This window comes from Protopterus annectens, chromosome 3.part0 (genome assembly GCF_019279795.1).
Source record: "Protopterus annectens isolate FY-2018-M chromosome 3.part0, PAN1.0, whole genome shotgun sequence".
Taxonomy (NCBI): Eukaryota; Metazoa; Chordata; order Ceratodontiformes; family Protopteridae; genus Protopterus; species Protopterus annectens.
This window is the reverse complement of record NC_056731.1, coordinates 95,335,681-95,479,859: the sequence shown is the minus strand read 5'-3', so window position 1 is coordinate 95,479,859 and position 144,179 is coordinate 95,335,681.

Below are 144,179 nucleotides of genomic sequence, written 5' to 3'. Positions count from 1 at the left end.
TAATATTATGAAATCATTTGGGAAGCCAAATATATCCAGCAACTTAAATAAACTATCAAATTTAGCACAATTGAATGCTTTCTCTATATCTAAGCTTATAAATTATTATTATTAACTGCATCTAAGAATGTCAAGCATCTGCTTGATATTATCTTTAGTTTTTCAATGTTTAATAAATCCGATCTGATTGTCACATATGATTTCCAGAATATTTTAAATCTATTGGAAAAAACGTAAACAAAAATATTGTAATTATTTAGGAGAGAAATTAGTCTATATAATGAATACAATAAAGGATCTTTATTTTGTTTCAAAATAGGTGATGTATATGAATATTTCAAAGAAGGAGGAATTATTTTATTTTCCTGAATTTCAATAAGTGTAAGCGCATTTGCACTTGTTTCCCGCCTTTCCTATAACTAGTCTAGTCCAGATACAGCTTTGCTGTATCCAGGACTGTATGTAAGCTTCTTAGCCCCCCAAGCCTTTCTGTGTTGGAGGGAAGCCTTCTAGCTTATCAGTAGGAGTGGTAAGCACTAGGTAGCCTACCTACCACATGAGGAGTGGTTTCTGGCCCAAAAATTGTAGTTTATTGGCCATTTGGGCAGTTTTCCCATCTCTTTCAACTTTCTGGTTTAAAAGCCCACATTTGCGCTTGTTTCCCACCTTTCCTGTAACTAGTTTAGTCCAGATACAGATTTGCTGTATCCATGACTGTTTGTAAGCTTCTGAGCAGTGCCAAAGTCTGCTCTTCAATTTTTCCCTTAGATCTGCTAGCTCTCTCCTCTCCTGCACTTATGCTAGCTTATTAGTCTAGCACTTTACCAGACCTCTTGTAACAATTATTGTAGCACACAAAAGTGCTACTAGCAATAAACATTCTACAAGGAAACAGTTCCAGTACTTATTATTAATGCTCACCCCTCCAGGCATGTCTGAAGGTCACCAATGTAGCAACTGCCTCATGTACACTGATAACCCTCTCCTCTTACCTCCCAACACTCAGACATGCGAGGGATGCACTTATATATCCAAATTGGAAGCCATGCACACTCCAGCCAAGACTGAAATAGCTGGTGAAGAGGAGAAGGTCAACACTTGCACCACACCACATGACCCTAGCCCTGAGCAGCATCCTACTGTCACCCAGAATGATACCACAGTACAAGTAGAAAATGATTGACTTCAACAATTGGCTAAGTTTCTGGTGTCATTCTAAGGGGATCTAGTATGTCTGCATGGGATGACATGATTGACAGACCTCAATGCTTTGCCAGAGATGGCCTGCATCTGTCACCCCTGGGCTTCCAGATACTGGCCAAGGCTCTTGCCACCCCTATAGTGCCTTTTTTAGGTGGTGTTCCAAAGATGAAATTACCACCATAACAGCTACAAGCAAATGCAATCTGATAGTCATGCTGCTCAGTGCTAGAAGTCTAAATCTCAAAATGCACTCACTGGAAGCACTCCTTAAAATGGGGAACATCGACATTTGTGCTGTAACAGAGACCTGGTTCAAAGCAGCAGAAAGCATTCCTGCACTACCAGGCTATAACTCTTTCCACACCTTTTGGCCCCAGAACTTGGACTGAAGCTCCAAAGGCAGTGGTAATTCCATATTCATAAAGGATGCACACAATTCCAGACTGGTAGCCCAACATAATGCATCAGAGATGCTTCAGGTGCAGCTAACACTGGGTAAGACAGAGATTCAGGTCATAGCCTGCTATAGGTCCCCAACCATATCCCAAGACTCACACTCCACATTCCTAAGCACCCTGGAGAATATTAGGGTCCAACCTAACACTCTCATACTGGGCAACTTCACCTACCCCTCCATTAACTGGGAAAACTACTCATGTACCAATACACTTGTCCAACGTTTCCAGGAAATTCATTAATTCCAATGCCCTGGACCAGTCCGTTCTTAACCCAACTAGAGGTAGCAACATCCTTGACTTGGTCATTACTAACATGTGTGACCATTAGATATGACCACAAACTAATCACCTTGGAAATCCACATCCTACCCCCCCTGCAAAGGTAACCACCATAAAAAAACTTCTTCAAAGCTATCTTTGGGCTCCTAAAAACAGAGGTGGCTAACTTCACGGCACCCATACAAATGGAGAATAGTTTCATGACTGCCGAATCATACACCAATGCACTGTACGAACATGTACACAAATGCATGGATCTCTCCATACCCAATAGAACCAAGATGCTCTCCTCCAAAAGAAGAAAGGCAATCTGGTGGTCCCCTGCCATAAACAAACTCTACAACAGAAGGAGGAAACTGATGCGGAATAAGGTGAAATCTCAAGACTGGACAAACTCCCTTATCAGCCTCAACAAAAAGTTGAGATCCCTCATCAAATCCTCTAAAGCTAGCTGTGAAAACAGAATTGCAGTAGATAGTAAAGAAAACTACAAGGCCTTCTGTAGATGTAAAGAATCTCCATGGCAATGCCCAGATTTGCTCTGAGCTGCTGCACAATTGTACCTTCTACACTGAGCCAACAGATATTGCCAATATACTGGCGAACAGATTCAGTGCCAACTTTACCCCTGCCCCCCCAAGGACCAATCACAATACCAGTAGATTGCCAGGCACCCAGTATTACTACTGCACAGGTTAAAACAGCACTGTCCAAGGCCAAGAATACAGCTTCTATGGGACTTGACAATATCCCTGGCTGTGTTCTACACGAATTACAGAGTGAACTGGCACCTCACCTGTGTGCCCTGTTCAATCACAGCCTCACCTCAGACTTTGTCCCTACCAAATGGCGCACTGCTACAGTCATCCCTCTCCACAAAGGAGGAGTGACTACAGACCCTGGGTACTATCGCCCCATTAGCCTGACGAGGCTGATATGCAAAGCTCTGGAACACATCATCATGGACCTAATAAACAAGGCTATAGGGAATGTCCAAACTCTGGATCCCACACAGTTTGGTTTTGTGAAGGGTAGATCATGCCTGCTCAACCTGGTCAACTTCTTTGAGTCAGTCACCAGAGCTGTGGATGCAGGCAAGGTGGTTCATACAGCCTACCTTGATCTGGACAAGACCTTTGATACCATTTCCCACTCAGGAATCATAAAAAACTCATTAAGCTAGGCATCAATCCCTATATCACTAGGTGGGTTGCAAAGTGGCTCACAGACAGAACCCACAGTGTGAAAGTAGCTGACTCTAAGTCAAACTGCAGACCAGTCCCGAGTGGAGTTCCACAGGGTTTGGTCCTGGGTCCTCTCCTGCTTGGTATCTACTTCTCTGAAGTCCAGGCCAACATGAAGGCACTCTGGCTGGCAAAGTTCACAGACGATTGCAAGTTGGGACCTATTATTAACTCCCCAAGTGATGTTGACATCCTACATAAAGGCCTCGATAAGACCAACGACTGTTGTCAGAACCATGGCCTTAAGTTCAATGCCAAAATATGTGTTGTCGTCCCCTTTGGGAAAAACCCAGTTCCCATGAATTACCACATCAATGGTAGTCCACTGAACACAGAAGGCGTTATAAGAGATCTGGGAACACAGGTTGACAGAAACCTCTCTTTTGACCACCACATTGCCACTGTGGTCAGAAAGTCCTTCTATGTGGCACATCTCAATACTAAGAGTTTTGCATCCAGGAAGAAAGAGGTCATTATCTCCCTCTACTCTTCCCTCATTAGGCCAATCATCAAGTACAATGCCCATTTGGCATGTACCTCACTAGACACTTGCAACAGCTAGAGAGGCCACAAAAGTACCTCACAAAGAGGATCCTAGGCCTTAAATACTTGCCCTATATGGACAGACTCAAAAACACTCCAACTATTCTCTGTCTCATGTTGCCTACTTAGAGGTGTTTTCTACTTGACTTACAAAGCCATGTCTGACTCAGCTCTGTTAGAAATGCTACATCTAAAGAAATCCCAATTTCTCTGCACCACACACATTCCAGAGACCTCAACCTCATTACCACAATCAACAGAATGTGCTGGAGAGACAGGTTCATAACCCAGAGGCTGCCCATAGATGTAAGAAAGAGCACCTCACTGGCCCTCTTCAAGAGAAATATTGACAAGTGGATGGGAGATAGAAAATTCACCCCGGGGATCACTCCAGTGGCTCTATTCAACAGAGGCACTGGGAACTAAGATCAGGTGGCATGATGCCAGGTAATCCTATGGGCTAGGCTTGAAAAGGCTCCAGGGCCTTTAGCCTAGTACACACCTATGAACCTATGTAAAAGAGGTGTAACTGTATTAAATATATATATATATATATATATATATATATATATATATATATATATATATATATATATATATATATATATATATATATATATATATATATATATATATATAAACACACATATGGGGCTACTTTAGATAATTGAAATACCAGTTACCCGACTTTTAAATCACCGAGATGAAAGCACCCAAAATCCACTTCAACAAACATGTACATCACTGACAAAAAACTGCAGGTAAGTAAAAATGTGGCCACCATGGTGGACTTTGCCCATTTCCCCACTGTAGTGCGATCTAGGAGTTGGTATATTTAGTTAGGGGGCTGTGGGGGCAAAGGCCCCACATGGGTGGGTTTTATGTGGTTAAGTTTTCGTATTTTATTGTGTTGTGGATAAATGGTTACTTACCTATAGTTTCTTGTTGGTGATGTTCGTGTTCGTTGCAGTGGATTTTCAGTGCTTTCATCTTGGCAATTTAAAAGTATGGTAAGTGGTATTTTGATTATCTAATGTAGACCCATATATATATATATATATATATATATATATATATATATATATATATATATATATATATATACACACACACACACACACACACACACACACACACACATGCTCACTCACACACACACACACACACACACACACACACACACACACACACACACACACACATGTATACACCTAATCCAGTATATTATCTTTCAGACATTTATTTATGTTGTTAATTTCCTTTTTTTGTAGGTTTTTGTATCAGTACAGTTTCTTACATCATCATTTAATTTTATATTTATATCTATTTCTTGAAAATTAGTATAATCAAAAATAATCAGTAGAAAAAGGGGATTCCAACCACAGTAACCACCAAAAGAAACCAAAACAGTCTGGAAGGAAGCACGCAAGGTCACAAAATACACCAGAGTTTAATGCCACAGAAATAACGCTGACAACACTCCAATTATTTGTTATTTATTATTTTACACGTAGATGTTTTATACATTTGCGAAGGGATGAGTAGGGTTTAGTTTTCATTATTATATAAATAAGGTTTTAGGGATTGTAATTATGACAATTTTACACTAGGTGGTAATGTGCTTTATTATTGTTTTTTATTGGACATTTAATGATTGGGGGAATTATTTAATGGGCTTCAGCTGTGTAATTATTTATTCTGATGAAGTTCCTGTGAATGAAAACGTATTCGGAGTGTTGTCAGCGTTAATTCTGTGGCATTAAACTTTGGTGTATTTTGTGACCTTGCATGCTTCCTTCCAGCCTGTTTTTGGTTTCGTTTGATAATTAAAAATAATCTTGATTAAGATGAGAACTGCTAATATTCATATAGCAGTCTCTAAATTGGGTAAAGATATCTTCTATAACTGTTTTGATTATACCTTTCTTTAAATATGAATTCCAAAAAATCTGATTTTTTATACCATGTTTGACTTTTTAATTATTTTTTTATTGCTTTAAGGGTCATTGAGTAAGTGGCAAAATGTATTTTTTCTAATGCTAAAGAGGATTTATTGAGAATAAAATTTTAATATATTTCATTAAGTGTACCAATATGAGGTAATAATTTCTTATTCCCAGCTTGCAATTTCAGTTTAGTCTTTATATATATATATATATATATATATATATATATATATATATATATATATATATATATATTTTTTTAATTCTTTATCCCATTCTTTAATCTGATTTCTACTTGACATTAATATTTCCCTATTCAAGTATGCTTTCCAAGAATCCCAAACCACAATTTTTATTATTCCATTTTGCTATTAAATGTTATTGATTTCACTAGTTAACCATTTTTGAAAAAAAATATTTTGTAAAATATATTAGCATTTTTTTTATCATAATAATTTATTTTCAGTAAAATACAGAATACGTTTGAAAGCATTATCTGATAAAGAGCAAGGGGACATAATAAACCTTCTAATTTTAGACACTAAATCATTTGAAGTGACTATTTCATCAAATCTTGATTGCGTTCCAAAAGCATATGAATGTTGTGGATAGGATAAAGAGTCAGAATCTTTTATATTATAAGTATTTTTAAATGCAGTAAATTCACAACAATTTTCAAAGCTTTGGCTATTGCTGATAACCTAATGCACTTGATTCATCATTACTAAAGAGACAGTTGAAATCATCACCTAAAATTAAGCCCCCTCTCATATTATCAACAAGGATTTCTAAAATATTTTTAACCTTAGAGGCTGCTAGTCCTAGAATCCAATAAATATTAGGTAATGTCTGCATTCTATTTAAAATGACTATTTACTGTAGTATTCAAGTGCAATCAATATTGTGCTTATTAAATATGAATCTTGTAAGGGGTGAATGTCAATAGCCACCTATATTTGTTTTTTTCTTATCTTTTGTAAGTAGGTCTCTGCATTTCCATTTTAAGCTTCTTTTATTTTCTGGTTATCTCTTTACCTAAGGTACTTTGATTTTAATTACCAAGTATACTTTATAACTGCGCTGGTTACTAATATCTCTATATCTGCAAGGGAGCAATAAGGGTCCTTGTTTATTTCTCACTAGCCATTAACCACAACTTTTCATATCCTTTTCTTCTTTCCCTTTCTTCCCCCTTTCATTTTATTCTGTCTGTTTTGTTTCCTTCCCACCCCAATTTCATTTCCCCCCTTCCTTCTCCACATACTGACCTCTCTGCATATGCTTGTGATCTTTTTATTTTGTGGTTATACAGTACCACATTAGAATTATAACACAACTCAATTAAGCTGATTTTACAGACATAACCTAATAGATTAGGCTTCTTTACATAAATTCTCCTTTTAATATGCATGTATTACCTACACAATGGTATTATTTATTTCGTTGTTGTACTGTATCACTGCTCTGTCACCTTTTTTAATATTTAGATGTAATACATCTAATATTGGCTAAATGTCTATTATACACGTAATATTTAAACATAAATCATTCACTACTTATTTTTTGTTTTTATGCACTTAGTTTTGCTGGCAAAGGATTGTGTAGCTTTTGTGGTAAATGCCTTTAAATCCCAGTTTTTACAGGAAATTAGCATGTTATAGGATCATGGAATCATAAGAAATGCAAGGCTATTTATTCACAAGAATATTTATACATAGCCAATACCCACCATCATGCTGTGCCTCCTTCTCAAGAAGATCAGAATAGGTCAGTCCCAGAGTACATTTATGGTTAATTAGCCAACCATCCACATTTAACTTGAAGAATGCTGGAGTGCCAGTTTGCTTAGTTTACAGGAAAGTTTGTTCCACATATGGAGTACAGGTTAAGTAGAAAATTGCCTTCCTAATGTGCTATATTTATGTGTTAGTGGAAATTTAGGTTCCTAGTTCTGGTATTAGTGAAGCTGTTTGATACAGGAGGAGAAGAAGGAATATGGAGTCCCTAATGACTCAGAGTGCAATGCATAGAACAACTGACAATAGTGTATTACAAACCAAGTAAAGGGATAGTGCTTCAAGCTTTTCTGGTAGCTCAGGGACATTAGGCCATGAATCTTCTTGGTTAGGAACCTTTGGGGCCTTTCAAATAGCTTAATATGCAAAAGAATGTATATTCCAAAGGGGGTGCTATACTCCATAATTGGTTAAATCAGTGTTACATAAAAAGGGATGATAACTTCTTTTGACAAGGAAGATATGCCCTTAAATATTAATTGTGCTAAACAGAAGGATTTTCTGATTACAGTTGTTTTATGGTGGTCAAAGGAAAGAGAATTATAAACCTAGCTTCCAAGGCCCCTGAATTCATTATAATTTTGGAATGGAGTATTGGCTATATTGTACATTGAGGGAGATATTTTTTTTAACCAAACATGACAATGTTACACTTTTTTACATTACTTTAGCCTTTTTCTGTTCACCACTTACCTATTCATTATGGCAGGAAGTATCAGAGTGAGAGTTGACAATAATGTCATGTATGCAGACATCTTTAAGCTTAGTTAACCAATGGTCCCAATTTCCACTCTGCAGATCAGAGCAGTAAATGGAAAAAAGGAGAGATCCCAGTTCTGATTCCTAGGGCTCACCACTAGGTACATTAATATTTTAGGAGAAGCTGCCTGCCACATTAACTATGTGAGCTCTATCTGTCAGCCAGTTGTCTGTCCACTTCACCATGTATGGACCTATTTTTAAGGCACTTTGCTTATTTATAATGCTGGCATGGACTATAGCATCAAATACTTTGGCCAGGTCCAAAAAAAATGTTTGAACAGAATGTCAGATATCTACAGCCTGCACGATTTCCTCAATGATGTCATACTGATGTGGGTCTAGCCTGACAAGGATTTTGATATCATAGTTTGTAAGGTTAGGTAAGATGCATTCCATGGTCTTGATATCAGAGTAGTCAGACTAATAAATCTATAGTTCTGTGGGTCAGTGGTAGTGCCTTTCTTGTACAGGTGCATCACCACTGCAGTCTGTCATACTTTAGGGTATTAGTTGAATACTTTAAAGAGATGCTCCTCAAAGTTATGTTTGGCACAATTTTTAGGCACCCAGGTAAATTATCAGGCCCGATGGAAGTATTTTTTTTTGTTTGTTTGTTCTAGAAACACTTGGAGTATACATTCCTTGTGATATTAGGAAGTGTAATGGGTTTGGGAGTTTTTTAGAATTAAGATAGCTGTTTTAGGGGTAAAGTATGCACTAAATTTGTCTGCTAGTATATTTGCTGTGCCTGCTGGGTCTGAGCAGTTATGATTAATATGGTAAATATTCCTTCTGTAAGTCTTACTGTCATTAGACACCTTATTGTAGATAAGCTTATTCTCAGTCACTGTGTTGTATGCTGAGCATTCTAACAATGTTATGAATGTTACATAGTCCCAGAAGTAGGAAACTATATTTGCAAAAGTGAGGAAGTAGCTGAAAAAGGTGAAGATATATATATGTTTTGAAGAGTTTATATTTCTGAAAATACAGAAATATAATTTACAGTGGAAAATGCTTCAGTAACAGTTAACAGCCATTGTGTTGTTTCAGGTAAACTTCACAGAAAACTGGAAACGCTTGATTCAGAAATTTAATACATTTCTTCTTGCAAGTGGAATAGTTAAGAAGCCTTACAAATTACAGTGTGATGCATTTATATGTGTGTTACAGGGAAAGAAGTTTGTGTGCCATTATTTTACTTTTCTTGAGGTGGTGGAAGACAAAAAGCAATTAAACCAAAGTCCCAGAATTATATCAAGCCTATTAATAATTTGAGATATATTCACATTCATATTTGTTGTTTAGAAGGGCAGTGTTCTACAGTAACTAGTTGATTATGTTATTGAACTAAACAGCAAACTATCAAACCCAATACTATGAATTTCTTTTTTTTTTCAAAACAGGTTTATTGTTTTAACATATAAGAGAAATATCATAACAATTTTATACAAGTAATTAAAAATAGGTATTATTATAATATTCAACAAAACAACTAAAGTATTTACAAAGACATCCACTACAATCAGATCAATTAATTAAACTAAAATACCGTGCTATTGAAATTAGAATTTTTTTAACAAATTTTGTAAATTATCCCATACAATATAATATGATGTTTTTCTAGTTGTTCTCATTCTAATTGTGCTTATTTCCATATGGCACATTATATTCATAACATTTTTAAATTCATTGAACGAAGGAGGTGTATCTGAAATCCAATTTCTAGTTATTATTTTCCTGGCCACTGCTAGGATAGACCATAACAAGGGAAGCTTAATCTTTTTAACACATTGAGGTACAGGTGTGTTGAATAATATAAGAGACTTAGAAATAATGAAATTATCTGTAAAAAGAGCCTGCAAAAATTCATTAATTGACTTCCAGTATTCTTTCAACTTCATACAGTCATAAAACATATGAGCCCAGTCAGCATTAATTTCTACATTACATCTCTTACATAGATTATCTTTATTATTTATTTTATTCATCATCAAAGGTGTATAAAAAGATCTATGTAAAAATTTCCATGTATAAAGTCTCCAGACAATGGAAGATGTAGTTCTATAAGCAGATTCCAATATATATTGTTTATCTTGTTGAGTTGGTGGGTCCCCATTAATAGAGGTGAAATAATTCCAGTATGAATCTACACTGTAAAAAGTTTCTTGTCTGATAATTTTATGTATATATGAAAGTTTACCTTTATCAGAAACTTTATGCTGTAAATTTAATATCAAGTAATCAATCAGTTTTGGAATAGATTCTTTAACTGTTATAGATAGAAATCAATGAGATGTTGTCTAAAGATCTGAACCTCTAACCAGCAAGTTTCTCTTAGATCAAATTATTGTTTTAAGAAATCTAGATTTTTAACTTTATTATCAGATATCAGCTGATACCAGTACTTTAGATCATTATCTATAGCTAAATGAGCTCCTTCAGAAGTAGATGACATAAGCATACCCTGAGTATACATTATAGGGAATACAATAAAATTCCATTCCCTATACTTAGGGTGCATGAATATAAAGTTACGATAACTAATAATAATATTTAATGGGTAACAAACCATATGTTTAGGTGTAATAGGTGAAGTACAAAATTCCTTTAGCAACCACAACATGGAGTTATTTACAATCATATTTTTATGTGTTAAGGAGATTTTCATGAAGTGCATACTAATTAGCTCCCAATAATCTTTCCATTTTGTGATATATGACTGATCTATTAATAAAGTAATAACTTTTATAATAGAAGAGATAATATATAAATTAAAGTCTGGAAAAGAAATACCCCCTTGAGACCAGCTATTAGTATGTTTCTTTAATGCAATCCTAGGTCTATTAGGTGCCCATAAGAAATTTAACATTAGTGTATTCAGTTTCTTGATAATTATTTTTGTAGGTGAAAGTATTATTGATTGTATTAAGTATAAAATCTTGGGGAATATTATCATTTTAATAATTGTAAGTCTCTCCTCCATAGTAAAAACATATTATTCCAGGTATTAAAAAGATTTTGTATATTAAGAAAACAGGTATTATCATTATTATATATAATAGATTTAATATCTTTAGATAGTATTATACCTAAATAAGTTATCTGACCTGAATTGGGTACATATTTAGTAAAATCACTAATGAGAATATTCTTTCGTGTATATATAGGTAGTATTTTAGTTTTTTCTTCATTGAATATTAAACCAGAAATACTTTTAAAATTCATCATTTTATCAAATAAAGACTGCATAGAAGAATTAGATCCTGCTGATGTAATTAGAACATCATCTGCAAAAAGTTGAATTTTTGATGTTGTATTTTCGTCTATTTCAAAACCCTCTATGTCAGTACTGTTTCTAATCAAATTAGCCCAAGGCTCCATTACTAAAGTGAATAATAGTGGAGAAAGTGGACATCCTTGCTTTGTACCTTTAAGAATGGGTATTTTTTGTGAAACATATGTTCCTACCTTAATATAAGCCAGCGTTCCTTTGTATAAATGCTCAATTAAATTTACAAATGCATCAGAGAAGTTTGTGCATTTCAGTAAGGTAAACAGATAGTCCCAACTTACTGAATCAAATGCTAAACCTATATCAAGACTAATAAGTGTTAAATCTTTCTTTTTCCTATTTGCAAAATCAATTAATGTTAAAGTTCTTCTTATATTATCAAAAGTATTTCTATTTACAATGAAGCCCGTCTGATCTATATCTATAATGCCGGGAGGATTGTCTTCAATCTATCAGCAAAAATACTCATAAACATTTTATAATCAACATTAAGTAATGAGATGGGTCGATATGAAGAACATCTAGTTGGATCTTTATTAGGTTTTAAAACTGGTGAAATAAATGTATATTGCCAAGATGGGGGGGTTATTAACTCAGTTTGGGCCAAAATAAAAACCTTATGTATTAATGAATATGTAGTTTTAGAAAGGATTTTATATATCTCTGGTATAATACCATCATTACCCGGTGCTTTGTTTGATTTAAGCTTATTTATTTGTGTAATAACTTCTGTATATGAAATACTCTTGTCCAATAGTTTAATCTGTTGTTTATTAAGCTTTTTATTCATGTTTCTGGTTATAAACTCCTTTATTTTATCTTTAGGTTCCATGTTAATGTTGTTATGGTTAATCTTGTGAAAGTGATTTCTAAATTCATCCAGTATTTCTGGTATACTAGAAACATTCTTCGTTTTCCTTAGAGAAAAGATTTCTTTGATATGGTTTTGTTTATTCAATCTTTTTGTTTTATTTTTAAGTCTATGTAAGTATTTGGGGCTTATTGAATAAGACAAAAACTTGTATTTCTCTAAAGTTATTTTAACTTTATGAGTTAAAATTTCTTTGTATTTCTCATTTAGTTTGTTTATTACTTCAAAAACTTTCTTGTCCATAATATTTTCTTTATTATTATGTTTATAAGAGTCTAATTTACTTTGAATATCTAACAATTCCTTATCCCAAGAGTTCCTTTTATTATTATACCATCTGATACTTTGTCCATATAGATATGATTTTAAGGCATCCCAAACATAGACAATGGAGACTTCAGGAGTATTATTTATGTCTAGAAAATGTTGTACTTCTGAAAGTATATATTCTTTATAGTCTTTTAGCTGAGTTAAGTATGCTGGTATCCTTTTGATCTGAACATTATGAGTATTTTTATCATGAATTCAAAAACAATTGAGTTATGATCAGATATAGGACATGAAATGATTTTGGAATTAATTAAATCTGTTACCATCTGGTTAGAAATAAAGACCCTATCTATTTTTGAATAAGTTTTGTATCTGTTAGAAAAAAAGGTGTATGGTAATGATTTTGAATCTATCTGATTATTAATATCATTCAAATGATAAGAATTAGCAAAATCATTTAAATGTTTTGCATTAGATGTAATTCTTCTTTTCCTTATAGTGGTAGTATCACTTTCATGTAGTATACAATTAAAATCACCAATTAAAATAATATCCCCTATAGAGAATGATATGATCTTATCAATATGATGTTTCACTGTATTAATACCAATTCCAGGTATCCAATATACATTAATTAAAGTGTAAGTCTTCCCATTAATTTGTATTGTAACCATACAAAACATTCCTTTGTCATCCTGAAAAGACTTAATGGTTTTAGGAATGGGCATACTTTTATTCCATAAAATAGCCACTCCTCTTTTTCTGAGTGTGCTCTGAACTAACCAATACTGTATACTTATTAGTGGCTAGTTTATCAATATCTTTTTTCAAGAGATGGGTTTCTTGCAGGAAGACTAGATTGGCCTTGTGTAAATTAATGTATCTTATTAGGCTTGCCCTTTTACACGGATTATTCAATCCATTAATGTTTAAAGAAATTCCTTTTAAAGATGTCATTTGGCATTTTTAAAACTCAAGAATCTTATGATCGAAATAACAAATAACAAGATAAATAATGTTACATCTCCTCTTTTAGGTGTACCTTTAAATATAGCTGTATTTATTAAATCTCTTATGGGATTTTGTATAGGATTCAATTTTGTTTGTAGTGACAATGAGTGTACAAAATATATTGTGGATGTCAAAACTATATACATATAACAATGAACAAGTGAAAATAATGTAAGGATTAAACCTTGCATCCAGCCTGAGTTGAAAACTCCAACTTAGAGTAGTATTTACTACTCAAGTTAACCCCTACCCTAAGCAGCAGTACCTCAGCTACCACCTTATCAATTTAATACTAGTTATATTTAACTGAGGTTAACAGTTTTCAATTCAATTATCTATCAAGACAAAACTACACATTTGGTAAAACAGCATCATATAAACTAAAATAAACTTTTTTTTTAAAAACTGTTCATACTACTATATAGATCTATGTAATATATAACACTTGTATTCAAATAGCATTCAAATAATCTTGATGTTAGAAATCAAGAGGAGAGAAAATTAGGTTCTAACATTCATTTAAATCAAAAACTTTGGCTAATATGATTCAGACATTACATATATTAAGATGCATCTATTTTCTGTCATGTGAATACTATTAACAGCTTCCAAAAAAAAAAAAAAATCTTGAATTGTTTGTATATGAGCATTTACTTAAACTCATTATTGTCAATAGAGTAAAATATTGTATTCATAAAAATTATTATAAATCATATTGCATAGTTATGCAAATTCTCAGAAACACTTGCATTATTAAAAAAGCCATCACACACATACACACAGACACACACACACATACATACACACACACACACACACACACACATATATATGTATATATATATATATATATATATATATATATATATATATATATATATCTATATCTGATCTCACTGAGTTATGTCCTTGTTGAGCACTATCCTACTTGCTGTCCCTAGAATAAATCTGTCTGCTTTATAGAAAATAATGCACAGCAAACACATTTTAGTAACCAGATTTTACAATCATGCTAACCTACTGCTTTAAAATATATCACATGACATTTCTTCCAGAATAGAATTATAAAATTGTTTATGCTTGTCAATCAGATGAATTAAATGAATTATAATAAAGTATATGTTTGGAACAGAAGTTTTTAACACAGATTATTATGCTGCTGTTAAGTAGATTTTCAAAAACATTTAAATAAATGTTTCATTTTCAATGCCTTCTAAAATAAGACATTTACTTACTACAAGAAACTACATCATTTAAACTCATTATAACTGACATTTTATGAATAGAGTATTTTTCCTGAATCTGTGGTGTGTCAGTATGATAACTACGTCAGAGGTTATACTAACTGCTTTCAGTTTCTCTGTGAGAATTCTGTGAGTTGTAGCTTTTGAAGTAGTTCATGGACACTGTGCACGAGACAGCCCACATCCCAGATTGTCTCCCTTAACATTTTGGCGGGAAACTTATTAAAACTTGTGGCAAACATTCATTTTGTCAATAGAGTAAAATATTGTATTCATAGAAATTATTATAAATCATATTGGATAGTTATGCAGATTCCCAGAAACACTTGCATTATTATATAAAAAAAAAGCCATCACACTTACACACACACACACACACATACACACACACACACACACACACACACACACACACACACACACACACACACACACACACATATATATATATATATATCTGATCTCACTGAGTTGTGTCTTTGTTGAGCACTATCCTACTTGCTGTCCCTAGAATAAATCTGTCTGCTTTATACAAAATAATGCACAGCAAACACATTTTAGTAACCAGATTTTACAATCATGCTTACCTACTGCTTTAAAATATATCACATGACATTTCTTCCAGAATAGAGTTATAAGATTATTTATGCTTGTCAATCAGATGAATTAAATGAGTTATAGTAAAGTATATGTTTGGAACACAAATTTTTAACACAGATTATTATGCTGCTGTTAAGTAGATTTTCAAAAACATTTAAATAAATGTTTCATTTTCTATGCCTTCTAAAATAAGACATTTACTTACTACAAGAAACTACATCATTTAGACTCATTATAACTGGCATATTTTATGAATAGAATATTTTTCCTGAATCTGTGGTGTGTCAGTGTGATAACTATGTCAAAGGTTATACTAACTGCTTTCAGTTTCTCTGTGAGAATTCTATGAGTTGAAGCTTTTGAAGTAGTTCATGGACACTGTGCATGAGACAGCCCACATCTCAGATTGTCTCTCTTAACATTTTGGCGGAAACTTATTAAAACTAGTGACAAACATTCATTTAGTAGTGTAAATGCATGTAAACATGACAAAACCTTCACAATGTATTCCACAGACCATTACAGCCTCTTACTTCTTTTCAGAAAGAGAAACAAATTGAATCACAGCTTGCCATTAAATCTTCAGATATTTTGACTGGTTATGAAACAAAACATTATAACTGACATATTTTATGAATAGAGTTTTTTCCTGAATCTGTGGTGTGTCAGTGTGATAACTATGTCAAAGGTTATACTAACTGCTTTCAGTTTCTCTGTGAGAATTCTGTGAGCTGAAGCTTCTGAAGTAACTCATGAACACTGTGCATGAGACAGCCCACATCTCAGATTGTCTCTCTCAACATTTTGGCGGGAAACTTATTAAAACTAGTGACAAACATTCATTTAGCAGTGTAAATGCATCTAAACATGACAAAACCTTCACAATGTATTCCACAGATCATTACAGCCTCTATGTAAGTGAAATTAAGCCCAAAATTACCAACAAGAAATAAAACTCAACATTCTTCTCCCAACTCAATTTTCATACAAATCCTATTATTCACTGTGCCCACACAATCAAAAGCATTTCTATATATTAATAAAGAAAAGAAAAGAGAGTAGAAAATAAAAGGGAGTGAGGCAGAAATAAAAATGTAAGAGAAAGCTGTAAGAAGTATATACAATGGAATGTTACTTACTGTTTATATTAATAGAGTTAAAAATAAAACATATTATTTACTCTTATTTAGTTCTGATTATTATTAGTTAAAGCATAACAGATTATTTACAAACAGGCATAAGCAGTATAATCAAGAAAGTATAATTAGAAATAGCATTTGAAGAACTTATAAAAACTTTTACAAGGAATAAATATGTTATTATTCTATTAATGATATTTTCATTACTGTTCTCTCCCTGCCCTCCCCACCCTTTACCCACTACATAATCTAAATAGAATGCCATTGTTTAAACAAAGAAAATAATAAAAGGAGAAGGAAAAAAAGGTAAAGATAAAAAATGTATCAAATTACTAACCTTACTTCTTTTCAGAAAGAGAAACAAATTGAATCACAGCTTGCCATTAAATCTTCAGGTATTTTGACTGGTTATGAAACAAAACATTTCTTTGCACATAGAGAATAACTTTGAGTAAATCTTTTCCAAAATATTTGTGGCTTTCTGGAAATGCAGGAACTATATTCAAAAAGATTAATAATGAACTAAAATGATGAGAGAGAAAAAACATATAACAAATCATTTGTTTTTAGTCTCTTCTTCTTCTCTGAAGTCTTCCACGAAGCTTCAGTTGCCAATCTCTTTAATGAAGAACTAGCCCATTCCATTTCTTCTATTTTATCCAAAATCCTTTTTCTTTGACAAACAGTAAAGCAGAGTCTAAATCATCGAAAACCTTAGGACCATCAGGAAGCAAGATTTTAAGCTTGGCAGGAAACAGAAGGTATGTTTTAAACTGTGCTCTTTTAAGCTCCCTTATTAGTGGCAGAAAAACTTTTCTTTTAGCTATTACCATGGAAGAATAGTCATTGTCAAAACGCACAGTTGTCTCATTAATCTTAACAGGAGCTTTAGCCCAAGCAGATTTAAGAACCATCTCTTTATCAAAAGATGATAGAAATCTAACTATAACTGATCTAGGATATTTTTTGTTAGAGTTAGTATTAGCTATAGATCTATGTGCTCTTTCGATACCAAAAGAGAATGCTTCTGGTAAGTCTAAAGTTTTAGGGAGCCAAGTTGTTAAAAAAGAAGTAATATTGTTACCTTCAATATTTTCTGGCAGTCCAAAAATCCTAATGTTATTGCGCCTAGATCTATTTTCTAGGTCATCCAGCTTTGTTTGTAAATGTGTATTTTGTTTCAGCAGAAACTCAATGTTGATTTCCTCTTCTTGGATTCTATTTTCCATGTCATTCACAGCTTCTTCTATGCCTGTCATCTGGTTCTTCTGTTGTTGCAGGTCTGTATGTAACAGGTCTATTTGTTTTGTAGTTTTTTCTATGAAGGTGTCTATTTTAGTATCCATTTTATCCATTTTATCAGTAAGTTGCTGGATTATAATTATCAGAGACTGAAGTTCTTTCTTGATGCTGGAGTCTTGAGAATTTGTCTTACTGGAACTCATTTCAGACTGATAAACTGACAGGAAAATTTCCACAGTGATTTCTGACAGGAATATTGTTAAGATTTCCTTTCTTTTTTAGATATAGTTCAAGAACTATATAAAACAAACGTATTTAGAAAGAAAATTACTTCAAAAATTAATTTTTTAAGTAATTAATTCATGTCAGTGTAATGAAATTGGTGGAGCTGAAGAAATCTGCTGCTATCCTGTGTTCATCCTTGGCCACGCCCCCCTATACTATGAATTTCTTGAGTTTCATGATTCATTACTAAAAGGCAAGATAGTTTACATTGCAATAAATAATCAAGCAGTAGGTAATGTGTTAGGATAAACAGAGCTATACTTATCAAAGTCTGTCAATTGATATAGATCAAGTGAATTTACTAGTGCAAAGATAAAATAATTAACTGAGGAAATTGAAGTTTGTAAAATAAAATGTGAGTCAAGTGAGAACGTAGTGTAAAAGTGGTGGCTATGAGAAAAAGATTAATGCGAAACTGCATTGTAACAGTAATTGATATGAAAAGGAGATCCATGTGGAAACACATTGTAACAGTAATAGAGACAAAGACAATCATGAGATAAACAGAAAACAACACACATTTGAAATTGAAGCCTTAAGCAAGACTTGTGGCCACAAGCATGACCGGAAATATTACCCCACTTGTAATCAATTATGTAGAAACTGTGTAAGGAGGAATTATTTTGCAAATATATATATAAAGAAAAGGCAAGTCTGTTCAAAAGAATTTGCATATTGTTAAATCTTAGCATGAATATGAGCTGCACTAACAAATGGCCATGGTGTTTGCTACTTAACTGAAAAGAGTTTAGCTAGAGCAAAGCCTAAAACAAATCAGAAACAGTGAAACAAGAATGTAAGTCAGATTACTGTCAGTAAATCCTGAAAATAAATAAGAAAATATCCAGTTAAATTAGGCATAGATACAGAGTGTAATATTTATGTCTGAATGTACCTCTGAAACTCTGCAGCTGAAATTTACCAAAAACATTGCACAAATTATTAACTTAAGGTAAAGTTATTAGCGCAAACACTACTAATGCATGAACATAAAAAATAAGAATCTTGTTTCTCAGATTGTATGCAATACCTAAACATGTTACATGTTTTACACTATGGGTCATTTGGCTTAGGGGAAGGTAAGAATTGTAAAACAAATTTACAATGGGCTAGATTCCAAAAGAGTTGTTCTCAGTGTAAATCTGCTCTGATTCAAAAAGACTTGCTCTCAGTCTAACTTCAGTGTAAGGCCTGTCTACAAAAAGGCTTTCAGCAATTTACATTAAGAATAAGTTTTTTGGAATTGGACCCAATGTGATAGCAAAGAGTGCATGTGCACGGCAACTTCACATAGTTGCAGAAATAGCTTGGATATTGTGCAGAGCTATAGCAATAATATCTTTCAAGACTATGCTGATTTATTTAGAGTTTTAAGAAGTCTACCAGGATGATCTCATGTAGAAAAACATGTTGATGCTACAGCATGGATTCATGCTAAAAGGGTAGTACTAAAACTAAATGAAAGCTTAGGTGTCATTAAAAAGCAATTACAACTGACAGCATGCATAAATGGTGTGGTTACTGTTATAAAACAAAACAAGATTTACTCTTGTATCAATCCATACAAGATTTGAATATTTGTTGTTGTAGTGTTGCAATGTATTTTATAACAAACTCAGGAACAAGGGCCACCAATGAGTCTGTAGTCTAAATAAAAATTCTGACTCAAACATTCTACTTCCAAACCAGTCATCCAGCATATTCTTAAAATATACAGTGTTTCTGCAAACCTTAAGGTAAGCTTAAATAAATTCCAAACCCTGGCTGCCCTATGAATTAAAAGAAAAACAAACTTAATTTAGACTTGTTTTAAATCTATACACCAATCTTAAACTTGTATGCACAAATAATTATTGTTGTCTGTGGTAATATTATGATTATTAAACATTATTCCCACTGTGATGCTGAGTCTTCATTGTTGCATGTTATTATGAAATGACACCTACTCAAGTCGTAATTAATTGAGCACAGCTCTAACTTAATCAACCATTCTATGTAATGCAAGTTCTTAAGTTACCCAATTTGTCCTAGTATATTGTATCTGAAGTCTTTCTAATCTCCAGAGCAATTATGAATTGTAAACATATACTGAACCTCAATATTCTATGTGTGGGCTTATAAATGAGTTATATAATATCAACAACACCTCAGGATGTCTTAAGCATACAGTTCTAAAACTATCCCTCATGCTAGAATAACTACATAGGAAAAAATGGGAATTATGAGAACAGTATAAGCAGAGCAGGAATGAGGTTTAAGAGGCAGGATTTGAATGAGCTATATAATGATTAACTAACAATGACTGGATGGTTTATAAGTGATGTATAATGTTTACAACTATGGTTAACCCAGTGGTGTCTGTGATGTAAACCATTTGTAACTAAAGTGATATCATTTTGTATGTTTTTCATTTATATAAACATAAGATTGCCTTTGTAAAAAGGAAAAAAAAAAAAAAAATATATATATATATATATATATATATATATATATATATACATTGTAGTGCTCACATTATGTTCAAACTTCAATGTACTATGAACAATGGCTCTTACCTCCTTAGCAAAGGTAGAAATCCATGCATATTTGTTATTCTTTGTGAGGAAAAGAGAGTATTACCTATTGTTTGCAGTTGATGAAGTGGTCTCACCAGTACCAAGTACTATTTAGTTACAAACCATTGATTCTGGCAGATACATCTAGAAGAAAAAAAACCCTCTAAATTGTGTAAATGTAATATATCATAAGGAAGGTACAGGTTCCTTAGCGTTATGTTTGGTATTTCCTCAGTTCCAGAAGTATTCCAAAAAGTTGTTTCACATGTAATTGAACGACTGGAATGTGACATAACTGATTAGCTATTAGTATGAAGTCAGATAGAAGAGGATCATAACACGAGAGTGATACAGCTGCTGAACAGATCAAGACGGTTTCATCTTTTACAATTTAGTTAAGTCAGAGGTGACTGTAAAATAAGAGTGGCATATGTCATATTCTAACATCAAAGGGACTGAAGCCTAATAAAGAAAATAAGTGACCAATTGTGCACATGCCAAAATCAGAATTCAAGCAAGCAAGCTTTGCAAATGTGTCTAGGATTGCTATAGTTATTTTGAAAAGCTTGTGCCTAACTTGTATGTGATAATTGTGCCTCTAACAAAGCTGCATGATGTAGCCTGGGAATAGAACCCTGAAAAGGAAAATTATTTTGAAATGCTCAAACACTAGTTATAAAACCTCCAGTGTTAAAAATAGTATGAATACTTCATTTCTGGACTTAATGGTGGGTTTTGCTCAGTCCAACCTCTAAGTGTAATTTCTTTCAGTAATTGCATTCTAAGGTAGTGTCAGTACACTTCCAGAATTATTTCATTTTTTAACCATTGGTAATGTTGAATTACAGGAGGAATCTATAGATCTTCTTACAGTTCTTCATGGATGTGTGGCAGACATGTTCTACTCAATATATCTACTATGATCATCTCCTTGCCTGGTCTATATTTTGCTTTTAAATCATGGTTGTGTAGATTAAGTAACATCCTCTGCAAACTTGGGAGTGACCTCTGCAAATATTTTCTGAATATGCTTTGAAAAATGTTATCAGTTTCTACCTTGTCTTCTTAACCTGGGTACATATTCATAGATTTTTCTGTATCCATACAGTGCTACTAGCAGTCCCATTATTATGTGAGCATATATATTCTGTGCATCTGTTAATAGGTCTGGTTATTCATTTATAATGTCACAGCTGGTATACTTTTCAGACTGGCATTTAATTGCAACACAAATGGCTCATTCAAGTCATAGACTTTTAATATTGTTGCATGTGTAATTAGTTTCATAAGAATTTCAGATCTATTTTTCTGTTCATAGCTCCATTCCAAGGCTATTTGTACAACAGTTCTTTTTTTCTGTATAATTTATCAGTCCATCTGAAGTTGCAATATGATGTGTCTTTGAAATGGAACACATTTTATATTTGCTCTTACTTAACTTTGAATTTTGCTAGTTTACTCTGTTCAGCAGTTAAATTAGTCTTTTATCATGCCCTTCTTGTGTTTGAGTTCACACCTATAATTAATCAGTCATGTTTATAACACCATCTAAGCCTTCAATTACTTTTGCAACAGTTCATTTGAATATCTCTTGGCTGATGAAATGCCAAAAATAAGTTTATTTTTTTACCTGCCTAATGAAATATGTCATTTACACAATTCTGAGCTTTCTGCCTTTGCCTTTATTTGCCAGAAACCCTAGTTTCACTCTGGTGCTGAAAAAATAGCATATAGTATTAAAGAGGCCACTTTGTTAAACAAATTAAAGACCAATGTTCTCTTTCATCCAACATTGTCTTGTCTCACAACAATAACCATACTGTCTTCAAATTCTGCTGACTCTGATTATTTGTAAATGTCAGCAGAGCCTGCCATTTCCTTTCATTCCTGCTCCTTTTCACTCACGAGAGCTGTTGGTACTTTTGGGGAACATGCGTTACTAATCCCTCATCATGATTAATTTTTATATTATATTTTCCTGGTAAACATTAAATGTCTGCAAATAAAACAGCATATTTATTCATGCAGGATATCACTGCTATTTAAATGGACTACCTATTAAAGAGAGGTCAAAATATCCTCCAGTGAGGCATTCCAGCCTCACCACACTCTCCAGCTACAGACTCAGAATGGGATGGGCTGCTTTTGAGCTGTCAGCTGAGGGCATCTATTATCTGGACTCACAGAGAGCAGACACAATGGGAAGATAAAGAGAAAGGGTCATATCAGAGACCTGTATGCCAGGTATACGGTAAGATGCTGGAACAACACTTACAAGATGTAGTTATAGACATATATCCCATTAGCTGTACCTCAGGTAGTAGGAATGAATATGGGTGGCCTTGTACATAGTCAGTGATCAAGGAGCCTCAATCCTCACCACCACCAGTGAGAGACTGTTACTAAGAACAGGGAGGGATTAATAAAGTAATTTCAAATGTAGCTCTCTGCATCAAGCACAATTTCCCCCATGAGCAGTTCCAAGTGCCTGACATGCCCACACCTTTGTAATTGATTTTCACACATACACACACACACACACACACACACACACACACACACACACACACACACACACACCAGGAAAAGGCTAGGACATATTTACTAGCTGTGCCCCCTTAGGCCCAGACAATAAGGTAACAATGCTGCCACCAGCCAGTCACTATCAGGATCTTACAAGGGTATCCAATTATACTGAGTAAAATCAATGCTAACATAAATGGTAGAGTGTAACCCAAGCAGCAAGGCTTTTCAGAGTGGCCAAGGCATCACTAGAATAAGCACAAGTACTCTCAAGATGTTAAAAGTAATCTCTAAAAGCCAGGCACAATAAAAGGTATAAAAATATTTAATAAATAATAAAACAGAAAGCATCAGATTATTAAATATTTAAGTGCAATAAACATCAGTTTCAATTACAGGAGAAATAAAAATAACACAGACATATTCAAGCAGATGCAGAGAAACAATACTTAGGTAATCTCACTGTATTTCCTGACTGTCTAAAGAATAATTGTTCCCTAGCTAACTTAAGTAATACAACAAGGCAAGATTAGATGCTGAGATGCTTACTTCCACAAGGCAAGGCGATGATCTTCCAACTACACTGATCTGAACTCAACTAACTGATCTGACTGTAATAACTGTTGTTGATTTTTATATCAGATTCCAAAGAAAACAAAACAAAGCAAACTGCTGTGTGAATTCCACCCCCTCAGTGCTGGTTATAGAATTACATCACATTTGATCACCTGACTCTGGTACAGTACACACTCAGAGTTTTGCTAAGATCTGTTGCAGTATTTGAAAATTATAGCACAATTTCAAAAACGTCTACTCTTCCCTTTCAGAATTTGTTTTTTAAACATAAGCATTTAATCAGTTACAATAACACTGATGATAACATTTTTAACATAAGCATCTGTACAAGTCAGTGTGATAGCCAAATAACACAAAGTTATTTACAAAACTCTAGCTAACCATGCTGGCACATGTTGCACATGTACTGCACCAATTTCACTGGCACAGATGGCAATACCTCACAGTGTCATGTCTCTCCCCATCTTTGTAGACTCAAGTTAGTTTTTCCAATGACCCTGGAAAAACATTGCTTGAGAGAAATGGGCTTGTCTGGGAACACATTTACCCATACCTTGTCTTCAGGGTACCTCTGCATTGGCATTGGTGACCCCACTATGGTGCTCTACTGTCATGTCATATACCTGCAACCCCAGACTCCAACCTTAACAACTTGGCATTTTGTTGGCTGACTCTATGTAGCCATGTTAAAGGATTGTGGTCTGTAACCACAGTGTATTTCCTTCCATACAGATAAGGCTGAAGTTTCTGCAGTGTGCAAACTATCTCTAGACATTCTTTTTCTACAGCTGCATAACTTTCCTCCTTGTGTTGGAGTCTATGGCTTAGATATACAACCAAGTGCTCTTCTCCCTCTGAGGAAACCTGGCTGAGTACAGCCCCCACCCCATAGTTTGAAACATCCACCTGCACAACAAAATCTTTGCTGTAATCTGGACTGGCTAACACAGGGGGTCCTCCCAAATCCTGTCTAAGTTTTTGGAATGCCTGCTCACAGGCTGGGATCCACACTACTTTATCTGGCCTGTTTTAACTTGTTAGGTCTGTGAGGGGAGTAGCTATTGTACTATAATTGGGGACAAACTTTCTTTAGTATCCCTCTGTTCCCAAGAATACCTTCATCTGCTTTTTGGTAACAGGGGCAGGCCACAACTGAATAGCTTCCACTTTGGCAGGTTTTGGCATACTCTTACTACTCCCCACTCTATGTCCCAGGTAAGAGATCTCTGCCATACCCACCTGACACTTACTGGGCTTAATGGTCAACCCTGCCCTTTGCAGTCTGCCTAGGGCCTCCATGATATGCTGAAGCTGCTCTTGCCAGGAATGGCTGTAGATGGCAATATCATCCAGGTAATCAAGGGCATAATCTCCTGCTCCTACTAGGATACAAACTACCATTCTCTGGAAGGTTGCTGGAGCATTTTACATCCCAAAGAGCTGGATTACCCCCAGTTCCAACATTTCCTGTATCTCCTCTCTCAGAGTCTGTCTGGCTCGCTCAGGCACCCTATAAGGGGCCTGCTTGAAAGGGCTTTGTGCACCCAGGTTTTCTAGTGAACATGCCCCCAAACTCCTGTAACACTGTTTGGATTTCCCAAACCTGGGTAGGGGGTAGTTGCTGGGATATTGGTACCCCTTGCACAGAGGTGGGAGTCCGAGCCTCACTGAAGAGATCAGTCATCAGATCCCCCTCAGACCCCTCCTGCCATCCACTGCAAATATGTAGCCCTAGGGACTCCCTATCATGATATGGTTTCATCATGTTAATATGGCACAATTTGTGCCCATGCCTCCTGCCTATCAGGTTTACCATATAGTTAATGTCAGTGACCTTCCTTACCACTTCAAAGGGTCCCTCCCAAGCTGCCTGCAGATTATTGTGTCTGACAAGAATGAGCACCATAACTTGCTGTCCCACAGCATACTGTCTGGCTCCAGCATTCCTGCTATACCAGACCTTTTTCTGTTGTTGGGCTTCTGCCAGGTTCTCCTGGGCCAAGTGCATGAGCTCCCTAAGTCTTTCCCTGAGGTTTAAGACATATGCCACAACAGACTCCTTGTGGGATTCACACTCAACCTCCCAATCATCATGAATCAGATCTAAATGCCCCTTACCCTATGCCCATATAGCAACTCAAAGGGTGAAAAACCTGTGGATTTCTGGGGTACCTCCCTGCATGCAAACAGCAAATTGGGTGAATATTTGTCTCACTCTCTCCTAAACTGGTTTGCAAATGCCTGTAGCATGGTTTTTAGTTTGGAGTTTAACCTCTCCACAAGACCATTGTCTGGGGATGGTATTTAGGTGCTTCACCCCACAATGCTTCCACAGACAAGCCAGCAGATTTGACATGAAATTGGAACCTTTGTCAGTTAGTATTTCTCTCTGGGAAACCTACCCTGCTCAAGATCTCTAACAAAGCATTTTCCACATTCTCTGCCTTGATGGAGGAGAGAGACACTGCCTCAGGGTATCTAGTAACATAATCTACTACCACCAGGTTATACTTCTTTGCTGTGGAACTTGGTGTACTCAGAGGCCCTACAATGACCATAGCTACCCTCTGAAATGTCTCCACAATCACAGGCAAAGCATCAACATAGCTTTGACCTTGTCCCCTGCCTTGTCAACCTTTTAGCAATGCTCACAGGTCCTGCTGTACCCTGTTACATCCTTTGCAATCCCAGGCCAATAAGAGTTCTGCATAATATGTATCTTAGTTTGCTTTTTGCCCATATGACTTGCAAAAGGAATGTCATGGGCTATGGCTAGAAGTGCCAGATGGTAGGCTCTGGGCAGTACCAACTGCTGTATTACCTTATCCTCTAGTTCTCGCTCAAGGGTACACTCTCTATACAGCAACCCTTTGTTCCAGTATACAGACTCTGCTTTTCCTTAAGCATCAGCTGCCTCCTTAGCTACCTCCCTCAAGCCTCTTAAGGTAAAGTCTGAAAGCTGAGCTTGTCTCAACTCCACTTTTATGACCGTTCCCATCTCTCCTTCCACAGGAAGCCTAGCATCTTCTGACAGCAGTGCCTCACTGTCAACCTGGGCACTATCACTCACCTCTGTCCTTGCAGTCACTGTGTATTTGGGAACATCAGTACCTACCAGCAGCTGTGGCTCACTTTCAGGCTCACTGCTACAGGGTAGCTCCCTCCCTGAAATAGCCACATCACCATCCCCAGCTTCAGGTGTGGGGCCTGTCTGGGTCTCCCTTAGCCTACCTGACCTACATGCCTGTCTCCAAGCTTGACTGTGCATAACTGCATGCACACAAAATACACTATTATCAAAATAATTCCCTGTCAAGACATCTGCAGGAATATCCTCAAACACAGTTACCTGCTTGCTTCCTTTTTCACCCTCCCAGTCAAAGTGAACCCTGGCCAAAATATTTGGAATGGGGTTCCTCCTAAAGCTCTGATTGGAGTAGACTGCCCAAGCAAGTACTAATCCTCTTTAACCACTGCAGGCTTCACAATAGTTATGTCAGAGGCTGTCTCTCTCTTAGCAGTGGCCTGTCTTCCATCTACTAAGATAGGATACAAACTCAGGTGATAGTTTGGTGCCTCTGTTGTCTCCAAACGATTTACTACTGGCAAGCTGTTATTCCCACTTGCTGGAGCCCTCAGCTTTTTTTCTCTACCTTGCTTCAGTTGACATTTGTATGCTACATGGCCTCTCTGGTTACATTTAAAACATCTGACCCCTAATTCTGGCTGTGTAACTTAATTAGTGGCTTCCCCTGTTACTGGTGGACTCTGTTGGGGTAGTTTAGGCTGCCCACCATGGGTTCTCTTATATCCATGTGCAGCACTGGGTATCCCCTTCTTGTGCAGTGATGCCCTGCTTGTCCTCAGGCAAAGTATTAAGGGCTTGTTCCCTCACCAAAAGGTCTGCCAGCCTTTCAAAAGTGGTAACCTGACACCCACTCACCCACCTATGAAAGTAAGTACTTAACTCAGCAATGTAAACACATACACTTTCATCTACCTTGCATCTGTGTTCACAAATGTTTTTTCTTTAACCTTCAGGTGCTAACTCATAAGAGTTCAATAAACATTTTGTTTCACTCACGCAAAGTTTAAACAATCAGTATCAGATAATTTGGAAACAGCAGTTACAGCTTTACCATGCAGTAAAGGGATCAGGAACTGTACCCAGAGCTCTTGGTCAACATTATACTGTCTACATACTCTTTCAAATATATGAATAAAGCTATCAGAGTCAACCCCCTCTGCAAATTATGGAAGAAACTTACTGACTTTTATTGCTTCTGGGGTACAGTTATTCCCTTCCCCATTACCCCCATGACCCTGATGAAGGATCAACATCTCCCTCTCTTGTTGTCACTGCTTCTCTTTTTCTTTAGCCTCCAATTGCCATAGTCTCTCTTTTTCTTTGACATTCAAATCAGTCAGTCTCTCTACAGTCTCTAAATGCTGCACTCTCTACTCTGACTCTGATGCTGCTTCTCCTTTTCTTCAGCATCCAAATGATGCAGTTTCTCTTCAGTCTCCAAATGTTTGGCCTCCAGTTCAAGTTTCTTTAACTCCAGATGGATTTTAAGTCCTCTGAGGAAAAGGTGAACTGTCCTGTTTCTGAAGTCTGCACATCCCCAACACAAGACTGGTTGCCCTCCCGGCCACTGGTCCATGCTGCAGCTGCGATTAAGGCTGAAATAATTTCCTCTTTAGTCAGGTTAGCATGCACCAGTCCTTTGGCTTTGCACACCTTGACCAACTGGTTCTTTGTCAGCTTACCATAATCCTCTACTGACATGTTTACCTGCTTTCCTTGACTAAACTAACAAAAATAAATAAAACTATTGTGAAAATGAAACTCTGAATGTTTACCTTGTGACTGTTGAAAGTACACACACACCTTCAGTGACAACTGCCCACAGGCTACTGACGTTCTATTAATATCCCACCACTCTGCATGTGACAGCCTCACTACCCTGGGCAGCGATCAAGGAGCCTGAATCCTCACCACCAACTCTGGTGAGAGACCGTCACTAAGAGCAGGGATGGATTTACATAGTAATTTCAAATGCAGCTCTCTGCACAAAAGCATAATTTCCCCCAAGAACAGTTCCAAGTGAATGGCACACTCACACCTGGGTATTATTTTCACACACACACACACACACACACACACACACACACACACACACACACACACACACACACACACACACACACACACACACTCCAAGGAAAGGCTGGCATAGATTTACTAGCTGTGCCCCCTTATGCCCAGACGATAAGGTAACAATGCTGCCACCAGTCAGTCACTGTCAGGCTCTTACAAGGGAATCCAATAATACTAGAATAAGCACAAGTACTCTCAAGATGTTAAAAGTAATCTGTAAAAGACCAGCCACAATAAAAGATGTAAAAACATTTAATAAGAAATAATAAAATAGAAAGCATGAGATTGTTAAATATTTAAGTGCAACAAACATCAGAGTTTTAATCACAGAAAAATAAAAATAACACAGTTGTACAGATTCAAGCAGATGCAGAAAAACAATACTTAGCTATTCTCACTGTATTTCCTGACTGTCTAAAAAATAACTGCTCCCTAGCTAACTTAATTAATACAGGAAGATGAGATTAGATGCTGAGATGCTTACTTCCAGAAGGTAAGATGATGATCTTCCAGCTACACTGATATGAACTGAACTAACTGATCTGACCATGAAAACTGCAATATATTTTTATATCTGGTTCCAAAGAAGACAAAAAAACCAAAACAAAATAAGTTGTTGTGTGAGTTCCAACTTCTCGGTGCTGGTTATAGAATGACACCACATTTGATCACCTGCCTCTGGTACAGTACACACTCAGAGCTTTGCTAAGATCTGTTGCAGTATTTGAAAATTATAGAACAATTTAAAAAATGTCTACTCTTCCCTTCCAGAATTCAGTGTTTAAGCATAAACATTTAATCAGTTATAATAACACTGACACATTTTTAACATAACAAACTGTACAAGTCAGTGTGATAGTCAAATGGCACAATGTTATTTACAAAACTCTAGCTAAGCATGCTAGCACATTACACATGCACTGCCCTAATCTCCCTGGCACATATGGCAATACCTCACATCGTCATAACCTGCATAGAAATATAGCCCTGATACACACATAGATGGTGTGCATGCACCCTGAGATGGTTAAGTATAACCCTATAACATAACAGGTCCCTGCACAACCTACAATAAATGTAGCTGGCATATTACAATACATGCTACCCCTACCTGAACCTAGCAATGAAGCATGAAATAGTAGCCCACACACATTTGCCATGTTGCCTTAGGCAAAGACCCATTCATAGCAGAAACATGCAAAAAATTCAGCTGCATCCACATAAATACTATTGAAGGCATTGTTACTTAACCTCCCCTTTCCAAGCAAGGAGATCATCATGGTGGTGTTGCAGGTCATCATAATGATGTCTGTGCTGCTACTTTGACCTGGTAATGCATATAACTGTAATCACCATATTAGTCAGATCATAGCAGACATCATTGTTTCTGATTTAGCAATTGAAGGGATCCAGTAGCCACCCCTTGTACTGGTGATGAAGGAGATAAATATGATCTTGGTCTTCCTCATGCACCATGCAGATGCTCTCCACTGGGCACTATCAGAGATAGTCATTGCTAGGTGAATATCTTCAGACAATCGTGGCATGCTTATGTTGAATAAAATGGCAGTTTGTGACTCACACATACACTATGATTTCTGAATCATGGACAGCATGCCTAAGCACCAAGCTGTGCTTCAGGTCACAGATGCATGCCAGAAAAATAAAGCAATTCACTCATGGTACTTAGAATCATTAGTCTATACACTGTGCAGAGTTATAAAGTTGCAGAGTTAAAGAACATGCCATCATTTGTTATGCTAACTCAAGCAAATCTTGTAATCTATTTGGGAGGTCTAGGTAGCAATATTTGGAGAAAGGGCAATACTTTCTGAATCTATTGGCAGTTCTGAGGAGGTATAGAGTAAACTGAAACCATGTGCTAAGCAGTCTTAGTCTACTTTCCTAAGGATGTGGACCCGTACAGAGGAATTTAGTTTACATAAAGCTGGTGATTTGGATATGTATATCTGCATGTCTAATGTGCACATAGATTACACTTGTGTCATTATAGCTCATACTATCAGGACAGCCTGTCCCTGTGCATCCCTGTTACTTACAGAGACTGTATACCCTATGTACAGTATATGGGAACCTGTGATCCTAGTCATTGTATTCATATGCCTATACATGTGGAGCTGTCCTACTGTGATACTGTATAGCTACGTCAGCTCTGTTTCCATAGGTGTACCATAATACTGGCACCAGGGATAATTGGCTTTCTTTATACATACATGTAGGTCCTAACAAAAAGGTTAGGCTTATAGGGAGTACATGTGTGCTAACATGTAGCACGTATAGCAGCTGTATGCATTCTTATACCTGTCCCTCCAACTGTAACATCGCATATCCCAATGAGCAGCCCGTTTGACTACAGTATGGTATGCCTAAGTTTTCCCTGTGTCTGTAGCTTTCATCCTACTAGTCCCAGCAGAATAGAATCTATATCAATGTCTGTTGTATTCACAAGTGTCTGCATGTCTGGAACACAAGGTATATAGCACAGGCTGCACAGTTTCAGCCTGGCTGAAAATGATATCCTGCTACAGACAGTCAAGTCCCACGGGGTGTTGACCAGTCTTTATGAATCCAAGTTTAGCAGACACCAGTTCATGACATCATACTAGTGGGGAAGGAGGCAGACTTGCACAATGCAAAAGTTTAGTAAGCATATCATCAACATGTCAAGCCATACCATGGCAAAGTCACATTCCATAGAGGTTAAAAGGCTGGTAATAAGGGGGTGGGGGTCCATGGGAGAAGCTATGTAACAGAGACAGAGTAATGTTTGGTGTCCCTCCAGGGGAACAACGGTACTGGAATTTTCCTTATACGCGTGTACAGTGGCATTAGGATGGACCAACCCTCATGCATCTCCGTGGATGATGTACCAGGTTAGTAACACAGGAGATTTCATTACAGCAGCACTGCAAATATATACTGTAGGCTGATTAGAACATACACTGCTTATGTTTTGTCATAGGAACATCAGGAGTTCAGTCATGGCAGTGGAGGTAGGTTGGGATTATATGGTACTTTTTGCATATACACAGTATGAATGCTACAGGGTCACAGCTGTAGCACAATGTCTCATGCTCACTGTGATGTGCTTATTCTTTTTATATTCAAAGGGCAGACCACTGGTCTGATGACACCTGTAAATGGCTGGGGTAGGGTGACAAGCTAATGTTGGGACCTATTCAGGGGATAACAAAGATGATGACACATAAACACCACAGTCACAGATGACACAGTTGCACTGTCTGCCTCCATCGTAGGTGAAAATCCACCCACAGTACAAAGGAATGCATGGTACCTCACCCACAGATGAACTTAAGGCTGTACAGTTTCAGCAGTCATTGTCCCCAGAAGGAGAGTGGCCCTCCATGGCTATAAACACCAGCACTGTTTCCTCTGCTGTACAGAATCAGATAAACTCACTGCATTTGATGAGGGTTCACACAACTTAGTGCAGACTGACAGGGGTGCTGACACTGTCATGTCCACAGTTGACCCCTGAGATGCAGATGACACTTGGGATTGATCAGCAGATGTACATGAGTATTATCCATGCACAGTTTTGCTAACCAGTCCATTATGGAATTGATTTTTGTTTTGCATGGCATTTATGAGGATGTCATCTAGCACTGCCAGCAAGTCTGTGGGAACAGAGAGTCCAAGGACACTGTGATGATTAGTCACATGTGGTGTGTGGTAGCACACACTACTTCCATCTCCATTCTGATGTAGAATATTGACAGTGCTACCATCACTGATTGGACTAACAGTGATATCCTAGGTCATGATAAGGTAAGTAGTTGGTCTGGTCATGTGGGGAGGCATAGCAAGGTGCACAGTTTTTATCTGTGTCAGGAAATGTATGACACTCTACCCCCTTGCCTTGGGCAGTGATGACATACAATGTCCACTGATGGGATACCTTGCCATCAGACTCCATTCAAGTCACGATCTTGAAGCTGCACACCATCTGTAGTACTGGAGGTCTAGAATCCTACTGCAACAAACTAGCAGAGTGTAGTGACACCCCAATCCCAATGCAGGAGAAAGTTATCAGTGACATAGAGTACCTTTACTTCAAGATCCTCATCTCTGTCTCCTAAGATATGCTCCCCTGATGATTGTGGCCCACTCCACCTCTTTCCTGTGTGGTTTATGTGGGCATGTCTGATCAACAGTGTGGGCTGTCCATACACGGACCAGTACAAACTGATATTAACACTGCATGCATCATGTTTGTTTTGTGTGACCCTGCACTGTCACTATGTGCACATCAGGGGCTGTAGTTCTAGAGCAGACTTTACTTCTTTACCTAAGCTGTCATGTATTGTATCCATCACTGTCTGATGGTGTGGCTGCTTCCTGCTCTTGTTCCACTTCACTGTTGTTGACAAATGATGTTACTGTACCTTCCATGCCAAATGTGTGTGTGTGTGTGTGTGTGTGTCTTTTTGCATGTGTGTTTATATGTGTTTGTACTGTATGTATGTGTTTGTGTGTGTGTGTGTGTGTGCGTGTGTGCGCGCGTGTGTGTGTGTGTGTGTGTGTGTGTGTGTGTATGTGTGTGTGTGTGTGCGTTTGTGTATGTACTGCCCAGCTGTACTATGCGGCTAACTTGTCTGTTTTTTTTTCAACATCATGTTATGTAGCACGGTGCATGCTATAAACATCCTGCTAGCTGTGGCGGGTTTACCCCAGACGTAATGATGCAGTGGAAGCAGGCTTTGAGCTGGCAGAATATACACTTTGTGATATAATGGGTTTCTGCATTTTTATGTTGTACTGGAGTTTGGTAATGCTCTGTGGGTTCTATATGGGTGTCATTAACCAAGGCTAGCAGGTACCAGCATCACATGTAATACAGTAACAACATATGTGGGGAGTTTACTACATTTGAACACAATTTATATGTAGCTATACATGTTTAATTTACCACAGTACCTGTTCCTACCAAATAAATGGCCCTGGAATGTCATCTTCCAAAATTGTATGCCATATATGTAAAAGATGTGAATTGCCTGGGTGCTCTGTGGAGACATTAGTTATAACCTTATCTGCATCACATGCTACCTTCCAGATCGTGGAATGGCTGTAATTCCATCTGCATCACATGCTACCTTCTAGGTCATGGAATGGCTATAATTCCATCTGCATCTCATGCTATCTGACAGTTCATGGAATGGTAGCCTTTCCTGCTCATATACTGCTGTGACTGCAGAATGGGTGAGTCCTTTATTGTTACATGCATATGATCTGTAGCACCAAGTACTGGGTTGGGTGGGGTGGGGGGATGTATGTCACAGAAGTCATATATTGTGGTGGCTTTATCCTGTGGTGTGCTATGAAAATAGATATTCTCATCCAGATGTAGAAGCATAACTTTGAGGAACTTGCTCAGCACTTTAGAGGAAGAATCCTGAGAAATAACTAACATATCCTTATTTGTTTCTCAAATTTTGTCCCTATAGCTATAATAATAAGCACTATACATACCTTGAGCTCTGCAGCGATAAGAAGGGAATGCATTCTTGTAGATTCCATGTCAAAGATACTTTTTAACCAAGCTCTGTAAAATATCTTGATCTACTCAGAGCCAATCAATACTGTCTTGGTCACTAAAGTTATGGAACATTACCTGCTGGTGGTATGATTTTCTTTGTTAACAGGTGCCTCTTCATACATATTTGGTAGGAAGTGGTAGTGCCAATGGCTACTAGATGCTGCTATACAACTGTTTCTCTGATCCTAAGCATTTTTGTTCTTTGCAATTTTTTGGCATTTTGGTGTTTATAGCCCTGCACACATTGCTGTGCACTTTATCCCACTTACAACTACAAACCATGGCTTTATTAACTTTGTATACATGTGTATGTTATAATGGCCTCTTTTCTCTACATGCCTCCATTTGTATACCAATATGCTATTGGTTGTATATATTCACTGCAGAGCTCTACTGCTGTCTGCACCAAGAGCAAATGTGCACTTTGAATCACTACTAGCCCCTGCATGGCAATTTCCTGTGCAACTGCAAAATTGTGTAGTATGTATCTTGTCTATAAATCTCAGTCAATGTTTCTGGTGCATTTTCAGTCTTCTGTGTAACATCCTTTTTCTTCAGTAACACAAACAAACCATACCTTTTCAAATTTCTGTTCATCATCAAATTAATTTAAACTCATTTTTCCTACAAGAGTATAGTCATCAGGAAAGCAGAGTTTCTGTGCACCATGTGAGAGTATACTCACCTCTACAGGAGATTTCCCAGTACTCTTGAAACAAATATACTCACCACTGTTTTCAAAGTTTAATTTCTGAAATCCCGATAAAGGTAGATGCATAAAACTAAGGTGGCATCTACAATCTGATGAGATCTGTTAAACACGACAGTGAAATGATCAGCATGGGATGTGCACAGTTGAAGTTATTAAGGAGTTTTTACAAAAAGTTATAAAAAAACTGGGATACTGTCATGCTGGTGGGGTGTATTCAGGCAGAGGGGGTTAGCAAAAACTGACATTAAAACATGACAGGTAATGAGATGACTTTCTGGGATATAATGTTCCTTTGGTAAAGCAGCAGTTATGACTATTATCCATATTTTCATAACTGCATTAATTTCATAAAAGCTTTGCAAACAAATGGTACTATCTTATGTAAAAGATTAAGGCACACAATTTTGCCACTGATACATACCATCTAACATAAACAATTTTGTAGATTAATATTGTTATAAAATATTGTGAAATTATTTTATGCATACTTTGCATAGGTTTGGCAATTTCACAAAACAATAGTAGGCGAACAACTCTTTCAAACGTCAGTGGAAAATTCTTGAACAACTGAATAATTCCTTCACTGATATCTTGGATATATTTTGCAGACCTGCTGAGATATAACCTATTGTTTGGTTAACAATATAAATTTCTCTTTCCTAAATCTGCAATACAAAATTAGCATCTACATAGTGACCAATAATAATAGCACTGGTGTATAGCGCATTGTTTACCAAATAGATATCATATTGTACATTTTTTGTTAGTCACACCATTTATAAGATATTATAAATCTAATGAAGTGGGTTTTCAATAAATGATTTTGGAAAAAAAAGCTCTCAGGAAGGAAGTGGTTTCCTGGCTTAGTAGATATCAGTAGCAAAGGTGTTAAATGGCCTCCTGCTGTTCAGGATTGAATGACTTAAACACACTTACTTTTCTACTCACATTTTTGAAAACCTCTTTTTCTAGTATGAATTCTTACAAGATGTATATGATTATATAGGGGGAAGTGCTTTCTCTTTATTTTTGTAGTCACACTCAGTACATGAGAATTTCAATTGAGCAAGCATTTCTTTTGTGTCAGTTACTGGCAAAATGCATCCTCATGTGTCCTTTTTTATATCCATTAGTTTTGCAATACATTCTTACTTCATTTCACACTTTTTCTCTTTTTTTTTTTTGAGTCACAGTTTAACTTACACAAATTCCTTTTCTCTGTTAAATCTTTTTACGTTGCAATAGTAAATTCCTTAGCTGAGTAAACAACCACAGTTTTTGAGGAAGTCAGGCCTATTTGTCTTAAAACCCTGCCCCTTGTTTCATCATTTTCTATAATACAAAATATTCTGTCTCATATTAATCCACCATGCAATTCACCAAATTCAGTCATTGGCTCTTTTTCACTTTTGTATCATGCAAGCTGTTATAGTCTATGTAAGAATTGTTATCCTTGTAAAGGACAAATGGAGAGTAAATTACAAATTCTTTCCAGGGTCTCAATAGTTATTGAATTACTTTCCATCTGCTGACATTTTTATTCTTTCCCTCTTCAAGAAAAGTAAAAGAGTTAAATGCCTTTAAGGATTCTTCCCCGGTGACATACAGAAATATGACATCCTGGAAATTTTTAGGCCTCTCTGCTAATCCATTTGCATTGATAAATACAAAGTTTCAGTTATCTGGTACATTTCCCTGAAATTACAGATTCCTGGTTGGTACAGCTGGATTTTTTTTCACTGAGAATTATACGTTTCTATTTCCTAACACAAAAGCTCTTGAAATCAACAATATTTCTTCACTTCCACAGATAATTTTTTCCCCTCTCTGTCAGCATGTGTTTGTCACAATAGTGTCATAATAGAACAGAGGTACTAAAGGTGTGGCATAACCTCCATGAAATCTATAGTCAGACTGAACTCGCTAAAGGAACTGTGTACCACATTACATGCAACTTCTTGTAGCTAGCTGATCATCTTTTAAAGCTATTTATCCAGCATCTTATAGTTGAAGCTGAAAAATCATTTATTAGGGTTAGTTGGGTTTTCCTCATTGCAACCTGTGCACATTATTGTTTTCCCTATTTGTTTTATTAATTGGATAAATGTCTACATTCTTTTCCATCTAGTAAAATAAGAACCAAATTGAGTTTTAGAAAACCCCTCTCATTTAGACTTAAGACTAATTATGGATGCTCACTATCCCTTTTCTTATTTAGTGTTTATATAATAACAAAAAATAGAAACAACATCATACTCAGGCCATTCTCCATAGGCTATATTCGCTTAAGTTATGTTGCTTATGATAACGATATCTTGTTTGCTCTCAGTTCCTTTAAGACTTCTCTTCATATTGATACGGAGTCTTTTGATAGTTGCAGTAAATTTCCAAAGTCTATGTTGAATGTTGACAAAGTCTTATGTCCTTCCACTAGACTCTGAAATATCTTGAAATTACTTTTCCCATGGATGGTCCTCTCTTAGACACAAATATTTATGCTATCTTAGTACAGCTACTTGAAGACATAAGAAACTGAAGCCCTATAGATAGTTTGACAGAGCTATACTACATTTATCTGAAGCTGGCATCCAGGAATGTAATGTCTGAATTTTTTGTTGGCGCCACAATGTGGTTTTCTCTTCTTGACACAGTCAGCTATGCCACAGGTATGCACAAGTTCCCATTTGGTATAAAATCTGAGAAATCCCTTTCTGTGTTATCAGTATCATTGCTGGTGCTACTGCTTAAACCACAACACCAGCCACCTGGAAACTTAAAAGGTTTGCTCTTAATCTCTTCGGCTTTGCTCCCATTTAGGTGATAGTGAGCCTGATATTCAAAATGGGAACTTCAAATTTGATTCTCCTTCTTTCAGGCAACATCCTCTTCTCCTTAGGTTGTCTAGTCTTAAGCTTTCTACCCTAGTCTGGATCGTAAACTGCTATGTTTTCCTGACTAAATCTCAGGCAACCTGAGTTTGATTAGTGGCCTGCATGCTTTAGAGAAATGGAAGGGAAGGATAGACATGCCCATCCCGGGGTGGAGGGTGGTATGGAGTAGGACACATATTGCTGTATTCCCTTGGATAAGGGGTAATGCAAATGTGCATCCTGAGACGGGTCTTTGTGTCACCAAATCATGACTTGGTAGTAGCCCTCATTTTGTGTGCAGAGGAGGATGCACTTGTAAGAGTAAGGTATTTTGGGCCCTTAATATTATGCAGGTAGCATAGCCCTCCAAAGATCAGGTTTACAAAAGTACTTCATAACCCGAATACTGGCAACAACACAAAGAAAACTTATAGCTGCCTTAATGCTATTCCCTCCTGACAGCTATCACCCTAACAATGGTTATGATGAAGGCTTGTTAAAATTAAAAGACAAAAGTGCTTAAACATACAAATATTTTGGATCTGTTCTCCTTGTTTGTTGTTTTCAGTTGCAGTATGGCTCTTGACTATTACTAAAAAACGATGAAGCCCCGTAATTTAAAAATAGAGGTATAAGAAGCATGTGTGACAGGCACTGTGAAAATATACAAAAGAGACTTCATTCTAAATGAGCAAGCATTAAATATAAGAGTGTTTAGAAAACTACTCACTACAAGTTCATATGACTGACCTACAGTAAAATGTGGTTTAGTGTGCATTGAAGACAGCTGTATTTTTATGCAGCAGGTAATCATGTAACTCGGAAAACTGTTGTTTTAAGCAAAACAGATAGCAAGAGGTGCCACAAAACACAAAGTGAGAGACAGTCCAAGGGAAAGGTGTCAGAACTCATTTGGTTTATAAGCCTATTGTTTGAAATGGTAAACACAGAATGAAACATGCACAAGTGGCAACAGTACAGAGTGACCCTGATTCAGATTGACTAGAAACAGATGATGAAACCTATTATTTAGTGTGCTTAGAAGTGTGCAGTATTAATGTCAGTCAGAAGTGGCTGGTCTGAAGCTTTAGCTGGAGCCAGACACAGGTTACTATATAAAACTACTTCATAACATACCATTAGGAGAGACAGACCTCCGGATTCACGAATCCTCCGTGTAAGACTTAATAAGTCTTACTCAGAGGCTGCAGTTGAACGGTATGATGTCAGCATGCCATGAATATTCATGAGGGCACGCCCACTCAACCGTAACTCCTACATGGACCGAGTATGAAAGCTGGGGGCGTGTCCGACTGCCAAGCAGTCTAAATGTCCACGCCCCTGCAAGTGTAGTAAAAGCAAAATGTCAACACACAAGAGTGAGTTCGCTCAAATGTACTTGCACCCAACACCAAACACCTTGACACTGTAAACCCCCATCACAATTATAAAAAGTAAAATATTTTTTTTTTTAAATCCACAATATAGCTGCCCGTATTTGCGCGTGTGTGTGCGGGTGTGCCCATTGCTTAACTATAGTAAGCAATTCCGACATGGAAGACCATAGGAAAGAATGTTTATGCAAATCACACCAAATTGCAATAGCGTAATGGTAGAGCGTATGCACAAAGAGGAGGCATTCACGGTTCGAGTCCCACCCCTCCCCTTCTTATTTATGTTTTAAATCAGTATTTGAAATAATACCAGACATATATGATTAAAATATTATTAAAAGCAGTGAAACAGACAATGTATCAGTGAACAAAATATATATTTTTAAAGGATCCAGATATATAATAGCCTGCCGTTAAGCAGCGCTTTACCAAGCTTAACAGAGGTGCCCATAGTTTAATAGTGCTTTACCCAGATAAGCAGAGGTGCCCATAGTTTAATAGCACTTTACCCAGCTAAACAGAGTTGCCCATAGTTTAATAGCACTTTACCCAGCGCAATAGAGTTGCCCAAAGTTTAAAAGCGCTTTACCTAGCGCAATGTGTTTGCGCGGACATGCGTGCCGCGCCAACCAGGGCACCGAGGAGCAACGTAGAGCAAAGTTGCTTAAATGCAGCCACACCCCCTAGCCTGTCTGGACAGTATGAAAATAAAATGAATGACAAGGTTCGAACCCAGGACTCTGTGCATCAGAAGCAAAGTACAGAACCACTAAGCCATGACAACATAGGGGAAACATCCACCGTTAACATTCATATACTTACGAATGATAGCTTAACCATTACTAAGCAGGTCTGCAGTCAGCCGAGAATTTTACAAAATGGCCAATCACAAAAAAGTGCGGGAAATGCGGCACATTTAAACTCCATAGGCGGGAATACATGCCATAACTGATTGTAGCTCACATCTGCAGTTAGAATGTTTGGTGTCGGAGAGGGAACATGCTTCCGAGCGCAACGTTGTGGCATCGAGGAGTCCAAATACATGGTTTGGCTCCTTGTCCACCATCACAAGTCAAGACTCCTGCAGGGCCAGTTCCAAGGGAAGGAGTACAAGGCAGAGGCTTGAAACCGGTTAGCTCGTGACCTCACCAGTGCCACAGGCATTCCTCGGACTGGTGAGCAGTTCCATCACCACCATGCAGACCTGAAGAGACGAAAGCAGGACCGCCTGAACCAGTGGATACAGGAGGCCCGTGGGATGCGGGATGCCCCACAACTGAGTATGTAGCCATGGAATGCAGTATGTAAGAATTGATAATGGAGTATGTATAACGGATAGGTATGTCTCAATATCCCCTCATTTACTTTACAGCTGCAGGTGACTGTGCTATGAATCAGCAAGCCTATGCTGATAGGCTGCTAAGGCTGCACCACCAGGCAGGTTAGTGATTATTCTGCATGTATTGTTATATAAAATATGGGAGAGAGAGCATGAACGAAAGTGTTGTAGTCCAATAATACAGCCATAAAATTGCCTGTATAAGTCCTCTGCATGTACTGTCAGATAAAAACGTCAGAGAGGCAGAAAAAGAGTGTAGAAATCCATTAAGAAAGGTAACATATGTCTGGAATAATATCTCTGCAGGCACTGTCATATAAAATAAGTGAGTGAGCCTGAAAAAAGAGTGTGCTAACCTATTAATAAAGGTATAATATGTCTTGAACATGTCTGCCATATACACCGTTAAAACAAATAAAGGAGTGAGTCTGTGGAAAAGTGTGTAATGTCATTAATAAAGGTCTAAAACCCAGAGTGTGTATGTGTCACAGAGTCTGAAATGTTGTTGTACCCTTGCATTATACAAACAGTACTGTTTGAAAAGGTACTGGCAACCCAGAGTTGTGCAGTCCCATATAAAGTGGGTGATGGAAGTGCTAGTAGCTGTGAAACATATATACAGTCCACAACAGTCAGTTACTGGCTGGCATGAATAAGTAAAACTGGCACATGTGTAGCATGTTATATTTTCCCCAAAAATGTGAGTGTGTGTCAAGAAATGCAGGGTTCTGTATAAATCGAAGTGAAAATGTCATGTGAAAACATCCCAGATATGTAGATAAAGAAATATAAATGCAATCAAGAAATATGTAGCAATAACATCTGCATCCTGGACAGTTAGCTTGTCAGATATAGGTCAGGCATATATTGAACTAGCAAAACCCATTACGCAACCTAATGTATGGTGGCAAGTGTAATAATACATGTAGGGGATAAACACTTGCAGTCACTAGGAATGCAGTGTAGATGAAAAGGTCATTAAAAGATGTTAACTGAGGTATTTTCTACACCCTACTGTATGTGCATAAACCATGCAATTCCACACCTCAATGGGTATGTGTAATCTTAAATATTTGTTGGGACATATGTCCTACTGTTCTATAAATATTTGCATTCACGTTGATGCATGTGCCCTGTTTGAACACCACAATCATGGCGGCCTGTTGCTACCAAACATCCCTGCATGCTGTTGGAATAACCACTGTGGTTCAATATATGCATGTGTTATGCTTGCTGTTCAGTTGTTGTACCCTTGGTGTGTTGGGTTAATCGGAATATTATTGCATGCCATTACAACTAATCTGGAATGCTGTTTTGCTTATGTTGTAATTAAACACACCTAATCACAGAACGTATGGGAAGGCCGGTCCCAGCGGACCGACCTGTCCCTCCTCAGCCGGCGAGTGCACCTGGCACCAGCAGGTCCGGTGCCCAGCCCGGGCTCCCCTCCTCCATTGATCCTGTGCCACCTTCGGGTGGAAGCGCTGCAGGGGATGGGGCTCGTCCCCCCCATGCAAGCATGGGCGGAGAAGGGCCACCTGTCACCCTTCAAAGGGTCCGGGCTGTGGTGCGTAGGGAGATCCAGCGTTCAGTCGCTGATCCCCTACGCCAGCTTGAGGTGAGAATGGTGCGTCTCTCGGGTGAGCCTGCCCATCCTACTCAGCCCCCAGCACAGCCACCCTCGGGGCTGTGAAGGTGCAGTGGTGACTACCCATGGGTGGGGATCTTAGTGCCATTGTTACCATCTGTGGGCTCATGGGCTTGCGATTTCCAAACAACCTTCCCCGTCAGTTGTGTTCACCAACCCCATGTGTCAAATTCCGCCCCTGTATCCGTCTTGTTTGTCTTGTCTGTTTACCTCCCCAACCTACCTCCCCAAATATACCTACATCCCCTACTTCACATTCCACTCTCACCTGAAAAAAAAATAAAAAAAGGGCGATCTGTTCCCACAAAAAAATTACGCCCCATACATAGCTGCCCATTTCGCACACATGTCCGCTGGACATGTAAACTGATAATTATAATTGGCAGTATAACATACTCTGTTGTCTTCACCCCTCTCTCAGGGGTGGAAGGTTGAAAATTTCACACCAAATTACGAACATACGCACAGCTGTTGCTGGTAAAGAAATGGGCAGCTATGGGCCTTCCCTACACCCTTCCTGCACATCCCAGCTGGTTTCCCTACTGTCTTTCCCTCTTTGTGCCCCCTTTTTCACCACTTTCCTATCTCCCCATTTTCTTTTCTTTCAAAGAAATTAGCGCGGGGGTTAGCGGGAGTAAGCACTTTTAAGCAGTAGTTAGCAGGGGTGCGCTAGTGTGAGCTTGTGTGCACTTAGCTAAGCATCACTAAGCGTCACACAAACCCACGCAATCCCGCTTACAACTGCTTAAAAGTGCCTTAGTCACTCTGTATGACAGGGCCCTTGTACTGCTCAGCAGCAAAATAAAATACCCTTGTCAGTCTCAAGCCCCACACCTTGGACTTACCAGTCTGCATGACGTACCATTAAGCCACAGCAGATATACAATAACTTGGTGCTGAAAGAAATATAACATGCATTACAATGAGTGAATGTAAAGGGAAAATAGGAAAGCCATAGGAATACATTGCAATAACTACTGTTGTATGCCAGTTAATTCTCTAATTCGAAAAGAAAGTACATACTCCCATGTATCCAGTGTTAGCATTAGGAGGTGTGAGTAAACCTACACACTGAGAAGAGTGTACTGGAAGAAGCAACAGTCAGGTTTCAGTACAACATGCAGTTCACTGGCTACAACCCAGCTTCAGATATGAGACATATACCAACCTTCTGACTGAGACAACAATGTCCACAGCAAACAAGCATGGTCCCCACCTTGCAAAACTGAAAGGGCTACGCCTACCTAACCTATCATTTTATAGCAGTGTCCTGAAATCACAGTGAGAACTGCAATTACCACACAGCAGGCTGCATGCAATTACTAAATGGTGGGCACCAATTGGTGCAGAGGCCATCACATGCACATGTGCAGATAGCTAGAAAAGCAGCCTGTATCTGCTGTCCACACATGCAATAATATCATTGCACCAACTGGGAGAGAGAGAGAGTGCAAGTGAGACAGACAGACAGACAGACAGATGGATACAAACAGGCAGTAGGAGACAGACACTGAAAAGAAAGACCAACACACAGAGGAAATCAAAACCAAAAAAAAAAAAAAAAAATCAACACCTACAACAGACGGAGGTGAGGAATACAAAGGTAAGGTATGTAACAGATATGTATTTGCTGACCTCCGAATGATGTGTCTGAAGGGTACTCTACATACTGTGAATCATCCATATGTGGCAGCAGTCTGTATCTATATGTACATGCACATTTGCATAGGGCAAGGGACATACTGCAACTGTTAGTGAAGGCTGGACATATGTATGTTGTTGAAGGCTGCTATAGGTTGTAGTGTGTGGCATTGCAGACAACAAGCATTGCCGGTATATGTCATGTGGTGATTAAACGCTGTGGGACTGAACTACAGGCAGTGAGGCCTGCTACAGCTATACGGCCTGAGGACAGCAGAATGCATTCTGCACAACATTGTGCAATAGTATTACATAACCGTATGTCTCACAACTGTTGCATAATTGACATCCCCACCATGAAAGGTGGGCAGTATATGTGCCTATATGTGCAGCTATAAGTACAGCAATGGATGTTTAGATGTATGTGTGTGTGTGTATATATATATATATATATATATATATATATATATATGTATATATATATATATATATGTGTGTGTGTGTGTGTGTGTGTGTGTGTGTATATACATATATAGATATATATAGATATATAGAATTATAGATATATAGAGCTATATATAGATATATACATATATACATATATAGATAGATATAGATATATTTAGATATATATATATATATATATATATATATATATATATATGGATAAATATAGATATATATATGGATATATATAGATATATATAGATATATATAGATATGTATGGATATGTATGGATATGTATAGATATGTATAGATATGGATAGATATAGATAGATATGTATAGATATGTATAGATATGTATATATGTATGTATATATATATATATATAGAGAGAGAGAGAGAGAGAGAGAGGGAGACACAGGGTCATATGTACTGCAACAGGTGCCTGTTGTCCAAGGCATGGACTGAACACCAGTGTTGATACTGCAGTGCCATACCCCATTCCAAAACACCTTACGCAGTAACTACCACATAGGTGGTAGCCTGCCTAACACTGAAGGTGTCAGAAGGGAACATGGGACACAGGTGGACAGTAGGCTCCCCTTTGATAATCACAGTGCCACACTAGTCTTGTAATCTGTCTATGCAGTACGTGTCATCACAAAAGGTGTGTCATCTAGGGAAATATAGGTCGGTGTTCCCCTCTACTCATCACAATGCCCCATGTGGTAAATACCTCACATGACAACTACTGTAAGTGGAAAGGCCACAGACATACCTAACAAAGAGTAATACTGCCCTCAAACACATGCCCTATGCAGACTGACTCACAAAACCACAGCTAGAGTGCGTTGCATACCTCCCACCCAGAGGTTACCACTGCCGGACATACAGAGGTATGTCACACCCATAGCAGTCGGCCAACCACCATGACAACACCTCATAATCCCTCCAGGCTACATGACCTACGGCCCTAATCCTTGTCACCTCACTAAACAGCACATGCTGGAGGTACAGGTTCCTATCCACAAATATGCCATACTCTGGACTAAACCACCCAGCATTAACAAACAAGGCTTCTCATTAGCAGATGTCATACATACCCCTGATGATTGTTTTGGAGATAGGTAATATGCCCTGGGAGTCACCTCTGTGTATCCGGTTGACAGGAGCAAGTGAAATCACATTACATGTGTGTCAAAGGGCAGGGTAGCATATAGCTAGGTTGCTCTAGGCCCTAGGGCCAATAGCGTATTACCTACCTATGACACAATGCACACACACACATGTACTCAGTGCAGTACCTGCTATGTGAGGTGGAATGAGTGTGACAGTGACTATGTGCAAGGTTTGTAAAGGTGTGATAGCTTAGTGTGAGGTTGTGTCTGCCATGGTAGTTTGTGTCCTAGGTGTGAGGCCAGAGAAAGATGTGTCAGTTATTGGGATACAGACATAGTAGGATGGCATATGTTGTGACATAGTTCCTTGTGTATGACTGTGGTGTCCCATTGTAGGCTGAAGCAATACATGTATGCTCAGTAAGTGGTACTGCTGGTGAATCCAGCTCATATATGAACTGTTGTACTGCCTGAAGCTGTAGGCCTAAACAGCACAGTATGGTGTATGTTCACATTCCCTGGTAACACTGTCTTGTGTGTTTTCTGTAGTCTGCACAGATTACATACCTCAGGCATAGGTATCTGTAAGTAGGGGCACACAGTACTATAAGGTACACAGGTAATGCTCATCTATATCGGCATACATTTATGTGTTGTATGTATGTCTGATGTGTGTGTAATGATGCCTGTACCATGCCCACAATCACATGTGTGTTACAGGGTATCTGTGTGTACCTAGCAACATGTATACTCTGTTACAGCAGTATGCCAGCTATATTAACAACCATGCACATATGTTAGGTAGGGGTATGGCATCAAAGACTAGGGTGGTTTACTGGTAATACTGTAAATGTACATTACATTCATTGCATTGGATGACGTATTTCTTCATGCATTAGCTTGTTATATACCCCCGGGGCGAGGTTGTGCATTGTATCCCAAACAGTGTGCCGACTACTGGTGTATACTGGTTTGTTATATGGAGTGTGGCGGGCACTGTCAGCCAGTTGTGGGCTGAGCACTGATATGTGGTATTGAATGTGTGTATCCTCTGATAGACATATAGATGCTATATATGGCAGTTAAGTGATATCTGTACTTCATAATGTTAAGTGTGCCACATGACTTGCTCACACATATCGTTTAATTGTCTTCCAGGGTTATGGCTCATCAACGCAATCTGTTGTATACAGCTGCGGAGGAGCAGGAAATACAGAACAGCCTGGTGCAGCACTATAACCTGCTTTTTTCCAGGGCCAGCCAGCACCAGCATGAGCATACTGCACTGTGGCAAGATCTTGTTCGCCGGGTAAATGACACAGGCATGCATAACCAGACATATGAGCAGGTACGCCATCACTGCAGTGATTTAATTAGACATGTCCGGTGGCGTGCGTCTGATATCCATAGGCAACAGCTTGCCACAGGTGGTGGGCTGGCCATACACCCCCCCTCACCAGAGTGGAGGAGCTGCTCCTAAGCATGATGGCTCCTGGCCTACAGCTGCAACAGCATCACACATGTGTCATCATGGAGGCCGGAGCTACCCAGCAGGATGACATGGAGCGTGCAGGTAATATGCCCTAGCTGTATACTACCATTACCTGTAATGTTAGAATATGCATATGTGAGTTGTATACTGTGTGTTTAGCAGTTGTGCTGCCTATCATGTGCAATACTGATATTTGGAATAGTATCTGTACACCTGTGACTGTTGACTGTTGTTCCACTGTAGTTTAGCACACTCACAGTAGCAATGCCACAGTTGTGGCCACTGACAAACTGTGTCATATTCTTATAGGTCCCTCTGGTGTGACAGCAGGGCAGACGATACATGCTGGTGAGTGTGTTAACACTTAATATTGGTAATGAAATGTGCATGTCATAGGTGAGGTGTAGGCCATGTACACGTAACACACCTACGCATAATGCATGCTGTGCATGTTTGCTGTGAGACATCAATCATTTCAGTAAAGTCAGTAGCTGCCTCAATCACATGCAATGCACAGTGCAGCAGACACAATTGTGGCAACCCTGTACTGCACATTGGATATGCATAGTTGCTACAGCTGTACACAACAGAACATGTTCATCATACACAGTACACGAAAACATGCTACATTTGGCATTACCACACACCCGCTGTAAGCTCACACTTCAGTATCCCACATGTCATGCACACACACATGATGTACCTCAGGGGTAGAGGCCTATCATGGGGCTGTGCAACACTCTGCAACACATAACACAGTCATGTTAGGCAATGCTCCCTATTGGGCACCTCACACACCCATGTACAAGGTGGCTGTGTAATTGTGAATGTAGCCACAGCATTACAGTTCAGGTACAGCATGCTAGGCGGTGGTCTTGCACACATTAGTAGCTGTGAGTGACCACAAGATGCATGTTGATGATGGCACAGGGTACTACACCCCATCCAGTTACAGTGACCACAGTACCACTCATAGCAGTCATTGCTTTGCACCTCAATGTTGTATGTATGCAAACATATGCACCTATACACAATATGCATAGCATGTTGTGTGTGTGCTTACATATGCCAGTATACACAATATGCACAGCAGTCGCCATCCAAACAAAGTGTCACATAGATGTCCTGGAATGCTAGTGGATGTATAGGTCACTTGACACACATTGGGTATGTGTGGTGTATAATGTTGCAGTCATGTAGCATGCCATGCCATATCTGGCACCGACATATCTGCAATATGTCCCACACTCAACATAACCACTGTACACTGGCCATGTCGAGCATTGGGATTCCTTCACGTCAACATGCACCACTCATCCCATGTGTGTACATAGCATGCATGTGCTACACCCATGCCCACTATTATCTGCTATGGACACAGACACTGTATTCAGACATGGATATCTATGTGCCACACAGATAACACATGCAGCCATGACATGTATACTTGTGAGTGATGGTGCACAGGGCATTGCAGTGCTGATAATACCTGCACAGCAATATTATGTCCATGTACACATTGTGTTCCAGGGTGTAGCCAATCACTGAACAACTACACAGTTGCATCAAAGCCATGTACACTGCCATTAAATAGGGGAGTCTACACTTGCACTGCATGGTTTTGTGCAACACATATTCTGCATGCTGACACGTGTGTGGTGACTGTTTACCTTGTGATACTGACACCCACCTTCACCCACTATAGAGTATTTGTTGGATTGCTGGTGTGTGTGTGTATGTGCTGTAGTGAGGAGTGTATTAGTGTTCATGTGTTCATGTGTGCATGTGTTCATGTGTGCATGTGCTCATGTGTGCATGTGTTCATGTGTGCATGTGTTCATGTGTGCATGTGTGCATGTGTTCATGTGTGCATGTGTGCATGTGTGCATGTGTTCATGTGCAGACCATAAAGTGTGTTTCCTGTCTTCCTCTCACAGGTGCTGAGTTAGGGGTGGCTGAAAGCAGCAGGGAACCTGAAGCCACTGCCACGAATAGTGGTGATGATGAGACATGTAATTTGGCACAGGAAGGTTTGACAGGGTCTGTCGTTGGTCTGCCATTTGATAGTACACAGCGTTCAACCCCCATCTATGCACACATTCATACTGTCAATACATCCCTCACCACCAATGGCCATAGGCGAGGGACAGCATACAGTTGGCATTGACCAGGAGAGTGTGGTACCCATAGCACTTGCATCCCCCTCACAGCAGCCATAGCCGTATTCCTGGAACGGTACCACATAGGCGGAGGTCTAGGGGTTCTCGGGGGAGCACCACTGGTCGTATTGACCCTGGCAGGCATGCCCTCACAGGTCTTATGATGTCCAGTATGTTCCAGGCTGTAATGCAGGCTCAGGCACGTATGGAACGGTACACCAGGCAGGGACTTAGGGTCAGAGGGCACATTACACCGCTATCAATGACAGCATCCGTGACCTTGCCGGTGCCATCCAGACTTACACCGAGGTCATATGTCTTCCATGAGCCAGGACCGTGCGGGATGGTTGCGACGTCGACGCGGACACATGCCAGCAACAGCAACAGCTGGTAGTGGTTGTGGACAGCCCACAGTTCACAGCCACTCCCGTAGTGGCAGTACCAACCCCAGCAATGCTGGGGCTGGCCTGTCCATTGACCATCCCAGTAGACCACGTGCACGTGGCTCTGGCCAGTCCCAGCAGGGACATGGGTCCAGTCATCATACCTCTGCCTCTGATGACAGTACCCAGTCAGGGTTGGTACACAATACTGTCCGTAGCACCCCTGCCAGGCACAGGTACTGTGTCCATGGCCAGAGACAGTGATCTGTACAGCCTAGCAGGTACAGTATGTGGCTGTCCCAAAACCTACCGTATAAGGCAGCCACATGGTGGAGCTGTGTGCATGCAGACACACGCACATTAACCAAACAACTAGGGCTCACACATACACACACACATTACATCAACATTGGCCCATGCTGTACTGTTGTCCCACACACACACACACACACACACACACACACACACACACACACAGACATGTCGATTGGATGGGTCAATGTCAGGCTCTGGTAAACAACAAAATGACCTGTGCATATGATGATACATGTGTTGCCTCCTGTCACCTGTAACATTGACGGAGGAACAGGCTAACATGGTGCTGATGCACAGGGTGACACTATAGCAGTGTAGCAATATTAGCAAGTTGTCAACAGGAAAGTGTAATGACATCCTTGTAGGTATATCTGAGCAGACATTATGCATCAAAGCTCTGATTGTCAATGTAGCATTGTTTACACCACTGTTAGGTCTGAGTATGTATTGTCCACCCATGTGCCACTTGGCTGAAGTGTAATGTGTTGCCAGCATGTGTTAGTGAGTGGACAGTATGTGTGTGATGTGTGCAGTACGGATTAGCAAGTGTACATCTTTGAACATGGTGGGTGCACACTGTCTACATGTACATGCATAGTGGACACATGGGATGTGTGGCATACCCTGTTGCACACATTGTTAACATCTCATAGTATCTTTCAATGGCCAGTATGCATTCTACTACAGTTATGTACTAACATGGGTAGACATGTGTGTATGACATGGGTTGACACTATGCTGTGGGTGATAGCGTTAATATCTGTCAATGATTTGCGGTCTGGTAGTATACACAACCTCAACAGCATGACTATAAGCAATCATTGGATGATGTCCTGACAAATGACACGCAGTCGTAGGGAACTCAGTAACAGTTGGATCCTTCTGGTGCTACACTATAACACTAACCAGTGGTAATGACCGCCACCCATTCCTGTGACCACACCTGTTTGGCATATAGCCCCCTTAGGTACATGCAAACACACTAGGGATGTGTACATTCAAATCTGAAAATGCATGCATGCATTGGCCTACAATGCATTCCCTGGATGGGAAGCATATCCTACACAAGGGTATCATACAGACAGATACCTGTTGTCTGATACATGCTGTATAGCAGTAAGCCGACTATGGCATAGTCATCCACATGTACTATACATACTATCCCGTCAGTACCACATAGGTGGTAGCTCTCAACATGTATGTTGGGTACCAATGTGTACATACAGCCTCATGTTATATCATATGTTCCTTGGTATCCACATATCCATAGGTATTGTGGAGTCCCAAGGTGTATCACATAAGACATTAGAGGCCTGAATGCATATCCACAAGGCAGTTGTACACCTATAAAGACTGTCCATTATTGGCAGTTGTTGTTGTGTATGAACATGTCTGACATATATCCCAGGCATATACCCTCACTCACACTACTCTTAAGTAACTGTCATGGGTGTGTGTGGCACAGATGACCTTGGCCACAGATCACGACAGTGGACGGCCTTGTCACATACATACATATGTGACCTACGATTTGAGAAGCAGCGGCACAACCTGTCATTGGAAACAAATGTATTCATGTAGTATGCAGGCTTCACACCTTCGTACTGATTGAGGGGACATGTACACATATATATTTGCCACACAGATACCTGATGTGTGCAATGCACTTACTGTTGTAATCATAATATGTCATACCATAGTAAAAGCAAAACCCACACCGCATTGACCAACAGTGACACACACACAGTCAGTGTTTGCAGGATTCAAACCCCTACCTAACTATGTTATGGTACTACAGAGAGATGCATTAACACAGCGCGCTATTTGCTTTACTGGGTGATTTCCCTTCTCTGTCTGTATTTGTAGGATGGTGACATCATCAGTCTTTCCAAAGAGGAATGTACCTCTTTTAGTGTGTTTTCCCAGTCTCCAAAAAGAGCATTCCTTTCAAAGACAATTGCACACATACACACACACAGTCAGCGTTTTCAGGATTCAAGCCCCTACCTATGTTATGGTACTACAGAGAGATGCATTAACACAGCGCGCTATTTGCTTTACTAGGTGATTTTCTTTCTCCATCTGTATTTGTAGGATGGTGACATTATCAGTCTTTCCAAAGAGGAATGTACCTCTTTTAGTGTGTTTTCCCAGTCTCCAAAAAGGGCATTCCTTTCAAAGACAATTGCACACATACACACACACACACAGTCAGCGTTTGCAGGATTCAAGCCCCTACCTATGTTATGATACTAGAGAGAGATGCATTAACATGGCACACTATTTGCTTTACTGGGTGGTTTCCCTTCTCCGTCTGTATTTGTAGGATAGTGACATCATCAGTCTTTCCAAAGAGGAATGTACCTCTTTTAGTGTGTTTTCCCAGTCTCCAAAAAGGGAATTCCTTTCAAAGACAATTGCACACATACACACACAGTCAGCGTTTGTAGGATTCAAACCCCTACCTAACTATGTTATGATACTTGAGAGATGCATTAACACGGCACGCTATTTGCTTTACTGGGTGGTTTCCCTTCTCTGTCTGTATTTGTAGGATGGTGACATCATCAGTCTTTTCAAAGAGGAATGTACCTCTTTTAATGTGTTTTCCCAGTCTCCAAAAAGGGAACTCCTTTCAAACACATTTGCACACATACACCCCCCCCCCCCCGTGTACACACTCAGTGTTTGCAGGATTCAAACCCCTACCTAACTATGTTATGATACTAGAGAGAGACACATTAACACAGCACGCTATTTGCTTTACTGGCTGGTTTCCCTTCTCCTGCTGTATTTATAGGATGGTAACATCATCAGACTGGACATGGTAATGTGTGTACACTTTGTTTTATGCCATTCCAGGAATGGTCCATGTGGGTCGTCGGGTGTCAACAGCTTGAACAGGAACTCATAATCCTTACCTTGTGTGATCTATCTGTGGACACATTGACATTCCTTCATATGTCAACACATATTTATGCACAGCTTGTTGGTTTTGTGGGTACTACATGTGTCTGGGATGTTGATAAAGGGCTATTCAAAGTCTATGTGAGACATGTGTAGTTGTGTTCAGTGATGTATGTCCTGGGTGGCTGCCTTGCAAACAGTCTAGCATGTTTGGGAACCATGATCCGCACATGAACATACCACAGTTAGTAGGGTTGTGTGTATGTCAGCTTCCAGTAGCTCTGTTTATGACTTCAACCATGATGGACTCCATGGCCTTGCAGATCAGACATCATAGGCATACTGGACTGTACATCCCATGGTGTGTTGTGCACCAATACTTGTGTGGAGTGCCATATGTTGCTGTAACACATTCAATGGTTCCACATCCTGTGTAGGGGGGGAGGCTCAGCTGACTGTCAGGTGCAGGATCTGTTTGTTTTGTAGTTTATGCATGACACATATTGGGAATCAATGTATTCCACTTGCTGCCATGCTTTTGGCATTGGGGGTAGCTGTTCATCCATTCTACATGTGATATCTCTTGGTATGATGATATGGACTATCGTCAGTGGGAGGTGGGTCTGTATATATGGGCCTGTCTGTCAGGATATCGGCATTGTCAGTCAGGTACAGTTGGCCCTGACTCAGGACATATATGGGTGTACATTGCTATATATGACATAGCTGTCGGAGGTGTCATGATTCAGTCTGGACTCCTTCTCAACTACTCTTTACAGAACACCAACGAACCTGAGCACTAATCCCTGTTATACTCTTTTACACACTTAACACCCTACTGATCCTTTGTGATCTGGCTACAGTGTATGTCATCATAATATCCCGGCATGTCCAGGGGTCGGTTTTGTGTGTACTCTCCAGTCCAGCTGGTGAATATTGTGATGTTGACACAATGTCAAATCTGCCTCATGTACACAGACAACCCTCTCCTCCTCCCGACAAACTCAGATATATGTTTGAGATGCACCTATAGAGACATACAGGGTGCTGAACTCTCTTGACCCATGACTGGCACAGTCTATCAGGTGGTGAAAGTAATCACACACACCACATATCAGTCTCACATATCGTCTGGCGACAGCACTCAAACCACATTATCACACATAGACATACTCAGATGCTGTGAATTAACTCTGCCTAAGCAGCAGAGACCTCCACAGCAGGCACACACACAACTGCTACCCCACTACAATACCCACATATTACATAGTTCACAATGTCAGTGTGCCACACAGTCACTGCCCTTCGGGCTAACAACACACCTAATACACTTGTAATCGGCGACACTTATTGTCAGACACACTGACGTATCACTCACCAGCCCAAACATGGGAATAGTCACTTTGGGCTGTCTGTCGGGTGCCAGGATCTGCCACATAACACATGCAGTCAGGTCACTCCAAAGCAAGTACAGGACTGGCACCATCATTGTCCATGCTGGTGCGTAAAACCTCAGACGTTACTCCTTGGACCACATGACATGGTACATGGAGGAACACTCTGATCATGTAGCCCAGGCCAGTATGACCCTGACCTTGTCTAGCATCTTACACCCACCAATTATGATGTCACAGTATACAGACAAACATATCACGTTTAACAGTTGGCTAACAAATTGGTGTCATTCATAGGGGCTACAGTGTCTGTCAGCCTGTGGTGACATGCTCGAAATGCCACGTAGCTTCACTATGGACAGCTTCCACCTGTCACCCTTGGACCTTCGAATGCTGGCTAAGGCTCTTGCTACCACCATAGTGTATTTGTTGAGCAGGGCTCAAAAGACAAACCCACCTCCATAGACATTACAGGTTAAATGACACTAAGGGTAATGCTGCTCAACACCAGATGTGTTACCCTCATATTGCAGCCACTCAGGACTGACTCTCCTCAGTATGGAGGATAGCGATATCTGTGCACTAACAGATGCCTAGTTCAGGCTCACATATGCACACCAGCACTACCAGGTTATGTTTCATACCATGCTTTCTGACCACAGGACTTGGAACGGACAACACAATTAGGGGGAGTATCCATATACATCACAAATACACACACCTCCGAGTTAGTAGCACTGCACAAAGCATCACAGACCATACATATACAACTACCATTGTGCAAAACTGCCTTTCAGTTTGTTGCCTGCTACAGACCACCCTCCCATACTCAGGAACCACACTCGGCATTCCTGGGAACAGTGGAAAATATGAAGGTCTCCACAAACATCATTATATTGTGGGACTTCAAATACACAAATATTGACTGGGGATACTACTCAAGTCCCAACACCCTCGCCCTACAGTCGCTACAATTTGTAAATTCATATGCTATGGCACAACCAGTCACCACAGCCACAAGGGGGAATACATATTGGACCTGATCATCACCAACATGGGGACTCTATGTTCCACACCAGCGATATACCCCTCATTGGTAAGGTCAGAACATACATATATCTCACTGGACATACATATACCCTCCACACACCCATCCTGGGTAATCTTGGTGAACTTCTCATGAGCCAACATCTCACTTCACCAAAGCAAGGTGGTATCCTTCAGAGACCCTGAGACAGTGGCAAATACGGCTCTGACTGCTGAATCCTTTACATACACATTCTATGGACACCTAGTGGACTGCATGGATTGTGCTATCCCAAATAACAACAGGACTCACTCCTGCAATGGCAGGGGACCTGTCTGGTAGACCCCAGCCATTAATAAGCTGTACAACATCAGGAGGAAGCTACTACATGATAGAGCACAATCCCAGACGGGGAAAGCATCTGTGATCTGTACTAGCAGACAGCTACGATCACTCATGAACTTATCTAAGGGCTGCTTCTCACGGACAATTGCACCAGACACGTAGGACTATCACAAGGCCTTCTTCAGTTATGTCAGGAACCTGGGTGGACACTCACTGATATGCTGTGAGTTACTGCATACTGACTAAACTTACCCTGAACCCACTGGCATTGCCAACATCCTGGCAAACAGGTTCAGTTCAGATGTCTCCCCCCCATCCCCCCTAGGGAGCAACTATCCATCCCAACAGAGTGTAACCTCCCTGACATCACACAGTAACAGGTGAGTGCTGCCCTCCCCAAAGCATACATCACAGCATCAATAGGACCAGATGGTGTCCCGGCATGCATCTTACATGAGCTTCATGACAGATGTAACCCTCACATTATATCACTGTGCAATATCGGAGTTACTACAGGATATGTACCCACAGAATGGCGTACAGCGACAGTGGTCCCACTCCACAGAGTTGGTGCCACAACGGACCACAGACAATATTGCCCTATAAGCCTAACTAGCCTGTTCTGCAAAGCTATGGAGCGTATTGTCATGGGTCTCTTACACATAGACATCAGGAACCTACAGATACTGTGTCCTACACATTTCAGCATTGTTGTGGGCAGATCTTGCCTCTTGAACATGTTTGTATTCCTTAGACGGTTAAAAGGTCCATCGACATAGGGACAGTTGTCCACACAGCCTACCTGAACCTTGCAAACCCCTTCCACACAATAACCTACTGGGCCATTATGTATAGGCTCACCAGCGTCGATATGGACACATATCTCACATGATGGATTGCTACCTGGATCACAGATAGCACCCACATGGTCAGAATTGCAGGTGCCATGTCTGACTATACACCAGTTAAAAAACAAGTAATCTCTGTGGTATCCCCGAAGTCTCAAAACAACCCACTAAAGTGTAGTGGGTCTAAAAACAAAACAGTGTAAGAAACTTCTCTGTGTGGAAGATTTTCAGTCCATATATTTTTAGTTAATCACTGTATATTAATCAGATCAGACAATAGTAGTAGAAGTAGCGAACGTAAACCCGTCAAGTCAAAAAGTAGTAATAGAAAATATATAATTCTACAGCATTACTAAGTATTCAAAAGTAATCCAAGCAAGGCAGGCCATCTGTTTCCAGTCAAAAATCCTTTATTAAGTACACAGACAAGCGATCCAAGTAAAACAAAAATAGAGTAATAATTTCCTCACAAGCTTTCTAAATATATATATATACTTTTTAGCAGGCATGGGAGTGGTTTATTGTGCTGTAAGACAAAGTGTTATTGGTACACATGTTAAATTCACATCCCTTCCTCCACCAGTGTGACATTCGAGCTGGTCCTGCCCTACCTAGTAGCTGTCATAATAATATATAGCCCTAATGTACTTTAATGGTACATCTTATTTAAACAGATGGCCTGCCTTGCTTGGATTACTTTCGAATACTTAGTAATGCTGTAGAATTATATATTTTCTATTATTACTTTTTGACTTGACGGGTTTACGTTCGCTACTTCTACTACTATTGTCTGATCTGATTAATATACAGTGATTAACTAGAAATATATGGACTGAAAATCTTCCACACACAGAAGTTTCTTACACTGTTTTACTATACACCAGTTACACATGGCATCCCACACGGCTCGGTCCTGGGACCTCTCTTGCTCAGTATATATTTGTCTGACATACAGGCTACCACAGGGGGAATATGGCTGACCTTGTTCGCACTTGACTGCAAACTGGGTGCCATAATCAACTCTCCAGCTGCCACATGCATACTCAAACAGGGTCTCACAGAGATGGATGACTGGTGCCTGAGCCATAGCCTACAGCTAAATGCCTTTAGTTGCATAGTCATCCCCTTTGGGAATAGCAACATGTCCACACATTACCACATAGGTAGTACTCCATTACATACGGTAGGAGTTGTTAGGTTATTGGGTACATAACTTGTTTGTACTGTCGCCTTTGACATCCATGTTGCCAAAGTGGTTGGACAGACCTTCTATATAAGCCACCTTATCCTATATGGTTTCACATTTAGATCGAGTGAGGTCATTGTGCCCCTATACTCATCACAACCATGCTTGGTTACAATGCCACATTTGGGGTGTACCTTACCCAACACCTGCAGCAACTGTACTGGCCACAGAAGTTCCTCACCAAGCAGATGTAGGGACTCACATGGATGACCTGCACAGTTCAGATGCAGTAACTCCAGCTATACTCAGTCGCTTACCACCTACTAGAATATGATGTGTGCCTGTTGTTTACAGAAATACCCAACCCAGAATTACTGGACATGCTCCACCTCAGGATATCCGACTCCCTTGGAGCTACACACTCCAGGGACATATACCACAGCACAGATGTTAATAGGACATGCTGGAGGGACAGATTCTTATCCCAGGGCCTCCACTCACTCCGGATTGTGATCACAGTTTCACATAGGCAGAGCCACCCACTGACATCCTACAGGGGCATCTTGACGGCTGTATGGGTGATCGTATGTTTACCCTTGGGATATCTTCTGTGTCCCTGCTAGACAGAGGCACACTAGCCTAGACGTACATGGGCTATCTTGTGTGACCTACTATTCACTGGCACAGTGTAGTAATCTGACAGGGTTGCAAAAGCCAAACACACTCTGGCTAGGCTTGTACATGCCCTAGGGCAGATAGCCTAGTATCGACCTCTGAACCTATGCTTATGTTCGGGATGCACAATATTTATTGCTGATACTGTTTGCAGGTCTTTATCATCTTTGCTTTCCCAGTTTCTATGAACAACTTAGGTATCTGCAGAACATATTTGATTATGACAGGGTTCCACTATATTATATATGTGTCTATTGTCATGTAACTGTGTGCACAGGGCAGATTGCTGGATAGTGAGAGGTTCCTGGGTTAACACATGCAACTGCCAGATATGTGTGGCCCACTGCTGTACTCAGACATGGCCTAAGTGTGTGAGCATGCCCATTTCAGGCTTTCCATGTTTTGTTGCCTGACATTTGTCTCATTTATTCAAGTGTGTGAGCATGCCCAGTGTGACCTTTCAGTATGTTGCGATCTGAGGTCCACTACATTTGTGGATGTGTGTGAATATGACCAATATTAACATTTATACTGTGTGTGTGTGTGTGTGTGTGTGTGTGTGTGTGTGTGTGTGTGTGTGTGTGTGTGTGTGTGTGTGTGTTGGAAGTCAAGTTCTGTTCTTACTGCAGGACTCACCTTTGTGTCATAATTCAACAGGGATTATGCTGTGCCTGCAGGGTTTCCATGAGATACTTTGCATAGACTTATCAACATTCCTTCATACTGGCTGACCATTGCAATACTGTCATGGTTTATAGGTTGTTCCTCCTCCAAGTCACGCTCTGCCTGTGATGACCTTGGCAATGGTGGGGGGCTGTTTGGCTCAGGCCTATGCTGGTCCTGCTGCAGCTGTTTTCACAGGATCATGTTATGTAGCATAGCACATACCATGACAATTTGGGTACATGTAGTTGGTGAGTGCTGCAAGGCTCCACCAGATGTATCCAGGCACCGGAACCATGACTTGAGCAGCTCAAACACACGCTCAATTACATTTCGTGTTTGTGTGTGTGCTTCATTATGGCGTTCCTGTTCAGGTGTGTGTGTGTTTCTGATGGGTGTCATCAGCCACAGCTCCAGTGCATAGCCAGCATCCCCCACTAGGTGACCATGTGGGATGTCCCCATTGGCAAATGTCTGGTACAGCTGCGTCAGATGCCAGATATGGGAATCATGGTAGCTTCCAGGGCAGCCAGCACACACATTCAGTATTATGCCCTGGGCATCACACACGACCTGGCAGTTGATGGAGGGGAAGCCCTTGCGGTTGAAGTAGACCCTACCCTGCTCGCCGGCTGGTGCTTTGATGTGTATGTGTGTGCAGTCTATTGCACTCACTACCTCAGGGTATTCCGCTATTTGCTGGAAGAGATGCATATTGCTGGCCAATACCTCACGGGAAATGGGGAAATATACATGATCACCGACATGTGCTGACATGGCATCCAGGAACTGGTGCAGTACCCTAGATGCTGATGCCTGTGATATCCCCATCATATCACCAGTTGGTCTCTGGAAGGTACCTGTTGTTAATATTCTTAGGCCAACACATACCTTGGTTTCCACTGGGATGGGTTCCCCTCTGTTGCTTCTGTGTGTGAGGCGTGGCCAGCACAGCTCAACAATTTGCTGCAGGAGGTCTCTGTCCACTCTATAGCGCTCCACTATCTCTAGCTCATGTAGCCCCTGGTAGGTTACCCTGGGCCTGTACACTCTTCTCCGTCTCCTCACTGTGGGTTGTCCAGCAGCATTTCTATTGTCATCACCCTCAGCATGTTGCATATGTCACCTTATAACAGCAATAGCAGCCCCTAACATTTCTTTGTCTCAGTAAAGCTTTTTCAGTTTTCACTTCTATTAGCTTACTGCAGTGTCTCTTGTGAGAAACATAATGGACTGTTGTTTGCAGAGTTTTAAGTGCTAGGCTGGGCTGGGCTAGTGTACTGCCTGTGTAATTGCCTGATTCTGATTGTTTTCACCTGCTAGCTCTGCTAGTACTCCCTGGTAGCTTCCTACTATTTGTTGTGCTTCCTATTTCCTTTCAGTTTCCTCGGGGGGGGGGGCAGTGCCGCTCACACAAGTGCAAACACGCTCACAGCAGCTCACACACGTGCACACATGCTTACACGGACTACAACTTACTTATTTGGGTTAAAACACGCGCACACCAGCGCAAACACACTTACAACACTTTAAACTGCCTTATACATGCTTACTCCGGCTTAAACACGTGCACTCAGGCTTACATGCGCGCACACTGTCTTACTCGGGTTTATAGGCGCGCACACGCGCGCATACCCGCTCAGCAAGAAACTTTGGTGTTATTCATGGCATACACCTTCCATTTCTTGCCTTTACCTAGCCTACCTGTTGACACACCTCTTTCAATGATGTGTAAATGACAGCTGACACATGCCACTCTGCTCCAATGAGCTTCCCTTCTTTCATACATACCCCACTCGTGATGTCACCTGTCTTCTACTCTGTTACTCCCCTTATCCTACTCCTACACTCCACTGACTGTGCTCATTTGCTATGTAAACCTGCGATTCACTATCCTAACCCTCCTTTGCATAGGATTGCCTACTAATGCTTGGTTACATCTCTTAGACTGTGCTTCCCCCCTTAGCAACCTCTACTCGGTGGCCATGTTGTCTTCAGCCTGCCATTCCCTTGCATTGTTAATTAACAATTTAAATAAAATCCACATTTGTGGGTTTTAATTTTTATTTTTCTGGTTTTTAGAGCTCAGCCCATTTGCGCGGCGCTGTGCTATGCTTAAACATCGGAAATCGGAGAAAAAAAATTAATTATTTTTTTTTCATATTGCATCAGGAAACATTGCCATTGGCCACATATTTGGCCACTGGCATGCTTCCTGCACTGGATGCAACCTTTATTTGGAGCTGTCACGGCTCCGTTTTGCTATTTGCAGAACGGTACTCAGTTGTCAACTAAGTACATTTCTGCAGATAACACTGCTCTTACTCGGACAGGTTCGGGTTTCCTGAATCGCAAATCTACCTCATTTGCATGCCTTTCGCCTGCAATTGAGGTAATTTGCATAACCCGGCCCTGTCCGTGTAAGAGCCGTTTTAGGAGCTCTCTTGCACGCCCCTGCAGGCTGTTCCTGGATCACTCGTCAGACATGATGGCTGCATGGAGTCTTACTCTACTCTTAGACTCCGTGCAAGCCATCGTTAATCCGGCCCACAGATTAAAATGACTTACTTCTCAGACTACGTTAATGACTTCTCTTTTTATTTGGACATAGTTTCTTTTGGACTTAGGCAATGATCATGAAGCATATATAACAGATCTTTCTTTACCAGTCAAGATTTTGTGTGATAGAATCGCACCAGTTCAATAGCTACACTGGGTTCTTGATGTGTACCATTCACATTGTACAAGGACTTGGTTATGGCACTTAGTCCAAACAATGTCACCCAGACTGATGGCCTAGAGTCTGTTGCTCAGCAACTAACTTTTAAAGAACCACATGCCATCCAACTGCTTACTGCAGAGGAATCAATGTACTTTTTTCTTGATCATAGAAGGATGGTGATCAGTGGCATCCACTAGGAGTATGACTATTCCAAAAGAAATATTGATAACTATTGTCATTACATTACAACAATGACAGATGCAGTTCTCAGCTGCAGATAAATGGATGCCTAGATACATTCTTCAATAGTGGGTGATAGTGCTGCTGGAAACATTTGAACCAATAAACATTGAATTGGGGCTGTTCTACTAAATAACCAGCTTAGGTTCATCTGCATAACCTTTGTAGATTGAAGTACCATGCCTAAATTGTTCCAGCCATGCTAGCCAGTGTGCTCAATATGACCTTTAGAGAGATGTAATCTTTAAGGGGAGAATTTAGTGGTTGTCTGCCAAAACCTGGAGATTTGTGATCTTAATAAATTGGAAACGATACCCCATTGTCTAGTAATATGCCAAATTATTGGTGTTTCTTAATATTATTAAAGATTGTTCTTAAGGGGAACTAGACATAAATGATAGGAAGTGCAATGTATGCAGGCTTGACGTGCATGTGCCTATGTACGTATGCTTCCCTCTGTGTGCTTCCTGTAAATTTGGAACTTGAATAAAGACATAATTCCCTGCAGTTTTCTCTCTTTCCTCACCTCTCTCTATTTCTTGCTCTCCCTCTCCTGTCTATATTTCTTAAGTGGCTGTATCATGTTTTAAGTAAGACACAACTGTATATAGATGCTGATATCCTAGATTCTGTTTCATACAGTAAATATAACATAATGCCAATTGTTTCTTCCCTCAAAATGACTCCTTTTTAAAAATCTCTTAATCTTGAGATTTAAATGAAAAAACTGAGCTTTGCATTTCATAGTTGTCCAGTTTTTACTTTTCTTCTTAATTTATGCTTCCTCAGAGGAAGTTCAAAGACTAAGGACAAAAGCACAAAATAAATTCATTGTTCAGTGTTGTTTTGGTACTTTTGCTGTGATTTTTTAGCACTGTTTATGTTTGCTTGTTGTTGTTTTTAACATATTAATAAGTTGAAGTGGAAGAATAAAAGATGTCCTTTAATCTTCTGCCCTTGGATTCAGATACATGTATAGCTTTGGTTCTGCATTCTTAAAGCAAACATTTCTGTACCCTTATGTTAATTTTCTGAATTTCAACGATCTGTATATTGCTGTGAGGTAAATATACTTAACAGGCAGACAGAAAGATACTGATGGAAAAGTTGTCTATACAGTGCATCCAAAGAGCAGTATTAAAGGTTTAGAACTGCAAACATCATATACATAGTTTTACTCTCTGCATGTTTGGAATTCTTTGCTACCCTAAGACCTAGATTTATTCCAAGCCCTTTGATACATTCTTTTCTTTTCCTTTCATGATATTGCCCCATCTAGCATGTGGCTATGTCACCTAGCTCAGTGACTTAGGTGGAGGACACTACTTTTTCTTTAATTGAGTTTGGTGCCCCGATTTTTGCCCATTCAGCTATTCTATTCAATTTTTGGTTTATGAATTCAGCTTTATCCTTGGTTCTGCAGTTTCTGCATATTTTGTGTAATATACAGATTTAATTAAATTGTTTGCAATTGGTTTATGAACTCTTGAGATGCTCTGTCTTATAACTGTTTCTCACCTGTGAACCACTTTACATGCAAATTTAATTAGATGGTTTGCAGCTGGTTAATGAACTCATGAAACATCCTGTCCTCTAAGTGCTGCTTACCTGAGAAACAGTTTCAGCTAATTAATATTTATTTATTTTTAGAAGGAATCTGATCAAACTGTATTGCATGTCCTCATATTTTCTTTTCAATAATTTATTATGATGCTTGTTTTGTTAAACAGTAATATTCTGCCCTACCTTTTTCAGATAACATTTATTAAAACACATAAACCTCTTATAAAAATATGTGAAAGGTATAGTTATTAAAATAACACATGAAGAATCCCACAGGAGCAGCAAAGTCTTTTTCTACAGAAGAAATCAGGAGGTATACAAAAATTATAACACACCAAATGTTATGTAGCATAATAGCGACATAAATGTAAAATACACAGGACATTAAATAAAATACTGCAACAAATTGAAAGCAGCCTGAGTCTATTTTCATTGTCATCAGCTACATAATTAAGTAGAGGAACATAACTATATAATGATAAAGTCTCCATGAAAGTGAATGTCATACCCACAGCTGATTTGAAAGGATGACATGAATACATTTACGGACTGAAGATAGTTATTTTCAAACAGAGAGAGCTATATTACTGAGTATTATGTTAGACATAATGGTTGCTGGAGAAAGACAGAAAAGAAAGATGTATTAAGATATACAGCAATAGAAATTGCAAAAACAAGGCTAAAAAGTACAGGAGAGACTCCAAAAGCTGACAGGCGAAGAAGAGAAAGGAATGGAAAAATTACATATGACTAGGGTAAGACAGGCCTGAAAAGTTATATAAAACAAAAGAATTAAGACTATCAATGCATGAATTGCAGAAAAAAAGGCAGTGCAGGTTAATAAGGGGAACTTATTAGAAGCAAGATGAATGGCTAAAGAAGTCAGTCAGATACTCTGTATCAAATGGGGCAGTAGTGGGAAGTTATACAAAAGGTTAACCCTACAAAAAGACTGGACTTTGCTAGGTATAAGGTTAACCTACACCAGATGTTGTCATTCAGACACATTTGCTTTTGACAAGATGTCTGTCTTTTAACTCTGTTTTGATTTCAGAAAGCGTAAGGAGAGATTAAGAATTTTCTCGGAACGAGATTGTTGTCTGTTTTCATTAAATAGGTATTTGCATTGTTTATTTGTGTTTTTGAGGTACCCTATTGTTATTATTTGAAAAAAGAAAATTGAAATAAAGAGATTTTGGAAAAAAAAAAGAAGCTTTGCAGTTCAATGGAGATCGCCCTAGGCTCTAGGACCTTGCATAGTTAAGGCTGTATCACCAGAATGCATGGAAAAGCATTCTAGCCTATACCTTCTCTCCTTACAGACATATTCATTATCATGTACATTTTCTGACCTGTATAAATAGTGCTCCATTATTTTCTTACATTGGAGTAACAGTTTGACATGTCTAGCTTTAGCCCTGCACCTGTTACCTTCCTGTAGTTATCCCCTGTATCTGCTATAGTTATGTACTCTTATGTGATGACCTCATGGATTCAGAACAGTATGCAATACAACAATGTCCAGCTCTTCCTCATTAACATCATGTATAATGTCAAAGACAGTGAAATACTGTGTGTTGACCTTAGTACAGCTTTTGGAAAATAGACAGCACTGCTAACATGATTTTTCCCTCTTTCCTATTTGACTGTAACTATAGGGTCTCAAGTTTTTAACTCCCTGTTTTACTCTTATTTCCTCCACTCTGGTGTTGCACCCCACACCCTCCCTAACTATATACACCAACACCAGGATTGCACAGTGGGGAAAAGGACATATACCTTTGACTTGTGTTAGAGTACTACTTGTCAGTGAAATGAGTTTTAGGTGAAATGAGTTTTAGATGAAATGAACTTTAGGTGATTTGGTCTCAGTGAAATGGGTGTCAGTGAAATGGTCTTCCAGTGAAGTGATACGGATCCATATATATATATATATATATATATATATATATATATATATATATATATATATATATATATATATATATATATATATATATATATATATATATATATATATATATATATATATATATATATATATATATATATATATACACTCACACATACATACATACATGCACACACACACACACACACACACACACACACACACACACACACACACACACACACACACACACACACACACATATATATATGTGTGTGTGTGTGATTGTATGTATGTATATACTCTCCATTAGCAAGAAATTATGGAAAAATGCATCCACCAGCAACTACTAAACCACCTACTCCAAAATAACTTACTAGCTAGCTGTCAGCATGGCTTTAGGCCATTCCACAGCACCACCCCTGCCCTCTTATCCTTTTCTGACTGCATTAACAAAAATCGTAACAACAATACTCTATCCTCTGCACTCTTTATCGACCTCTCAAAAGCCTCTGATATGGTAAACCGCCAGCTACTTATGAATATACTTAAATCCCTCTCACTAGATACACAGGCATTACAATGGTTTAAATCTTACTTAGAAAATAGGCAACAGGCTGTACTCTGGGATAATAATCTATCCACCCACCTTCCTATTACCATTGGTGTCCCTCAAGGCTCTATAATGGGCCCTCTCCTATTCTCAATTTTTGTCAATGATCTAAATGTAAAAATTCCTCAAGCTACCTGCATACAATATGCAGATGATTCCACATTAATATGCTTCGCTACTTCTTCATCTGAACTGCAGTCCATCACCCATAAAGTGTTTAATATAGTAGAAATCTGGTTCTTACAGTGCTGCCTCCTTCTGAACCCCACAAAAACAAAATTATTGCTCTTCACTCCTATACAAAAGTCATCCCCAATAGACTTCACAGTTATATCTAATAATGGCACTGTCATATCTCCTGACCCAACCACCAAACTCTTAGGAGTAATAATAGAACACAACCTTAACTTTGACGCTCACATCAACACTACAATAAAATCAGTCAACAGAAAACTAGGCTCCCTCTATAAGATTAAACCCTTTCTTACTCCAATAGCTAGAACTACTATTGCCCACACCCATCTTATCTCTACTCTCCTCTATGCCTCAGCTATTTATACTAATCTGTCAAAAAACAACCTCAACAAACTGGCTACCTCCTATAATAACATTGCCAGATTTGCCACTGGCTTCCCATTTAGAACCCACCACTGCCATAATCTAAAACAGCTAGGATGGCTGGAGCTGTATAATCAATTTCAGTTTCACCAACTTGTTATTGCCCACAAGACCCTTTATCATCCTAGCAATACTCCAATACTTACTAGCCTTAACACCCCCCTACAAAAATCTTACAACCCTTCAGCAAATACATTTCTTGTATCCATGCAGAAATGTAACAATAAGGCTGGGGATTCACTGCTCTCCAACGCTGTGGGGAAAACCTGGAACCTACTTCCCATTGAACTCTCATCTCTTTCTTCAATGTTACTTTTCAAAAAGAAAGTTAAAGTATACCTTAGAACTCACTGGCTATGCCCCTGTACTAACCCAGACTAACAATCCCCTCCTTGCTATGTGCACTGTATACTTATTTCATTATTGCTGCATTAAGTCTAGCTCTTTCATAAACCACAGAGAGTATGATCTGTTAAGCTAAACTAATAGTAAAATGAAAAAAAAGGCTTCCACCACAACGAAAAGTTCACTGAGAAATTCTGTTAAAATGTAGGCTTAGATAAAACAAAGAAATAAAAAGCACAAATTGTGCTATTCAGGTTGCAGGTCAAACAGGATGAGCGCTTTCAGTTAAAAAACCTTCTTCAGATCCTAGTGTGTAGACCTGACTTACTGCTGTTAAATAAAGATCCTTAATTGCTCAACCAATCACGTACAGCAATCAGATGCACGCCTTCCTTAAGCCTCCATTTCATTTCTTAATTAGGCTTCTCTCTTTCAAAATAGGTTTAATAGGAACTACTCTTTTAATTTTACTATTTTTGCCTATTAAGGCTTCCTCTGGAGGTGGTTTTTGGTTTGGTTGTTTAAGCTAAACTAAAGTCTGTATGAACTTAATCTTTTTAAGGAACCACTACAGAGTATGAACTTGTATACCAAGATATCAACTTTATGAACGTGTCTCTTCTTTATAAATATATATTGTTTTAAATATGTTAAGTAGTAAGATTACTAACTTGCTATGTAAACAATTGCATTCTGGTCTTAAATTTGTACTGTACCTGAAGTTGCTATTATATGCATAGTGAAGCTAATCTCCCCAGGCCTCTACTGAAAATGGACATATATCCAGTTGAACTAGCCCGGTTAACAAATGTAAAATAAAATAAATAAATAAATAAATAAAATAAATAAAAATGTGTATGTATGTATGTATATATATATATATATATATATATATATATATATATATATATATATATATATATAAAATATCCCAGTTAATAAATAAATCCAGTTTTACATAGGTCATGACAATGCATTCATCACACTTAATCTGTAATCTATTTTTAGATAACCCACTATATATTTCTTTCAAGTAGTTTTTTTCTTCCCACTACCTTCCACCCATCAGCTACTTGTGATCCATTGGCACATTTCTTCTTCCCCCAATCCCAGCCCATTTGTTCCTCAAGAGGTGACAGCCTGTCATAGAGCCCTCATTCTGGCAGTAATCATGGATTTTTTTTATTTACGATCCTAACCCCACTCTCTCATGGCTGATGTGAGTACCCACATCATCATGCCAGGCTGAGCTGTGCCTCTGGCAATGCTTTAACACATAGATTGCAGAGGGCTATCACCAGTGGCTTGGCTGGACTAAGCTCACATCATTGGTCTACAGTCACATTCATCACCTGCAGGCATCCACCTGCATTGTGGCTATCAAATGACCAGCACCACCAGTTTCTCCCCCTAAAATGGGGTGACCCTGCATCAGCCACCTATTAACACCCTCTTCCACCCATCTGTTTAAGTGCTTGTGTCTCTAGTTGAAATGGAGTCATCTGGGTTACAGGCAGGGCTTCATCCCTCTGTGCCAAAGAGCTACATTTTTAAGTATTTATTTAATAGTGTTACATCCTCTGTAGTAGTAGTATAATAAATACCTTATTTAGAGATGTAAGCACATTTTGACAGCCGGCGCTCTTAAAAGAAAATAAAGAAGAAAAGAAAGCAAGCTCAGCAGGGTGCAAGGGAGAGCCCTGTGGTAGTATAATCGGAATGATACCCTAAAATTTGTACCCTAAGTTAACTTGGTTGTAAGTAGTAATCAGATTTATTACATATGAAGTAATTCTTTTTAGGACCAAAATAGGGTGCATTATCAAAAACCTTAGTTAAATCAAGGTAAACAGTGTTTGTGCAGATGTCTTTATCTTATTCTTTATTAATGGGTTTGTAAAATTCTGCTAGACATCTCAGGCAAGATCTGAAGTTTATAAAACCATGTTGCATTTTTTTTTGTTTCTCAGGAGCTTGCCTGATGACTCCTCTACCTTTGTTGACTCGGCCCATTTGTCTCAGAATGGGGAATCATTTATTACTAGGCTAGTTGAGAACCCTGTGGCTCACTCATTCCTGTTAAGATGTCCTATCAGCTCTCCATTCCCTGGTGACAGTCAGACAGTAGGAAGCAACCCAGCTTGTTGGTTATGGGGGCTGGCCTATCATCTCCCTCTGGGATATCCCTTCACCCCTTGGTGGCTTCTCTGAACCCACAATTGCTACCTCCTAAGGAGAATCTTATGTCTGCATGCTAATTCTCCCTCATTTACTCAGTATGAATGCACGTGGTGCTTCAGCTGGGTGCCCTCTCTGTGGCAATCCAGTCCTGCCTCCCTCTCCCCATGATGGGTGAGCTGTCAGGCTTCTCCCAGTTCCATCCTCTCCAACTAGCTCTTAAAAGCACCCAAGACACTATATGAATCCAGGCCATCTGCAGCATGGGGGAGGGGTTTAGGCTTCTGTTCCACAGAGCTGGCAGTATAGTTTTCTTTGTTTGGTTGTTGGGTATGCATTCTATAATATTTACTTAGGTTCATAGGTTCGTAGGTAGGTACTAGGCTATTGTGCCTAGGGCCTATACAAGCCTAGCCAAAAAGGTACCCTGGCTTGTGCCACCCAAGAAAATTATTTTCCTGTGCCCCTGTCAAGCAGAACCACAGAAGTGATCCCCGGGGTGAATTTCCTATTACCCATCCAGTCATCAAGATTTTTCTTGAAGAGTGCTAATGAGGAGCTATGTTTGACATAGATAAGTACTCTGTTCCAGAGTATGGGAAGTCTCTGGGACAGGGATCTATCCCTCCAGCATATTTTGTTTATTGTGGTGACAAGGTTTAGGTCCCTAGAGCGTGTAGCTCGGAGGGATTGGGATTTTTTTAAGTGGAGCATGTCCAACAGCTCTGGGTTTGACATAGCTTTGTATGTTAAGCAGAGATCACCTCTGAGTAGGCGATATGCGACAGAGTAAAGCTGGAGTTTTTTGAGTCGGTCTGTGTAGGGCATCTATTTGAGGCCAGTAATCTTCGTTGTGAGGTATTTCTGCGGCCTTTCCAGTTGTTCTAGATGTCTTGTGAGGTACATACCAAAAGGGGCATTGTACTCTATAATGGGTCTAATGAGTGATGAGTAGGGGGGAACAATGACCTCTTTTTTTCTGGATGAGAAACCTTTTGTGATGAGGTGTGGCACATAGAAGGATTTCCTGACCACTGTGGCGATGCGATTATCAAAGGAGAGACTACTGTCCACCTGTGTCCCAAGGTCTCTTATCACACTTTTTGTGTTAAGTAGACTACCGCCTATGTGGTAGTTCATGGGTACAGAGTTTTTACCAAAGGGGATGACAATGCACTTTTTGGCATTGAGCTTGAGACCATGGCTTTGACACCAGGCATCTGTCTCAGTGAGGCTCTTTTGTAGGATGTCCACATCGTTAGGAGTCTTGATTATGGCTCCTTGTTTGCAGTCATCTGCGAATTTAGTTAGCCAAAGACCTTCTGTGTTAGCCTGTACTTCAGAGAAGTAGATACCAAACAGGAGAGGACCCAGGACTGAACCCTGTGATACTCCACTTGTCACTGGTCTCAAGTCTGATTTGGAGTCTGCTACTTTCACAGTCTGGGTCAGTAAGCCAGTTGGCAACCCATCTTGTGACATAGGGATTTATACCTAGTTTAGTGAGTTTATCTATAATTCCAGAGTGGGGGATGGTGTCAAATGCCTTGGCGAGATCTAGATAGGCTGTGTGAACCACCTTACCCTCATCTATGGCTTTGGTGACTGCTTCAAAGAAGTCTATCAGGTTTAGGAGACATGATCTGCCTTTTACAAACCCGAACTGTGTGGGGTCTAGAGTTTGGAGATCTCCAATGTCTTTGTTTATGAGTTCCATGATGATAGGTTCCATGGCCTTGCAGACCAGACTCGACAGGCTAATGGGGCAGTAGTTCCCAGGGCCTGTTGTGGCCCCCACTTTGTGGAGTGGGATAACCATCATGGTGCACCATTCAATGGACACAAAGCCGGAGGTGAGGCTATGACTGAACATGGTACTTAGGTGGGGTGCCAGTTCATTCTGTAGTTCGTGTAGAAGGCAGCCTGGGATGTTGTCAGGTCCCATGGATGCTGTGTTCTTGGGTTTGGAGAGTGAGGTTTTTACCTGTGCAGCCGTGATTACAGGAACTTTGCATTGTTATGGTATAAAGATGGGCCCTTTAGGGGGTGAGAGGGGGGTAAAGTTAGCACTGAACCTATCTGCCAGGATGTTGGCAATATCAGTTGGTTCTGTATATTTAGTGTCATTGTGCTGTAACTCAGAGCAGATCTGAGTGTTGCCATTGAGATTCTTGACATAGCTATAGAATGCTTTGTGGTTGTCTTTAGAATCAGTGGCGATTTTGTTTTCATAACTAGCTTTGGAGGATTTTATGAGGGATCTCAGCTTTTTACTGAGGCTGACCAGGGAGTTTCTCCAGTCGTGGGATTTTACTTTTTTTTGCAACAGTTTCTTTCTTCTGTTGTAGAGTTTGTTTATGGCAGAAGACCACCAGATTGGCCTCCTTTTTTTGAGGATAGCATCTTGGTTCTGTTAGGGATAGCACGATCCATGCACTCGTGTAAGTGCTTATAAAGTGCATTTGTGTAGAATTCAGCAGTCGTACCTCTATTGTCCACCTGCATGGGTGTCGTGATGTTTACCACTTCTGTCTTAAGAAGCGTGAAGTTGACTTTAGAGAACTTTTTTACGGTTGTTTTCCTAATTGGGGGTGGGAGCGGGATGTGGATGTCTAGGGGGATTAGGTTGTGGTCGGATCTGACCAACGAGGAGCTGAACTCTGGTGTGGAAAACCGGTCGCCCATGTTGGTGATGACCAGGTCTAGGATATTGCTGCCCCTGGTGGGGGTGTGGATAAGTTGATCCAAGGAGTTGGAATCAATGAATTCCAGAAAACATTGAGCAAAAGAGTTGGTACACAAGTAGTTTTCCCAGTTAATGGTGGGGTAATTGAAATCACCCATTATTATGGTGTTGAGTTGTACCTTAATATTTTCCAGTGTCTCAAGAAAAGAGGAGTGGTAATCCTGGGGCATGATGGGGGGGTCTGTAGCAAGCTACAATCTGGATTGCGGTTTTGTCCAGAGTTAGTTGAACTTGGATAATCTCGGATGCATTATGCTGAGCAACTAGCTTGGAGGTGTGGATATCCTTAACGAATATGGACACTCCTCCACCTTTAGGGTTTTGGTCCGGGTTTGGTGGCCGAGAGGTGTGGTATGAATTAGTGCCTGGTAATGCAGGGGTGCTCTCTGGAGCTTTGAACCAGGTCTCTGTCACTGCACAGATGTCGATGTTCTCCATTTTAAGGAGTGCCTCGAGTGAGTGCATTTGGAGGTTTACTTCTAGCATTGAGTAGCATTACCCTCATATTTTGCTTGCTTGTACCTGTTACGGTGGTGAATTTGCCATTTGAACCTTGCCTAAAAAAGGCACTATAGGGGTGGCAAGAGCCTTTGCCAGTATTCGGAATTCCAAGAGCGACAGGTGTAGGCCATCTCTGACAAAGCAACGTGGTCTGTCGATCATATCATCCCAGGCAGACAGATACTGGATTCACTTAGAATGACACCAGAAGCTTAGCCAATTGTTGAAGTCAATCATTTTGTCCTTGTACTGTGGTATCATTCTGGGTGATGGCAGGATGCTACTCAGGGCTAGGGTCATACCTGCCTGGGCCACATGATCAGAGAGCTCCTCCATGTCTCTTTTCATGTAGTCCAGGGAGGTACGTCTCAGGTCATTCACACCAACATGGACAATGACAGAGTCATATTTGTACTTGTTTTGGAGTTACCTGAGTGCGTGCGTTATATGGCGGATCCTGGCACCTGACAGGCAGCTGACAGTCACTTTCTCCTTGTTTAGCCTGGTGAGTGGAACATCAGTGTGCCTGACTATAGAGCCACCTATGACTAGAGTATTGGGTACGTTATGCCTTACGGGCTGTAGTTGAGTGGCACACTGAGTATGTGGGCTATGTGTCATTTGGGTTGTTTGGGGGATGGAGGTTCTTGCATTTCTGCTTTGGAGGTCTTGGTTGTTTGGGCAGATTTTTACTGAGAGCCTCCGCGAATGTAGGTGTGTGTTTTGTGCTTCTGTGTGTGTGTGTTTTGGTGGTGTAGGTTTTGAGGGACTATGTGATGAGTGTGGTGTGGTGCAAGTGTTTACCTTCTCCTCTTGACTGTCTTGTCCAGTCTTCGGTGAAGAGAGCTTTGATTCCAGTTTGGCTGTATAAGTGCATCTCTCACAGGTCGTAGTGTTGGGTGGTAGGAGGACAGGGTTGTCTGTGTACATGAGGCAATTGCTGCATTGTCCCAAGATGATCAGATTCATCAGGTAAACAGGAGAAAACACTGGGAGCTGACCTTTAGACATGCCTAGATAGGTGCTTATTTATTAAGTACTAAAAACTGTTTTCTTCTAGACAAGTGAGGAAAGTTGAGTGCTGTAGTAATTTGTAGGTTATTTAGTGCTTACAACGAGTTCTGAACAAGTGCTGAGCTCAAAGAAACAGATTTGAGTCATAAAACTAAAAATCTGGCTAGTAAATTTGAAGAGCAGACTTTATGGCACCAGGAATAGTTTAATTAAGTGTGTGTGTGTGTGGGGGGGGGGGGGGGGAGCTCAGGAGTTTACAAACAATCCTGCCAGGTTATGTATCGCTGCATTTAATTATATTTATGTTTCTGCTCATAATTTATCTATAGCATCCTGCCTTTCTTTCATTATAGGACTGTGTTCCCTGAAAGCTTTCCATCTGTCTTTATTGCATGCATTATAGGTTCATAGGTTGGTACTAGGCTATCGGCCCTAGGACCTGTACAAGCCTAGCCATAACAATTCCCTGGCTATTTCTTCCCACAATCTTTACTTCCCTGGACCCCTGTCTAGCAGGGCGACTGACGTGATCCCCAGGGTAAATTTCCTATCTCCCATCCAGTCATAAAGGTTCCTTTTGAAGAGGGCCAAGGAAGTGCTCTGCTTGAAATGTATGGGCAATCTATTCCAGAGTATAGGGAGTCTCTGGGTCAGGAACCTATCTGTTCAGCATGTTTTGTTGATTGTGATGACAAGGTTTAGGTCCCTGAAGCATGTGGCTTTGATGGATTGGGATTTATTTAAGTGTAGCATGTCCAACAGCTCTGGGTTTGACATGGCCTTGTATGTTAAGCAGAGATCGCCTCTGAGTAGACGATATGTGACAGAGTATAGCTGGAGTTCTTTAGTCGGTCAGCATAGGGCATCTGCTTTAGGCCTGTGATTCTTTTAGTGAGGTGTTTCTGCGGCCTTTCCAGTTGTTGCAGATGTCTTGTGAGGTACATACCAAATGGGGCATTGTACTCTATGATGGGTCTAATGAGGGATGAGTACAGTGGGACAATGACCTCCTTTTTTCTGGATGAAAAGCCCTTAGTGATGAGGTGTGCCACATAGAGGGATTTCCTGACTGTTGTGGCGATGTGGTTATCGAATGTGACACCGCTGTCCACCTGCATTCCTAAGTCTTTTATTATACTTTCAGTGTTTAGTGTACTGCCACCTATGTGGTAATTCATGGGTACATGTTTTTCCCAAAGGGGATAACTATACACTTCTTGGCATTGAGCTTGAGCCTATGGCTCTGGCACCAATCATCTGTTTCTGTAAGGCCCTTTTGTAGAATATCCACATCATTTGGGGATTCAATAATAGCTCCCAGTTTGCAGTCATCTGCGAACTTTGTTAGCCAGAGTCCCTTAGTGCTGGCCTGTACTTCAGAGAAGTAGATGCCAAACAAGAGCGGTCCCAGGACTGAACCTTGAAGTACTCCACTTGTGACTTGTCTGGAGCTGGATTTGGAGTTGGCTACTTTTACACTGTGGGTTCTGTCAGTAAGCCAGTTGGCAACCCATCGAGTGATGTAGGGATTTATGCCCAACTTAGTAAGTTTATCTATGATTCCAGAGTGGAGGATGGTGTAGAAGGCCTTGGCAAGGTCCAGATAGGCTGTGTGGACCTCCTTACCCTCATCCAAGGCTCTGGAGACTGATTTGAAGAAGTCAATCAGGTTCAGGAGACACGATCGGCCTTTCACGAACCCAAACTGGGAGGGGTAGTGTTTGAAGGTTGCCAATGTCTTTGTTTATAAGTTCCATGATAATACATTCCATGACTTTGCAGATCAGGCTCATCAGACTGATGGGACGGTAGTTCCCAGGATCCAAGGTGGATCCCCCCTTGTGGAGTGGGATAACTGTAGCTGTGCACCACTCAGTGGGCACGAAGCCTGAGGTGAGGCTATGATTAAACATGAAACTTAGGTGAGGTACCAGTTCATTTTGTAGTTCATGTAGTACACAGCCCGGGATGTCATCTGGCCCCATGGATGGTGTATTCTTAGGTTTGGAGACTGTGTTTTTTTACCTGTGTGGCCGTTATTACCAGAATTTGGCAATTGTTTGGTATTGAGATGGACCCTTTAGGGGGTGAAGTTGCCACTGAATCGATCTGCCAGGATATTGGCAATGTCCTTGGGATCAGTATATTTAATACCATTCTGTTGTAGCTCAGAGCAGAAGTGAGCATTGCCATTTAGATTCTTAACATAGCTATAGAATGCCTTGTGGTTGTCTTTGGAATCTTTGGCAAATTTTATTTTCGTAACCAGCTTTGGAGGATTGTATGAGGGATCTCAGCTTCTTACTGAGGCTGGTAAGGGAGTTTTTTGCATCCTGGGATTTTCCTCTTTTGTGAAACAGTTTCTTCCTTCTGTTGTATAGTTTGTTTATGACAGGGGACCACCAGATTGGCTTCCTTTTTTGGAAGAGAGCATCTTGGTTCTATTTGGGACGGCACAATTCATGCATGAGTGGATGTGCTCATATAGTGCTTTAGTGTGGGATTCAACAGTCGAACTTTCAGTTCCTGTCTGCATGGGTGTCATGAAGTTTCTCACTCCTGACTTGAGTAGCATAAAGTTGGCCTTGGAGAAGTTTTTTTATGGATGCTTCCTTCCTTACTGGGGGTGGAATGTGAATGTTAAAGGTGATTAGCTTATGATCAGACCTAACCAACGAGGGGGTGACCACTGGTGTGGAGCATTGATTTCCCATGTTGGTAATGACCAGGTCCAGGATATTGGAGTCCTTGGTGAGACTATGGAGTAGTTGATCCAGGTCGTTGGAATTTATGAATTCCAAGAATCTTTGGGCAAAGGTGTTGGTACACGAGTTGTTTTCCCAGTTAATGGCAGGGTAGTTGAAATCACCCAGCATTAGGGTGTTTGGTTGTATCTTAATATTTTCCAGTATGTTTAGAAAGGTGTAATAAGAATCTTGGGGCATGGTGGGGGATCTGCAGCAAGCTACAATTTGGATTGCTGTCTTACCTAGTGTTAGTTGGACCTGGAGAACTTTGGATGCATTGTGTTGAGCAACTAGCCTGGAGGTGTGAATATCTTTGGTGAATATGGACACTCCTCCACGTTTAGTGTTTCGATCCTGGTTTGGTGGCCAAAAAGTGTGGTAAGAGTTGTAGCCTGGTATTGCAGGGGTGCTCTCTGGAGCTTTGAACCAGGTCTCAGTTACTCCACAGATATCAATGTTCTCCATTTTTAAGAGTGCCTCGAGAGAGTGCATTTCGAGGTTTAGACTTCTAGCATTACCTTCAGATTTTGCATACTTGTACCTGTTACAGTGGTGGTTTTGTCCTTTGAGCCTTGCCTAAAAAAGGCACTATAGGGGTGGCAAGAGCCTTTTCCAGTAACCTGAATACCAGGGGTGACAGGTGCAGACCATCTCTGGCAAAGCATCGTGGTTTGTTGATCATGTCATCCCAGGCAGACAGATACTGGATCCCCTTTGAATGACACCAGAAGCTTAGCCAATTGTTGAAGTCAATCACTTTGTCCTTATACTGTAGTATCATTCTAGGTGAAGGCAGGATGCTACTCAGGGCTAGGGTCATACCTGCCTGGTTCACATGATCCGAGAGCTCTTCCATGTCTCTTTTCATGTAGTCCAGGTAGGTACGTCTCAAGTCATTCACTCCAACATGGACAATGACAGAGTTGTATTTGTACTTGTTGTGGAGTGACTTGAGTGCATGCGTTATGTGGCAGATTCTGGCACCCGACAGGCAGCTGACTGTAATTTTCTCCTTGTTCAGGCTGGTGAGTGGATATCAGTGTGCCTGACTATAGAGTCACCTATGACTAAAGTGTGGGGTACGTTGTCTTGCCTTAGGTTCTGTTGTTAGGTGGTAAACTGGTGCTGTGAGCTATGTGATACTTTGGTTGTGATTGGTGTTTGTTTGCGTTTCAGCTTCGGAGGCCCTTCTTGCTTTGGCAGGTTAATGTTAAGGGCCTCCGCATATGTGTGTTTAGTGTTGCTATGTGTGAGTGTTGGTGGTTAGGGTTTTGAAGGGCTATATGTTGCTTGAGGTGTAGTGCGGGTGTTAACCTTCTCCTCTTGATGTCTAGCACAATCTTGGCTGGAGAGAGCTTTGCTTCCAGTTTGGCTATGTAAGTGCATCTCTTGCAGTTTGTAGTGTTGGGTGGTAGGAGGAGAGGGTTGTCTGTGTACATGAGGCAGTTGCTGCATTGCACCAGTATGCCCAGATTCACCAGGTGGACAGGAGAAATTACCAGAAGCTGACCCTTGGACATGCCTGGTTAGGTGCTTTTTTTCCCCTTACCTTGGCAAGGTACTTTGCAGTTATAGGCTGTTTAGTGCCTATGATTAATTTCTCCTTATTAACAAGGAGAGTTGAGTGCTTGTATCAGTTTAAGGCTTCCAAGTGCTTTCCAGCAGGTTTTAGAGCAAGTGCTAGTCACATGGACTCCAGCCAGAAAGAGTCAGGAATCAATGCACTCTGCTCCTACTCTCACCAGGATCAGAATATAAGCACAGATTCCAAGCTGTCATCTATAGAGCAGTTATTAAGCTTTCTGGTAATCAGCAGTCTCCAGGAAATAATGTAACTGCATTCCTTCTCTCACCTGGAGAAAACAGAAGCACTAATCCCAAGATGACTACTGAGAGGCAGAATGTGGGCTCTCAAATAACTGGTGGTCTTGCAATAGATGCTTAAAGGTAAGATGAAAAAAAAAGTTTATCCTAAACACTGCAGTGTGCACCAGAGGAATTAGATGGGAAAGTAGGTAACTTCAGTTTTACTTGTCTAAAAAGTTAGGTTGTAGTGGAGAGTCACTATTTTTAAAACAGCAAGATAGACTGAAAGGGGGGTGGTCACTTTTGTATTCTGGTACTATGGAATACAGTAGGATGGCCAATAAATTTAAATAGTTAAAGGGGAGTGATTACACAAAATGATAATTTGTGCTTACTCACACAAGCCAGTAAAAGCAGAGAGGAAATGAGATATATGGTCAAATTGACATAAGGGAAAGGCAACTAGAAAGACAGTGGTGTTTAAGATCACAACAATAACTGGGTGGCAGGGTGGGAAATTATTTTTGCCTGACTCACAAGAGACAGAGCTGTGGTCTATTTTCAAGTTTTAATATGCAGTTAAAAGCAGAATACAAGTAAAACACAGGGTAAAGAAAACAAATCACATTTCAAAATAGAAAAATGCAATAAAGTAATACAAAATGCAACAAATAAAAAGCAAACTAACCTTTCCCTCACAGCAAAGTGTAGCAGAGTCTGTGAGTCCTATCTGTGTGCTGACTTTATTATCAGAATCTGTAAAGCTGTATTTTTTAGTTAACATTTGTAACATGATTTGGTACACATAAAGTGTTTCACGGGCTGCCTGCAATTCTCCTTTAACCCTAGAAATTTCAAACTGTATATCTGCTTTAAAATAATCTTGTGGCTTATTTGCTTATTTTCTTGTTTACTTGTTAACCAGGGTAGAACTTTGGTCCATGTGGACCTTTTTGAGGTTCATCCCAGTGTTACAAGAGTAAAAACAAACAGTTGTTGAGCATATAATCATAGCAGTTATGCACATGGTGTATAAAGCAGACTTTACCAATAAAGTTAGAATACCACATTACTGTTTCTGTTTGTAGTATATGTAATACATTGCTTTAATATCCGAAAAAGGTATCTGTTTAACATGTCACTGTATGATGCATGGGAAACATAATGATCGTCAGGTCTAAACATATCATGGACTCAACACATCAGTCTGATGAGTTTTACAAAGCTGTGTTTTTTCCTTTTTCTCTAGGTTGTGCAACCTGGAGTATTGTTATATAAATTAGGGACCTACACCCACAGCCAACTTTTCCTTACAGGTAGCAAAACACACTTAGTAAAACTCATCATTTGGCCATGATCAGAATCAGAGCTTTAAGTTTTGTATTCCCAGTGTCATGTATTGCAGTTATATAGTTATTAAAACATTACATCACGTTGTGCCACTCCGAAACAAACACAGTCTGTTAACTATGAAGATCAAATGACAGAATTGGTTGCTGCATTTCCATTTCCATAGAAATGTCTTAATAATGTTCTATTTGTTTTAAAAAGCATTTATTTAAGCAATAATCCACTTCTTTATGAGTATATCAGGATTTACCCATCGTTGGTGTGGTGGTTTGATCACAAGGTTCACAGTACTGTAGAAGCCATCTGAGATATAGGTGCATGGTCCACCTTAAGATGAGAAAAAAAGATATTTGTTAGTATGATATACTTTGCAAAGTTTATCAGCTTTCATAGAAGTAGCAAATAAAACTTCAGGAGATAAAAAGGCAGCAACCATAGTGTCCCCCAGAGATGGTAAAAACAGAAGGAATAGCAGAAGATCTGGGAATTTCCTTTTCCAATAATTCATAGTATCTGCCAACCGGGGAGTGGGGGGGGGGGGGGAGTCCATCTAATCTCAACCAAAAACATCTCTTAACCTGGACAAAATATTGGAAAAGGAGAAGGGCTCAATAGACATACTGACTCCTGCATCCGAGGCATTAGATTCAGATTGACTGGGAGATTCCCCATCCATGGCATAATCTTAATCCTTTGAAAAAGGGCCCTCTAGAACAGGAGTACAAAGTACCTGTCCCCTACAACTAGGAACTCCATCAGCACTGACCAACTGAAGTTGTGCATTTTCTAGAGCAGTCACTTCATCTTTATAAATCAAGACCATATGACAGCACTCAGTGTGCTTAATTTTCTGTTTTTTTCCCTAGGGGCCTCACTAGAAGAAACCAACAAGGAGGGGAGTCATCCATACCAGCAAGAGGTATCTTCTCCAGGCCATCCCTAGTCTTTATCATAGAGGTGTCTCTACTTGCTAAACCAATTGGTTCCTCAAGCTCATACTATGACCAGTAATAGCCAAAGAGGATGTGTTTGACCCCCCCCCCCCAATCCATAGTGGCCGAGATCAGCACATTTGTGGTATTCAAGCAAACAGATAAGTGATATGAGGAACTGTTAGTGGCCACTTCACAATCACATAGCAATGACTGAGGAATCTGATGAGCTCGTGTTATAGGCAAGGGCACGTGTTTCACAGTTTTTTTCTTTTCTGGTGCAGACAGAGAAGGACCAGTCTTACCACAACCAGGATCCATGCTGTAGCTGAGGGAGAGCTATATTGTCAGTAAGAAACTGAACAAAGAGTCATTTAGGAAGGTATGTTATCACAGAGTTTTCATAGAGAGTACACAACTTTCCCCAAAATGCCGCTAATAACAATAAACAAAATCTCAGAATGCAATAGAGAAAGAATCAGTCAGACAGTATGTTGTCACGGCATATACACAAGCTGCACATAACTTCACTTGACGTTCCCCCAAATGAAAAAAAAATAAGAATGGTAATAAATATTTACTTCAGAACCACAGAGAATTTAAATACTAGTCAAATACAAGGGAAGTAGTCAAAGTGTTCGTATAGACACATACAACATCCCCTAAGATGTTCAAGCCGATAATAAAAATAAGTACTGAAATGACTGCAGGTTAAGATGACACAAATATCGTATAAACAGCATTCAAGGTCCCAAACAGCACAATAAGGAAAAAATACCAAAATAATAGCAGAAGTTAAAAGCAGGCCTTGAAGTTTGAAGTATGTCAACTGACGTATCCTCAATTAAACAAAACCCTTAAAAGTGAAGTGCAATAAAATAATAAAATATACATATGTATATGTCAAATATATATAATTAGTATTAAACCATGGAAAAGACCAAATAGATAGTATGGAAGATATCCAATAAGGGTTATCTTCTCAGTGAAGAAGCTGAATTCCTCTCAGATGTGACTGCACAAGGTGGCAAGAAAGAACTGAAGGCTTTTAGTCAGAGACTGCCCATGCTATGGAATAGACCTCCCATACATGTCAAGCAGAGCACCTCACTGGCCCTCTTCAAGAGAAATCTTGATGAGTGGATGGGAAATAGAAAATCCACCCCAGCGATCAGTCCAGTGGCTTTACTCGACAGAGGCACTGGGAACTAAGGTCAGGTAACATGATGCCAGGGTAATCCTATGGGCTAAGCTTGTAAAGGCTCCATGGCCATTAGCCTAGAACACACCTATGAACCCATGAACTTATAATCAAGGCTGCTTTTATACCACCAAATGTGGGTTAGCCTATGAAAGTAGCCAGAGTGGCTGTGTGTGGGAGGGTTTTTAGCTTTGTGAAGACTGCCCAGCTGCTGTATCCAGGGGTAGGATATAGCCCATATACTACTGCAACAGTGGGAATGATGAACATCTTTCACTCACAAGCAGACTGAAACAGTTGCATTTTTTTCACTGCGTATCCAGTCTGCCTGACGTGCTTAACTGTACATTTTTCTCAACTTCTTTGCCCCAGAATCAGAGACAAAGCCAAAAATAATGTGGACAAAGGTTCAAAATTGGGGCAATTTTTGAATATTTTTCCAATTCACATAAAAAAAATCATCAGAACAACATATTTTGGATCATTTATTTTCTGAGCAGTAAGAAGAATGGAACTCAAGTGGCTGGCATTACCGATTGATTGTAATCCTCAGTGATTCATTAGACGTTCAAATAATTCACAAGGGACAGGGAAAACACGAGACAAAATCAGGGGCAGTTGCAAATTAGTCTGTACATTCAGCATTCAGTGCTCCATTTTGTATAACTTAAACATTTCAAGTTAGAAAAAAAAAACAACCGATTTAGCTTTAGAAGTCTCCATTTTCATACAAGGATATGCTGTTCTCTTCTGTACTGCGCTAAATAAACTTCGCTGGCTTCCTTTGTCACCATGAAATGATGTGGTATATGGGATCCTTTAGAGTGAATGAAATGCTACACAAAATTCTTAAGGCATTGGAATTTTATACCACGTTTATTTATTTTATATTTTTTATGTGGGTAAGATGTATATGCTACACCTAAGTTGTGATATATTCTTCAATTTTGGGCAATAGCTATTATATATGAGTTTGTAGGCAAGAGTACTTTGGAAAAATGAAAATAATTACTTGTATTGGAACTCAGATCAATTTGTTTTTTCTCAACTTTTTGTGAGGATAGTGGATTCTTAAGGGAACGGCAGTGGCAATAGGAAGGACTTACTCAACTCTAGGTAGTAGGACACTGCTAACAATGGCCTGCTCTGCTTCTTTGGAAAGGAGGTTTTATAGGCTACATTATGCTGATGTAGTATTTTTTGAGAGGGGTTTTGATGTGTGAATGGAATAATAGGTTCTGATTTAGCAAGACACCTGGATATTTTTGTTGAATAACAGTGTAGTTGGTGGCCATGGAGATTGGTAATGTGCAAACACTTGGCATGTTTTAGCTGTCTGAATGTTCCAAAAAGCACCACTGTAGGATTCTTTTTTTTTTTTGGTATTCAAACTAGGCCTGTTTCTTCTACTCAGTTCCAGAGTTTGGCGATCTAATTTTGAAGTGAGGTAGAGGAGGAGCTGTACTTGGGAAGGACTGTGTCATGTGCATAGAGAAACAGTTGAAATTTGATAAACGTAACAGGAGGTTGTTGATAAAAGAGAAAAGGAGAGGCCAAAGAACTGAGTCTTAAGGCCCTCTTTGGTCACAGGTGTCAGTACTGGCAGACAATAATTAGCAAGACAAAACAGTAAATGTCACTTTGTGGAGATAGTCTGAGATCCAAGAGCAAACTCTGATAGCAAAAATTTGCAGAAATGCAATTTTTAATTAGGACGTGCTATTTTGAAGTTAACAAAAATGATTGCAGTGTTTGCCATTCTCCATGTGTGAGTGTGTGTGTGTGTGTGTGTGTGTGTGTGTGTGTGTGTGTGTGTGTGTGTGTGTGTGTGTGTGTGTGTGTGTGTATTTGGTCAGTATGAGAATATATTGCTGTACTTTTGCTATATTTATCTCTTAACCCATGTTGCCAGACAGATAATATCATATTTGCTAGTGTAGCATAAGATCTGATTATACACTAGTCTTTCAAGAATTTTTGATAGAGGGTTAAGGTTTGCTATTAGGAAAGCAGGTTTAGAGGTGGATGTTTTGAGAAATGGATTGATTACTTCATGCTTGAAAAACTAAGGGGCCTGTTTGGTAGTGAATGAAAGGTTTATATATATATATATATATATATATATATATATATATATATATAGAGAGAGAGAGAGAGAGGGAGGTAAGTGATTGAATGAGGACATTTCTGCTCATTCTTAAGATAGCCAGATGTTTTATATAGTTATGAGCTTTGCAGTGTAGATGCAGTCTACTGAGGGCATATTTTTCATGTATTTTTATGATTTCTGTGAAATACAATAGTGAGTAGCTGTGTAAAGGCTGAAGGATGTCATTAAGGACTAGAAAGATAAGAGTGCTGAACAAACTAAATGGGGTTCATGAGAGCTCAGTATACTTTGCTTAAAATTGTTAGGTATGCATGTACTGGAGTTCTTTCTACAAGGACATACTTTTGTGATATAAGGCTTTTTGATGGCATTTCAAGATTGACTCCTTGAGTCTTTGTACAATATAAAGTCTAAGCTGCACTGGTATTGATCCTAGTAGTTTTTCCTTAGATTTGTATAGGTATTATATTTTTCTGTATCAGCTGAATCTTTTTTTCACATTATCCATTCCCTGTCTTTAGTTTTTATTTGCTAGGCCACTTCTGGGGTAATCCAGGGGCTATTATTACCCTTTAACATCCCTGGTTAATGAGTATGGCCTATTTTGGATTGGTATCAGGACAGAGATAGAGCTACATTGGGGGTTAGTACTGGCACTTGAAATGTTGAGTACTGACAAGCAAAAAAAAAAAAGACTGAAAACACAGGAAAAGAGCAAATTTCAAAAATCTCTTATCTCCTTTAAATGTCTTTTTGTGGGGGGCTCTACACACCCCACAACCCACAAAGTTATATATACCAACTCCAAGATCACCATACCTTGGAGAAAAGGGAATATTCTGAGAAATGGCATCTCAGACTTAGTATGTTTAAGTCCGATCCTTTGGCCATTCAGTATTTGTATTTCGAGACTCACTCCAACATTTCAAAAGGTTATCATCCAGTTAGTGCTGTTTAGGTCACTCAGTAGGTAGTCCTCAGAAAGTCTATAATTCTAATGGTGATATAATGTGGTGGGAGCATCTTAGTTTTAAGTGTCCAGGAGGAAATCATGGGATGTGGTGGTCACTTAGGGAGTTAAGCTGAGTTTGTACAGTTCCTATCTTGTCTGACAGATTAGATATTAGAATATCTCATCATCATTAACATCAACTCCTTTTTTTCCCACTTTCTACATGGGGGCCAGGGTGCTGAGTCAACTGTTGCTATCTCTCTTGATTCAGTGCACATTTCTATCTTCTTTGACAGTTATGCCTGATTGCCACAGGTCTTCTCTCCTACAATCCATCCATCTGTTTGCTGGATGCCTTAATTTCCTCTTGCCATCTTCCTTTGTGTTTCAAATCTTCTTCAGCCCATTGTCTTCTGCTTTCCTGTACATCATACCTCTCAACCTCTAAGTACAAGAAATCTGGAAAAGTCAAAAATAATGGTGGACAAAGGCTCAAAATCAGGACAGATTTTAAATATTGTTCTTATAAACTTACAAAGCTGATAAAATAAAAGGTTTTGTGTTAGCATGCTTTTTCTGAAGGATATGAATTCTGAAACTCAGATATGTGCCATTATTTAATGATTTAAATAATCAATAAATTGCTAGAAAACCACAAATTTTATGAGGAGCACACCAAAAATATGAGACAAAAATATGGGCATTCTGCGAAAAATCTGGACAGTTGAGAGGTGTGCTGCACATGTGCCCAAACCACAGTAATATGCTCTCTTTGACATTCTCTGCAATTGGAGGTGCTTGGGTTTCTGCTCTGATGTCCTTATTTCTTTGTCTGTTCCATAGTGTGCATCCTACCACCCATCTCAGGCACTTCATCTCCATCTCTTCAAACTTCCTTAACTGTTCTGCCTTTACTGCTCAGGTTTCTGTATCATACAATAGTACTGGTCAAGACACTGTTTTGCAGACCTTACTTTTCAGATTCTTTGCCATTCTTCCTTCATACACTATCCCTGATATTCTATGCCAGATGGCTGCGACCCTTCCGTTTCTAACATTTATCTCCTCATTAAGACTAGACACTCTTTTTCCTCAACCACCCCTTCCACATACTTGCAGCTGTTAATCTGTTCCACTATTTCCTTTTTATCTCAGTTTTCATCTTCTTCTGATTTCCTTCCATTTGCTGCCATTACAGCTGCTTTCTGTACTCAGTTTCATCCTGTGTGCCTTCAGTTTTGCATTACATTCCATTCTCCATCATTTTTGAAGTACTTGTTCAGAGTCTGCCTGAAATGTCAAGCGTGAAGCAGCTTTGTTGAGCTGTCCATCTGACCTGTTTATTAATGTAATCCATCACCAGTATGAACAGCAGTGAAAAGGACCGTGATTAACAGCTTTTTTTGTATTTTGTCAGCGATGACAAAGATGCTTTAGTCTATAAGTAGGGTACCTGTTATTTCATCGACCATCTTAAATGTCGAATACTGGAAGTTTGAAAAATAAAAATGTCGAAGCCACGGAAATTCAAATTCTTTCCCAGGGAAAGAATTCGGTTAGCTGTTTCTGTGGCTTTGACATTTTCTGTACTGTGGTGCGAAAGTTACAGATCGGGTTAAGGTAAGTGTGTGAGTGTAACGGACGTTGAGGTTAGGGTGTGGATAAGGTAAGTGTGCGAAAGTGACGGACTTTAGGGTTAGGGCGTGGGCAAGGTAAGTGTGCAATAGTGACGGACTTTAGGGTTAGGGTGTGGGTAAGGTAAGTGTGTGATAATGATGGACTTTAGGGTTAGAGCATGGGGGTAAGGTAAATGTGAGATAGTTTCGGACTTTAGGGTTAAGACGTGGATAAGGTAAATGTGCGATAGTGACGGACTTTAGGGTTAGGGTGCGGGTAAGGTAAGTGTGCGATAGTGACGGACTTTATGGTTAGGTTGCAGGTAAGGTAAGTGTGCGATAGTGACGGACCTTAGGGTTAGGGCTTGGGTTAAGGTTAGTGCATAGATAGTTGTGTATGCAAGGTGTAGTGTAGGTTTATTAGGTTTTTGGTGTGCCTGTGTTGTGTGTTTTTCGGAACAGCAAATTTTTTCCCTGGGAAAAATTTCACTGTTCTGAGGTTTCGATGTTGTCATATTTCGAACTTCCAAGTTCGAACATATGGTGTTCGAAATTTTGGAAGTTCGATTATATGACATAGACCCTATAAATATATCAAGCACAAGTTATTTTTTTATAAGTTTACCTGTAGGCATGTTTTATAACTAGTTCTTCAGGATGACATATCAATTATGGGAGGTTTGTTGCAGTAGTAGCATTCAGCTTTAAGTGGCAAGAAACTCTTATAGTTTCATAAGTTCATGGGTTATTCCTAGTCTGTTGACCATCTAGATCATTTCTAGCCTAGCCACCTTAAATTCCACTGCTCACTCCCCCCTTTCCCTGAAGAACAGAGGGGCCAGTCCTGGGATGAATTTACAGCTACTTATCTACTTAACTAGGATATGTTTGAAGAGGGTTAGGGGGCTAGTTTACTTAATATAAAGGGAAGACTGTTCCAGATGAGAACATTTCTTTTAGAAAGATATCTATCCCACAGCAGTTTTCATTTATGTTACAGTAGAGATTTAGATCTTTTGAGCAGATCTTCATGGTCTTACAGGTTTTCTGAATGTGTAAGAGGTCACACAGGATCGGATTACTTGAGGCCTTGTAGGCAAGGCAGAGGTCATCCTTAGGCATCTGTATGAGATGGACAAAAGAGATAACGCTCCAAGATGATCTGTGCAGCATATGGAAATCAATTCTTTGATTTTCTTGTTGAGGGAGCACTGAGGTTTATTTGCACAGATACAGACTAAAAGGAGCATTATATTCTGTTATAGGTCTAATAACAAGGAGTAGATAGGGATAATAACTTCCTTGGACCAAGAAGATATAGCTTTGATGATCAGTTGGGCTAAGTAGAAGGACTTCCTGACAATACCAGATATATATGGCTGTCAAAGGAGAGTTCATTGTCTACAAACACACCCAGGCCCCTAATGACCATTTTAGTTTAGACAGGAGTATTATTTATGAGATAAGGGCATGGGTGCTTGTGTATCCCAAAGGACAGAATACTACACATTTTACGATTTAGAGTAAGGCCATGGCCATTACACAATAAGTTTGTACTTGTTAGACCCTCTTGGATGATTGGAGAATCTCTGGAGAGTTAATGATAACTCTAGGTTTGCAGTCAACTACAGACTTGATCAGTCCACGACAAACCCTTAACATCAGCTTTAACCTCAGAGAAATGATTGACAACTGGAAGTGGCCCTGGCACCAATCCCTTGAGGACCCTGCTAGTATTGAACCTTTTAGATAACAACATCCCCACAGTGCTCATTGACTACATTCTTTTAGTGAGACAGTATGCAGGTTTCATCTTCTTCTTCTTCTTTCAGCTTTTCCCGGTTAGGGGTCACCACAGTGGATCACCTGTCCGCTCATGATTGGCAGTGGAGTTTTACGGTGTCGAGTTGCTATCCCGGCGCCCAACCTTCCATGGAAGGCACACACACGCATGCACACACTCACACCTAGGGCCAATTTAGAGTGCCCAATCCACCTACAGCATGTCTTTGGGATGTGGGAGGAAACCGGAGCACCCGGAGGAAACCCACAAAACCAGAGGGAGGACATGCAGTCTTCGCACAGAAGGCACCCCAGCTGAGGATCGAACCTGAAAAAACTCTTGCTGTGAGGTGGCAATGCTAACCGCTGCACCACTGTGGCCACCCAGGCAGGTTTCATAAGGGTTTAAATTTTGTTTGATTTGTTTGTTAATAATAGCAGACTGTGGAATGGTGCTGAAGGCCTTTGCCAGGTCAGAGTAAGCAGTGTTGACTTATATGCTCCCATTTAATACCTCAGTGAAAATTTCAAAGTCTACTAAATTTATGCAGGATCTTCCTTTAACAAACCTAAAATAGTTTTGCTGTTCAGGGGTTGTAAGCTGTCTATATCTTTGTTTATGAGTTCCATAATAATGCTTTAAAAGGCTTGTAAGGTTTATTGGCCTGTAGTTGCCACAGTCAGTGGTGGGTCTAGCCTTGTGGAGAGGGTGGAGCACAGCTGTTCTCCACACCCCCAGCACAAAACCACTTTCAAGGCTGTGGTTGAACAGATTTAATAAAGAGTTGGTTATACTGTACTTCTTATTGACAAGAAAGCAGACCGGCTCATCATCTGGACACTTAGAAATAGTGTTCTTGGCAGAGGACAGTGCTGTTAGGACCAGATCTTAAGTGATCTGTGGGGTAAGTGCAAGCATGATGGGGAGTTTGGAGAACAGGGTGGTAAAATGGTAAAGTACATGCTAAATGTATCTGCTAGCATGTTTACTCTGTCCTCAAGGGCCACATAAGTGTTATGTTATCAGTTCTTATTTTGCACCAGCTAAACAAAGTCTTTAGCTTTGACACCATTATATCCAAACAAACATTTTATTGCTGATACTGTATGTTTTCATTAATATTCTCACTTGCTTCTGGTATCATTTGTCCTAAAAGGACATGTACTACCTATAGAACATATTTTGTTTAAGTGACAACAAATGGGATTTTTACAAAATAATCAAGACAATATAATTGCAGATTATGCTGCTAAGCATTTTTTAAAGCATTTTAATATACTTTATATTAAAATAAAGTGTACTTTTAATTTTAAAGTAAAAATACGAAAAATATTAAAATGAGGAACATTTTCACCTTACCGACTTTGAAGCAAAATAAGAAATGTTCCTGAGAAGGTAAACATGGCATCATTGTTGTTTATAAACCTCATGGGGGCGCTGTTGACTTGCATTATTTTACAGTATGAGCACCTATCCTTTCACCATGCTTTTGTTTTTCTTTGAACATAATTGATTTTAAGTTAGAAAACGAAGTGTTAATTAAAGAAACTGATGTTAGTTAATGAAAAATTTAATAGGTAGGTCATGTGCATAAATGCCATGTGTTGCTAGACTTGCTTAAAGTGACAAAGATTCTATGCCGATTTGCCTTCCAGTAGCAGCATTTTCAGTCAGAAGCATATGAAAGGTTTTCCTCATTGCTCTGCATTACAAGATAATACAATTTTATCATCCAGGTTAATTTATCTTGAAGCAAATTTATCGCTAACTAGCCCCTTAAAGATTATCAGGGAAACAATATACACTTGAGAAACCTCCTTGAGTAAGAGCATTAATTGCATATTAAATTACACTTAAAGAAAGAAAGAAACCCATTAACTCATTACTGATGGCCTTTTCTAAGAATGCCTTCTGTGGACTCTTCTGACATTTCTGAAATATAACATAACAGCATCAAAATGTGTGCCTCTGAACAATGAGTGCCATGTATCTGGGTCAGAACAACACTTTTCTTCTCTGAGGGCTTTGCTAAGTGCACTTAGAGGGCAGCATTATTGTATCTATCGTGTATTGCAGTGATCTGAACTGTAGGGGGAGGGGAGAAGGGGTCAAGGTTCTTTATGCTTTGCTACAAAGTTACAATTAGATCAGGATGGTTTTCTTGCATGTCCCTTGGTCCTCTTTTCTCCAGTATTTTTACTTCAAGTTCTTCATGAAATAATATTTAACTCGATTTCATATTTGAATAACAAACAAGAGTTGTTGAAAGGTGAGCATAATGCTTACTGTATTATAAATCATACCTCTCAACATATCGGAGCAAGAAATCTGGACAAAGCCAAAAATAAAGTGGGGGGGGGGGGGGGCAATGCCGAAAAATAGGGACCAATTTTAAATATTGCTTTGATAAACTTAGTAGGTTGTTAGAATAACAGGTTTTACAGTATGCATTTTATTTAGAAAAGTCTGAAACTCAAATGTTTTATCATTTAGTGACTTAATTTATTGACGATTTGCTAGAAATCCACAAATTTTATGTGTAACAGACCAAAAATATTAGGCAAAAATCTGAACATTCTGCGAAAATCTGGATAGTTGAGAGATATGATAAATTCACTACAGATGTGACTTTTTTGTTAGAGCTTTATATCGTATCTAAATAAAAAAGCAAATTCACCATTAAAGTTTTATCTCTCCCTTAAAGGCGTACATTTTATCATGACAGGGCACATCACCCTGATATTTAAAAAGTTTGCCCTGCAAGTGATGGAATTGTACACAATGAGAATGCATACTGTTACAGTTGTGAAGTGACAGTGAGAGTAAGTGACTGCACATGTGTGTGTGTGTGTGTGTGTGTGTGTATGTACACGCCATCTGCATGCACTTTTTTGAGAGATAAAGAGTGGGAGAGAGATGGGGAGAAATAAGTAAAATTACTGAAGGACTAAGTTACACAACACTGTGTCAAACTGTCCTACGGTGTACAGATGAAAATTTTGTCAGTAATATTGCATCCATTTTAACAGGGCTGGCAGTTTTTTCCTTTAGGGAGTCAGAGGTATATGAGAAAAAAAAAAATAATATAACTGAAAAACACTACACTTTAAACAAAAAAGGTCAACTGTTCATAAAGTATAAGAAAGATAAGACACAAAATCAACTTTACACTGTGAAAGTGGAAATGCCATTTATTGTAACATATGCATAGCCCATGGTAACAAATTTAAAGGGGCATACCTTCTGTGTATACTGTCCACGAACTACATGGGAAATGACACTGTGCTATTTTGTAGTTCCCTGGGGAGTCAATAATTATGGGATATGAGGTGCAACAAAGTCTGACTCTAAAAAGTAAACAGTAAAGCCTGTAAGATGCTATACATTTTACTTCCATACCCCATGTCGTAGAGACTGTACAGTTTAAGCATTTTATGGTGCTGCAGTAGCATTGTCGTCTCACAGTAAGACGCTATCCGGTTCGATTCTCAGCTAGAGTGCCTTCTGCATGGAGACATGTGTGAATGGGTGTACCTTCGTTGAAGGTTGTGCATCAGGGCTGGTAACTTGGCATGTAAAAATCAACTACCAATCATTAGCGGACCGGAGTTCCGCTGTGGCGATCCCTAACCGGGAAATGCTGAAAGACTCAACAACATTAATGCTTTACAAAACCATGAGTTGGAAAAAATGATAGCTGTTGATACAGTACATCCTGAACTTGATTAAACAGATGATGTCTTAACTACAGATAACTAAAGCATGGCTGGATTTAATTACAACTATGGGTATGAATATTTAGCAGGAGTTAATCTGGTTTTACAAAGCAACGTAACTCAATTAATAGAATCTGTGGAATTAAAATAATCCAACTAAGAAAAGATTAAATGTAAGCATGTAAATACATATTGGTATAAAGCATGATGCATAAGTAGCAGCACTTGGCATAGTGTGTTGCACTTGGCAATAATGGACCACCTGTGGAGTTTTCAGGCACAATAACATGGCCATAGAGTTGCTAGCTACTGACAAGGTATATTATTTTCCAGTGCTGCAAACACTGGACAACATTACTGCTCTTACAATGTGGGAAGTGTTAGAAAAATACTGCTTTCATAATTACTAAAAGCTTACTTTGATCTAAAACTGGTCTGTTACTAAATTATAAATTTGTGGAATAAGCACAAATGCGGGTTAGGGTGGTGACACACAAGTATCATTTCTTCTACAGAAATACAGGTACTTTAATTGTACTAAATCAAGCACAGTGTATTTTGAAAGCTGTGTTTTTTTTCAGATCTGCAGAAGAAAAAGGTAAAAACTAGATTTTTTTGTGCACAGGCCAAGTTCTTGCCTGTTTTCTGAGTAATGTTGGCCTTAAAACTGGGTGCATGGATAGTGCAGCCCTCTCTTTCCAACATGGGGGGAGTAGGTGCATAAAACACTATTTTTTTTTATTTGAAGTCCCCTGCTCCTAGTTTTGTCCTTTAAACTAGGATTTTTGTTATTTTTGGGGGATTATTATCAAATTTGTATGTACCTTTCTGTAACTTGAAATCTCTCATCAATTGTATGATGTGCCTGTATTCACATTAGCACAGTAACTGAGATGTTTACATTATAGACACAAGGTACAGTGTTTGATTCTCACCTTTGATAGAAATTGGCTTGGCTTAAAATGACTCACAAAAGCAACTAGCCTAGTATTTATCTATGAAAGGAGTTTAACATTATAGTGTCATTACTGACATATGCAGGCTTGTGGGTATGATGTGTGTGTGTCAAGGAGGTAGGGCTAACTTTCACCTGAAAATGTTGATGTGATTTTCAAATATACTAGATTTTATTAACATCAGAAATGCATTTAAGTAGTCTGTTTATATATCACATATTTCTCAAGTTTTCTGTCAGTTTATGAAACATCCTGAAGCAGTAAAAAAAAAAAAAAAAGAGTATCAGCCATTGGCTGGAACATAAGGTTAATATAAACCGATAAATGCAGAGGTAACTTTTTTGCAGAGGCAACCTTTTGCAAAAAAATTTTATTATGCTAAATAAAAGTGAATGTTTACTCAGGCTATGAAATTAAGCACAGAATTTAAATAAAAAGCACCAAGAATTGAAAATTAAAAATCCATTAAGAACCATAACACGAACAGAAGTGGATAAGAACTAGCATAAACTGTACATACAATCACCAAAACCAACTAAGCAATAAACACTGCAACTAAAATAATAACTATGCCTTCCAAATCCTTATAGTATTGCAGGTCTTTTGTTAACATTTTGTTGTTAAACTAAACAATCTGGTTACAAAAATAACGCTGCGGTTTGAAATGTCTTACTTTTTAACAAATCGTAGTTATGCATGGAGATAAATCAGCATTTATGCCAGACAAAATGTGCATTAATCCAAGATGGTCTAATGTATCATTTTTAGAATGATGACATTTTAGAGGAAGATTTGAGCTACAAGAATTTCGTGACAAGTGGGGATCAACAAAGAACCATTTTGCAGGTGTGTCTTTGAAATGCATTTTATAACAGCTCATTTTACATCCTTCAAGGTTAGCATCCATCATATGAACACTCTTTTGTTTCTTGCACTGTATTTGCGAGTTTGGATACATGTCAGGGCTATAAAAGTTAGACCTTCACTTGAATTAAAAAAAAAACAAAAACATGAGTATGAAGTAGAATTCAGAATCAACATTTTTGAGTGGATGGGTTAAATCCTCTACACTTCCATCACTGCATTTGGTACAAAGTGAAATGACTGCACATTTGTTTGCATCTGATGACAGGGGACTTTCACACTTGGCAACATTCAAATGCACAACCACTTCAATGAAGGAGTACAATAATGTTCACTAGACTTGAAGGTAGAGAAGTAGTTTCTCAAATAGTTCTGCTTTAAATTTGAATATTTATGTTATGCTTATATTTACTTAGTGGGTCTATATGACAGTATCGAATGAACTAAATAGCTTCACCCTCCCCCACTTAAATTTGTGTTTAAGTTTATTTATTTTTTTTTTTTACGGAGCAGCAAATTTATTTCCCTGGGAAAAAATTTGCTGTTCCGTTTGTTCGATATTTTGTTGTTTCGATATTATCGGTACAATGAAATAGCGTTCGCTATTTACATTGTAAGATAATATGATATATACACTTACTTAGTATGCCTTCATCATACAGGACTACCAAACTTGCAAAAAATAAGAAAAGAAGTTGCAGTATTTGATGTTTACCTTGAAATGAGCATTGGGAATAACATAAATGCATGTTTTACATTCTTGATGCAAAATAGCTATGACTTGTATGTGCATGCATGTGTGACTCAATCCTTAAATGAAGGATTTGATTACTTTTTAATTATTAGGCACATGCGGGGGAGAGTGAAGGCTACATTTGCTATAAAAGTGCTCTTTGTATAGGAAAGTAAATGTGCTACCAGTAATTTTTAAGAAGATGGAGCTGTAAATTAAATATTTTAATGGCATATTACAATATTTATTTAGAACATATTGCTCTACCCCATCAGTGTTCTATCCTGATTAATGAATTAATTGCACCCTATGTACACTTACCAGGGAACATGCAGAGTAGTGCCATGAGCATATGATTGATCAAAGTGAATGCAACATTTTTTTCTTCATTGATTGTGACTTCTTGAAAATACTACTGTAAAATCTGTAAGTTGATAAAAAATAATTTCAAAGAAACCAGTACTAAACGAGGACTATTTTATGTTGGAAGCTTCTATTATGCCTCATATTGGAAGTCAATTACTTGATAGTTTATTTTATTTAAGTTTTCAATTTGTAAATCAGGTTAAGTGATGGTAACACACTAAGATTATTGTTTTTACCTTTGTAGGTGTTTACGTTTACTGTAACAAGGACATATCCTTTTTGTATAATGGAAAACCACTTGTTACCACAGAATAGCCTATGTTGCTAACAATATATGACCTGTCATTTTTTTATCCAGCAGCTTAATGTCAGATACTGGTTTCTGTAGTCATTTTAAAATGTTGCATCTCATATCTCCTCATCATGATAAAATGCAAAATAAAATGTCACTGCTGCCTACTGAAAATCATCTTTCCTCATTTTGTGTCATTAGCATGTATTATGTGCATTAATTGCTACTACACAAAGCAGTTCTACTTTCCTTGCAATCGTAGTAAGAGCAGGATGAAGGGGTTGCAGCTCCTAGCACAAACTGTTAGGGGTGCAACTGGGCAGCACAGATGCTGCAGGAGTGCAATACAGGCATTGATGTAGAAAGCTGTGAAGATATCACATAGTGGCTTTTTAAATAAATGCATTTATGGTCATGGCTGAAGAGCTGAAACTCTTAATGTGTGTAAGTAGCTGTAACAAGCTGCTTGCTAAAGATGTAGCAAGCATCTTGCTACAGTTAGAGGAACACAACTTTTTTTTTATCCACAACTTTGAGAAGACCCTTTTTTTCTGCTCCTCAATTTAGAGTTGAGAGGGTAGCAGTCAGGGGAAGTCTGTAGAGAACTAGATGACTTACCTACAGTTTTAACTTTCATTATCTCTCTTGCATTTTGCAAAACACTATCACATGCTAGTACTGCATTAGTCCCAGTTTCTGTCTTGTCTTTCATTTAAATTCAGCTCAGCATTGTCGATAGTTTATTTCACTTTTTTACATATTCAACAGTATAATGTCAAATAGTGTTTTCTTTAAAATCTTGTATCTTTCTTCTCCATCATGATAGAATACACATCAAAGTGTCACAATTCCACATATTTATTTATTCCTTTATTTATTTGTTTGCCTTTGATTACTGGGAAATTCTGACTGGGCAAAGCCCCTTTTCTGCAGAGGCTTGGGGAGAAAAACTCTGCATTATACACTTTTTCACAAGCAATTAACATGAGCTAACAATGAAATTATATTACACAATCAGCTGTGTTTAACAGATGATCAGCATATGGAGTACAGTATACAGTATTCACAGCCTGCTAAAGTCACACATATCTAAAAAAAATTCAGCATTATTTCACAGTTCATACATAAAGACACATTAACATTTTAGTACACAGATAGCAACTGAAGCATATGCATATTTTAGACAAACTTTATTTTTTAAACTTGAGACACATAAACAGGTGATGAAGTGTGAGGATTGTATCATACTTATTTGATTGGCTACAAGCCACAACTCTGAGCTTGGATACCAGATGACTAGATGATTCTCAGCTTCCCAAAAAAACATAAGTTGTCTGTTTTTTTTTGCTTGATTATACTATTTATTGCACTTTTATTGTCTGCCTCCTACTTTGATACTGTATTTAAATACTGTATACCAAACTGCACTGTTGTACTACAATTGTCTGCCTTGCTGTGCCTGTTAATTTTTATGTTATTGCCGTGTTCACTGTTTGCAAAGCTGTTTTTGATATTTTCACTGTTGTTAAGCATTTGCTGTTACTTGTCACTTTTGCAAAGCAATCTGTTCTGCTTATTCTGGTTTTCCCACCAAGCAGTGTTAAAATAACTGATTTGTTTGCTGTTTAAAACATTCTTTAGTCTCTTCTTGCTGTTTTTCTGGTGTTTGAAACATTTTTAGTGTCTCACTGCTATTTTTCTGCTGTGTTAAACATTCTGTAGTGTTTCCTGCCTAAATTAGTGTTGCTAGTAGCTGTAGTCCAGATACAGGTTTGCTGCATCTGGGTCTGTTTGTAGTGGCTGTTTGTTCTGAGCACATTTTCCAGGCAATCCTTGATTGGAAAGGGCTCATCTGCACTCTAGTGAGAGAAATGTGCTGATTGGAAACTGTCTAGTGAAGGGTGTTGGTCTACGGATTGGAATAAGCATCCTCATTGATCCTTTTGAACTTTTTAAATGTTTGTCCAAGTTTTTAGCTTCTGGTATTTAAGCCCTGCATTTGAGCAGGTTTCTGTTTGTTTGCACATCGCACAGCACAATGCATTGCCATGCAATTGAGCACCATAGCCAGACAGACAAAATCGAAAATGTTTCCCTTAGATACAGCTGTAGCACATTAGTGTAGTCCTCGTCCTTAGCACTTTTCTGGTCTAAGAAACACTGCTAGTGAGCTGTGACCTATTAAACCACCCGCAAAAAAAAACAAATAAAAAAAATGCAGAAATATCCATCCACTGAGCACCTGAGAGGCCTCCTTTGTGATAACTGTGCTTCAGCCTAGCATTATGGACAGCTGGACTACCCTTGTTTCTCCTGCCAACCTTGCTGACTTGGGTCTTCTGAGGCAGTGTAGCAATTGCCTCATGTACACTGACAACTCTCTACTAATAACTCACTGTAGAAGAGAGTGAGAGAGATGCACCTGCACCAAGAATCTTGAATCCATGCTCTCTTGCACTCGAAACAGTAACACTGAACAGGTTGCCTACCCACACACCACTACTCATGCACATAGTACCACTACTCATACACATAGTACGTATCAAACACAAAAGTCAACATATGTGGAGGTTCTCTCAAAAAAACTTACTGAAATACCAGAGATCTCTAAAACACAAGACTGCTACAACTAACACAGTTCCCACAGCACCCATAGTGTCTCACCTACCAAGCCTGTAAGGTGTAACACTCAAAAAAACAAGTTTTCTTGTCATTGGAAACTCCACAGTGAGACACACGGATGTCCCACTTACCAGGTTGGACAAGGATAAAGTCATGGTCAGCTGCCTGTCTGGTGCCAGGAACTGTCAGATCATGGATGCACTCAGGTCTCACAGCAACAAGTACCATTATGACTCTGTCATAGTTCATGTTGGAGTGAATGACCTGAGACATACCTCCCTGGACTACATGAAAAGAGACATGATTGAACTCTCTGAGTATGTGTCCCAGGCAGGTATGTCCCTAGCCTTGAGCAGCATACTACCCTCACCTAGAATGATGCCACAGTAAAAACAAAAAAATTATTGAATTCAATAATTATCTTAGTGTTTGGTGTCATTCAAAGAGGATCCAGTTTCTGTCCACCTGGGAGGGCATGGTCGACAAACCTTGCTGCTTTGCCAGAGATGGTTTGCACCTGGCGCCACTAGACTTTCAGCTGTTGGCAAAGGCTGTTGCCTCCCCCATAGTGCCTTTTTTAGGCAAGGTCTGAAAAACAAACTTAATGTGAAATTTGCTAATTATAAAAACTGCACACCCTGGAAGTACTTCTATCACTAGAAGATGTAGATGTCTATGCAGTCACAGAAACCTGGTTCAAGGCCTCAGACAGTACCCCAGCCTTGCAAGGCTACAATGCCTTCCACACCTTCAGATCACAAAATGAATGTGTAAGAACCAAAGGAGGTGGTGTTTCTATCTATATTAGAGATAAATTCACCTCCCATCTAGTTAGACTGGAGACCTCCATGGAGTTACTCCAAGTTCAGGTTACTGTGGGTAAGACCCCCATTCAAGTCATAGCCAGTTATTGATCCCCCTCCATGGGTCATGACGTGCACAAAGCCTAGTTGAACAAACTGGAATAAATCCAAATATTCCTGAACACTCTGGTTATGGGGGATTTCAATTATCCCACCATCAACTAGGAAACCTACTCTAGCCCTAACTCACTAGCGCAAAAGTTCCTTTACTTTGTTAACTCAAATGCCCTGGAACAAATTGTTCATACCCTGACAACAGGAGCAAATATACTAGATCTGGTCCTCACTAACATGACAAACAGATGAACTGCTGCAACTGTCGGTTCCTCATTAGTTAAATCTGACCACAAATCAGTCACCTTCGTGCTGGCACTAACACCATAACTCACAAAGGGCGAAGTCAGACTAAAAAACTTCACCAAAGCAAATTATACCCTCCTAGGAGAAGGTATAAATGCATTCCAACCCCCACCCCCAGATGGAAGTGGTACCTACACTGAAGCTTACACTAAAGCCTTGTACAACCTCTTACATAAGGGCATAGACTTGGCTGTACCAGAAAGACTCAAAGCTAGAGCCCCAAGTAAAAACAAGCCACTATGGTGGACATCAAGCATCAACAAACTTTACAAGAAATGCAAAAAGTTGTCCAAGAAAACAAAGGTGAGGCCCAACTATGGAAATGCACCCTTCTCAGCTTCAACAGGCAAATAAGACAATATGTCAAATCCTCTAAGGGCATCTTTGAGAAAATCTTAGCAAACACAGCCAGGGATAACCATAAGGCATTTTACAGCTATGTACGTAGCCTAAAAGGTAGGACCCAAGCATGTGCTGAACTAGTGATGAATGGTATCACACACACTGACCCCACAGAGATAGCAAACCTGCTAGCAGATAGGTTTGGTGAAAATTTCACTCCCTTATATCCTCCAAACTTATCACAAATCTTGCCCCAAACTCCCCCCCACCCTACATATCTGAAGAGCAGGTCATTAAAGCTTTATCCAAGGCAGAAAATACAGCCTCTATGGCACCAGATGACATCCCAGACTGTCTTCTAAACAGGCAAAAACATGAATTAGCAACACCATTAAGTACTCTTTTCAGTCGCAGCCTAACCACAGGCTTTGTTCCTGCAGAATGGAGAACAGCAACATTTATCCCCCTCCAAAAAGGTGGCCTAGCAACAGTCCTGGGGAATTATAGATCCATAAGTCTGACCAGCCTCATCTGTAAGGCCATGGAACGTATCATTATGGATCTCATAAATAAAGACATAGTTGACCTCCAAAACCTGGATCTAACCTAATTTGGCTTTGTCAAGGGCAGATCCTGCCTGTTAAATCTGGCAGATTTCTTTGAAAATGTGACCTGAGACATTGTTGAGGGCAAATCTGTGCACACAACATAGCTCGACTTGGCAAAGGCATTAAACAGGCTTTCGACACAATCCTACACTAAGGCATTACTAATAAACTTAGCAAGCTGAATGTAAACCCCTTTGTTGTAAGATGGGTTGCCATCTGACTCACAAACTGGACTATCAAAGTGGGTGACTCCACATCAGCCAGCAGACCTGTCACCAGTGGGGTGCTACAAGGGTCATTGCTGGGCCCCTTACTGTTTGGTATATACTTCTCAGAATTTCGGGCCAAAACTAAAGGCTACTGGCTGACCAAGTCTGAGAACAACTGCAAACTATGTACAATTATTGAATCCCCAAATTATGTCAGTATACTCCAGGATGGTCTTATGCAGACCAATGACTGGTGTCTTAGTCACGGTCTCAAACTTATGCAAAGAAGTGCATCATCATTCCTTTTGGCAAAACCAATGTCCCTTCATACTAACAAATCAACAACAATACCCTAAGTACCTATGAAGTGGTAACAGATCTGAAATCACAAGTTGACTATGACCTTAACTTTGACCACCATGTGTCTACTGTAGTAAGGAAGACTTTCTATGTAGCACACTTGATTATTAAAGGCATCACCTTGAGAACAAAGGAGGTTATAACCCCTCTATACTCAGCACTAATCAGGCCCATAATTGAGTATAACACCCCATTCAGCATGTACCGTACAAAGCACCTGCAGCAATTGGGGAGACCTCAGAGGTTTCTAACAGAGAAGATCAAGGAACTCCAACACATGCCTTACACAGACCAACTAATGTCCCTGACACCAAACTTTGCATTGTATAGACTTGTTAGAGGAGACTTATGCCTGGCTTACAGAGCAATCTCAGACCCAAACCCAATGAACTTGCTGCCCATCTGTAAATCAAACGGTACTAAAACTATCTGTTCCAGGGACCTAAATATGGCCTGTGACTTAAATAGGACATACTGGAGGGACAAATTTGTCTTCCAGCGACTGCTTCATCTTTGGAGTAGGCTACCATTTCATGTGAAACAGAGCACCTCTATGACACTATTCAAAAGGAACCTCGAGAAAAGGATGAGGCAATGTAAATTCTTACCAGGGAGAGTGCCCACAATACTTCTGGACATGGGCAATCCTGGGTATTGACTAGCCTATCTATGGTATTACATTGGGATGAAATGGCTGGCTTGAAATGACTTCCAAGTCGATAGGCTAGTAAATGCCTGTGATCCTATGATCCTATGGCTGAGTATGGATGGGTCTTAGTAATGGTGCTGGTAAAGGGGCAGGATTGTTTTGTTGATGGGTGATATTTCGGGCAAATAATAAAATATAGATGGGAAGTCATTAGAATAAGGAGAGATAGTAATGGGGGTGTTACAAGTGCATGATTTTCTTGACAGATATGATTTCAAGGAAGTTTTACATAGCAGACAAGATTAAATATTTCTGATATTTGATAGTAGTGAGTTCCACAGCTTAGCAATGCACAGAGAATGGGCAGTCACTATTATAGATTTTGGGTTGTGTGAACACAGCTTTCTGTAGGATGAGAAACAGTTTAATAACTGGCTGGTGGCAGAGCGTCTGCCTGGGCTGTAGAGGATTTTGTGGGCTGTTTTAATATGAGTGGAGATTAAATAGCTCCAGCCAGTTTTGGGACTGAAGTGTAAGATAGTGATGTGTCCAGTTAATGTCGTTGCTTACAAACTTTGCAATCTTATTATAGGATTCCTAGTTTGGCTAGCAAAGAGTACTGTAGGTTAATTATACCTGACAAGGCATACAAGAAACTAGAGAGCAGATAGTTCTGATGCATATGTGTGTATGTGTGTGTGCTTTATTTGATTGCAGTCAAAAATCAGATTTACAGAGGTGTACCCAGTTAGAAAGTATGTCTTTTGAGGTTTGAGAAGGCAGGCTGTGTGTCAACAGAAGCAAATGATCTCCAATCTGGTTTGTCAGGAATAGTGCACATTTATGCATATGTATATTTGTTTATATCAGACAAAATAAAATATATCACTAAAGACATAATTTCTTTCACATGGTCTCAGTTAAATATCAGGGGTGTATACAGTCCAAAACTGGTTAATTTCTGAAGGTGAAAAGGCAGTTTGCAAATGAAAACAGCTGACAGTCATTCTAGTTTGTTTGTCAGGGGCAAGGTTTGTGAGTTTGCATGTGTATGCGTGTGTGTGTGTGTGTGTGTGTGTGTGTGTGTGTGTGTGTGTGTGTGTGTGTGTGTGTGTGTGTGTGAAAAATAGCTTCAGTGAAAGTCCTGACTGATTCATGTTTTTCCTTTCTGCTTAGGGATGCAACCCTCCTATAAAACAGTTACCCTATGGGCATACCCACATTGCAGAAACGAGGAAGTATTGGTTGATTAGGACTTCTACTAAAGCAGTTTTTCAATAAAACATATACATTGTCAATTGTTCAAAAGTATAGCAAGCTAGAAAGTGGCTATTTTGTGGTGTGGGGAGGCAGTCTGTGCATGAAGGAAAGCAACTGATTCCTCATATGTCCTGTCAAGGGTAATACTGTGTGTGAAACGTGTATACATGGGTAGCTATGGTTGTATTAGTCAAACCTGAAACATATTACTATGGCTAGAATTTCTTTCCCTTAACCTTAGGTAGACATCAGAGGTGCATCTAGGGCAAAGTTAGATATTTTCTGAAGGTGAAGAGGCAGTTTGCATATGGAAATAGATGACTATCATTCTGGTTTATCTAGGCAGGATGTATGAGTAAGCTTGTGTGTGCGTGTGTGTGTGTGTGTGTGCGTGTGCTTGTGTGTGCGTGTGTGTATGATTGAACATGTGCTTGTGTGGGACAAGCTAAAACACATTATTGTGGCCAGAATTTCCTTCATTTGATCACAGTCAGATATTAGAAGTGTATCACATCAAAACATAATTATTTCAGCAGAAAGACGCCTACATGTATAAAAGTCAAGTTCAGTTGTAAGTGCTAATTTCATAAGCACTTTTAGGAAACACTGAATGTATAAAGTGAGAAAGAATCAAATGATGAGTAGTAAAATATGAGGTATTATGATGAACAACCAGCTTTCCAAAGATTAATACATGAATAGCAATGTAATAACCATTAATAATTACTGAAATAAATCAATCCATTAAGCAATGACAATCACAAAAATATATTCATTTGTGTAAGTTGCTGGGACGAAACACACATCCAAGAGTCCAGTTTAGTAGATAAACATTATGCTGATGATATTCATTGTTAATATGTTTACTGGACTACAAACTAATGTTGTCCATTTTACAGCAGCAGCTGGCAGACACATACAAAGTCTTCTTATAATAAGACCATCCAGTTATGCACACAAAGCCCAAATTCAGAGAGACACTCAAAGACAGATCCTAAATTCCTCAATAGCCTTACAGTAACAAGAGAGATAACAAATCACACAGCATCCCTGGCAGTGAAAACAATAAGACTTGCAAGTAGGTTCCATAGAATACCAAAATGAAGAATTCTAGTTCTCTCAATGTCCTTTGGCAGTTATAGTGGGAGCAAGATTTTTTCCATCCTCTAACAGTTGTCCCATATATAATAGCTTCAGGGCACTGAGTTTGGAGGGCAGTAAAACATAGCAGAGAAACAAATGACCAAAGACAAACCATGCTGCTGGATTTGAAGCATTGTGACAGTATTAGTTCCTTGAGCCACACAACCAAAAAGCACCTTGTGTAATGTGAAAATAAGTGCTAACAAACTAACCAAGTTAAAACATCTACTGCAAAAGATACAAGGGGTACTAAGCTGAACAAATAGTCTGCACTTCTAAAGACCACAAAAACAAATGATTATCAGCAGCAAGTCCCTAATTCATTTGTTATAGTTACAAAATCCAAATTCAGAGAACTGACAGTTAAAAAGATGAAACAATAAAGAGTGTCCTTCAAGTATGTTATATGGCAGATATCTGTCACCGTTTTGAACTTAGCAGTCCAAAGTAAATCATTGTTGGTTTGGCTTGTCTGGGGCAGTGTGACGTGTGTGTGTGTGTGTGTGTGTGTGTGTGTGTGTGTGTGTGTGTTTACATCAGTGCAGCAAGCTAAAATGTACTGTGTCCATAATTTCTGTCACTTGATTATACTTCAGATCAAACATTAGAAGCATACCCAGTTAGAAAGTTAATTATTTTTTGGGGGGTTGGTATTTGGAGATTTTATGTGAATGTAAGTGATGGACAACTGATGTTACTCGATCACAGTTAAAACAGTAATTGATGTGGCTTGTCAAGGTAAACTTCTTATATGTCCCATATATAAGAAGTTCACTTTTACTATTTTAGATTTAGTAAAAAAAGATATGAGAGGTGGTAATTTTAAAAATCAGGTGGAAAAGGGAGAAACTGAGTGGCAAATTAGGTTAGCTGCTCACCATCTACCTGGTTTAAATGATAGTATTAACATAAAATGCTTTTTAGCTGATAGAAAATTAACTATTTAACAAAGGGTTAAGTTAAGTTGTTTTTATATTTACACGTTTTTATCAGAATATTGGTTAACTGATTCATTTAATGATTTAATTGTTTTGGTTTATTAGTTTGTTAATGCGATTGGATGGTTTTGCCATCACCTTGGTATATAATCATTGTGTTTTTTTATAGATGGTTATTTTCAGATGAACTCTTCAGACAAATGTGACTATTAAACGTTTTACTATGCTAAAAGATTTTTTCTGGTTGTCATCCCTTCAGTGCGGTTCCAGTGTTTTTTTTTTTTTTTTTTGGTTTTAACCAGCATAGCTATTATTTGTGGAAAACTTCTGCATCTTCTTCACATTCAAAGGGGATGCTCCATGTTAGAAAGGATGGTACTTTTCCGTTATCGGGGCAACAGTCATAATGAGCACTTGTAAAGAAGGCAGTCAGTTACAATGACTGCATACATAGTCTGTAACTCAGTTCAATACATGAACAACTTACACATTTTTTCATGTTTTCTAATTGCATTACTCGTGACTATATTTATATATTACAGTATTGCACTGCTGTTACATGTACATACCCATGGAAATATTTCTTTAGGGGAAAAAATGCTTCATTACAACAGTGTTGTCACATGCGGTGTATGCCAGTACTGGTATGACTTTTAACAGTGGAACTTGTGTGTAAGCCACTTAATTTTCAGTCCTCGGTAAGGATACAAGGAAAACCAGGAATGGTTATATCATGAACTTTTCTTGTGTGACCGTGGTATAGAAACCGTGTGATGTTTACATCCCTCAGTTTTATACTGAAATGCATAAGTCTCACCCAATCAGGGACAGACCTAGAAAAGAAGACAGGGACAATTGGGGATATACTATTAACTCCAAATATTGGCAGAGTAAAGAGAATGTCACTTTATATATTCTCTGATGTAAAATAAATGTAAATCAGGGGCTGTTGAGACGCATTTTGAAACGAATCATGCTGAGTTATGCCTGACTACACACATTTTAGTACACTTTGGCATAGACAAGGTAAGAATACCTGCCAAAAATGCAATAACAAAGTCAGGGTCAGAAAAACAATCACAAAGAACAGTTCTCCAAAGCGCACTGCATATCTGACATATTTAAATAAAGATTTCTACACCACTGTTATCCAGTTTAAAAAAGACACATTGCGTCTGTCCACTGTCATCTCCAGCTGGATAAATACATTAAATAATCCAATGCTTTTTACCTGGTATTCCATTCACAGTCCCATTTCCTGACTAGTATGTAACCAAATATTGCTTCTGGTAGTGAGTGCAGTGACAGATTTCCATTGCGTACTCAGTCATACTGTACTCTGCACAACCCACTACACATTTAAAACATGTGCATAGATCGATTTTAATGAAGAGATCTTTAAAAGACAGACTACTTTCAAATGGTAAGTCCCAGCAATGATACTACTATTTTTTTAAAGACGATTAATCAAACCTCATGCAAGCAGTGAAAATAAAAAGCAGGTATGGGGAATAACTGTAAATCTGTTAGTAAAATAAGTATGTGTGATATCCACATCAGCAGCACCTGTGAGATCATTGCAACCGTGTACTAAGATTACAAGCGCTTATTGAAAGTGTTGCCCCGATAATGGAAAAGTACCGAAAGGATATAGTCTACTGGCTCCCTACAGAAATGGTGAGGCTCATAACAGAGAGCCCTAAAAAAGACTAAAAAAACAGAAGAGCAAATGTTAAACATTGCTTTTCTCTCTTTTATTTTTTTTAAATCTGTTTTTTTTTTCAGGGGTAAGCCCTCATGGCATCCCCAATGTGTGGAGTTAGCCTCCCACACCTCTGAACCTATATATACCAATTCTGAAGCCGGCACACCTTGGAGAAAATGGAATATTATGAGGAAGAGCAATTTCAGACTTGATATATGTAAATCCGTATTTTTAGTCATTCAATCTCGCCATTCTGGGACTCATACTAATGAGTCTTGGAATTTGAAATGGTTACCCTTTTATCAGGACAGTCTGGGTGTGAAAGGAGCTGAAACTCAAATTATGGTATTTTATGAACAAAGTGAAGAGAAATTTATGTTAGGGATATTTTTTTACTGCATTGTTACTGCATTCAGTTAATAATAAATATGCACATTTTCCTTGTTTACTCATATAGAAAATATGTAATCCTTAAAATAATATATATATATATATATATATATATATATATATATATATATATATATATATATATCTTATGATATTACACACTGTTTAGACGGCTCCCACCATTTAAGGGATGCTCTAATAATGCAGCGAGTGAACTCGACTCGAACCAAGTAAAAATTTTATAACAGCAGAGCTTTCCACAAAGTTATAAAACCACAACATTAAGTGCTTTCATCTCTAGATACAGACTTCTTCAGAACAAACTTTGCATATAGTACACTTCCTTTTAAAAACTTTTTGGCTCCAAAAATTCCATTACTTACATTTAAAGTGCCAATGCAACAATATTTCATTGTGTCATTACAAAATGTAACATGTAATATAAATACACAGTATCCATTCCAACATATCCTAAAATATAATTCCATTTTATAACAATCTATCTCATGTACATTATATTAAAACTATTAAATATTACATAAAAATTACATAAAAATTGCATATTACTGATTGACATAAAAATCTAACAACTTCTGTTCTGTTAAATAATTTTTTTAGTTTATATCAACTGCAAAAAAGGTTTAATAGTAATATGGTCATTGATCCCGGGTTCCCTTGTGGCATTTGTTAAAATCTGCCACATACTCTCTCTTTTACTTAAAAGTACTTTATAATCACCACCCCGGGGTAATTGGAATGGGATAATTTTGAAGTAATGGAAAAAGAAATAAATTTTATTAGAACTATGTTTTTAAACAGAGGATACCCATTGTCAGTATTAAATGATATCTCTACATATGTCATTAATCAATGGGGTAAAAAATATCTACCCATATTGGGAACTGAACTGGACGATATTGCACTCAACAAGGAGAAATCTGAGGAATTAGCTCGGACAAGAGTGTGTGTTCTAACGTATTCACCCTATGTAAATGAAATTAAAAACATTATTAGTAGACACTGGAATATGTTATTAGTTGATGAGGAGGTTAGGAATGTAATAGGTGAAAAAACTAGGTTTGTAAATAAAATGGGTATGAACATTAAGAGACATTTGGAGAAAGGAAAGGACACTAATGAAATCCAGAATATTATTAAAACTACAAGGAAATGTGGATGTTGCAAACAGTGTTTTGCTATAAATGAAAAGACAGGATGTAGACTGAGTGATATAAATAAGGCATATGTTAAATTTAAAGCTGGGAACTGCAATAGTAAAAACATTATATATCTGGCTAAGTGTATGTCATGTACTGCCCTCTACATAGGTAAGACCGAGAGACAATTTAGGAAACGTATATATGATCATTTATACAAAATTAGAGTGAAAGATATGAATAACGCATTGTTTAGGCATATTAGTAATAGGGGAGTAACACATGAGTTTAAATTTGCCATTTTAGATCAAGTAAACATAGATCCCAGGGTGGTGATTATAAAGTACTTTTAAGTAAAAGAGAGAGAGTATGTGGCAGATTTTAACAAATGCCACAAGGGAACCCGGGATCAATGACCATATTACTATTGAACCTTTTTTGCAGTTGATATAAACTAAAAAAATTATTTAATAGAAAAGAAGCTGTTAGATTTTTATGTCAATCAGTAATATGCAATTTTTATGTAATATTTAATAGTTTTAATATAATGTACGAGACTGATTGTTATAAAATGGAATTATATTTTAGGATATGTTGGAATGGATACTGTGTATTTATATTACATGTTACATTTTGTAATGACACAATGAAATATTGTTGCATTGGCACTTTAAATGTAAGTAATGGATTTTTTGGCTCCAAGAAGGTTTTAAAAGGAAGTGTATTATATGCAAAGTTTGTTCTGAAGAAGTCTGTATCTACAGATGAAAGTGCTTAACGTTGTGGTTTTATAACTTTGTGGAAAGCTCTGCTATTAAAAATTTTTTACCTGGTTCGAGTCTAGTTCACTTGCTGCATTATTAGAGCATCACTTAGATGGTGAGAGCCATCTAAACAGTTTGTAATTTAAGGTGTTGTTTTTGGTTTTACAAAATATCTTATGATATTATAAGACCTAGATTTACTATTTGTTTGTCTTTGAAAGTAATATTATGCAAGCATCTGAAATATTCAGAAAAATAAATAAATAAAAATGAATTGTGAACTGGCATCCAGAATCTCAAAGTAGAGTAGTTCCATTGTCTCAACCCCTAAAAGCACAACCTAAGTAGAGTTTAAAACTGACTATCCAGATCTGTTGCCTGACAATGTTTATAAGAAAATACCAAACTTGCGGAGATATAACCTTGTTTTGTTAAGCAATATCAATGGGACGAAATGACAATTAAGTGCCAGACTGTGAACTGGCATTAAATTCAGTTTCTATAAGGCGGCATACATTTTTCTTGGAAAATATGGCAATACAGGCCTAGAACAGATTTCTACTGGGTTATCAACACATTAGAAGTAAAAATCAGTTACACACACACACACACACACACACACACACACACACACACACACACACACACACACACACACACACACACACACACGGACTACTTTTTTATCATTTGAAAGATGCCACTACCAAAACTCCCTGAACTGATCATGAGAAAATAATGGGACCAATATCAGCACTGAGCTACATTTAAATGTTTAACTGTAGAATGGTACCATTATGTTATGTTGTATGTGAGCATCCAAGTAAAGTTTGCTTAAAGATTTGTCAAAAACATGTAAAGAGTGACTGCTGTATGGCATTTTATGCAGAATTACTAAATGCAGTATTAATGGGCATTTCATAATAGTTGTCTACCATGTTGTATTACCAATTATTTCCATTGGGGTTATGAAAATTGTTTTCAGGGTAAGGAATGCGCTGAGATGACACTCTATACAAAGTAGAATTCATATATATGTCTCTAGAAAAATAAATGTATGTGTCACTGGAAAATTGGCATCACCAAATTCCCTGTACTAAGCATAGAAATGTTGGGCCAAATTCTGCATCAACATTTATTTGAGTCATTATGGGTGGAGTGGTATTCTTAAGTATCTTTTGGACTTGAGTATCCTAGCATAACTGAGAGTTTTAGTAAGATGCGTACAAGGGGGATTAACATATTGTCTGTAATAGATAAGTTTTGCAGGCATTTCAGTGTCATAGTATGGTACTCATTTTTCAGGATTTATGTAAATAGATTGACTTAAGTCCCAGTGATGGCAAAATCTGTGAATCAGATTCACTAAAACTACTTCAGTGAACCTCGCAGGAAGTATTTTTTTTCAGGAGGGACAAGCTCCTCGTACCCACTGATGTTATATATTTCATCTCTGAGGTCATACAGCAGTGGAGAAAATGAAGACTCCACTATCACAAACGTAGTTTCCTTTTTTTACAACAGTTAAACTACAGAGCATCCTAACATATTTCTAACATGTTTCTAAACATATATTGCTTTGTAGTAACTGTACATAATCAGTTTTTGTACAAGCAATGTTTGACATTTCAAATGGAGATTTAAACTGTACATACAGTTTTAATGTACAAACATATCGGATTTACAATGAAAAATGCCACTATGTTTAATATATGTATCTAAAGTGAATATCTTCTGTTTTTTGCAACTGTAAAAACTGTGCAGCTTTTTTTACATGTACAATGAAAAACTACTACTATGTTACTTTGTCTATATATTTTGTAATGTTCTCCGAACCTGTGTCTGTAATAATTGTGGAGCTTTTCTCTCCAGGTTTCTGCTGAAAATGACATTAATCCCTGTTGGAATTTCATGATAAACAAAGATAGGAAGATAAATAAATAATTAATAGTTTCTGCAAATCTGACTCACACATTTTATCTTCACTGGGATTATTGTCGACCTATTGACACAATCCCATTTTTTCATTAATGAAGCATGTACGAGTTCTGCTTAGGATGCAAAATATAATAAAGGCCCATAGTATCTCTGCAGTAAGTTTGATTTGCATCAGAAGTTAAAAATAATGAATATTTCTCCAGAACAGAGGATGTTTCTCTCAGTGGGTTTGTGCTTGCCACATTTAGGCTGTATGTAATGACACACATTATGTGACTATAAAGATATAGATGTCTTTAGATTCAAAATCACCAACAAACTTCCTTCTGTAGTATGCTACAGAAGTATGTAGTGCTGAGTATAATTACATATTTTTATGAGAAATTTACTGAAAGATTATTTCAGATTGGTTTGAGAATTATTTTTGTATTTTGGAAGGTACCAAAAGTAGTTCTACACAGCCATTAAGATGTTCTGTTTTTTTTCTCTGTATTTGATTTACAAAAACATAAATACCAGAATAATATCATTAGTGTTTGTGATATTAGAACTGAAAACAAAAAACATATTCTGCAGAAAAATTATATCTTCTTTTGTTTTTATTTTTCTGATAATGCATCAAGCCCTGCCACAGTGTCCCATGGACTCATTTATTCCCCCTTGGGAAACAGTGAAATGAGCCAGGAGTGTGTACTTTAATCCCATCCATACTGGGGAATTTTTTTTTTTTTAATTGTAGGTCATATGTTCTCTGCTTATGCCTTTAAACATAAAGTGGTTGGACTAACATCCATGTTGGGGATTTTTCTTTTAATTGAAGGCCCTTTATTCATTGCTTATACTTACAAAACATCCAAGGATTGGACTATCATCCATGCTGAGTGTTTTTTTTACTAGGCCTAATATTCTTAGCTTATGGGTGTAAGCATCCAAAGGCTGGCATGCACTGGGCCATTACAAAGTCTGTCCATACTTCCAAGTGTGATATATTCATCTGGCCCTGCCTCCTTGGGGCAACATCCCTAAGGAATCTCTGGTCTCCATTGGAGATACCAGCACAGAGTGCATGCCTGGGTAAATACTTTACATCCCTCCTCCCACAGACAGGAGCAGGTAGGCATAGTCTCATCATTCCTTTACCACCCCTTGGCACCATCTCCTACTGCACCTACGTCTCTAATTGATCTCGTGTTGCCTGGGTTATAGAGGTTTATTCCTCTATGCTAATGGATGTGGCAGCAGTTCATACATTGTGCTGTAAAGTTGCATATTCAAGTATGTCGCCCTGAACATTTTATAAGAAAATCTCCAAGCAATGTAGATATCTTAGCATTTGTATGTAGTTTCCACTTAAAGTCAGAACAGTAATTAGAAATTGATAGATTGCAACTTTTGCAAAACATTCTGTTTAAAATAAAAGTGTAGCTATCAGTTCTGTTTAAAGCAACATATAGAAAAGCAATCAAAACCCTAAATATTTAGTATTGTAACTTCAGGCCTAAAAAGGCTAGGTATTTATGTATAATTGGAAGACTTTCAATGTTTTAAACATCATACCACAAGATTTCATTGCAACATTTTTTGCATTTAGATTTAAGATGCAGCTGCTTCTTTGCATTTGAAGCTAAGACAATTATCTAATAGTGTTTCATGATGAAACATCCATATCACCCCCCCCCCAAAAAAAAAATCATAGCAGTATACCGAAGTATTTTGGAAATATAGGCATGGATCAAAATACCCCACAGCTGTCAGTAACTTGAGGAAAGGTATATAAACACAGGAAGATAACCATGAGGAAAGTGGTTCATTTTTGGGTGACAGTGTAAACACAGGAAGATAACCATGAGGAAAGTGGTTCATTTTTGGGTGTCAGTGTAAACACAGGAAGATAACCACAAGGAAAGTAATTCATTTTTGGGTGACAGTGTAAACACAGGAAGATAACCATGAGGAAAGTGGTTCATTTTTGGGTGACAGTGTAAATACAGGAAGATAACCATGAGGAAAGTGGTTCATTTTTGGGTGACAGTGTAAACACAGGAAGATAACCATGAGGAAAGTGGTTCATTTTTGGGTGACAGTGTAAACACAGGAAGATAACCACAAGGAAAGTAATTCATTTTTGGGTGACAGCATAAACACAGGAAGATAACCATGAGGAAAGTGGTTCATTTTTGGGTGACAGTGTAAACACAGGAAGATAATCACAAGGAAAGCAATTCATTTTTGGGTGACAGCATAAACACAGGAAGATAAACACAAGGAAAGTGGTTCATTTTTGGGTGACAGTGTAAACACAGGAAGATAACCATGAGGAAAGCGGTTCATTTTTGGGTGACAGTGTAAATACAGGAAGATAACCATGAGGAAAGTGGTTTATTTTTGGGTGACAGCATAAACACAGGAAGATAACCATGAGGAAACTGGTTAATTTTTTGGTGACAGTGTAAACACAGGAAGATAACCATGAGGAAAGTGATTCATTTTTGGGTGACAGTGCTCATCAATACTGTGAGAATCATCAAGTAAAAACACCAAGTATCTGACAGACTGATCTTCTACCGTGGAAAAGCTTACTTGAAATTTCTCCTCTGTGCTGGATGGAGTGTCTATGTGCCACACAATGGTGGAATTGTATGTACTGGAGAAAGTGCGGGCTGTTACAGTGAGCAGCTGTCTGATTCACATTGATGGAAAAAAGAACTAATACTGAAATTTGAATGATACCTTTTTTAGAGTTAGCATGTGTCAGAGCAATTCTGTTTCATTTAATTCTGTAGTGTCTTCAAGGCAAGTGATGCTTAAATAAGTTTATATGCCTGCATTTGTACCTATAGTACTAAGTCTGTTAGTCTGTTACAGTAGCTGTATCAACAGCTCTAGGCAAATCAAAGAAGATGTTTGCCCTGACCTTACCTTACGAAGCAAGAATGAGGTGGCATTCAGCATCATAACCTCTCTAGAATTCAAACTGAGAGAAGGAGATAAGATAACCCTGTTGTATCAGAAAATCCATGAGTTGGGAATGTACCAACCTTGCAATGGCTTTTGACAAGGGTTTAGTATGGTGATATAGGCCTGAAATAGAAATTTAGCAGGAGGTGCCACATATATAGTTGATAAACATAAACCTCCTCTGAGATACTGAGGTGCATCACTTCATAATTATTATCAGAGGAATGACAAAAGAATGAAAGTTAAATGTTATAAAACTAGGTGGTTGTTTGTGAATAACACAAACACCTTCACTTTTTACTCTAGCAGAGAATTTCCTGCTTTATGAGATGTTTGCTTTGTTTAGATGGAAATGGAATTATGTAATTTACTTAGATATTTAGGTGGTTCAGGAAGGCTGTTTTTGGATCAAGTGATGATAGGTGTTTAGGTAGTTCAGGAAGGCTGTTTTTGGATCAAGTGACAATAGACAGAACTGCTGTCACTTCATCTTTAGAATCATTTAAGGAGGAAGGCAGGGTTTGTTACCAGGTTGGAGTAAGAATTGTACTTGCCTTGTTCTGGCTGTAGTTCTGTTTACTGGACATGACAATAATCTTACTCTTGATTTCTTAGTTCATTGTCCTTTTTTACATGAGGATGGTTTCCTACTTTTAAGGTACAGAGCTGAGTCATTGTATCATCCAGGTTGAGTACTTTCATTAGAAAGGATGAAATCATGTCAGTAATTCACCAATTAATCTTTTCAAGATCAGCTTAACTTGGCTATATTTCTGTGATTCTGAATTTTAGTCTGATTCTGTACCACAAAGTATGTAAGGGAGTCTCCATGGGAAACTGCTAGTAATCAGTCAAAGGGGGAAAGGGAAGACTCTATCAACAAACTCCATGGACCAGGGCTCAGATGAATGGATACATAATTTAGAAGCTTTTTGAAAGTACAGGCCCCAGTGAAAGTCCAGGAGCACAAATCTAAAGAAGTACTTGCTTCAGCCAAGACTTGAAATCAAACGCTGCAGGTCACCAGTCTGGTTCTGGTTGCTTTACCATTAAGCTACTAAAGCAGCTGAGAAATGACCAACATTTTGAAGTTTCAGCTCTCCTGTCTCTCTCTCACATATATATATATATATATACACACAGACACACTTGCATGTGTGTGTGTGTGTGTGTGTGTGTGTGTGTGTGTGAAATATTTATTTATTTCATATTTGCTTATAGGGAAAGTCCAACTGGGTGAAGACCCATTTTTAGCGGAAGCCCAGGGAGAAAAGCTCCACGTGTGACATAAAAAATACATTAAAAATACACACAAAAAATTGTTACAGCTAAAGACTTATACAATATAATCAACATCTTTTTCTGACAATATACATACAGCAGAAGACAATTTTTCAGAAATGCAGTATGTACAATTTTTTTTAAAAAATAGTAAACTAGGCAAATTTATACAACCTTAAATGACCTTGCAGTATAGCTAATAGAAATAAGAGGATTAACATGAGGTAGCAATTTTACAGCCACTTAGCCAGGACTAGTACAGGTACAAAGCCAAGAGCCACCTAGGAAGGATTTAAGGGAATTTTTGAACTGATAGGAATTGATAGTAGTTCTAATAGTATGAGGAAGTGAATTCCAGATTTTTGCTACTTGACTGATTTATTTGTTAAGCATAGACTGCGGTTAGTCGAATAGGGTTGGAGAATGTTTAGTAGGGCTGTTTTGTTTCAGCCTGGTGTATTAGTTTATGTACCATGGTTAGTTGATTGTAAAATAGTAGTTGTGGTAGTTCTAGCCAGGATAGTTTTTTAAAGGAGTGACAGTGGTGTGTCTGATGTGGACAGTCGGTGACATATTTAGCTATTTTGTTATAGCATATTTCAAGTTTCTTTAATTCTGTCTTTTTAAGATCGACTAGAATTGGGGAATCATATAGCGGGGTTGACAAGAGGTGGGTTCTGGCAATAGTTACCCTAGAAGTATCAGTTAGGTATTTTTTGTTTCTGTATGAGGTACGCATTTTTTATGAACCTTAATTGTTTGCGATATGTACAGGTCGAATCTCAGGTTATTATCAGTTGTGACAGCTAGTAATTTTGTTTGCTGTCAGGAGTGATTTTTGTGTCATTACCAGCAGTAATATAGAAGGTGGTAGGGGCATGCAAGGATCTAGTAGGTTGGAAGATCATGACTTTTGTTTTTTTGGGATTAAATATGAGCTGGGAGTTTGACCGCCATAATTCGGTTTTGGAGAAGGATTTCTGGGTTATATCTTGGAGGTGTTGTAGGGTAGGTGTGGGACATATAAGTGTAGAGTTGTCTGCGTATTGGATAATGGAAGCTAGTGGAGTACTGGTATTAAGGTTATTTGTAAAAATACTGAAAAGTAGAGAGCCAAGAATTGAACCCTGTAGGACTCCCAGTGTGACAGGGAGAAGGGGGAGAGGATGTGCTGCCATTATACTGCTTGTTGGTGACCATTTAGTAACTTTAAAAGCATAAGAGAGTGGAGGGATTGAGGTTCAATTTGGAAAGGACAGTTAGTAATTTGTATTGAGAAACCATGTCGAAGGCCTTGGACATATACATACATACAAATATTTCAAGCACGGGCATTAAAAGCCCTTCTATATTGCCAATATACCATAACACTTGTTCCCATAATAAGTGTCCAGGGTGTTCTTAAAAATATCTAAACTAGTACTTGCTTTAATGTAATTTTGTTGTCTGTTCCATGCATCAGCTACTCTGTCAGAGAACCAATTAGTACACTTCTCATTCCTATAGAATATTCTACAGAGATTATCTGATGATTCTCTAGTACTTTTTGATAACCCCAAAGATTCCCAGAGGTAGTTGTTTCTAAATGCCTTATATACTTGAATAAGATCTCCTATTAGATATCTATAAGAGCCACTGTACAAGTTCAGATATTTTAGTCTTTCACTATAACTTAAATTTTCACATCCATGGATGCCCTTGATGTATTTCCACTATACTATTTCCAGTTTACTCAAACTTGTTTTCTTACAGGGTTTCCATATCGTAATTCCATACTCAAGTTTGGGTCTAATGTAACTAACAAACAATGACTTCATCATTTTTGATTTCCTACACTTTACAAATCTTTTTATACAACCTATAGTTCTATAACTATCATTAAACAATTGGTTGAAATGATTAGAACAACTCATAGCTGAATTTACCCATATACTGAGGTCCTTAAATGAGTCTACAGTTTCAATTGCTGTGTGCTGTATTAAATATTCACCTTTCAATTTATGTTTCCCAAATCTCATATGCTTAGTTTTTGATGTATTTATCAGCATATTATTCTCCTGTGCCCAAATGGTCAATTTAGTCAAGTTATTTTAAAGACATGTCTTATCTGTAACACACGTAATCAGTTTACCAAATTTCAGGTCATCTGCATATAGACAGTAGAACACCTCAGATGACAAAGTTAGGTCTAAAAGATACAATCTAAACAAGTAAGGGCCTAGGACAAAGCCCTGTGGGACACCCTGACTGTAACCAATGATTTCACCTGTCCAGTTGTATGATACTTGCCATGTCCTATTTGTAAGCTATGCAGCTATCCATCTTAACAAGAGTACATCAATACCTAGTTGTGCTAATTTATTGATCATTTTTTGTGTATGACCATGTCAAATGCTGAAGTCAAATCTATATAAATTACATTGCAGCACAATTTTTCATTCATAGCTGTTATTATATTGTTATAGAACATCATGTTACAGGTGATAATAGATCTGTTCTCAACATATGCATGCTGATGTATGGTTTCAAGTCCCAACCTATCCAATTCTGACAATAACTTATCCAATATTACCTTCTCCATTATTTTCCACAACATGAAAGTAGACTTAAGGGTCTATATGACTCTGGGTTTGTCCTACTCCCCTTTCCCTTGAAGACAGGGTTAATAAGCGCATGTCTCCAATCTTGAGGAATCTCCCCATATTTATATACCCTAGTAAATAATTGATATAATGGTACCGTAAGTTCTTTCTAAAGTTTTCTCAGATCATTGTTACTAATTCCGTCTCCTCCCTGTGCTTTGTTTGGATCCAGTTTGTACAGTTCTTTTTTAATATAATCTAATTTGATTCCAGTATCTGTGGTTACCTGGATGTTACTAGGACAACTTATTACCCTTTTTGGGGAGCCAAACTGTTTTGCATATGATTTTGTTAATATATCTATAATCTGTTGTGTCTGAGTTAAATTTTTAGAATCTGCATACAGTTTATCAATTTGTGTGTCTTTACTCCTTCTACATCTTGTGTATCTATAAAAAGGTTTCCTATTATGCTCAATATCTTTATATAAATTTTTTTCAATTTTTTTCTTGATCTTGTCTCACACTATGCTTAATTTGTTTGTCCAGCTTGTTTATTTCATTTTTCAAAGTTGTACTAAGACCTCTCCTCCATTTCTTATATTTTCTGTAGCTCATCTTAATCAGATAGCTTGTTCTTATGGAAATATATCCCCCTGATGTTAAACATTTTTTTTGATTTTTTTGCACTCAAACTATTTCTCTTTCAAAACTTTTCACATTCCATCTGCAGTTTTTCCACTGAACATCCCACTCCAGTTAGTGTTACATAGTGACTGTTTTGCTTCTATATAATCTGTAATTAACCTTCTGTGCAATTGTTTTAGATTTTAGTTTGGCAGAATTATCTAGCAACAAATTAACCTTAATAACTCCATAATCACTGCACATCAATGGTGGTAAAACTTGACTTGAACTAACAGTAATTTCTTTAGGAACACAAACAATGTCTAGTATGTTCAGTCCCCTGATAGTTTTTTTTTTACAATCTGAAGCAATTGTTGTTCCTGAATATACACTGTGAATACTTTCCTTACTTATGTTGTTGAATCAGTATAATTCCAGTCTGTTTCTGGTAAATTTAAATCCCCAGCTCATAGTATTCTTCCCTCCTGTGTTTCATACAAGAAATGTATGAATTCCTCTAGGTCACCTGCACTTGACTTTGGTAGTCTATACACTCCAACAATTGTTATATGGTCTAGGGTTGTCTTTATTGTCACAGTTACACAGTCTATAGTATTGGTGTTATCACTGAACATGTAATAATCACAGGTCTCATAATTATCTTTAATCCCTATCACAACACCTCCACCTGATTTTTGTTAGAATGTCTGTTACAGTAAAAACATTTATACCCTGACAGAACTGGTTTCCAGTCATTGTTCTTTAACCATGTCTCACAAACAATAACAACATCAATCTTGTGGGACCATAGTAAATTTTCCAATAAAAAAAAAACTTTATTATTAATGCTCCTAGCATTAACAACCATCAGAGATGCATCAAATGTTGTTATCTGTGAACTGTTAAATTTTTGACCTGGCAAAAATCCTGCCTAGTATTTGTTAAATATTGCAAAATATCTGCTGCAAAAATTCTCTTCCCTGATCTTGACAAATGCACGCCATCCTGTCTGAACACGTGTGCCCAAAACTAGGCTTCGATGCTCTACACATTTCCATTTTTTAAAACAGGACATTTTTTTCCATGTAGGTATGTACCCCAAAATCTTTTCATTCACAGTGACCTGACTATCCTTTCTATAGGTGATTTGTGAAAAATATGTCCTAACACCAGTACAAGCTGTACTATCTAAGATGGCTGTCAGTTCCCTACAAACAATCAGAGAATCATTGCGGATGACATCATTTGTACCAAAATTAATAAAAACGAATTTGTACTTCCTTACATTAAGGCACTCCAAGACTTGTCTCACATCTACTATTTTTGATCCTGGCAAGCATAACACTATTCAATGTTCAGTATCTTCTCTACAAATATAAGTATCAGTTCCTCTAAAAATTGAATCTCCATTTACAACAATATCTTTGCTGGCCAGCTCTGAAGAATCTTCATCTTCTATTGTAAATCCACAGATTGAGCCATGCAGTCAACATTTGTCTTTCTCTTCTTTTTTCTAACAGTAAAGTTCTTCAGTCCTTCCACATTAAATTTTGATTTCTTCCTTTTCTCCTGCCCCTTGCCTCTTCTTCCTTCTACCTTCTCTGTTGGAAAAATTATGCCTTCTTCTGTAGACTGAAGGTTTTCTGATAAAAAAATATCATTGTTCCATGTAACATGTCTGCTACATAACAAGGCAGTGTCCTTTTTACTACATATTCTCTTTCCTTTACAGTCAATTTCTTTTTCTTCCTTGTTATTTGTTGTGAACTTCTTCCTTTCTTTCTTTTTTTGTTTCCTTCTACACAAACTGGATCCTCAGATTGCTGAATACTTACATCCAGAATTCCAGAGTTGTCAGGGGAATTGTCTTGTTTCATAGGGGTTGAAAGATTTTTGCAGACAATAGATGCATCACTTCCAAAATGCGTTCCATTTGTTCTTTGCCTAACATTATTTATTTCATATGTCCAGTCATTAATATATGAAACAACAGTTCTTCAAGCCATGCCAAGCGCTCAAGTGCAATCATCAAGTCTAGAATTACTTCTACCAATGATAAGCAAATCATCCAACTTTTGACACGAGGACCACAGATCACCTGTGTTATCAGCTATTACCTTTAAATATGCATAGCATTTATTATCCTGTACATGATATTTTTGCATTAGTAAATTGTTAATTGCATACTCATTTAAGAAATTAATATTCAGCTTCAAATAAATAAAATATTGTAAAAGAAAAGAATAATCAAAAACAGTAACCACAGAATTCAAAGAGAATTTAAATAAACTTCTATGACAAAAAATCACACCAGCAATATACAACTTAATAAGAAATTAAGTACAGTAAATTATAATTCCTTTACATCACGCGCAGTAGCTTCTGTTCACTATCACTTGCAGCCACACTTCTAATTAACAGTAAAGATCAATAAATCACAAACCAAGATAAGATTGTTTAGATATGCTCAGGATTTTCCTCTCTGCCGTCTGTGTGAATTTATAGCTGTCTAAGCCCCTTGGGGTGGCTAGAGGTTGCCTGTCTAAAACCTCTCCCTTTCTAACAACCAAAAGTGAAATTAAAGGTAAAACAACAGAGTATGAATCAAAGTAAGTCTTGTTAACAAGCTATCCCTTCCTACCTACAAACAGTTAAAAACAGTGATAACAAATACTATATAAATTCAAATAAAACTTCTCTTATCAGTCAACTCCACAGTAAATCACAAACCAAGGTAGGATAGTGTAGATATGCGCAGGATTTTCCTCTCTGCAGTCTGTGTGAATTTATAGCTGTCTAAGCCTCTTGGGGTGGTTAGAGCTTGCCTGTCTAAGTCCTCTCCCTTTCTAACAACCAACAGTGAAATTAAAGGTAAAAGAACAAAATATGAATCAAAGTAAGTCTTGTTAACAAGCTATCCCTTCCTACCTACAAACAGTTAAAAACAGTAATGACAAATGCAATATAAATTCAAATAAAACTTCTCTTATCAGTCAGCTCCACAGTAAATCACAAACCAAGGTAGGATTGTTTATATATGCTAAGGATTTTCCTCTCTGCAGTCTGTGTGAAGTTAAAGCTGTCTAAGCCCCTTGGGGTGGCTAGAGCTTACCTGTATAAAACCTCTCCCTTTCTAACAACCAACTGTGAAATTAAAGGTAAAACTCATGTTTGCTCTGAGTTAGGCGATACCCAGGTTTGCTCTGAATTACTGCACAATGGTACTTCTTATACTGAGCAACAGATACTGCCAACATACTGGATGACAGATTAAGTGCCAACTTTACCCCCCCCCACAAAGGACCAATCATAATACCGGAGGAATGCCAGGCACCAGCATTACTGCAGCTCAGGTTAAAGCTGCAATGTCCAAGGCCAAGAATACAGCTTCCATAGGACCCGACAATATCCCTGGATGTGTTCTACATGAACTACAAAGTGAACTGGCACCACATCTGTGTGCCCTGTTCAATCACAGCCTCACTTCAATCTTTGTCCCTACTGAATGGCACACTGCTACAGTCATCCCTCTCCATAAAGGGGCAGCGACTATAGATCCTGGGAATTATCGCCCCATTAGCCTGAGGAGTCTGATATGTAAGGCTATGGAGTGCATCATCATGGACCTAATTAACAAGGATATAAGGAATCTCCAAACTTTAGATCTCGTGCAATTTGGTTTTGTGAAAGTTAGATCATGCCTGCTCAACCTGGTTGACTTCTTTGAGTCAGTCACCAGAGCTGTGGATGGGGGCAAGGCAGTTCATACAGCCTACCTCGATCTGGCCAAGGCCTTTAATACCATTCCCCACTCAGGAATTATTGATAAACTCACTAAACTAGGCATTGACCCCTATATCACTAGGTGGGTTGCAAATTGGCTCACAGAACCCACAGTGTGAAGGTAGCGGACTCCAAATCAGACTGCTGACCAGTCGTGAGTGGAGTCCCACAGGGATCAGTTCTGGGTCTTTTCCTGTTTGGCATCTACTTCTCAGAAGTCCAGGCCAACACAGAGGGACTCTGTTTGACCAAGTTCACAGATGACTGCAAGCTGGGAGCCATTATTAACTCCCCAAGTGATGTAGACATCCTACAGAAAGGCCTCACTGAGACCAATGACTGGTGTCGAAATCATGGCCTTAAGCTTAATGTCAAAAAATACGTCGTCATTCCCTTTGGGAAACCTCAGTTCTCACTAATCACCACATTGATGGGAGCCCACTGAACACTGAAGGCATTATAAGAGATCTAGGGACACAGGTTGACAACAACCTCTCCTTCGACCACCACACTGCCACTGTGGTCAGAAAGTCCTTCTGCAGCACATCTCATTACCAAGGGTTTTGCATCCAGGAAGAAAGAGGTCATCATTTCTCTGTACTCTTCCCTCATTAGGCCAGTCATCGAGTATAATGCCCCATTTGGCATGTACCTCACTAGACACATGCAGCAGCTGGAAAGGCCACAAAAGTACCTCATGAAGAGGATCCTAGGCCTTAAACACATGTCCTACACAGACAGGCTCAAAAAACTCCAGCTATTTTCTGTCTCATATCATCTACTAAGAGGTGATTTCTGCTTGACTTACAAAGCCATGTCTGACCCAGCTCTGTTAGAAATGCTACATCTAAAGAAATCCCAATCCCTCTGCACCACATGCTCCAGAGACCTCAACCTCATTACCACAATCAACAAAACATGCACGAGGGACAGGTTCATAACCCAGGGACTGTCCATGCTCTGGAATAGACTTCCCCATACATGTCAAGCAGAGCATCTTACTGGCTCTCTTCAAGAGAAATATTGATGAGTGGATGGGAAATAGAAAGTTCAACCCGGGGATCATTCCAGTGACTCTACTTGATAGAGGCACTGGGAACTAACGTTGGGCGGCACAATGCCAGGGCGCTTCTATGGGCCAGGGTCATTAGCCTAGTACACACCTATGAACCTATGAACAACAAAATATGAATCAAAGTAAGTCTTGTTAACAAGCTATCTCTTCCTACCTACAAACAGCTAAAAACAGTGATTACAAATACAATACAAATTCAAATACAACTTCTCTTACCAGTCAACTCCACAGTAAATCACAAACCAAGGTAGGATTGTTTAGATATGCTCAGTATTTTCCTCTTTGCAGTCTGTATGAATTTATAGCTGTCTAAGCCCCTTGGGGTGGCTAGAGCTTGCCTGCCTAATCCTCCCCCTTTCTAAAAACCAACAGTGAAATTAAAGGTAAAACAACAGAATATGAATCAAAGTAAGTCTTGTTAACACACTATCCCTTCCTACCTACAAACAGTTAAAAACAGCGATAACAAATACAATATAAATTCAAATAAAATTCTCTTGCCAGTCAACTTCACAGTAAATCACAAACCAAGTCAGGATTGTTTAGATATGCTCTGGACATGTCTAGGAAGACAGCAGAGACTATTTTGCCTTCATTTCTGAGTTGGCTGACTGCATTAGTGAAGCTGAGGAAATCAGTTGTGGTACTATGGTAGGGTCTGAAGCCATGTTGGGAGTTGGCTAGAAGGTTATTGGTGGTAATGTATTGGAGAGGTTGTGAGTAGATACATATTTCGAAGAGTTTTGATAGTGGGGAAAGAATGGCGATGGGTCTGTAATTTGTAAGCTCTGTTGAAATGCCACCTTTGTGTAGGGGATAATGTGAGCAATTTTCCATATTGATGGGGCATATTGTTCTGCGATAGACCTATTTATAAGAATTGACACTGGGTAGGATATGGCTTCAGCTGCTAATTCTAAGTATTCAGCTAGTAGGTTATTTGCTGCTATTGAGAAAGTGGAGTTTTTCTTATTGGAGGGTTTGGGAGGTATTGGTAGATCAAGGTTATTGTTTTTAATTAGGGACAAAATGATTTCTGTGAAGTATTTATTAACTTCTTCTGCAATGGTTCAGGAGCAGTTTGGTATATTGGGGGAGGGGTATTAGTTTGTCCTGGGTTAAGAATGGTTTTATTGTACTCCAAAATCTTTGGTGATTATATTGGTGTTCCCTTTGTAGGTTAGTGTAGTAGTTTTTTTTTGTTGAGGTTGATTTAGCATTTGGCCTTATTTCTAATTTGTTGGTAAGCTATGCGATTATTTTGGGTTTTATATGTGTGCCATAGTTTCAAAGTTTTGTCCCTTTGCCTAAGGATACTTCTTGTTGCTTTAGTAAGTCATGGTGTATAGTTAGCCTTTCTATGAACAGTTCTAGTAGGGGGAAGCTGTTAAGAATGTTGAGGAAGGAGGTGCTAAAATACTCTACTGCTTTGTCTAGGGGCAGATTCTTAAGTGGGGACCAGTTACATTTTTTAGTGTGCTAATTAAATGTTGGGAGTTGAAGTTTTTCTTACTACATATTTGGCAAAAAGTGGTATGTTTACTAGGGCTGACATGTTGCCTTAATAGGTAGGTTAGCATATGGTCACTGAGACTTTCAGGTAGACAGTATGTTGGCAGAGGTGTGGTTTCTTTGTCAATGTCCAGTCTAGTATTGATTATCTGTTAGATTTTTTTCTGTTCTAGTACGAGTTTGGATAAGTTGTGTGAATCCAAAGAGGTTGATATGATTTCTGGGGTTGTGTGAGTTACAGGTTGTCCAGTCTACTTTGAAATTTCCCATAATTATGGTTTCTTGAGCTATAGATTTCGATATAGACTGGAGAATATATTCTATTGTAGAAACATTATTGCCGGGTAGGACATAGATGGCTATAATGATTATGTACTTGTTTTGGTTTACTTGTAGCTTGATGTCAATATTATTTGGGTTTGTTATTGTAAGATTAAGTGGTAGTAGTGTCAGGTTGTTTTTGAATAGTATGGCTACTCCTACAACTCTTTTTTTCTTTCTGTCTACTCTGAGAATGTTGTTAACCGGGTGGAATAATTTCATTATCTGCAATATATGCTTTCAGTCAAGTCTCTGTTAAGATAGCAATATCTGGGGAGTAGAGGGAAAGGTTGGCATGTAGTTCTTGGACCTTGTTGGCTACCCTTCTAAGGCTAAGATTTAGAAGAAGCAAGTTAGAGCCTTTGTATGGTAGATTAAATATATTTTGTGTCTGGGGGTGATAAGTGGAGTTGCTGCTTGGACCTGGGTTTGAATGAATGTCACCACTAATTATAAGTTTTGTAGGGGTGGTTACTAATGTGTGTAGAAGTTTTGATATAGATTTATGATGTTTGAAAGGAGTGCTTTTTGGATATTGTTTTAGGTAAGTTAGTTTGTGAGTTATTAGGTGGGATTTTGTAACGTGTAGGACAGCTGGGGATATTAAGAAATGAGTGGTATTTAAGTGTGGATAGTAGATGGATGTAGCTTTGTGAGTAGCATTGAGAGAGGCTAGTTGAAGATAATAGGTTGTTAAGTGGGCAGCTGTTGTGAGTAGAATGAGTATCAATCCATATAGCGGTACTAGTTTCATGGCTAAGCTAGTTCAGGGGGAAAGTATTAATAAGTATTATACGGTGAGATAAAGTTAATTATGTAGTGCGGTCCCTAGAGTTGGTTGGGGATAAGGCTTTGACAGTAGTAATTGTTAGGTCTTAAGTTTGGTAAGACAGACTCTTAATTAGTTGGGGGAATTTAGGGGTGGCTTTAGGCTGGTTGTGGCATGTTTCCAAGGTAATTAATTGCTATATTTAATGATTGGTAGGACAATTGGAGTGGAAGTGATTTGGTTAAATAAATCTGAGTGCTCTGGGGTTGGGTGGGAAGGGGGTAGAGTAGGGTAGGGGAGTGGAGTGAGCCCGAGTGGAGTGAAGGTGAATAGAGCAGGGCTGAGCCAAGGACAACTGCACAGCCAAAAACAATCAGTCACATCAGTTGACCAGTTACAGCAGTGTTTAATCTCTTAATTAAGTTGAACCTGTACGTTTCTATAAATGGCTTGTATCTGTGCCAGACTGGGGGAGAACTGGGGGAGATTAAGTAGAGATAGGACAATATCTACAGGGAAAGCAGGCCAAGGGAATGAGGGGAGTCAGCAAGTGAACAGTGGTAACTGGGGGAGACCACTTATGAGAAGGGATGGGGGACTCCAGTAGTGTGCACTGCCTAAGTAGGTTCCTAAACAATTATTGTGACATAAACAGAGTGATATGTAAAAGTCAAACATACACTGCAGAATATTGCCTTTTTAGAGGGGTTCATGGTTCTGAGGATCGTTTTGATGGTTAGACTTTTCAGGCAGGTAAATGCTTGATAATGATGACTCAAAATAATTTTTTAACAGGGAACTGCAACAGAAACAAGAAAATAATAATATCAGAGGTGTAGTTGTGAACAGTATGGGAATAGCATCTACAGATTATAGTTTCATAGTTTCATAGTTTAGTACTAGGCTATCTGCCCTGGGGCATTTGTAAGCCTAGCCATAGTGATGTGGCTTTTGTCACCCCATGAAATGGTACAAAAATGCACAGAATAAATTTAGAATACTGTGCCTCTGTCTAGTAGTGACACAATGAAGGTCCCCTTATATAATAGAATGTTTACTGTGCCCCTGTCTAGCAGTGACACAGATGTGACCCTCCATCCACTCATCAAGATTTCTCTTGAAGAGAGTCAGTGAGGGCTCTGAACTGGGATCTTGTTCCAAAGCATGGGGAGCCTCTGGGTTATGAATCTATCCCTCCAGCATGTCCTATTCATACTTGTGCCAAGGTTTAAGTCTTTAGCTCTCGTGGTCCTGATGGATTTGGATTTTTTGAGGTGGAGCATGTCCATCAGATCCTGATTGGACATGGCCTTGAGATCACCTTTGAGCAGGCGGTATGCTACTAAATAGAGCTGAAGTTTCTTTAGTCTGGCAGAATAAGACATATGTTGGAGACCCTTGATCCTCTTCGTCAGATACTTTTGTGGTCCCTCCAGCTGTTGCAAATGCCGGGTGAGGTACATACCAAATGGGGCATTGTACTCAATCATGGGTCTGATGAGGGAGGAGCAATGACATCCTTGGATCTGGATGTGAATCCTTTCATGATGAGGTGTGCAAGGTAGAATGTTTTTCTAACCATTTTGGCAACGTGGGTGTGAAATGAGAGGTCGCTGTCGACTTGGGTCCCTAGGTCTCGGGTACTGTTTTCCCAAAGGGGATGACTATACATTTTTGGCATTTAGTTTGCACCAGTTCTGTGAGGCCTTTTGTAGGATGTTTGCAGTCATCTGATACATTTTAAAAAGCTGGTTTACAGACTAAGTAAGCAGATACAGCCTGATAAGCTGAAAAATTTACTTTTTCACATTATCCTAACAAAGCTTTGTAACAGTGAGGTTAGTCAACAGATTGCCAGATTGGTTAAAGCAAAAACTACTACCTTTATGGACTATGAGATATTAGTATAGGAAAGCACTTATGTATGTTTAATTAAGTATAACAACTAAATTGAGAGAAGGTCTAATAACATTAAAAACAGGCATATATCAGTATAACTACTACCATAAGAACAGGTATAATTCAGCCTTAGAGGGACCACCCTCTGTATTTGCACTTAGAAACTGCATAGCAGGTAGCTTAGCATGACGTCCACGTATATAACATGGGTCTATATTACAAGACCGAAAGAGCAGAACCGCGAACACCCAAAGAGTGAAAAAAACGGAACCTCGAAGTACTGTTTGTCAGATCGTGGTACAGTGAAGACTGGAATATTTGCCCTTTCCTCACTGTAGTGTGATCTCAGAGTTGGAATATATATTTAGTGGGGGGTGTGGGAGGCACAGCCCCCCACAATAGCAAGTTCAAGGTTCTGTTTCTTTTGCTCTTTAGGCGTTCGTGGTTTTAATTTTTTGGTCTTTTAATATAGACCCTATAACAGTGATCGCAGTTTACAAAACCTCATCAGACATCAGTAGGTCCACAGATCATATTTTACATTAGTGATTAACTTCAGTGAATAACCATTAGCTGTACATTCAGTGACATAGACACAGATGCAATAGACAGATATTACATCAAGATGACTAATTCTAACAGTAATGAGGGTAGATATCTAAACATTCTACACACTTATAACTCTGACATTAGTGATACTGTAAAACAGCAAACAAGCCACTCAGTTCAAGTATGCAAGGTGTGCATACCATGAACTAAGCCAAGAACCACTATTATATACCTAGACACATTGCTCAAAGTATTCAAATCATACACTAGAAACAATGAAAAGCTGCAAGTAGACTATGAGCAGCAAACATCCATAACTTATACGCAAAATGTAGACATTAAAATAAAATCTATACAAGCAGAACACAGATGACTATCATTTTGGTTGTGTCAGCAAACATTCTCTAACCTCCAAATAAGCCATTAATATTGGAATGATATTTACAAATGCAGTTTACACAAATATGCTTAGCAAAAGTTATATACAATACCGTAACACTTAGAAGATATAGCTTGTAGATGCATTATGGGAATATTGCTATCTAACTTGCATGCATGGATGTCATCTGATTAAAAGTCTGATACAGTAGATGAACACATGTTAAAGGTCCAGCAGGGGAAAAATAAGGCTGAAGATGATAACATATATCTCTCTCCCTTCACTGCTCCTCCAATCTGTGCATGCACTCAATGCACAGAGCACAATTGCAGGCATGTTCAAGCACATTCCCAGCATTTCAGTTTTTCTTATTGTGGAGCTTTTCTTTTTGGGCCTCCACTGAAAAGGGGTCTTAACAGCCCAGTTTGACCATTCAGCAAAGATTGGCAAATTCCTGAGCTCTTGATGTACTTGTGTTGGAAATCTAGTTAAAGTCCAAGTCTTCTGTGGACCGTGGTTACATATCTGATGATGTGAAATCACTGAATAATTCCATGTCCTCCAGTTCAGCCAATTTCCGCAGAAGGTGCACATTTTTCTGTATCCCAGTTTCCCTTGTTCTAACCTTTAAGATGCAAACATCAACCTGTACTCACCTATTAGTTTGCATTTTTTGCATCTGTGTTCCCACATTTCATCATAGTCCAGTGCACAATTCTTAAATGTCTGCCTACATCTATATATGTAATGTGTGTGTGTGTGTATTTATATATATATATATATATATATATATATATATATATATGGGTCTATGACATTTTGTCGAACACGTATTTATTGAAGCTGCTCTTCATCGAACGGCAGATTTTAACTAGGGCATACAAGCGGTTGGTGAGCTGAGCAACCACAAAGAAAAATAAATAAAATTTAAAACCTACCAAAGTGGGGGGCTACAACCCTCACACCCTCCTAACTAAATATACCAACTCTGAGATCACACTACAATGGGAAAAGGGGGGAATTCCTGATGGTGGCCAAGTGCTGGTTTTCCCTAGTTAAAGTAAGAGCGGCTTTGATAAATAGGTGTTTGACGAATGACTAGTCACTGAATAGACATTTGAAGAAATGTCATAGACCATATATATGTGTGTGTGTGTGTATATATATATATATATATATATATATATATATATATATATATATATATATATATAAAAATATATAGATAGTTATATGTGTGTGTGTGCTTGAGTCACACATAAAACAACAAGAACAGAGGAAGTGAAACTACACATTTAAACTTCTTATTTTCCAGGTAAGTGGGCTGGTCCTTAGACCATTTTTTTAACCCATATCAAAGGCTTATGTGTAGGAACCCCTTCCTCTCCTAACACAACACACAAATAATTAGACAAATAGAAGAAAGCTGAGAGCTGTATAGATTTTTGCAGAATGCCCAGATTTTTGCTTTATATTTTTAGCTTATTTCTCTTAAAACCGTGTTTTTTTTTAAAAATTATTGGCAAATCATTGAAAATTGAAGTTAGAAAATAATGGCAAACAATTGAGGTTCAGACTTCATACCCTTCGGAAAGTTCATGCTAATACAATACCTGCAATTCTATCAACTTTTTAAGTTTGTAAGAGCTAAGAGCAATATTTATAAATTGCCCTATTTTTGCACTTTTGCTCCCAGTTATTTATGGCTTTGTCCAGTTTTCTTGCTTTAAGAGATTGAGTGGTATGAGAGAGAGTCCATTAACATCAAATATAAATGTCCCATTGTACTACATCTGTTCTCATTTGTCTGTTAATCACATAAGGGTGAGATGAAGCTTCAAAAAAGGTGTCCAGCTTTCAAATGCTTAAGCAGCTGGATTTGTGATACCTGTGTTTTTTTTTTTTTTTTTTTTTTTTTTGAGTCTTAGTTGAAGTTGTCACTTCCCTAGTGCAATGTTTCAACATGAGGTAGCAGTTTATCTGGCTTCTGGTTCGTGGAGTGTTTTTGATGGACTCTTTCCTTTCATAGGTTCATAGGTTCATAGGTTTATACTAGGCTATCTGCCCTAAGGCATTTATAAGCCTAGCCCAAATTTTTGTGTCTTACGCCACCCCTTATATGAAAAAATACTGTGCCCATTAGTTTGTTGTGCCTCTGTCCAGCAGTGACACAGAGATGATTCCCGGGGTAAACCTATGATCTCCCATCCACAGGTCAAGATTTCTCTTGAACAGAGCCAGCGAGGTGCTCTGCCTCATAGGGAGTCTCTGAGTGATAAATCTATCCCTCCAGCACGTCCTATTTATATCTGTGCTAAGGTTTAAGTCGCTTGCTCTAGTGGTTTTGGTGGATTTGGATTTTTTGAGGTGGAGCATGTCCATTAATTACAGGTTGGACATGGCCTTGTATGTCAGGCACATGTCACCTCTGAGCAGACGGTATGCGACTGAATAGAGCTGGAGTTTCTTCAATCTGGCAGCATATGACAGATTTTGGAGTCCCTTTATCCTTTTGGTGAGGAACTTTTGGGGTCTCTCCAATTGCTGCAGATGTCAGGTGAGATACATCCCAAATGGGGCATTGTACTCGATCATTGGTCTGATAAGTGAAGAGTACAGGGAACAATGACCTCACTAGATCTGGATGTGAATCCTTCATGATCAGGTGGGCAATGTAGAAGGTCTTTCTAACCACTTTAGCAACGTGAGTGTCAAAAGAAAGGCCACTGTCAACCTGGGTCCCCAGGTCCCTGATAACATCTTCTGTGCTTAGTGGATTGCCACCTATATGGTAGCTTGGGGTTACCTTGTTTTTCCCGAAGGGTATGACTATACATTTCTTGGCGTTTAACTTCAGGCCATGGCTCTGGCACCAGCTATCTGTTTCCGTGAGTCCCTTCTAAAGGATATCCGTGTCCGATGCACTTTCCACTATGGCGCCCAGTTTGCAGTCATCTGCAAACTTTGTCAGCCAAAGTCCTCCCATGTTGGCCTGTACTTCTGAGAAGTAGATGCCGAACAAAGGGGCCAAGGACCGAGCCCTGTGGGACACCACTTGTGACCAGCTTGGAGTCTGACATAGCGCCAGCAACTCTGACCCTGTGGGTTCTGTCCTTAAGCCAGTTTGCAACCCATCTTGTGACATATGGGTTTACATTTAAGCTGGTAAGTTTTTCTACAATACCGAGTGGGGTATTGTGTCGAAGCCTGCAAGGTCAAGGTAGGCTGTATGGACTGCCTTTCCCCATCAATGGCCTTGGTGACTGTTTTGAAGAAGTTGACCAAGTTCAAAAGGCATGATCTTCCAACTGGGTCGGGTCCAATGTCTGCAAGTCCCTATATCTTTGTTTATGAGCTCCATTATGATCCTCTCCATAGCTTTGCAGACTAGACTTGTTAAGCTTATGGGGCAGTAATTACCAGGGTCCGAGGCACCGCCGAGTGGGACCACAGTTGCTGCACGCCACTCCTGGGCACGCCTGTGGTAAGGCTGAGATTAAACAGCTGCCTTATGTGTCATTTAGACAGCTGGGGACACCATCCGTCCCATTGATGCTGTGTTTTTAGCTTTAGAGAGCAGCTTTCACCTTTGAGATGTCTGGGAGGCTACACTCGCTGGGATAGTTATCTCTCCTTTAGGGGAGAGGGAGTTTGCACTGAACCTGTCTGCCAATATGTTGGTAATGTCTGTGGGTTCAGTGATTTTGTATCATTTTGGACTAATTCTGAGCATATCTGGGAGTTTCCACCCAGGTTCCTAACATAGCTGAAAAAAGGCCCTATTTTTGTCCTTTGAATCCATGGCAATTTTTCTCTCAAAATTGGCCTTAGTTGATTTTATGAGTGCTTTTTTTTACTAATAATGATCAGTGACTTCCTTTTATGGATTTTGTTCTATCATGTAATAGCTTTCTCCTCTTATTGTAAAGTTTGTTAATGGCTGGGGTCCACCAGACTGGACGTTTGCCCTTTGTGGAAAGAGTCTTGGTTTTATTTGGGATTGCCTGATCCATGCAGTCCTGGAGGTGTTCATAGAAGGCATTTGTAAGGGCTTCCGTTGTGGTTTCCACTGGCTCAGGGGCCTTGAAGGATACCACACCAGTCTTCAGTAGTGTGAAGTTTGCTTTAGAGAAGTTCTTCACTATGGTCTTTTTTGTTTGGGGATGTGGATTTCCAGTGAGATTAGTTTATGATCAGATCTCACCAATGAGGGATATACTTCCGGTGTGGAGCATTTTGTCCCCATGTTTGTGATAATGAGATCTAGTATATTTTCTCCTCTCATGGGAGCAGTGACTAGCTGTTCCATGGCATTTGAATTTATGAACTCCAGGAACCATTGGGCTAGAAAGTTAGGGCTTGAGTAATGTTCCCAGTCTATATTCGGGTAGTTGAAGTCACCCAATATGATGGTGTTTTGAGATACATTTATACCCTCCAGTGTCTTCAGGAAGGCTGTGTGGGGTTCCTGAGTTTGAGAGGGTGGCCTGTAGCATGCTACAATTTGTAGAGCAGTTTTGCCTATGGTTAGTTGCACCTGGATGGTTTCTGAAGCTTCGTGCGTTGCCACCAACCTGGTGGTGTGGGTATCCTTTATGAATATGGATACACCCTCCTTTTGTGGTGTGGTCCGGTTTTGGGGGGTAAAACCTAATAGTGCCAGGGTGCTCTCAGGAGCCTTGAACCAGGTTTCAATTACAGCACAGACATCGATGTTCTCCATACTGAGAAGGCCTGCATTTTGAGATTTAGACTTCTGGCATTGAGCAGCATTACCCTCAGTTTCTTCCCATTTTTGTTTTCTAGGGTGGTAGGTTTAGAATTTGAGCCTTGTCTAAAAAAGGCACTATGGGGGTGGCAAGAGCCTTAGCCAATATCCAGAATCCCAGGTGACAGGTTGGCTTGTCAAGCATGTCTTCCCAGGCAGACAGACACTGGATCCCCTTTGAATGACACCAGACATTAAGCCAGTTGGTAAAGCTGATCATCTTGTCTCTATATTGTGGCATCATTCTTGGTGAAGGAAGGATACTGGTCAGGGTCATACCTGCCTGGGCTACATAATCAGAGAGCTCCTCTATGTCTCTTTTCATGTAGTCCAGGGAGGTACGTCTCAGGTCATTCACACCAGCATGGACAATGACTGTGTCATATTTGTACTTGCCGTGGAGTGACCCGAGTGCTTGTGTTATGTGGCGGATTCTAGCGCCCGATAGGCAGCTTACTGTGACCCTCTCCTTGTTCAGCCTGGTGAGTGGGACGTCAGTGTGTCTGACTATGGAGTCACCTATGACAAGTATGTTTGGTGTTGTATTTTGCCTTAAGGGCTGTGACTGCTTTGCACACTGCTTTTGTGGTTTTGTGTTGCTTGTGGGGGGTCTTGAGGTAGCAGTTGTTTGGGTGTATGCTTTGGAGGCCTCTGCTGTTTAGGTAAATTTTTACTCAGAGCCTCTGAGTATGTCTTTGTGTGTTTATGTGTTTGATTCAGTGGTGTGGTAGCATTATGTGAGGCTGGTTTTGTGGTGTGTGTAGTTGCCTTCTCCTCCTCCTGTCTGGTCTTGCCAGTCCTGAGTTGAGAGAGCTCAGCCTCCAGTTTGGCTAAATAGCTGCATCTCTACTTAAGTATTTGTGTTATGTGAGAGGAGGAGAGGGTTGTCTGTGTACATGAGGCAGTTATATCATTGCCTCAAGATTCCCAGATTCACCAGCTGGACCGGAGAGGAGATTGACAACTGACCTTTGGACATGCTAGAATAATATTGGGAATTCCTTAATAATTGAAAACAAGGGCCAGTGGGGAGTGGGGGTGTAGTGCTTTGAATTTTTAGTGCTGACTTATATAATTGCTTTAGTGAGCAAGTGCCAGGTAACTTGAGTGCAATGTGTTACAAGTAACTAAATGCAAAACTTTCAAGTGAAACAAGGAAATAAGTACAGTAAGCAATGCAGATATCACTAGTGATCCACAGAAGCACTGAGAAGATTGGGTGGAATTAGCATTCCAGGGAAATAACAAGCAAACAAACAACAAGCATATAAACAAAGCTAGATTCAGCAGGCCAATTTCAGTAAGATACAGTTCAAATATTCAGGCACTATAAACCTTTAACCAGAAATTCCTAGCTCAGAATGGCAGAGTCCAGCCTCTTCTCCCACAAGAGTGCAGACCACGAACCTTCTTAATGTAAAATAACTGGCCTGAAGCCCAAGTGCCTAAACCAGAACTAATACACTTGGACACTGGGCTCTCAATCAGCAGTTCCCAACTTAGAAGGATGAAAGCTACCTGTCCTGCCACCACAGTGCTTGCCACAAACCTTCCTAATGTAAAACAACTGGTCTGAAGCCCAAGTGCTTAATCCAAAAGACTTAGAATGATAGCTACACTTTAATCAAGTTACAACCAAGCAGTACTAAATACAATTGAATATTTTAGAGAATGTCTGGATTAGTGCTCAAGTTACACAAACAAAGCTAGATCCAGCAGGCCCGAATCCAGTCTATGCCACAGCAAACAAGGCGCACCAACTTCAGTAAGAAGCAGTTCAGATATGCATGCACTATAAGCCTTTAACCAGAAATTCCCAGCTCAGAAGGGCAGAGTCCAGCCTCTCCTCCCACAAGAGTGCAGACCACGAACCCTCTTAATGTAAAATAACTGGCCTGAAAGCCCAAGTGCTTAAACCAGAATTAATACACTTTTAGAATAACAGACACTGAGCCCTCAATCAGCAGTTCCCAACCTAGAAGGATGTAAGCTACCTGTTCTGCCACAACAGTGCAGACCACAACCTCTCAGTGCAAAACAACTGGTCCGAAGCCCAAGTGTTTAAACCAAAAGGCTTAGAATGAGTTACACCAAGCAGTAATAAATACAAATGAGTATTTTTAAGATGATGCAAAAGTAAAATGAAGTAGGTAGAAACACAAGTACAGTAAAAGCAGATGAATATTTTTTTTTTTTTTTTTTTAATCTGAACAAGTGCTGAGATCAAAGAAACAGATTTGAGTGCTGAAACTAGAAAACTGGCTAGTTATAAGAAAAAAAAACAAGCTAGAAGGCTTCCCTCAAGCACAGAAGGGCTTGGGGGCTCAGAAGCCTACAAATAGTCTATACCACTTAACAGGAAAGGCAGGAAATAAGCTTAATTTTTTTTTTTTTTTTTTTTTTTTTCACTTGTTCATCTGAAAAAAAGGTCTGAAGACTATCCCACTTATCTGGTAAAAAAGGACATATAAATGTATATTTGCACTCTCTCTCTCTGTTCTTATTGGTCTGTTTATGTGAGTTGGATTGTAAACCACCTGCAGATATATTGACTGGATGTAATACTACAATCTAAGGCAGGGCACTCATTCTGATACACTTTCTATTAAGCCTAATAGAGGAAGATATTAGTTGTGTTAAAAATTGCAGATTTACATGGTTATAGACAGAATGTCTACTGGCTTAGGAACCAGTCTCGTAGGACTGCATACACGTATCTGCTGACCTCACAAGACCCAAACATTCTGAAAGTTTTAAACGTGAGGAGAATAAGTCTAAGATGATTTTCCTGCTTAGTTTAGCAGAAGCATATCAGTATCAAGCGGGAATGGAAATCAAACCAGAAGTAGATAAAAAAATCAGGCAGCAACTGCATGTGCCAAAAAAACAAAGAAAGAATATAAGATGAAGTATCAGATGAGAAGGCAAGAAATGTGGAAAATGTATAAATAAAGTTCAAATACAGAAAACTCTTGGAACAACCTCATGTTGATCAGAATCGCAGCATTGATCATTGAAATTGCTACACCCAGTGACTACAGTCTCTTACATACAGACGGACACAAAGTTATAAAATACCAGGATTTGCAGACAGAATCGAGGGCAATGGGGAAGAAGGATACTCAGACAGTTTGAATAGCAGTAAGAGCAATGGGTCTTAAAAAAAGAATATACAGTCATACTTAGATATGTTACTGATAGATGTAACTCCATACTCCGAGCCTGGTCTGCAAGGCCATGGAACGTATCATCATGGAACTTATAAACAAAGACATCGGTAATCTCCAAACTCTGGATCCCACCCAGTTCAGGTTTGTAAAAGGCAGATCATGTCTCCTAAATTTGATAGACTTCTTTGAAGCAATCACCAAAGCCGTAGACAAGGGTAAGGTGGTTCACACAGCCTATCTAGATCTTGCCAAGGCTTTTGACACCATCCCCCACTCTGGAATTATAGATAAACTCACTAAACTAGGTATAAATCCCTATGTCACAAGATGGGTTGCCAAATGGCTCACTGACAGAACCCACGCTGTGAAAGTAGTAGACACCAAATCCGACTTCAGACCAGTGACAAATGGAGTACCACAGGGTTCAGTCCTGGGTCCTCTCCTGTTTGGTATCTACTTCACTGAAGTACAGGCTAACACAGAAGGTCTTTGGCTAACAAAGTTCGCAGATGACTGCAAACTAGGAGCCATAATCTAAACTCCTAATGATGTGGGCATCCTAAAAAGGGGCCTCACTGAGCCAGATGCCTGGTGTCAAAGCCATGACCTCAAGCTCAATGCCAAAAAGTGCATTGTCATTCCCTTTGGTAAAAAATCTGTACCCATGAACTACAACATAGGTGGTAGTATACTTAACATCAAAAGTGTGATAAGAGACCTTGGGACACAGATGGATGGTAGTCTCTCCTTTAATAATCACATTGCCACAGTAGTTAGGAAATCCTTCTATGTGGCACACCTCATCACAAAAGGTTTCTCATCCAGAAAAAAAGAGGTCATTGTTCCCCTCTACTGATGACTAATTTGACCCATTATAGAGTACAATGCCCATTTTGGTATGTACCTCACAAGACATCTACAACAACTGGAAAGGCCACAGAAATACCTTACAAAGAGGATTACCAGCCTCAAACAGATGCCCTATGCAGACCGTCTCAAAAAACTCCAGCTTTTCTCCGTCACATATCGCCTACTAAGAGGTGATCTCTGCCAAATAGCTATGTCAAACCCAGAGCTGTTGGACATGCTTCACTTAAAGAAATCCCAATCCCTCCGAGCTACACGCTCTAGGGACCTAAACCTTGTCACCACAATAAACAGAACATGCCGGAGGGATAGATTCCTGTCCCAGAGACTTCCCATACTCTGGAATAAACTACCTATCTATATCAAACAAAGCTCCTCATTAGCACTCTTCAAGAAAAATCTTGATGATTGGATGGGAAATAGGAAATTCACTCCGGGGATCAGCTCTGTGGCTCTGCTCGGCAGTGGCACAGGAAAATAATTTTCTTGGGTGGCAAAAGCCAGGGTACCATTTTGGCTGAGCTTGTATAGGCCCCAGATCCGATAGCCTAGTACCTGCCTATGAACCTTTGAACCGGTTAAGGAGAGGTGAATTTAAACCAAAAGACAAAAGGTTGAGCATATGGGAGAAACAGACAAATGTAGGTTTTGTAAAACAGAATTGGAAACAGTCAGACATCTTGTTGCTGGTTGTGATATAGTAATGGCAGAAGGACTGTATACTGAAAGGCATAATAATGTGGCAAGATTGTTGCATTGGGGATTGTACAAACATTATAATACTGAAGCAGCCAAAAAATATTGGACACGAGCTAAAAATCATTATAGAAGATGATGGAGTTTATATTACATGGGATCACCCATTACTAACAGTTCAAAAAATAGATGCAAGAAAACCAGACACAGTAGTCCATGAAAAGAAGACAAAAGCAGCATTGATCATTGAAATTGCTACACCCAGTGACTACAGTCTCTTACATACAGATGGACACAAAGTTATAAAATACCAGGATTTGCAGACAGAATCGAGGGCAATGGGGAAGAAGGATACTCAGACAGTCTGAATAGCAGTAAGAGCAATGGGTCTTATAAAAAGAATATACAGTCATACTTAGATATGTTACCGATAGATGTAACTCCATATGAATTGCAGAAGGAGTCAATACTGGTCACATTGTGGATCTGCAAAAAGCACTTCTTGCTAACATCAAAGGTTGAAACAGCACTCATTTCATGAACTTTAATCATACTTTGAATTAGGAATGGAGTCCATTCCTGTCATGGTATTAGAAACCCTAAAGTCTTGGAGAAATTAAAAAAAGAGAGTAACTGTAACTGAAAATGACTGTATGGACAAAGCTTGCCTGTCATTTGATGGGCCCCTGTTACTGAACACTCAGCTATGCTGTGGGGTCCACTGTATAGTGTGGTAACCCACCACACATTACAGTCTGGCTTTCAAATTTATTGTTGGATAGGAGATGCAATTTAGCAATTTACTGTTCACTGGAAGATACCAATGACTTTCCTTCCATAGAAGAGCACAGCAGTATAGGGGAGAACAGGATTCGCATCGTACATGGAACACACAGCAAAGGAACCATGGAACCATAAGGTATCATACTAACAAAATTGACATCTGAGCAACAGACAACTATGCAGGTATAAGTTATGTAGAAATATGATCGACTTCATATCTAAGAAGAACATGACATATAAATATGCAGTGGAGAAACTATAGCCTTCCAACCATCCTTAGCAATGTGAGAACAGTGCAACAGAACTATCTCTTCTGCTGAGACACAAAGTAAGCACCTCAGAATGATGTGTCTATATCTGCATTGTGGATGTATGTACACACACTGCTGGGTACTGCATGACTGTCACTTGGTATGGATCACTATAATGGGGGAGGGAGCCATGGAGAGACGCTGGTATGCAGGACAGTAATTGCAATATTAAAATGCTAAGAGCACACACTGCAGTGCAGTCAGCACAGAGATACCCATAAAAGAGATGTGGAAGTTGTCAGGTGTTTGGAATGGAGATAACAGTATGTAGACACTGGAAAAGTGTCTATTCTTTATTCAGTGAACCTTCAGGATAGCTGTGTGATATACATGATATGTTACATTATGAATGAAAAAAAAAGACTGAGACCTGTGCTCTACAGAAAAGGCAACCACAATATAGCACTCATGGATTTTTTCTGCAATGGCTATTCAGGCATATTTTCTGCATTCAGTCGAATGTGCTACAGAAAGGCACCCAGCATATAAGAATACCCACTGTATACACAAGTAGAGAGTCTTTTCACATGATATTTAAATTGCTGGTGCTCCAACTAAGGGTTGCCATATCTTTTTCCCCACATTTACATTGTGGATGCTATGAAGTTTATCTTCCAGGAGGTGTTTGACGGGACATCCCTATATTTTTAAGCAGGTTCCACGAACTTATATTTGCTTTGTTGTAAAAATCAGTGTATAATCCAATTCTTTTGGAATTTGGAGTAAGGGAGATTAGTTTTTTCTCATTTGCATCATTCACACAGGGCTTTTTCTTTGAAATCAGGGCCATGATGCATATGGAAAGAGCTTGGAGTAGAGTTCTTCTGTTAACATAAATTCTTTTAGAGTTCAGCCCATAATACATTATTAATTAGCAGCAGGGATTGCCTTGTTGGAATATATATGCCATGTATTAAGTGTTTGTGGTTGCTTATGTGTAGTTTCAGTTTGCAAGAGTCACTGCTCATGTGGATGCTAACTGCTGTTTGGACCACAGATGTTGATACTTTCTTTAACATAGATTATTGCTACACATAGCCCCTTGTATGGCAAATTCTGTCTCAGCACTGAGTATCCATTTATGAAAATGTGCAATGTCCATAGTTAAGCTATATCTTAGTGAGTACAACTGCAAAGTTTGATAGAGATAAAGGAGTGTTTAAGTTGATTAGCTTTCTTGTTAATACTTCATGAATTTAAATAAATAAACCTGAGACCCATAACTGGTGTCCAGATTGCATCAGATGGAGATGACAGAGATCAGTCAGTGGAGATGGGTATGTTGCAGTAAGAGTTGCACTGAAATATCTGTTTGAACAATACCTAAAAGCTAAGTATGTTACAGATTAGAGGAAAAAGACAATTGTATTTGCAGTTCCCAAGAGAAGTGACATTAGTAAAGTGAAACATTACAGGCATGTTATTCTGATAAGCCTTATGGGCAAATACCAGAGTCCTCCTTGGTGCCTAAGTTTGTAGATTACACGGAGATAGGACTAATTGTTACTAACAGAACACCCTGTGTTTGACTGGTTTTTGATATGGGGAATTACCTCTAATACAAATACATGAACAGGCCTACATGAGGGTAATTCAGAGAAGCCACGGTGGTACAGCGGTAGCGTTGTTGCCTCACAGCAAGAGGTTCTCCTGTTTGATTCACGACTGGAGTGCCTTCTGTGTGGAGTCTGCATGTCCTCCCTGCGGTCGCGTGGCCTCCGAAAGACATGCGTGAATGGGCGTGCCTTTGCTGAAGGTTGGGTGTCGGGCTGGCAACTTGGCACCATAAAAAATCTACTGCCAATCATTAGCGGACTGGAGTTCTGCTGTGGCAACCCCTAACTGGGAAAAGCCAAAAAGATAAACAACAACAACACTGATGAAGGCTGTGTGATTTGTCAAGCAGAAACCGGTTTGTTCTCCTGTATCTTTATATATGCTTTTTAGCAACATATATTAAATACTGTTTATCTGCCACAGTCTGCTGGTTTCCCCATTTGTTTTTTTTTGGAACATATTTTCTTTGAAACCTTGCAGTTGCTGTACCTGCAAAGATTGTGCTTAAACTGTGGATTAATACAAAATTATCCACCATATCCTATCAATGATCAGATGAGAGGGCAGTTGCCATAATGGCTAAGGTATTCGCCTCACATGCAGAAGATACAAGGTTTGATCCTGACCTCTGGCCATTGCCAGTTTGGAGTTTGCATGTTTTCCCCATGTCTCTGTGTGGTTCCTCCCACCTCTGAAAAATATGCTGAGTATTTCCATCTCAAACTCACCAAAGAACATGGTGCCCTATAAGGGGAAGAGGTGTATAAACCATCCACTTTGGGCAACTACTGTGGTGCACAGTACACATGATAGGAGAGCAAAGATCACAAACTGTGTGCTTTGGCAGCACTCAGTGATGTAAAAAATATGGGTACTCTGACCTACAGGGACTCATGCTAATGGTGGGAGAGGTATAAGTGCCTCGGAAGCTGGTTGTCTAAACATGAATTATCCTGCTGCATGTGAGGTTCACTAACAGGATGCAGGTTTGGAAGTGGATGCCATGATGATAAGGGGGAGGCTGGATAGCCTATATATCCATGGAAGGGTAGTGCAGCAAAGCCACTTGGCTTGGGATCTAAAGTCTACTACTCAGGAGGAGGAAAGGCTAAAAATGTTGAGGGAATTGTGGTGGGAGAGAGGCTTCAGAAGACAATGAGGAATGTCAGCAGAATTAGTGACAAACTCATGGCAATCAGACTCCAGCCTAATGATAGGACTGTATTAATCCACAGCAGGGTTGTGATAGTGAGGTTGCAGGATCTAATAGATAAAGCAGGACAACATGAATGGGTGTTGATAATGGGTGACTTGAATGCACATACCTTGACAAACAGAACAAGATATGAGGACTGCCTGGGTCCACTTAGGTGGGCAACAGGAATAAAGAAGAGGCTATTCTAGACTTCTGCCTGGCAAATGGCTTGTTTGATTAAATCTATCCTAAAGTTGAAAAGCTTGGGAAGATAATGTATTTTAGCAATGTATAAAATAAGGTGAACATCAGGGTAGTCCAACAGCATCCCCATATGAGCTTATTTAGCTCATATTTATAGTATATTATATATCATAATCCAGTTTTATAAATTAGCTCTATAATGTGATTATGCATTTTATTTTTATATCCAGTGAGGTTGCAGCTTATATAATGTCTGGATATGTTTATTTCATATACATATGTTATTGTTTAGACATATAGGGCAGCTCTATGTTATGGTTGCATTTTGTGAACTTGTAGCTTATGTGGCGCTTTATTGCACTAATTGTACTCTATAGTTATATGTGATGAGCCTTTACTTCCTTGGTCTATAGGGAACTTTTTAATTCAATTTCAAGTTTTATTTAAAAAACCCTGATTGGCTTTATTTAGCCTATATGCATATCTGGTTATAGTGCTAATAGTAGGGGTGCTGTTTGTAGTAGGGGGATTCATTCGTCACTCTAGCTTTAGTTTCTAGCTTGTGGTTTTGGCTACTTCTGCTCACTGATGCGATGGGTTGCCATTTTGGTGTGGAGTGGGGCAGGCTTTGTTGTTGTTGACCGGGATGTTTCAAGGCAACACAAAACGCCCACTCGATTACGAATGATTTCTTCAGGGTGGAGCCCTGAGAAGAAAGACCTGTGATTACGTCAACTATGTGAAGGTTGGGTTGAATGCGACTTATCCTCTGACTCTTGTTACCTTCAGAAATGTCAAAAGCTTTTTAAAAAGAGGTACCATTAAGGATTTTATATTCTATTTAGCTTAAATGAGGCTGATATGAGTAAAACCAAATGTAAGAAGTTAGAAAGCACTTGTTTATGTTGAATATTATACTAATGCGACAGTCTGTTTGTGCAATTTGTTTTTACGAAATGCCAATAAGGTTATTTTTCTATCTGTGACTGATACACTTTTGAAGCTCCCATGTAGGGGATTTGTTTCCCTTGTGCTTGACATGTAAATGGTTTTTGGACTTAATTCAAGTAGCGATTCCATCCGCATTTGATATATTGTTGTCATTTATCCTGCATTTTTAAATGCTCATTTTTACAAGCCCCCAGATTTACTAATCTTCCATGCAGGACTCATCTAGTCCTGCACAGAAGCGGCAGTTTAGAAGGAGGAGGATGGCAGCATGCCATGCATATTAATGAAGGCACGCTGTGTGACCTCCTAATCCTACACGGAGCATGGACTACTGCAGGGGGCATGTCTGAGAGCAGAGCTCTCAGAATAAACATGCCCCTGCAAAGTAGAACAGCAGAAACTGTAAATAAATGAGCGAGACCACTCAAAGGTGTCTGCATATCCCCACCAACAGTCCCCCATCTGTACAACAGCAACAGGACATAAAAATAAAAAGAAGAAACCCCTTTATTTTTTTTTAAACCCTGAGTACAGCTAACTGTAGGTGCACAGGTGTGCCCATCGCTTAGATACAGTTAAAACAGCTTAAAAGGCTGAAGAGGATAACAAGGAAGATATATGCAAATAAAGCAGCACAGCAATAGTGTAGTGGTCAGAGCATCCACCTAACAAGCAGGCATTCCTGGTTTGAGTCCCACTGCAGCACATACCATTTTCCATGTGAAATCTGTATATGAACATTTAATCTCATTTATATGCTATATAACCTACTAAATAACATTTAAATGTGAACTGGAGTACTGCATTAAATGCACATGTGAAGTGTCAGTGTCATAATAAATTAGCACTACTAAGCAGGTTTAAGCACAAACAAGCAGTAGTAAGCATATATTAGCACTAGTAAGCGTGTTTAAGTGCGTGTGCGTGGGGGTAAGCATTGCCTACACAGATTAAGCAAAGTAGAAGCTAACTGAGTGTAAGAAACTGTAACCGGAGTTTAGCATTGCTTAGCTCCACGCAAACCTGTACACACCCACTTACAGCTGCCTTAAAGTGTCTTAATCACTGTGTACCCGATGGCCCGTGTTCTGCCCAGCAACAAAATAAACAGCTTCTGCAAGGCTAGAACTCAGGACACTGTACACCACAGTTAAAGTAGTTAACCACTAAGCCATCATAGCAATACATATAAATGAGGTATCAGCAAACTAATCCTCACCACAGGAAAATCAAATCAAACATGTGAACTGAATCTATGTAAATTGTGATGTTGTATAACCTGCCACAGAGCATAAATATGTGAACTGGAGTACTGCAGTAAGCATAGATTTGAGGTGTTATTGTAATAAAGTGTAGAAGTCCCCAGGTCCCCATACAGTGTATGTACACATGAATCATGGATACCAGACACATATATAACTTGTAATGAATAATAAATCACTGCCAAAAGGCAAATATAGTGCTAATTAACTATTAAACAATGCTAACACAGCACAGCTCAACATAGTAAGTGTAAGCAATGTGTAGGGAAGCCAATTCAATCTGCCCAGTGGTATACCTCTTTAAGCACTGCCAACCTTAGGTAAGCAGGTGTGCCCATAGCTTAGCCTTTTCAAAACCGGCCAGTCACGGAAAAGT